At 45.4% G+C, this 144,179-nt stretch overlaps 1 protein-coding gene across 1 annotated transcript; it reads right to left on the bottom strand.

Annotated features, from left to right (window-relative positions):
* Positions 1-30,659: 30,659 nt before the first annotated feature.
* Positions 30,660-133,437, bottom strand: LMNTD1 (lamin tail domain containing 1). Its single transcript, XM_044278031.1, has 17 exons — positions 133,345-133,437; positions 130,738-130,886; positions 115,151-115,314; positions 113,688-113,876; positions 108,386-108,479; positions 105,586-105,771; positions 93,339-93,464; positions 50,015-50,116; positions 44,506-44,624; positions 42,335-42,546; positions 40,866-41,067; positions 36,703-36,889; positions 35,234-35,353; positions 34,584-34,798; positions 34,324-34,496; positions 33,306-33,391; positions 30,660-31,185 (listed from the first exon to the last, which is right to left on the bottom strand). The coding sequence occupies exons 2-17, from the start codon at positions 130,876-130,878 to the stop codon at positions 31,045-31,047; spliced, it is 2,457 nt and encodes an 818-aa protein (XP_044133966.1). The 5' UTR covers positions 130,879-130,886; positions 133,345-133,437; the 3' UTR covers positions 30,660-31,044.
* Between the last annotated feature and the right edge of the window lie 10,742 nt (positions 133,438-144,179).

Here is a 144,179-nt window from a genome sequence, read left to right as displayed (position 1 = left end):
GCTAAGGCAAGCAGATCAAGGGACAGAAAGAGCATGCATACAAGCGTCAATGGAAAAAGAGAGAGCATCAATGAAAAAAGAGAGAGCGTCACTGGAAGAAAAGAGAGTACGCCGTCAAGCTTCAATGGACAAGGAGAGAGTACTCCTGCAAGTGTCACTGGAAAAACTTGCCGCAGAGAAAGAAGCAAGCAGCCGCAATAGCAGAGTACCTGGAAGCCTTGGAGTTCCCCGAATCTGAGAAACAAAGCCAAGTACCTGGGCCAGACCTAGATGAACAAGATCCAACACAACGTGTCTCAGAATACGTCCATCAGCATCCCAAGACAGATTACAACTATGATCCAGTATATCAACCAGCCTATACAGAGTGTCAAAGATCCTACCTTGAACCACAGTGCTTCCAGCAGGATGGTATGCGACAACACAAATGCTGACCACAACTACCGCCCTACAGAACAGAAGCTACAACCTTCGCTTCAACTTAAAGGGACACCCTTCGCCTCAGAATGGTATTATACAGACTTCCCTAAGCCAGAAACCTCTAAAATTTATGGTGATACACAACACAAACATAACAACAACACACCGGGTAGTATTGGCGCTAATCAGGCCGCCATGGACTTCACCAAGTTCTTTGCTAAACGTGAGCTGGTTACTAGTGTTGAGCGCGAATATTCGAAAAGCAAATTTTTTTCGCGAATATCGCAACTTCGCGATTTCGCGAATATTTCGAATATAGTGCTATATATTCGTAAAAACGAATATTCGGGTTTTTTTTTTCCACAAAATTACAGTACACATATAATTGATTGTTTCCCAAAGGTCCAACAGCTCAGATCTTACTCACATTGCCTAGAAAGTGATTGAGGCGCGAATCTTCGTAAGGCGATTTTATTAGCGCACATGCGAATATCGGCACGTCCCAGAACAGAGGCAAAGGGCTTTGCATTCATACATTAGTGAATTGAGTTGCGAATCTTCGTAAGGCGATTTTATTAGCGCACATGCGAATACCTACACTTGTCCCAGAACAGAGGCAAAGGGCTTTGCATTCATACATTAGTGAATTGAGTTGCGAATCTTAGTGAGGCGATTTTATTAACGCAAATGCGAATATCTACACTTGTCCCCAGAACAGAGAGGCAAAGGCCTGTGCATTCATATAGTATAGCACCATATTCGCGAATACGTAGAACTTCGTAAAATTCGATTTACGAATATTCGTATTTTTTATTTTACTTTCCACCTTACAGATTACATTGATCTGTACTCTGTCAACTACTGTCATCACCCCCCACTGTATCTCGATTGATTCCCAAAAGTCTCACATTGCCTAGAAAGTGATTGAGGTGCGAATCTTCGTAAGGCGATTATATTAGCGCACAGGCGAATATCGGCACTTGTCCCAGAACAGAGGCAAAGGGCTTTGCATTCATACATTAGTGATTGAATTGAGTTGCGAATCTTCGTAAGGCGATTTTATTAGCGCACATTCGAATATCTACACTTGTCCCCAGAACAGAGAAGGCAAAGGCCTGTGCATTCATATAGTATAGCACCATATTCGCGAATATTTCGAACTTCGTAAAATTCGATTTACGAATATTCGTATTTTTTATTTTACTTTCCACCTTACAGATTACATTGATCTGTACTCTGTCAACTACTGTCATCACCCCCCACTGTATCTCGATTGATTCCCAAAAGTCTCACATTGCCTAGAAAGTGATTGAGGTGCGAATCTTCGTAAGGCGATTATATTAGCGCACAGGCGAATATCGGCACTTGTCTCAGAACAGAGGCAAAGGGCTTTGCATTCATACATTAGTGATTGAATTGAGTTGCGAATCTTCGTGAGGCGATTTTATTAACGCAAATGCGAATATCTACACTTGTCCCCAGAACAGAGAGGCAAAGGCCTGTGCATTCATATAGTATAGCACCATATTCGCGAATACGTCGAACTTCGTAAAATTCGATTTACGAATATTCATATTTTTTATTTTACTTTACACCTTACAGATTACATTGATCTGTACTCTGTCAACTACTGTCATCACCCCCCACTGTATCTCGATTGATTCCCAAAAGTCTCACATTGCCTAGAAAGTGATTGAGGTGCGAATCTTCGTAAGGCGATTATATTAGCGCACAAGCGAATATCGGCACTTGTCTCAGAACAGAGGCAAAGGGCTTTGCATTCATACATTAGTGATTGAATTGAGTTGTGAATCTTCGTAAGGCGATTTTATTAGCGCACATTCGAATATCTACACTTGTCCCCAGAACAGAGAAGGCAAAGGCCTGTGCATTCATTCATATAGTATAGCACCATATTCGCGAATATTTCGAACTTCGTAAAATTCGATTTACGAATATTCGTATTTTTTATTTTAGTTTCCACCTTACAGATTACATTGATCTGTACTCTGTCAACTACTGTCATCACCCCCCACTGTATCTCGATTGATTCCCAAAAGTCCAAAAGCTTAGATCTTACTCACTGTCATGGAACCATGAACCAGACGTACAACAAGAGATAAGTGGAAAATAAGAAGGTTTTATTGAAGAGCAAGCCGTAAGCAAAGTCCGAACGGATGGCTAAACCGAAGCAGGGTCTTGCGGAGACAGAGGTCAGGAACCAGAAGGGTAGTCAGACGAAGCCAGGAACAGGAACCAACGGGGTAGTCAGACGAAGCCGGAATCAGGAACCAACGGGGTAGTCAGACGAAGCCGGAATCAGGAACCAACGGGGTAGTCAGACGAGGCCAGGATCAGGAACCAGAAGCAGCAGCAGTCTTGGAAGCATGTGAACACAGGAGGACCAAGCAAGGAACTGAAGCCACAGACCTCCTATATATATGAGCTGGGCATCCAGCTCCTCCCAGTGGGAAGGAGGAGCCGCAGGGTGGGAGGCTACAGAAAACCCAGAAACCAAGATGGCCGCCAGCACATGTCAAACGAAGGGAACAGCAAGGAGGTAAGACCATGACAGTACCTCCCCCTCAAGGGCCCCTCCTCCGCGGAGTAAGGAACGGTTTCAGAGGGAAGCGTGCGTGGAAGGCTCGGAGCAAGACAGGAGCATGGACATCTGCGGAGGGAACCCAGGAACGCTCCTCTGGACCATAACCACGCCAATGGACCAAAAACTGCACCCGACCGCGGACCAGGCGTGAGTCCAGGATATTGCTCACCTCATACTCCTCACGATTGCCCACTTGGACCGGACGAGGCCGAGGAATCGAGGAAGTGAAACGATTACACACCAGTGGCTTCAACAGGGAGACATGAAACACGTTGGAGATCCGCATGCCAGGAGGAAGCGCAAGGGCATAGGCTACCGGGTTTACCCTGCGAAGCACTCGGAAGGGACCAACAAAGCGAGGCGCCAGCTTGGGAGTGGGCACTCGAAGGTTGAGGTTGCGGGTGGACAACCATACGCGGTCTCCGACCTGGTAGGAAGGAGCGGGCGCTCGTCTGCGATCAGCCTGGAGTTTCTGGCGCTGCGCAGAGACCTCAAGGGACCTCTGGATCTGTACCCAAGAAGCACGTAGGACGGAAAGGTGATCCTCCACAGCCGGAATATCCTGGGGAGAGAATACCTCCGGTAACACGGCAGGTTGGAACCCATAATTGGCCATGAAGGGAGACGTCCCAGAGGAAGAGTTCACCGCCGTGTTCCTGGCAAACTCAGCCCAAGGCAGGAGGTCAACCCAATTGTCTTGGTGATCGGAGACATAGCAACGAAGGAATTGCTCCAAGGCCTGATTGGATCGTTCTGCGGCCCCATTGGACTGAGGGTGGTAGGCCGAGGAGAAAGAGAGATGAATCCCCAACTGGGAGCAAAAGGCGCGCCAGAACCTGGACACAAACTGACTCCCCCGATCCGACACAATCTCCTTGGGCAAACCGTGCAACCGGAAGACCTCCCTGGCAAAAATCGAGGCCAACTCTTGTGCAGAGGGTAACTTCTTGAGAGGAACACAGTGGCACATTTTGGAAAACCGATCCACAATCATGAGAATGACCGTATGGCCTCGGGATGCAGGGAGGTCCACAATGAAATCCATCCCCAGGTGTGACCATGGACGCTCCCCGGTGGCTATGGGTTGCAAAAGGCCCAACGGAAGGTGCCGAGGGGACTTACTCTGGGCACAAACGGAGCATGCCGCTACATATGCGGCGATGTCGGAACGTAGAGAAGGCCACCAGAACAGACGTGAAACCGCCCAGGACAGCTGATTCTTTCCAGGGTGCCCCGCGGCCTTGGAGTTATGGTAGGTTCGCAACAACCGAGTGCGCAACTCCTCAGGCACAAAACATCTGCCGTTGGGTCTCCCAGAGGGAGCACCAGATTGAGCCGCCAAAATCTGCTCACCCAGAGGAGAAGTCAGGCTGGTGCGAATAGCGGCCAGGATCTAATCGGGGGTATGACCGTAGTCGGAATCGACTCCTCCCCGGACAGCTCGGAGTACTGCCGTGATAAGGCATCCGCTCTGATGTTCTTGGAGCCGGGTAGGTAGGAGACCACGTAATTAAAACGTGACAAGAACAGAGCCCATCTGGCCTGACGTGGTGTCAATCTCTTGGCCTCAGAGAGGTAGGTCAGATTCTTGTGGTCCGTCAGGATGAGAACCGGAACCACCGAGCCCTCGAGCAAGTGCCTCCATTCTTTAAGGGCCTGCACGATGGCCAATAACTCCCTGTCACCAATCTGATAGTTGCACTCCGCGGAAGACAGTTTCCGGGAGTAAAACCCACAAGGAAGCAGAGGACCCTCTGGTGTTCTACGCTGAGACAGGAGGGCGCCTACTCCCGTCTCAGACGCGTCCACCTCGAGGACAAAAGGCAACCCAGGGTTGGGATGCGACAGAATCGGAGCCGACACAAAGGCGGACTTTAGAGCCTCAAAAGCTCGGATGGCCTCGAGCGGCCAGACCTGAGGATTACTGCCCTTCCTGGTCAGATCCGTGAGAGGCTTGGCTAGCATGGAAAAGTCCCTGAGGAACTTCCGATAATAATTAGCGAAGCCCAAAAAGCGCTGCAGGGCACGAAGCCCACTGGGCTGGGGCCACTGTAAGACAGCCGAAACCTTCTCAGGATCCATGGAGAACCCCTCAGCGGAAATGATGTAACCTAAGAAGGTTACCTGGGATCGGTGAAATTCGCATTTCTCAAGCTTACCGAACAGCTTGTTCTCTCGTAAGCGTTGCAACACTCGTCTGACATCCAGAATGTGGGCCTCCATGGATGCAGAATATACCAAGATGTCATCCAAATAGACCACCACACACTGCTGCAACAGGTCACGGAAAACATCGTTGATGAATTCCTGGAAGACTGCGGGCGCATTGCACAACCCAAAGGGCATAACCAAGGATTCATAATGACCGGTCCTGGTGTTAAACGCGGTCTTCCACTCATCGCCCGCCTTGATCCTTACCAGGTTATATGCCGCCCTCAGGTCGAGTTTGGTAAAGACCGTGGCCCCTTTGAGGCGATCGAACAGCTCGGAAATCAAGGGTATCGGGTAAGCGTTCTTGATCGTGATGCGATTGAGACCCCTGTAATCGATGCAAGGCCTCAACTCGCCGCCCTTCTTTTTCACAAAGAAAAATCCAGCCCCTGCCGGGGACGAGGATTTGCGAATGTGTCCGCGTGAAAGCGCCTCCCTCACGTACTCCTCCATGGCCTCATTCTCCGCTACCGACAGTGGATAGACTTTGCCACGAGGAGGAACGGCACCGGATTGTAACTCTATGGCACAATCGTATGGGCGGTGCGGAGGTAGGGCAACCGCGCGCACCTTATCGAATACATCCCGGTACTCTTCGTATTCAGGAGGCAACAGAGAGTCCGAGGAAGTACACAGCAACTTGACAGGCCCATGGATGCAACTAGCCCCACACTGCGGTGACCACGAGAGGATCTCGACCGATCTCCAATCGAAAGTCGGAATTATGCTTCTGGAGCCAGGGGTACCCCAAGACCACCGAGTAGTGTGGAGACGAAATAACCTGGAGACAGACCGACTCTCTGTGAACGGCACCAATGGCTATCCCCACTGGAAGGGTCTCATGAGTCACGTGTGGCGGCAGAAGGGGTCTGCCGTCTATCGCCTCAAGAGCCAGTGGGGAACCTCGAGGCTGCAGAGGAATGGAATTGGCGGCAACGAACACTCTATCAATGAACAAACCACCAGCACCAGAGTCCACCAACGCCTGGGTCGTCACCGAGCCCCCGACCCAGGAGAGGACAACCGTGATCAGTGGTTTGTCAACACGGGAAACCGGGGACGAGGAGACTCCACCCAAGATCTGCCCCCGACAGGACCTCAGGTGCGAGCGTTCTCCCGGACGGTTCGGACATGCCAACCGAAAATGCCCACCGAGACCACAGTACATGCATCGGCCCTCGCGTCTCCGGAGTACCCTCTCCCCCTCAGACAGGCGAGCAAACCCCCGCTGCATGGGTTCACCCCCAGACAAGTCATCCCCAGGAGGCGTGGGAGGAGAGGGAGGCACGGGTGGGACAGCAAACGTAGGCGCCAATCTGTTAGGAGACCTCCGCAGGCTCTCCTTAAAGGAAGGTCTCTCCCTGAGTCTGGTGTCAATCAAAATCAGGAAAGAAATAAGAGACTCGAGCTCCACTGGTAGGTCCTTAGCTGCAACCTCATCCTTCAAGGCATCCGAGAGACCATGAGAGAAAGCAGCGACCAGAGCCTCATTATTCCAGCCCACCTCTGCTGCCAGGGTACGAAACTCAATGGCGTATTCAGCTACGGATCGTGAACCCTGTCTGATGGACATAAGGAGCTTCGCAGCAGAGGCAGCACGAGCCGGCACATCGAATACCTTCCGAAGAGAAGCAACAAAACCGGAAAACTCGGCAACCACCGGATTGTTGTTCTCCCATAAAGGGCTGGCCCAGGCCAAGGCCTTGTCCGAGAGCAGCGAGATCAAGAAGCCCACCCTTGATCTCTCAGTAGGAAAGGCATGTGGCAGCAACTCGAAGTAAATGCCCACCTGGTTAAGGAAACCTCGGCACTGAGTTGGCTCTCCCCCAAAGCGCTGTGGAAGGGGGGCAGAACCGGTCATACCCTGAAACACCACAGGCGCAGCAACAGGTGTCAGGGTAGACTCTGGCGCAACAACCGGAGCGGCAGTAGGAGCGGCCCCAGGAGCGACAACCGACCCATCGGCAACGGAAGCTAAATGAGCCGTGCGTTCAAGCAGGGTTTGCAACGCCACAGCGAACCGACCCAACAGGTGATCCTGCTGATCAAGTCTGGCAACCAGCGTAGGTAGCGAGGGTGGCCCTGTACCGTCAGAATTCATGGCTTGGTCCTAATGTCATGGAACCATGAACCAGACGTACAACAAGAGATAAGTGGAAAATAAGAAGGTTTTATTGAAGAGCAAGCCGTAAGCAAAGTCCGAACGGATGGCTAAACCGAAGCAGGGTCTTGCGGAGACAGAGGTCAGGAACCAGAAGGGTAGTCAGACGAAGCCAGGAACAGGAACCAACGGGGTAGTCAGACGAAGCCGGAATCAGGAACCAACGGGGTAGTCAGACGAAGCCGGAATCAGGAACCAACGGGGTAGTCAGACGAGGCCAGGATCAGGAACCAGAAGCAGCAGCAGTCTTGGAAGCATGTGAACACAGGAGGACCAAGCAAGGAACTGAAGCCACAGACCTCCTATATATATGAGCTGGGCATCCAGCTCCTCCCAGTGGGAAGGAGGAGCCGCAGGGTGGGAGGCTACAGAAAACCCAGAAACCAAGATGGCCGCCAGCACATGTCAAACGAAGGGAACAGCAAGGAGGTAAGACCATGACACTCACATTGCCTAGAAAGTGATTGAGGTGCGAATCTTCGTAAGGCGTTTTATTAGCGCACATGCGAATATCTACACTTGTCCCAGAACAGAGGCAAAGGGCTTTGCATTCATACATTAGTGATTGAATTGAGTTGCGAATCTTCGTAAGGCGATTTCATTAGCGCACATGCGAATTTTGCATAGCATATGTATTATGCGATGCGAAAATTCGAATTATCGCATATGCGAAATAATAACGAATTCGAATATTCGCGAATATTTTACGAATATTCTTTCAAATATTCGCGAAATTTCGCGAATTCGAATATGGGACATGCCGCTCAACACTACTGGTTACCAAAGGACTTATAAAGTTCACCGATCGCCCCAAAAACTACAGAACATGGCGAGCCTCCTTCCAGAACACCATAAGATACTTAGATCTTTCCTATAGTGAGAAGTTCTCTTGGTAAAGTGGCTTGAAAGCGAGTCTGCTGAACACGCCAAAAGAATCAGAGACATTAACATAAACTATCCTGGCAAAGGAAGGCCTAAAGATGGTGTGGGAAAGACGTAATTAGTGTTACGGGTCAATAGAAGCTATAGATAATGCTTTATTTAATAGAATTGATCATTTTCACAGGATAGTGATTAGGGGTCACCAGAAGCTCAGGGAACTCAGCAACTTGTTAATAGAGGTACAGGTTCCTCAGGCAGAAGGAGATCTGCCAGGGCAAATATTCCTGGACACAGAGGTGTCAACCCGATTGTCCAAAAACTCCCTTATAATCTACAAGAGAAGTGGATCACACATGGTTTCCATTAAAAAACGGTTTCATAATGTACCATTCCCCCCCGACCCCCTAAGACACATCCCCCCCCCCCCCCCCCCCCCCCCGTGGTGTTTTTGGACTTTGTCACAGAACAAGCAAGGATCAGAAATGAACCCAGTTTTGACTTTACATTGTCATGTCCCACTGCCCCTGGTGTCAAACATCATAAAACACCAGTGGCAGTCCACAAAACTAATGTTGCCTCCACAGGTTCTCCTTACAGGTCGTTTAAGAGAACATACCCAACGATCTTACCAAAGAATGTCCCCTGCACAAGAAATCCTCTACTAAAATGCAGAGCCTTCAGGGAAAAGAAGAAATGAACATAGTTCCAGCACTTCAGTTTCGTTGTGTTGCATTCTTCTTTATTATGGTGACCAATTTACAACATGTAGAAAAACCCAACGCATTTCAGACAAACCGTCCTTAGTCAAACTTATAAAAAAATCCCTAACTCAAAGGTATATATAGGTGGCGTCTACTTCTGCTAACCTAATCAAGGGAGGAGAAAAGCAGGGTGGGGAGCCACCTGTTTAATTGAGGAATGCATTATTTATTTCACCTCGTGACATACATACAAAATACATATATATTTAAAATCATGTATGCTACTGCAGCCACCATACAAATATTGTTGCACAAATTACATTTGTGTTATATACAAAATTCCTGTGGCAATAAATATCCCACAACGTTTTCAACAAAATCGCAAGGTGTGAACATAGGTAATATACAACATATTGGAAAAAATACAATATGTGAGGCATATTGTAACAGCAGAAATGAAAAAGTAGACAAGTACAGGAATCCACTAGTAAAAATACATTAGTTCTTTTCTAAGTTTAAGCCCGATGGATATTGGGTGTTTAATCTAAATATCCAATACGCTTCTCTAAATAAAGTCACTTTTTTTATGTCTCCACCTCTAGGGGGAGCTGTCACCTTTTCAATTGCATAACTTTGGAAGCTTTTCAATGATCGATCATGTTGTTGAATAAAGTGTCTGCAACTGCATTTGAAATACCTGTGCAAGAGGGGTTGGATATATAGTTCAAGTGTTCAAAAATTCTGGTTTAAAATTTTCTTAAAAGTGCTGCCCACATATAATAGATTGCATTCAGTGCATTTAATAATATAGATTACTCCTATTGAATTGCAATTGATATATGATTTGATGGAAAAAGCCTCTGTATTGTCAGAATTATGAAAACTTTTCACGGATGTCACAAAGCCGCATGTTTTACAAAGATGGCTTCCACATTTTGTAAAGCCCACATATCCCATCCAAGTATTAGATGCGGTTCTGTTAACACGTGAAAAGAAAGAGGGCAAAAGAGAATTAGCAAGTGTGGGCGGGCGTCGAGAAACAATTCTTCAACCCCCTTTCAATAACTCATATAAGACTTCGTCTTCATAGAGGATAGATAAACAATTAGTGATGGCTTGTTGGATTTGCACAAATTGTCTGCTATAGGTGAGTTTTGTTTATGTGAATCTTTGATTTTGTAGTTTTGTTTATGTGAATCTTTGATTTTTCTTGTTTTTTATATTATTATTTTTATACAAGAGATCTTGTCTGGATTTATTTAATTTTTATGTTAAGGGCTCCTGAGAGCATCCACTGAGGGTATCCTCTTTGTAATAAGCGGTTACTGACGGATTGACATTCACTGCAAAAAGCAGAATCAGTACTGCAATTTCTCTTGGCTGGTATGTATTCACCGACCGGAATCAGCTTTTATAGTGTGAATAGGGTGATGACTATTTGCCCTAAGGATTGTGTTACCCGCCGTTAACTTACGATGTGTTCGTGTTTTTATGTGTTCATCAGCAACACCTGTCAATGATATGTCCAGAAAATTAATTTCGGTCCTGTCAAAGGAAATGACAAAGCGCAAATTATAAGAATTATTATTAAGGTACAGCATAAAAGAGGGTATGGCAGATATATCGCCCCTCCAAATAAGGAGAAAATCGTCGATGTATCTGCCATACCACTCAATGTCTTCAGAAAAGGGGTTGTGTTCACAGAAAATATAGCGCTCCTCCCAATAAAACATTGATAAACTGGCAAGAGAAGCTGAAAATTTAGCCCCCATTGAACAATTTTTTTTTTGAATAAAAAATCATTTTGGATTAGGAAAGATTTTGTAACCTCTAATATGTAATCAATAAATACTGTAGTATGTCTGCTGCATTTGTGTAAGTGAAATTCGAAAGCCAAGAGTGCAAAATCATAAGGGATCGACGGATATAGGGAAATAACATCAGTAGTTAACCATGTGAATTCTGTTTTCCATGATTTATTATAAAAAGACCCTAGTACATCTTCTGTGTCCTTAAAGAGGACCTTTCACCGATCCTGACATTGTGAACTAAGTATACAGACATGGAGAGCGGCGCCCGGGGATCTCACTGCACTTACTATTATCCCCGGGCGCCGCTCCGTTCTCCCCCTATGCCCTCCGGTATCTTCGGTCACTAAGTTATAGTAGGCAGAGTCTGCCCTTGTTCTGCTGTAGCGCTGGCCAATCACATTGCAGAGCTCACAGCCTGGGAGAAAATAACCTCCCAGGCTGTGAGCTCTGAGCTACGATTGGCCAGCGCTACAGCAGAACAAGGGCAGACTCCGCCTACTATAACTTAGTGAACGAAATCTCCGCCTACTATGACTTAGTGACCGAAGATACCGGAGGGCATAGCGGGAGAACGGAGCGGCGCCCAGGGATAATAGTAAGTGCAGTGAGATCCCCAGGCGCCACGCTCCATGTCTGTATACTTAGTTCACAATGTCAGGTGAAAGGTCCTCTTTAATATACCCTGGAACACGTTTTACTAATGGTAAACAAAGGCATCCAACCATTCACCTAGTTTTTCCATGAGGGAACCTATAACCGATATTATAGGGCGTAGGGGGAGAGAGGTAACATTCTTAGGTAGGGCATGTATGATGGGTGTAACGGGTGCATCCACGTTAAGAAAGGTAAATTCCTTGTGTGTAAAAAAAAAAACAAATCTCTACCTTTACATAAAACGATATCGATATATTCCTGTTGATATTGAGATATCGGGTTTCTTTCCAATCTTTGATGCGTGGATGCATGCAAGACAATTGCCATCATTTGCTGATAGTAAATTTCCCTATCAAGAACCACCACTGCCCCCCCTTTGTCCGCCATTTTTATAACAATCTCATCTATTTTTTCTAACGTTTCAAGGGCCTTCCTTTGTTTGTAGGTGAGGTTATTATATTTATTACCCTGTTTTCTTATTGTGAATAGCAGTAAGCTCCTTTTCCAAAACCTCTTGAAAGGTGTCCATGCTAGATGTACGTGATTTTAAAGGATACAAATGTGGATTTGCGGTTTTAAAATTTTGAACTGGTAATTCTACATAGTTATCATTACTCTCGGCCTGGAGATTCGTAAGGCACATTAAGGACACCTGTTCTTTAAAAATACAAATGCATATATTCATTTTCAACAATAGCATTAGTTAAGGCTGTCGGCTCTGTAACTGTCGTTAGCAACATCAAAATGTCGCTTAACAGTCAGATTTCTGACAAATTTGTTAATATCGACAATAGTGGAAAACAGGTCAAAGTCAGCAGCCGGCACAACATTTTAACCCAACATTAGCACTTGTTTCTGATCCTCAGTAAGTACATAGCTAGACAAATTAACTAGATCCAATGTGGTAACAGTATTCTCCGATACATCTACTTTCTCTGTTGCCAGGGTGGCCATTAGTGTTGGGAGCGAATATTCGAATAGCGAATATTAATCGCAAATATCGGCACTTCGAGAATTCACGAATATTTATAATATAGTGCTATATTCGGAATTTTGAATATTCAACTTTTTTTTGTCAGCAGTATCCTCCCTTTGGATTTGGAGGGTCGGGGTCAGTTACAGGTAGCCATCTGCTAGCCTGTATACACCCGAAGGTTTTCAGTCTGTTTGTAGATCTGTTCCCTCTCAATGGCTCTTGCTAAAGCACTGTTAAAGGATGTAGAGACCTTTATGTATGAAAATTCAATAAACACATGCTGCTAAACTGCTGTAGAAAAAAGTATGTGCACTTGCATTAAGCTACCATTTCTGTGCATGTAGCAAACCTTATACCTGATTTTCGACCACTTTTACACTCTCGTTTCTGGCTCTGTGGCAGTTCCCTTCAGTTCTGCTCTCCCCTCCTCCTGCCGTCTCTGGGTTTGCATAACCCAACCTACGTCATAAAGCCCTGGCCCCTTGCAGGTTTATGTAGAACCCACTCTCCTGAAGACCAGGTTCTACATAGACCTGCATGGGACCAGGATAGTGAGATTTGATAAATCTCCCTAATAATAGCTCAGATTTTGTAAGTGTCTTTATTATTAAGTAACCTATTAGTAGCAGTTGAAAAGAAAACTGGTGACCCTGGGCAGCTACATTACTTACCAACATCAGACAAGGCTCCTGTTCCATGCCTCTGGCCTCTGCTGCTGATATTGAATACACAGCCTCCAGGTCACCAGCTCTGCACATGTATATTAGAGAAATCTAGCCCCTTCTCCACCCCCTCCCTAGGACTTTTCTCCACCCTGACCTGTCCATACATGCTCTTCTCCTTCCCTATATCAGCTTGCAGAGACACATACATTTCTCCCTGCACTTGCTGTACTACACTAGCATTGAGCTCTACCGTCTGTTGACAACGTCGGCAGAGCAGTCGGTAAGAGCTGCTGCACAATGCCTCCCCCACTGCATGAGCTGCCTGTGATACCAGCACAATCATCTACCAGTGTGCAGAGAGGAAGCAATGTGCCTACACATTGTAGGGGAAGACAGCAATGGTTCAGTGCAAACAGGCAGTATGCAGACACTAGACGCACAGCCCCTAGAGCAGATGAGAGGGGCCGCAGTCTCCCCGTCTGGCATCCAGCCTGACGGATTTCTACAAAAGGAAGCACAAGCTAGTTGCAGAGACAAAAATGCGCAACATTTTTAAACAGTCAGTTTTCTCCACATTCTAAATGCAATGGCAAAAAAAAGTTGTCGAAGGTGTCCATAGCTTTTAAGAACAGATAATGCACTTGTCCTTAGCCAAAAGTCTGAGATCAGCTTTTTCAGTGTAGCTCCAGTTCTGGAACTACCAGCTCTGTCTATTGTGCTATGAAACAAATGAGAGCAGCTCTGCAATAATTAGCTCCGTCCATAGATGAAGCTGACTAGTTCCAGCAGCAAAACTAATGTAGACCAGCGGATTGTCAGAGGTGAGGATTATCGGACCCCTCTGATCAGATAATGATGGCCTATCCTGAGGACATTTCTTCTTTTTAGGACCTAACAAAACATTTGGCAGCAAGGGCGTCGCTAGGTTAAAACATTCGGGGCCTGGGCCCCGGATGTTTTGTCCCAGGCCCCGAATGTCCTGCCTGCCTGCTAGATACAACTGTATTGCCTTACACAGAACAGCAATACAATTGAATCTTACACTGGGAAGAGGTGAAGGACCTGTGGTGACATCACAGGTCATGTGATCAGCAAAACAGGCTGTGATAGGATGACCTGGATGATGTCACCATCATGTGACCAGTGCACGATTGGACACCGGATTAAAGAGGATAAGGAGCCTAATGGTGATGTTTGTACAGGAGAGGTAAGTGAAGGGAGAGGCAGAGAACTGCTGGGAGTTGTAGTTATTTAACTGGGATGTATGTTAGGGCTGAAGGGAGGGATGTTAATGACATGGAACTGTGTGCTTGAGGTGGCTGGGGGAGGGAGTGATGTTATTTAAATGGGACTGTATGTTGAAAGTGGATGGTGGGGGAGAATGATGTTTATGTACATGGGACTTAATGTTTAGGCTACGTTCACACTTGCGTTTGGGGATCCACTTGTGAGATCCGTTTCAGATCTCTCACAAGCAGCCCCAAATGCATCAGTTTAACCCCAATGCATTCTGAATGGATGCGGATGCATTCGTTCGGCTCCGTACGGTCCCCCGTTCCATTTTGGAGGCGGACCCCAAAATGCTGCAAGCAGCGTTTTTGTGTCCGCATGGCCTTGCGGAGCCAAAAGGATCCGTCCTGACTTACAATGTAAGTCAATGGGGACGGATCCCTTTGCATTGACACAAAATGGTGCAATTGTAAACGGATCCCCCATTGACTTTTAATGTAAGTCAGGACGGATCCGTATTGGGACTTAGAAATTCAAATCTAATACAAACGATTCGGTCCTGAACGGATGCATTCGTTTGTATTATATCGGTGCGGATCCGTCCTGTACAGATCTGCACGAACGCAAGTGTGAAAGTAGCCTTAGGAGGTGATGTTTACATGGGATTGTGCGTTGGAGGCGGCTGGGGAGGAGGTGATGTTATTTACATGGGACTGTATGGTGGAGGGAGGATTACAACTGCAGGGGGCACTGCAAATCCAGCGGATATTATAGGCGGTCTTATTACTACTGGGGGCTCTATAGGAGGGTCTTATAATTCCGCCTTATTTCTACTAAGCGCACTATGGGGGCCTTATTACTACTGAGGGGTCTGTAGGGAGCTTTATTACCACTGGGGGAACAATAGGGGGCCTTATTTCTACTGGGGACTCTGTGAGGGTATTATTAATATGGAAGGGCTCTTCTAATAATGGGAGCATTGTTAAAGGGAACCTGTCACCAAAAAAACGGATACTAAACTGTTAATAGTACCTTATAGTGCTGCAGAGTAGTTTCCTAATGCACTTTTTGATAGTTTAGCCACATCTAGCCTCCTGGAGAAATCGATGTTTTATTCAGCCGCTGCCCCCTGCTTCAAGTCAAGTTTGAAGTCAAGGGGGCAGTAGCCTAGGCGTCTGGAATGCTGCTCTCCCCGCCTCCCACCGCCTTTATTGACACGCCGGATCTCAGTGCATCTTCTGTAACTGCACTAGTATGTAAGGCTGAAACGGCTGAAAAGTAGAAACTGAAGCCGGCTGAGTGTATGAGCCGGAGCCGGGATCGCGGTACAGCAGCCCTTTACTGCGCATGCGGGCTGGGAGGGCGGTCCCGGCACTGAGATCCGGCGTGTCAATAAAGGCAGCAAGAGGCGGGGAGAGCAGCATTCGAGACGCCTAGGCCGCTGCCCCCTTGACTTCAAACCTGACTTGAAGCAGGGGGCAGCAGCTGAATAAAATATTTCTCCAGGAGGCTAGATGCGGCTAAACGAAGAAAAAGTGCATTAGGAAACTACTCTGCAGCACTATAAAGGTACTATTAACAGTTTAGTATCCGTTTTTTTGGTGACAGGTTCCCGTTAAGGAGCATTATCATGGTTGGGGCAGTGTTACTAATAAGGGTATTCTAGAAGGGAATTAATGATAGAATGTGAGGAAGCTAAGATGTCTGTGTGTCACACTCTCCAGAGACGAGGCGGCTGAGAGAAGTTGTCCAGACCAAGTGGAGAAGATGATGACAGAGAGGAGACGTCACCTGGAGGCCCTGGATGTGACAGGTAAGTTCTGCTGTATAGCAAATACAGCATAGTGCGGGGAAGGGGGGGGGTGGGGGGACATATTTATTGGGGCTTGTGCCCCGGATCTTTTGAGACCCTAGCAACGCCCCTGTTTGGCAGGGATTTTTTAAATGACCAGGAATGTCGGGGATTCTCAAGATTGGCGCACATACAACTTTATTTGATTATGTACAGTCAGGTCCATAAATATTGTGACATTGACACAATTCTAACATTTTTGGCTCTATACACCACCACAATGGATTTCAAATGAAACAAACAAGATGTGCTATAACTGCAGATTATCAGCTTTAATTTGATGGTATTTACATCCAAATCAGGTGAACGGTGTAGGAATTACAACAGTTTGCATATGTGCCTTCCACTTGTTAAGAAATCAAAAGTAATGGGACAATTGGCTTCTCAGCTGTTCCATGGCCAGGTGTGTGTTATTCCCTCATTATCCCAATTACAATGAGCAGATAAAAGGTCCAGAGTTCATTTCAAGTGTGCTATTTGCATTTGGAATCTGTTGCTGTCAACTCTCAAGATGAGATCCAATGAGCTGTCACTATCAGTGAAGCAAGCCATCATTAGGCTGAAAAAAAAACAAACTAAACCCATCAGAGAGATAGCAAAAACATTAGGCGTGTCCAAAACAACTGTTTGGAACATTCATAAAAATAAGGAACGCACCGGTGATCTCAGCAACACCAAAATACCCGGAAGACCACGGAAAACAACTGTGGTGGATGACCGAAGAATTCTTTCCCTGGTGAAGAAAACACCCTTCACAACAGTTGACCAGATCAAGAACACTCTCCAGGAGGTAGGTGTATGTGTGTCAAAGACAGCAATCAAGAGAAGACTTCACCAGAGTGAATACAGAGGGTTCACCAGAAGATGTAAACCATTGGTGAGCCTCAAAAACAGGAAGGCCAGATTATAGTTTGCCAAACGACATCTAAAAAAGCCTTCACAGTTCTGGAACAACATCCTATGGACAGATGAGACCAAGATCAACTTGTACCAGAGTGATGGGAAGAGAAGAGTATGGAGAAGGAAAGGAACTGCTCATGATCCTAAGCACACCACCTCATCAGTGAAGCATGGTGGTGGTAGTGTCATGGCGTGAGCATGCATGGCTGCCAATGGAACTGGTTCTCTTGTATTTATTGATGATGTGACTGCTGACAAAAGCAGCAGGATGAATTCTGAAGTGTTTCGGGCAATATTATCTGCTCATATTCAGCCAAATGCTTCAGAACTCATGGACGGCGCTTCACAGTGCAGATGAACAATGACCCAAAGTATACTGCAAAAGCAACCAAATAGTTTTTTAAGGGAAAGAAGTGGAATGTTATGCAATGGCCAAGTCAATCACCTGACCTGAATCCGATTGAGCATGCATTTCATTTGCTGAAGACAAAACTGAAGGGAAAATGCCCCAAGAACAAGCAGGAACTTTAGACAGTTGCAATAGAGGCCTGGCAGAGCATCACCAGGGATGAAACCCAGCGTCTGGTGATGTCTATGCGTTCCAGACTTCAGGATGTAATTGACTGCAAAGAATTTGCAACCAAGTATTAAAAAGTGAAAGTCTGATTTATGATTATTATTCTCTCCCATTACTTTTGGTCCCTTAACAAGTCAGAGACACATATGCAAACTGTTGTGATTCCTACACCGTTCACCTGATTTGGATGTAAATGCCCTCAAATTAAAGCTGACAGTCTGCAGGTAAAGCACATCTTATTCGTTTCATTTCAAATCCATTGTGGTGGTGTATAGAGCCAAAAATGTTAGAATTGTGTCGATGTCCCAATATTTATGGACCTGACTGTATGTGTGTTTTTTACGGTCAGTGACTTTGTACAGGAGGCCGACAAGCAGGTGAGTGTAGCACTGCTAAGGCTGTTATTACTCACTGCTCCCTGGTCTTCTGCTCTGGGTGCTGTGTCCTGAAAGCATTCAGCGTGAGGACATAGTGCACACAGATGCGCAGTGTGGCCTCATGCTGATCAACGACAGGTCAATACAGAGCTGCAAGAGGAGCGCACCTTCCAGAACAGGAGGTACGTGTTTTTTTTTTTGTGTTTTTTTTCTGATCTGAGGTATGATTTATAGGGTGGATGAAGGGAGGAGGGGTGTTATAGGGTGCCATGACTGAGGTCTGCTCTCAGATGTGACTGATGGCGGGGAGGGATGTTATAGCAGCCATGACTTTGGCGTCGATAAGTAGGCTTGATTTGTACTGTAATTAAACAGATGCGCGCACCATAGGGTAATTCTGCAAGAACCAAAGGGTAAAAAATAATAAATTGCAAGGCTCACCTTGTAGGGTTGTGCTAATGTTAGGCACAACTCTAATGCAACTCATCAGAAGGAACCTGAAAACCTGGAAAATGGCGGTCTGCAGCCACAGGATCAGAGAGAATCTTCTTATAGGAGATGCCTGGGATCCCCAAGAAGGTAATTAGTTAGCAGAAAACAAAATGTCCCACGGCGCAAAAACCATCCACAGGTCACCAGGATCAGGAGTACAGTATTTTATTGCAGCAATACAACGCGTTTCGGGGAATCACTCCCCTTTATTAGGTACAAAAGGATCAATATGGACAGATTTGTCCTCAATGTGGCCATCCAGGGCGGTGTATAGTCCCACCTCCGGATCCCAATACCCCTTGTAAGATGGGGGGTGCTGCAAAAAAGGTTCGCTCCCAGAAATGATGTCTGGCTTCCCTTGTTTTGCCTGTACTCCTGATCCTGGTGACCTGTGGACGGTTTTTGCGCCGTGGGATGTTTTTTTTTCTGCTAATGACTTTGGTGTGTGTTCTGAGGTCTGATTGATGAAGGGGGGAGTATTATAAGTGCAATTACTTTGAGGTCTGAGGGGAGTAAGGGGTCTTTGAGGTCTGTTTTAAGAGATGGTTGCAGTGTCCTGAAATACAATGCAAAGCATTGTTAATATCATTGTATTTCATGTCTTATGTGGATGCACTACAAATTCCATAAGGTTGTATAGAGAGTGGGAGGCCCCATGAGACTGTTCAGGGCTGGCTCCATCCTTCCTTTCTGGAGCTAAAGGGATTGTCCGGGCTTTTTCTATTGATCACCTATCCTTAGGATAGGTCATCAATATCAGATTGGCTGGGGTCCAACACGGCACCCCCGCCAATCAGCAGTTTGAGAAGACGGCGAGCAGTGCACACTTGCCATCTCCCTTCTCCCTTCCTGTCTACTGCTGTATGCCTATGTCATGTGGTGGGAACACTTTAAGCTACAAGCTGCCCACCATAACCAAGGTACAGAAGGGCCCCCTGTTCAGAGGTTATATTCCTCTGAGGATACTATGGATATCATAAAAGATACTTATATATCTTCAACAATGAGATGTGAAGCGGCACTCACAGTCCTCCGCTAGACCCCGGTGTATGGGAATCGACCACAACTCAGCCTTCTTGTTCCAAGACACTATCATGGTGCTCAGCCCTATATAGAGTATGATGATACAGGTACGACCATGTCGAGAAATGAAGAAGGGCGGCACTCACCAATGTACAAACTTTGATTGTTGCTTTATTCAAGACGTTGCAAAAGGCGGCATCGGGCAGGACGCCAAAGGCTTCACACAGGTAAGACAGCAACAATCAAAGTTTGTAACCTAGTGAGTGCCGCCCTTCTTCATTTCTCTACATGGCCGTACTTATATATCTGATGATAGAGAAAGTGCATCCCTTTAGGCCGGCAAAAGGAGAGATTGACCAGTCTGATTGTGAGAGAGAAGCTAGCCTCCATATACAACCTTTGGGAACTACTTGAATCAACTGTAAAGATTGCGGTTCATGTGAATAGTGCTTGTGTGGATCACCTGCTGACCGGCTTCGGTAAAGTACTGTGGATTTGGTATACCAACACTGGTCTCATCACTATACCACATACAATTTGCATCTAAGGGACCCTGCCTTGCAACCATAAAACAGCAACATAAAGGTGAACCTCAACCGCCGTCCAGCAGGAGAACCAGAAAACCAGAGTGTGCCCTGAAGGCAAGAACCAGTGCGCCCTTCCCATCACTGCACATCAACCCAGGGACCTTCAGAAAACTGAGTACGACTACTACACCCATCCGGCCACCCACATTCACATGCACCCCTGCAGCCCAGTCGCTGCATGGAGGGGTGGGGGTTATAGAGGTCTGAGGTCTGTATTCATTGTGGGCTCTGTCAGGAGTTCTGTATTAATTTGGGGGATCTTGTCTTGGGTTTAATGCCTAAAGTCTGCTTTTGTCCCCCATCATTTTCTAGTTCTGTAGCTGCACCTTTTGGTACTGGAAATCTGTCACAGGCCCCATCTACAGTGTGCCATTTACTAATACTGTTGTTTTTATAGCAGAGGGGCTGTACACCCTTGAACAAACACATCTGCACATAATGGTGACCAGATGGAGAAGAAAAGGAAAGTGAACAACTCAAATCCATGAGGATGTCACCTGTAAGTCACTGTAAATTGATTCTGGGGGAAGGGGTGACCCCTTTTAATCATAACTTTAAAACAGTCATGTGACAGAAAGTTGCACAAACGTTTTCAGTCATGCAACCTTTCTGAGAATGGCTGCCATGAGACGTCACATTGTAGCCCCAGCGCACGTTTGTCATTAAAGCTGGCACAGTACAGACTTTTGTAGGGTTGCAGACAAGAAAGGAAAGGATTAGCACTTACTGCCACCTAATGGCAGCAGAATAGACTGCAGAGAGGTTCGCAGAAAATTTACTACAAAAATCCAAGGTTTTCATTCCTACCTGATCCCTCATAGAACACAGTTGCCATTGTACCTACATCAGCAGAAGTGATTATGATTATTCTAAAACATCCCACTAAATTCACAAATGTAATTTTATTAAGCTTAAAATAAAATTTTATCACAAGACACGGAGGCTCATATTGCTTTCTCTTCCTTTACTAATTCCATAGCAGCAAGAAGAGTAACCATGGTAACAACAAAAGAAACACCCCTAAGGGTAACTCCTCCCTCCCATCAGTCTATAAATAGCTCCTCCACAGGGACCACTTCCTCTTTCTTTGCTGCTCCATAGCAGATAAGTGGTCTAATTTGTCTTATTATAATGTCTGTTTTATATTGTCTTTTATAGCTGTATTGGCCTTACAATTTCCCCACTGTCTGGGGAGGGGTTTTTGTCAACCCCTATTGCGTTAGGTGCTCTGTGGGCGTTTATTTTTCCTTGGTATTTATATCTTATATATATGTGATTGTTGCTGCCTGCGTCCCACTTTGCCCTCTCTCTGCTTCTACTGTTCAGTTACCTCTCTTGTCCGTTTTCTGTCCCCCGGGGTTTTTTTCACGGACGGGGGGCGCCTTTTTCCCTATCACGCTTCTGGGTTCCGTTCGGGGCCCTCCGTGCGGGCGCCATATTGTCGTCCCCTTCTGCAGCTCCGCAGGCTCTCCCTGCGCCCGAACTCTCGCGATTCACAAGACTTCGGGCGCCATCTTGGAATTCGGGCGCCGGCTCTCTTCCGCCATCTTGGTGTCCCCGTCCGCTCTCGGGACACTCCTCCTTCTTGGGGCGGTCTTTCGCTGGGCGGCGCTTTTTTCCTCCCGCTCCTATTGGGTTTTGGAGCGGGGGGGGGCGTTCCCCTATTGCCGCGGCTCCTTCCGGCCCTGCATCCGTGTCTTCCGCTCCAGCGCCATTCCGGCCCTGCATCTCGCTTGTTCGGCAGCTTCTCAGCAGGTTTCTTTTGCGATCTCTGCCCACACACTAGGTCCTTTCTGTGTGAGTGACTAACTCCACGGATATGTCTCAGGATTCCGCCACCCCTGTCCCCAGCTCCCTGACTCCCATACCCCAGGGACCTTCTACGGCTCATGGGTCGTTTACTATGTCCCCTGCTGATGCCCAGGCTCTGGCTCTGCAGCAGTCCATATCCCAGGCAGTTGCTGCCGCTATGGGATCCATGTCTTCGGTCATCAGCCAGTCCATCTCTCAGGCCCTTATTCCTAGAGCTCCTCCCAGCATGCCACCTCCTGTAGCCACTGCCTCCAGAAACCCTACCACTGATAGCATGGTTCTATCGCATGAGAGCGTGCCTGGCACACGCAAACGAGCCTGTCCACGCCAGGCAGAAAAGTCGCATCGGTGGAAGTCTGCTCGCGCTCAGCGCGAGCCCAGTGATCACTCTGAAATCGAGTCAGACGAGGAGGCTTTGAGTTTCCGTCCAGATGGTTTGGACAATGATATTGAAGGGGTTATGGTGGACCCTGATGTGGACGATTACGTCCCAGTATCTCGGCCTTCTACTAGTGGGACCTTAGGGGCTATCAATTCTGCCGCCCCCCTTACTGACCCATCGGGTGAACCTCTGTTTGATCCGGATAGCCTTCACCACCCCAGGTCCGCCGAGTGGGTCCCCGCTCCCCATGTGGCTAGCTACCTGGAGTCCAGGATTAGAACTCCCTTGGGCAAGGACACCCGCAACAAGCTAAGGGCTGAATGTCCACGCCCCATTATCCCTAATAAGGTCGGTGAGACTCCTAACGTGGACCCTAAAATGGTCCAGTTTCTGGCCAAAACGGGTTTTCACCCTCGCAGGGGCCTTGACTCGGCCCTGCGAGCTTGCCAGGACAAACTCCTGGATATCCTAGGTCCCCTCACAAAAATCTTTGAGCTGGCTGAGTCAGCCAAGGCTGATGGCACTCAGATTGACCCGGAGGAGCTCAGAGGCTGGGTGCAGCGTGCCATATGTGTGACCGGGAATGTTAATACTTCCCTGGCGATTGAGAGGAGGAAAGCAATCCTCATGAAATTTGAGCCTAAACTCACCAATATGGCCTTATCCGAGTCTGGCAGAGATGCTCAAGGGCTCCTGTTTGGCGATCCTTTTATTAAGGAGCTTGGCAAGTTTGTTGGTGCCTTCACGGCACTGGATAAAGCGCAATCCAACATGCGCAAGGTCTTTCAGAATCGGGTCTCTACCAGGGCCGGCAGCTCAAGGGGCCGCCTGTCCGGCCGTTCGCATTTCCAGGCCCGTACCACCGGTCGAGGCTCCTTTCATCAGCGCCAGTCGTTCCAAGACCAGCGTCAACAAACGCCTTTCTTCCCGTCCAGAGGCACCTTCGGAAGGTCCAGAGGGTTCAGGGGAGCTCCGAGTTCCCGACGTCCATTTGGTAAGTCCCCATGTGTGTCCTCTGTCTTCTTCCCTATGCATAGGGGGCAGGCTCCGACATTTTTTGCATGCCTGGGATCGCATCACCTCCGATCCGTGGGTCCTTTCCACGGTCAGGGGTTTTCGGATCGAACTTATAGACACCCCGACTTGTCTGCCCCCCTGCAGACCGCGAGAGTTCTCCCCAGAGTCTCGCAGACTCATAGACACGGAACTCTGGTCCCTTGTGGAAAAGGGCGCCATAGAAAGAGCCCCAGACCCTCGCGGGGGAGTGGTCAGCGATATTTTCCTTGTGGAAAAGAAGGGAGGGCAGTTACGCCCGGTGATCAATCTGAAGAGTCTGAACGTGTATGTGCGGTACCGCCATTTCAAAATGGAGGGCATTCATCTGCTCAGGGATCTTCTCCTCCCGGACGAGTGGATGGTCAAACTCGACTTGAAGGACGCCTATCTCACGGTTCCTATCGCTCAACAGTCCAGGGATCTGTTGCGTTTCCGGTGGGGGGATCAGATTTGGCGGTTCACTTGCCTCCCGTTTGGCCTCTCATCGGCCCCTTGGTGTTTCACCAAACTCATGAAGCCGGTGGTTTCCTGGCTTCGGGGGCAGGGTGTCCGTCTGATAATTTATCTGGACGACATGCTGCTGATTGCTCGGGATCCCTCTACGCTCCTTACCCATCTGCGTCTGTCCGTTTCTCTGCTCACCGGTCTGGGATTCGTTATCAATCACGAGAAGTCTTGTCTCCAACCTTCCAGGTCCATGGAATTCCTGGGATTCAGAGTGGACTCCTCCACCCGCACTCTCTGTCTACCGATGTCCAAGGTTCGAGCCATCCGGAAGGAATTACGACACTCCCTCCGGTTGCCTCACGTGTCCCTCCGTCACTTAGCCCGTGTCTTGGGTCTCCTTTCTTCCTCGATTCAGGCGGTCTTCCCGGCTCCCCTCCATTACCGGGCGCTTCAACGGCTCAAGATTGCCCACCTTCGGGCGGGCGCCTCCTACGGGGAATTGGTGGTCCTGGATCAGGACACCAGGGACGAGTTGACGTGGTGGATTCACAATCTCGACGCATGGAACGGCAAGGCTATCGTGGGTCCTCAACCGGACGTGGTGATAGAATCGGATGCCAGTCTGCAGGGATGGGGGGCCCGCTGCGAGGGCGTTTCCACCGGAGGTCCTTGGTCCACGTCGGAGTCGTCTCTGCACATCAACGCGTTGGAGCTGCTGGCGGGGTCCTTCGCGATTCGGAGCTTCGTCGACGGCAAGGTCAACGCTTGCATACGTCTCAGGATGGACAATGTGTCGGCGGTCCGGTATGTGAACTCCATGGGCGGCACTCGGTCGGCGATGTTGACTCATCTGGCGAAGGAGTTCTGGTCCTATTGTCTGGACAGGGGGATAACAGTTGTGGCGGAGTACATTCCTGGTCTCCTCAACGTTCATGCGGATTGGAGTTCACGCTACATCTCGGACTTCAGCGACTGGAGGTTGGATTCAGCGGTGTTCTCCTCCATCGATTCCCTCTGGGGCCCGTTCTCCGTGGACCTTTTTGCTTCTCGTTGGAACGCCCAGCTGCCCTGGTACTATAGTTGGAGGCCGGATCCTCACTCGGAGGCGGTGGATGCATTGCTCCAGGATTGGTCGGGCGCTCTCTTATACGCTTTTCCACCCTTCGCCTTGATTCCCAGGGTATTGTCTCAGGTACGTCGCCAGCAAGCGGAGTTGGTTCTGGTGGTTCAGTTCTGGCGGCCACAGACTTGGTTCCCACAGCTGATGGAGCTCTTGATTGCGGACCCGATCCTTCTCCCGGCCCATCTGGATCTCCTTCTAGGCCCGCTGGGTCAACGCCATCCCCTGCTATTGGACAACGCTCTCCGTCTTCTGGCTTGCAGGATTTCAGGGGTGGCTGGGACATCGAGGGAATATTGGAAACAACTAGATTCCTTCTGGAAAGTGAGTGGGCCCCCGGTACAATTCGGGCATACAGAGCAGCCTGGGGAGTTTGGTCTCGTTGGTGCTTGGGACGGGACCTGGATCCCGTTTCGGCTCCCGTAGAGGAGGTATTGCGGTTTTTGTCCTCCCTCTTCGAGGATGGCAAGGCCTATCGTACCATTAATTTGTACAGGTCAGCCTTTTCTTCCCGTCATCAGGGTTTCTCGGGTCTTCCGGCAGGCCAACATCCTCTGGTATGCCGTTTACTTAGGGGTTCTCGTCTCTCTAGACCGCCTCGACCTCGGTTCTCCTCTTTGTGGGATGTTTCCCTGGTCATTGATTTTTTGTCTCGTTGGCCTTCTAATGCGGATCTTTCGCTGCGTCAGCTCTCGGCGAAGCTGGTGACTCTATTCTGCTTAGTTTCTTGTAAGCGCGTCTCAGATGTCCGTGCTTTGGACTTTAATGAGGTCTCTTTCACGCCGGAAGGGATTTCTTTCAGTATCTCTCGTCGTACCAAGACGGGCATTTCTACAGTCGCCTACCCGGCTTTTTCTGAGTGCCCCGCGGTTTGTCCGGTTTCCTGTTTTAGGGAATATCTCTCGCGGACGGCGTCCCTGCGGTCTGGGGAGTCGCCGCATCTTTTTGTGTCTTTTCGTAGGCCGTTTGCCCCCGTCGCTAGTGTTACCCTTTCTCGCTGGGTCAAGTGGGTACTCTCGCTCTCGGGGGTCGATACTTCCATCTTTACGGCGCATTCGATTCGGGGGGCTTCCGCTACGTCTATGGCAGTTTCTGGAGCCCGTTTGGAGGATGTTTTGCGACTAGCGGACTGGTCCAGAGCCTCTACGTTCAGGGATTTTTATTTTCGTCCTGAACCTCACGCCTTCTCCTCTGTTATTTCTTCACTTTGAACTAGCAATATGAGCCTCTGTGTCTTGTGATAAAATTGTATGATTTTCCTAAGTTATGACGTAAAGTCATGATTTTATTAAAGACACGGAGGCGAGTATTGCCCTCCCGTTTGCCTCCCTTTAGTTGGGGGGTTTTGTTGCCTTATGTATTGCCGAGTGGTTTTATCGTTTTGTATCTGTGATTTTACGTTTTTTCGTTATGTTATTTATTCATTGTGTCTGTCAATTCAGTTCGGCTGTGACGTTGTTCTAGTTGAGATTTTTCATTGCTCTGAGATTACCATACTATTTTGTTTCTGTATTCTCCTAGGTTGAATCTCCTGATCTGGGTTCGGATCCATGCTGTGCGTTTCCGGTCTGGTTTGCAGTTTTGGTCGTCTCCCGTTGGAGTGATCCGGTTTAATAGATCCCGATCGTCTGGATGTTCGGGTCGTTGCAGTTGATCAAAGAAAGAGGAAGTGGTCCCTGTGGAGGAGCTATTTATGGACTGATGGGAGGGAGGAGTTACCCTTAGGGGTGTTTCTTTTGTTGTTACCATGGTTACTCTTCTTGCTGCTATGGAATTAGTAAAGGAAGAGAAAGGCTACTTTCACACTAGCGTTCGGGCGGATCCGTTCTGAACGGATCCGCTCATAATAATGCAGACGGAGGCTCCGTTCAGAACGGATCCGTCTGCATTATATTAGCAAAAAAAAGCTAAGTGTGAAAATAGCCTGGGACGGATCCGTCCAGACTTTCAATGTAAAGTCAATGGGGGACGGATCCGCTTGAAGATTGAGCCACATTGTGGCATCTTCAAACGGATCCGTCCCCATTGACTTACATTGAAAGTCTGGACGGATCCGCACGGATCCGCACGCCTCCGAACGGCCAGGCGGACACCCGAACGCTGCAAGCAGCGTTCAGCTGTCCGCCTGTCCGTGCGGAGGCGAGCGGAGCGGAGGCTGAACGCCGCCAGACTGATGCAGTCTGAGCGGATCCGCCTCCATTCAGACTGCATCAGGGCTGGACGGCTGCGTTCGGGTCCGCTCGTGAGCTCCTTCAAACGGAGCTCACGAACGGAAACCCGAACGCTAGTGTGAAAGTAGCCAAAGCAATACTCGCCTCCGTGTCTTTAATAAAATCATGACTTTGCGTCATAACTTAGGAAAATCATACAATTTTCAGTCACTAATGTAACTATTAATTTGCTGTGTGTGCTCCTTCATCTTCATCATTAGTGTTGTTCAAAAAGTAAAATCTCTACCTTTTTTAAAGGGGTTTTGTGGTCCTTTTATAGTAACGGCCTATGCTCAGGATAGGATACCAATTTCTGCTAATCAGCTTTCCTACAGTAGCTCTGGAACTACAGCTCTGTCCACTAAGACTACATTCACACAACAGTGAAAAATGTATGGCCATTCAAAACAGACTGTTTCAGTTGTTCATGTCCATTTTGCATCAGTGTTTGCATTCATTTTGTCCCTTTAATGTCCCCAGTATCTATAATATTCCCCATAGTGCCCCCAGTATACATAATGGCCCCTGTATATATGCCCTTATAGTGGCCATATAACAAACAAATCTGACTAAACCCTCAAACTGGTGTTAAAATTGAGAATTTAGCCAATATATCCTTATATTAAGAACATATCTAAACCTGAGCACCGCGCCAAGGTATCTCAAGTAGCTCGAGAGCTAACACTAACCTACCTGTGCCGTATGAGCAATACCAGGAGCCAGTGGGCGAATTACAGGAGCATAAGGTCCGACCCACAGCAAACTCCCAGTTACCTCCAGCATGCAGCCATGCTTGCAATGAGAGGAGGCTGTGAGTTATTTCATATAGCTATTTACATCCACACATTCTTCTATCTTGTGTAGGATATCTTTTTGTGGTACTTGTGGTCCGCTGCGGCATCCTCCACTGTATGCATTTTTGCTGGGGATCGCCATTAGCAACAGGCCACAAGTGCAGAATCTGCTCCCCTGGGTATAGATGCACAACTGCATATGGGGTTGAGCACTTCCTGCCTTTTAACACCACGCCATTTTTTGTAGTTGACCATAATAACACCACACACCCCTCCCCCCTCCTCCTTAGTGCCAAAAAATAAAATAAAAAAAACATACCTCATCAACTTGCAAGCGAAGAGACACTCTCTCCTCACTAGAGGCACCAGGACCTGACTCTCTGTGTTGTGACGTCGCATCCCATGTGCTTCAGGGCCTGCTGCCTCTAGTAAGGAACAAGTGTCCCTGCGCATGCAAGTGGATGAAGTGCGCAAATCTTTTTTATTTTAACCTTTGAATAGCCTTTTATTTTACAGTGTACCTGTTTTAATGGCAGTTAGATGGGTACACTCCTGTCTAAACAGCCATTATAAATGGGCTCATTGATTTCAGTGGGGTCCACCTGGACCTGGAGATGGACAAAAAATGGGACATGTTCTATTTTTTTTACGGCTGCTCTTCATAGACCTTAATTGGCTCTGAAAATGGCCGTCACACAGCCGTTTTCACTGCCATGTGAATTTAGCCTAAAATGAATGGGAGCAGCGCTGCAGTAACCAACTACATCCACTAAACACAATGGACAGCGCATAAGTTGGCATCAGAGTTACCCCAGAGCACCTGAGGACAGACCATCATTATAAAAGGACCAAAAAGCTCAAAATACCCCTCATTAACAGAAAGTTATCTGTCTAAAATTACCACTGGTAGAGCTTAGCAGTTTACTGTATATTTTGTTGTTCATGATTTCAATAAATAAGCGTGGGTTCACACTAGCATTATGGAGTCCGTTATGGCTTTCCATTATAACGGAAAATAATGGAATCCATAAGATGGAAGGATGGATCCGTTTTGCTGCCCATAGACTTGCATTATGACGGAATGCAAAACAGAAGCCTTTAACCTCCTGCCGTCACACTAACGATAGGCGTCAGTGCGGCGGCACTCTCAGGTCTCAGCGAAGCCTATTGGCGTCATCTCGTGAGACCCGAGATTTTGCGCGCGCGTTCACAGCGGCGCGCAGCTGAGAAGTTGTGAAGTGCCGATTTGTAAAAAAGGGCCTGGTCACTAGGGGGGTATAAACCTGTGGTCCTTAAGTGGTTAAAAGGCATTCCATTTGCTCTCTGTCCTAATAGAAGTCTATGGGAAAGCATAATGGATTCGTCTTGGTCCCGTTATGCAAGACGAAAAACAAAGTCCAGGACTTTGTTTTTCGTCTTGCATAACGGGACCCAGACGGGTCCGTTATGCTTTCCCATAGACTTCTATTAGGACGGAGCAAAACGGAATGCCTCTTAAAGGCTTCCGTTTTGCATTCCATCCTATGGATTCCGTTATTTTCTGTTACAATAATGTTATAACAGAAAGCCATAACGGAATCCCTAACGCTAGTGTGAACCCACCCTAATCAGTATGCAGTAAGCTTCCACTAGTGGTGGCTGCAGGCAGAAAGTGTTATATCATATAACTCTCTATACAGGGTATATTCTATACAGGGGATTTGGAGCTCTGCATCAGAGCAACAACCTGAACAACGACCTCTATAAATATATATGAATTGGTATGGAATGTTAGATCCCTTAAAAATCCTTGTGGAAATTCATCCTAATTCACTTAGAACCATTCATCTTGATTTTTCACTCAGTTTCTTAATTTCACTTGAAAGGGCCTGTGTTACTCTTTGACCTGAGATGCATATTCCTTCATTGGCTATTGCGTGACCTGCCGCCAATCCCCGAACTCAAGGGAGTACACAGATCTCAGGGGCCCCATTGAAAACTTGGTATGGGCCCACATGCCCCACCCAGTTTTCGAGTACACATACATCAGTCACTCCCAGGGAATGCAGAATTGAATGCCCCAGATTTCTAATGAATTTATGTTTTGTTTGTTTTTTTATTAAGTAAATAACATTTTTATTTAAAAAAAATTGTAGCAAAAAAGTCATCCTTGGCCTCTTTAACTTTATCTGACTTTTCCATCAGTAAAGTGGAACAGGCACTAAATGGCACTAAATATGGCACTCATTCTGATCACTTCTCAATGTATTCACACCAGCCAACTGGCATAAATACATTGGTAAATCTACTTCCCATATATTACAAAGTTGCCTGCCTGCAGCCACCACTAGGGGGAGCTCAGTGCATGGCATAGCAATTTATGCAGTTACAATTGATTAATATAGAAGCTATAATCATATGTTTTTCCTGAGCTCCGCCTATTGGTGACTGCATGAAAATGCATTGCTTTAACAGGTCAAAGACAAGAAGGAGTTTAGTACCAGAACCGGAAGCAGTCACGTGGTTTGCTTCCATTGAATGTATGCTACTGCCCCAAATGATAGTACTGTTAAAAAAGGTTACAGGTGTTGGGTCTGAAGAGCATAGATGTGGAAAGGCACAAAGAAACACATGCAAAAATAATTTTTGACAAATGGAAACCATTTATTTTAGACCATTGGTCTAGACGAGAATTAGTCCAGCTGATGACTATATATCAATATACTCAAAGGCATAATACCGAAAACCGTAGGAGAACTCTGGGTGTTCTAAATTTAGATCTCCGTCTCAATTCTTCCTTAGTCTCTTGGTGTGGACAGATGCTATAAGCTTTCATTCAACCGACAGACATATAGCTGCAACAATCCTCATCTGATAGATTCACAAACCTGTAAGACCTGATACCCTTACAGGCTGTGTTGGTCGTCATGTAGTAGTCATCTTGTGGCACAGGCTGACGGAACAACTTGTGGAATTGTGTCGTTAGTGTACATACTGTATATGCCACTTTGTTATTCTAAAAAAGGAAAACCTAATAAAAATTTTGGAATAAAAAGGTGGGCATTCCCTTTCAGGCATCAGTATATGTATAACAATATATAAAACCTCTCGGTAATATCATCAGACGCTGGACAGGATTGTAGGGGTGAGAGACACATGGCTCGCCAATCTGATGTTATAGGAGGAGTTTGCAAAGTATTTATGCAGAACGGACCCAGCAGGTGATGAGTATCCCAGATACATGACTCCTCTGGAACTAGGCTGCAAGAGAAAGAGTAACAGGTCAGCGGGTCACCGGTGGCACAGGATCACCCCCAAACTCTGCTGCCATGTACTGCAGCCAATATCAGTGACAGGAAGAGGGATAAGCCTGGGTACAATGAGGAGCCCTGATGATAAGGATGTCATATCTTCACGTAAGGCAGTGATCCTGGCCTGTCTACTGGATCCCAATCACCAGAAGATGGAGCATATGAGGCTGGAAATGCAGGTTCTGCACTGACTGCCAAATCTGTAACCTTGTCTAGTGTTGCTCAGAGACTAGTGGGAAACGTACGGCAGAAGAAGTTTAAAAGATCCCTTTCTGGCCTGCTCTGTAAACAGACAAGTATATATTACATTTGTATCAATGCAATGTCCTCCTGGGCATGATCATAATACAGTTATATTGTACTCTATCTAGTCACTGAGATTTCCACTGACTCTGAACCAACCTGCAGAGCCCTATCTCAGTCATTCCTGCTCTGTCTCAGTCTTCACTGCACTTCTGTTATTCTATTCAAAGTTCAGATAGGAAACGTGGAATAAGCAGTGCTCTAGCTGCAGTCTCTCTTGGAGATAGCAGCACTGCATGCAATTGCACCTTTAGGTTTAATTTATGGAATGCCCATGCGATACCACAACTGGACACTAGATGTCCCTGTTGGCATTCTTGAAAGAGTTACAGTTTTCCAGTATTGAGTTCCGTCATAGGGGCTTAATACCAGGAAAAAAATAACTCTTCAATTTTGTCCCCATTCATTGTCAATGGGGACAAAACTGAACTGAGCAGAACGGAGTGCACCAAAATGCATTCCGTTCCGCTCAGTTGCGTTCCCAGACCAGAGAGAGCAAACCGCAACATGTTTTATTTAGCTTATCCTGGGAAAAACTGAAAAACTGATCTGTCATGACCCCCAATGCAAGTCCGTTTTCTCTGAAACAATCTGCCACAATAGAAAACGGATCCGTCCTCCATTGACTTTCAATGGAGTTCAAAACAGATCCGTTTTGGCTATGTTAAAGAAATGTTAAAGATAATACAACCGGATCTGTTCATAACGGATGCAGACGGTTGTATTAGCAGTAACGGAAGCGTTTTTGCTGGATCCGGGGTGTGAAACTACCCTTATCTGCATTGTCTGCAATTATAGGGGTGCAAGAATAGGGGGTACAGAGGTCTAGTTGCACCCAGACCCTGCTGCCTGAAGGGCCCGAAGACATATTTGACACACATAAAACAGCAGTATTATAAAATATTATTATTACTGTTCTTAAAGTAAATGTCTCTGGAGAGTCTCAGCGCTGGAGATATGTGATACCAGTGATTATTAGGTTTTGCAATTCTCCGTCACTCATCCCATTGAAGAGTACTACAGACACCCACTCCCCAGCCTGACAACATCTCCAGGTAACAAGCAAAATGACACATAGAAGCGAGACAACACAAACTGCGCCTCCCAATGTGACTATTTTTGTGGCGTTTATTACATTTTCCTGTCACTGGTTCCAGGCCCCGAGAAAACATTTAGTTTATAGATGAGGGACAGGGGTAGGTCAGCGTCTTAAAGTCATAAATACTAATAGAGCTCAGTGCACACAACCTGCAGGACATTGCATCCATCTCTTTACTAGTTATCTTTATTGGAAACAATATGGAGGGATTCCCAAGGGCAACAAATCAGATCATAGCTTTCAGCAATTGGGAGTAAACCAAAAAAAGAAAATACAGAGGCAGAGCTGGCATCAGAACCAGGCAAACCTGGGCAGATAGCAGGGCCTACAGGGTAAACCTGTTCTATGGTTATGAAAACAAGGGTGCGGTATACAGGGGACCCACTATGAGTGTTACATACAGCAGAGCTGGTCCTACCCTCAACTTTGTGAGACCATACTGTACATACTTTAAGCTGATGTTGCTTCTGGTTGTATTTGAACTCAGGACCTCAGTGCTACAATGTAACAGCTTTAATGTAATGCTGTCTCTTTAATTACAATACAAAAAGTCAAGTTACCATTATAATGGAACTATTGCATACTGGATGATTCAGTATAGTTAGGGTTAAGGTCTCCTACCAGTCATGGTACAGCCGTATGTCTACGATAGAAAACGGACGTCTTACCCCTGCTGATTGGATCGGCCCACGGTAGTTCTTGCGCCTTTGGTGCCCATGTGAATTTTTGTAATTTTTCTTCCCCGAGTCCAGATCTGTTGAGGCACACTTCTATTAATATTCATCAAGTCACCATCTACCTTTATTATGTTTTCAATCAGATCACAACACATAGTTTAGGCTGGTCTGTAAATGGATAGGGGGCAGCTTAGTGCTGGAGAAACTTCTGCCCTCTGCTTGGCCTTCTACAGAGACCAGACAAGTTCAGACAGCCCACTTTAGTTAAAGGAGATGTCTCATCACATAACAATACACACACTAACTATTGACAGACAGGATTAGGGTTGATGGTAGTAAAAGGGTCCGGGCTGTGACAACCACCCAGCTTCAAGAGGTTTTCCGAGATTCTGATCATGATGGCCATCAATATCAGATCGGCGGGTCAGCTTTTTGAGGAGGCTATGGCCTCCTTGGAGCTTACCAAGTACAGTACCATCCATTGCATGAGAGCCATGCTTGGTATTGCAGTTCAGTCCTTTTCACTTGAATGGGACTGAGCTGCACCTAGGCAATGTGACCGATCAACATGACGCCACTGGCCTAGGAAGAGGTTGTGGTGCTCACTGGAGTCCAACAACCCCTTGAAATGGCTGATCGACAAGGGTGCTGAGAGTCGGACCCCACCAATCAACATAAAATTTACTCTTAATAGAGAGCAACTCAAGAAAAAAAAGTTACATAGCTCAAAGTACATAAATGTAATGTGTGAGCTGTATAGATGACTTGTCAGGTCACTCAGGCTTCATCATTTAGGGGATCATTTATCAAACTGGTGTAAAGTAGAACTGTCTTAGTTTCCCAATCAGATTCCATCTTTCATTTTGGACAGCTCCTTTGGAAAAAAAAAAAGGAGGAATCCGATTGGTTGCTATTGGCAACAAAGCCAGTTCTACTTTACACCAGTTTGATAAAGTACTCCCTTAGTCTCCTATTATATTTAGGGCTTGGTGTGATTCTTGTTCCTCACCTGAAGAAGGCACTGTTTTAGCAGTCTGAGACCTCCTCTGGCAGCAAACACTACTTCCATCACCTCCCAACGACACAAGGTGGTTGGGGTTAAAGTCAGGGTGGACAGGAGATGAAGTGCTCTGTGTCCATGGGCTTGATGTAGTTGGAAGGACTATAGGTGCGATCTTCTCTCTATAAAATACATGAGAAATGTGAACAAACCTTCTGTCACCATATCAGGTACTGCAGCAGCTGAAGCAACACAGAGGATGATTCTACCTTCTCAGTAGACGAGGCACCTTCTCTAGTTTACCAGAAACAGGTGGCGACTTTGGCGTCCGACTCCTTCTGTCATTTGTGGTCTCTACATCCATTTTTTGACTTGGCTCATTTAGTAATTCAGATAAAGAGGTTTTAGGTTTAGATTTGAAAATGTTGTATCTTTCTAATGACTTTCTTGTTTTATCCTTAATAGGAGTGAACCAAGCCATGGCCTAAACAAAAAAAAAAAAGAAAGAAAAATGTTAAAAAATATGCAGTGAGTTACAAACATATTTCTCTGGGTTCTAGAAAGGGCAGGCCCCCTCTTATCATGAAACACATAGTATGTGTAGGTGCATAACTATAGAGGGTACACACAGGGATGAATTATAGAGAGGCTGGTCTTCCAATCCAACATTGCCCTAGCAGTCATTATTTACAGAGGTTGTATACTGGATATAGAGAGGTGGTCATATATGTGTATTATAAATAGCTTCTGTTAGGTGGTGGCCCTGTTACAGAATTTGCATTGGGTCCCAGAAGCTTTAACTTTCCAGCTGACCACATGGGCTGCCTCTATGGTACCAACACACTTGACTCTACTGAATCTTTAAGGCAGCTTATGCTCCACTACCATTTTTCAATAAAGTTAATGTTAAATATCTTACTTGTCCATTTGGGTTACACAATATGGTTGTACACTTTGGTTCAGTTACAAACTTGTTCTGATCTTTCCACAGGAAATCAGTGGGAGGTTTATGAGGGACACCAGCTGCAGACGCCCAAACCTGTGATCAATATGGAAAATATTATGACATTTTTGCATTGATAGAATAGGTTTTAGCATTTGCTGATTTTGGTATTTATGGCAGACCCTTGGTATGACCCTTTCAAGTTTCTACATGGACCAACAAAGCTTCAGAAGATAAAGGCTAAAAATAAAACGATATATTCACTATCCCAATGCTGGTTCACGCCACCAAATTGACCCAATGGTGACACATCGGGGCCACAGATTTGAGCATCTTCTTATCTTTTGTAAAAAAAATAAATAAAAAGAAATGGGACCACCTAACTTGGATCCTACTTCTCCAATGGCACCATAGAAAGTATAGTGGCTGCATTTATGTTATTCTTGCTATTGACCCCATTATGGCTCTCAACTATGAGACCTTGACTTCCCAAAATGTTGGACTATCAAGCAGCTGTGCATCCTTTCCCACTGAGGTCAGGTTTAGAAAGCAAAGTGAATTGTACATAGGTCATCCATGCGCATATAGATGTGGTTTCTGAACATATGATGCCTCACTGAATTTAGATCAAGTAGAATAAAGTGAAATCTTATTTTTTTATTTTTTGGGGATGTCACTGGGACACTATACAGGTCATCGCTAAAACCTGATAACTCATTCTCAAAACTTGTCTCCACAACCTGAAAAAGTTGTCCTCAAGATCAGACTGAGTCTTCTTCATGAGACTTGTGCTGTCTAGTCAAACCATTAAAACAGCTAATGACTGAACGGCTTTTCTTCAAGACCTGACCACTGAACAACTCATTTTAAAGACCCAACCACGGGACAAGCATTCAAGATCAGACCACTGAAGAAATCTTCAAATCTTGACCACCGAGGACTGACCACTTAGGTATTCATGTTTAAGACTTGACACCTTCTTCAGGATCGAACACTGAAGAACTCTATCAAGATGAAACCACAGTAAAAGCCTAAACAACTTACCTTCAAGACATGACCAGTGAATAACTCCCTTTTCTAGATCTGAACTAGAACCAACTTTCAGCAAGAACTGTTCTCTTCAACACATGAGCACTATACTACCTAAAGAATTACCCTTTAAACATATTTTAGATAAAATGCACTGGCTGAATTTGCTTACATGGCCATTCGAACAGATACCAGGTGCAGCAACAATAAAGAAAGTTTTTTCTTCAAAGTAGCAAAATTGGGCCGTGCATGCAGAGATTGTAAGTGATTTTTAAGCTTTTTAGATATGGTCAACTGTACCTTCAGGATCTGTCCGCAAACATAAATTAGCCATATAATATCCAGTCATGCTACCTACACCTTTTGGGTAATTATCATATTCTGTATCTATATCATCCTCCTTCCCCTTTTCTTACAGTCACTTCACAGCCTGCCCAGACTCTGGATTTTGGTGGGAAGCGGTAGATGGATACAGGATGTCCACGAATGTTCTGCTGCAGAAGATAACCTCCAATGTCTTCTTCTTTATCAAGAGATTGGTTAGCAATTCTCACAAAATGGCCACCAGGATCAACATCTGTGATTTCCAAATCTCCAAGAGCACTGATGGGTTCAAAAGCATATGAGAGAACGTAATCTTCTAATGCATGTAGTAGTATGTAATAATGTAGGCCCCTAAGCCTGACAACATAGAGATTCCATGTATTATCACATCATTATATACATGATTTCTTCATACAAATCACGCCATTGGCAGGTGGGTGATTGGCAACATACAGCTTAGGCACCAGAACCCAGAGGCTTTAAAGGGCATCTGACAGCAGATTTGTACCTATGACACTGGCTGACCTGTTACATGTGCACTTGGCAGCTGAAGGTGTCTGTGTTAGTCCCATATTCATATCTACCCAGATTGCTGAGAAAACTTGTGGGGCACGTTTTAGACACCGGTCTTAATAAACCCCTGCACTGGTGGTAGATATGCAGCAGTTATGTAAAGGCGGGGGCCTCTACTAATTTTGGTGGATCCACCCCTACTTTTAAATGTAAGACAGCTTCCTAGCTTCCTTCCTATTTTTCTATGCCAAAAACAAGCATAGAAAATGGTAAATGTGACATCCCATCCCCTTCCCCGCCACCTTTTTAGACTTGGCGTGAGCGGGGAAGAGTCACAGATTGCGGCGCAATGGACCTTTGCGCCGCAATCAGTGCCAGAAATATGCCTTATATAGGCATATTTGTTTAATAAATGACACCCTACGTTTTAATATATGCAACTTAACCTTTAGGAGCAACAAGGGCATTGCCGTTACTCCAATAGGCTCAGCTCTCTCTTTAGGAGAAGTCAGGCCCAAGCATGATGATATTTTCACCGCCCAGTCCTGTCAATCAAAGTGCAGAGGGCACAGCAGTTGCAGAGAGAGCAGAGCCTCTAGGTGTAACAGCAACGCCACCGTTGCTCCTAGAGGCTCATTTTCATATATTAAAACATAATTTTTCTCAGCAATGTGGACACATATGAAAATAGGACCAACACGGATGCCTTCAGCTGCGTACATGTAACAGGTCAGCCAGCTTCATAGGTCCAAATCTGCTGACAGATGCCCTTTAAACTGTATCTTTTTTTGTATGCGTGCTACATCGCCAAAAATTAGGGCACCTATCATTGGTAGTCCATTTCATGCACATCTATGCAAATGAGTCATTATCTACATTTTTATTTTAGGGATTTAAGATCTCAAGTATACAAAGGTTGGGAGACCTTGATAACTTGTGATGAAGCGATCATGTTTGGAGCTGACAGTATTTTAAATGCTAACATGGAATTATTAAGTAAGTCTGACTAATGTAACCTGACTTTCAGCACATCCTGGAACACAACACTTCTGAGAAAAGTAAAAGTATGTAATGCCCAGGGCAATCAGAGACAAAAATATCAATTTGTCTGTTGGCTCAAGAGCACAGACTCCTGGTGGTTCAGGCATCTAACAGACAGAAACTAACAAAATGTTAAGGAGCCTCTTCATTGTACAGAATGTACTATATCTATATTTTAAATATCTTTGCTTCAATTGTGGAATACATGATAGGGATAAAGTATAAAAAAATATAGTGGTTTATACCACCACAATTTCCTCCAAGAACAGGCGTTTAAGTAATTATCAATTGTTTTCTTGATGGCATGACCCTCTGGCTAGATCCCCTCCTCGTCTGCTTTGTTTTTAGAGATTGTGCAACCTGTGTAGGTCTATACTACCAAATGGAAAAGGAAATGGTAAATCTTTGAGGAAAGATCCATATTAGGCTACTTTCACACTAGCGTTCGGCTGTCCTTCAAACGGAGCTCACAAGCGGACCCGAACACTTCCGTCCAGCCCTAATGCATTCTGAGTGGACGCGGATCCGCTCAGAATGCATCAGTCTGGCGGCGTTCAGCCTCCGCTCCGCTCAGCAGACGGACACCTGAACGCTGCTTGCAGCGTTCGGGTGTCCGCCTGGCCGTGCGGAGGCGTGCGGATCCGTCCAGACTTACAATGTAAGTCAATGGGGACGGATCCGTTTGAAGATGACACACTATGGCTCAATCTTCAAACGGATCCGTCCACCATTGACTTTCAATGTAAAAGTCTGGACGGATCCGCTCAGGCTACTTTCACACTTAGAAAATTTTATACAATATAATGCAGACGGATCCGTTCTGAACGGAGCCACCGTCTGCATTATATGAGCGGATCCGTTCAGAACGGATCCGCTCTGAACGCTAGTGTGAAAGTAGCCTTAGCTTCAAATTATAGGACCCTGGCTGGAACTAACTAACTAATGGCTGCTACATTTGCGGTTCAACCAATGGGCTTAATACTGCAAGTTGGCCAAAAGGAGGGTCTGTGGGTCTTTCTAGTCATCAGATCCATGGGGTTTCACAGTTACCCAGCTAAACAGTCCTCCTTTATAACTTGAAATTCACAAATCTCCAAAGTCTCCACTGGGCAGCATGGTGACTCAGTGGTTAGCACTAGTGCTTTGCAGCACTAAGGTCCTAGGTTTGAAACCTACCCAGGACAACAGCTGCATGGGGTTTGTTTGTTCTCCCTGTGTTTGCGTGGGTTTCCTCTGGATACTCCAGTTTTCTCCAACACTCCAAAGACATACTGATAGGGAAATCAGATAGTAAGCTCCACTTGAAACAGTGAGTAATGATAATGTCTGTAAAGTGCTGTGGAATACGTCAGTGCTATATAAGTGAGTAAAATAAATAAGGGTGGAGGAAGTTTATGGTGAACCAAGGGTTATCCACTCAACAAATTCCAAATGATCAGCTAATCCAAGTACTGGAAAATGTATAAACTAAACTTAAAGTTGTGGTATACTCTTTTTTTTCCCATATAGTTGGCAGAATCTTCTTAACCAAGACACCTAAAATAAAGACTGGATTTCAGTCTGCAGGTCTAAGGATGGGGCAGTGGGCATGCATTTCAACATGAGTACTCTAATAGACATGCTTGTGATGCCCAATAAGAGTGGACATATAGAGTGTAGGAAGGTGCAAGGGGCCCTCATTGATGGCAGGTATGTGTCACCGAGGTTCCTGGCCTCGGTGAGGTAAGAGCCGGTAGTTTTAAGTGTCAGCGGCAGCTAGTGCTGATTGACACTGTTTGTTAGTATGGCTGTAAAGCCAATCCGAACCGACTCTTACTGGGAGTAGCCAAAGTGCTGGGTGGGTGGCTGCTCCCCACGCTCCAGGCCAGGTCTTTACTGGCCTATAAAACCCAGCCAGTAGTCCCAGTTCTCTATCTGACAGGGAAGCTGTGGAGACTCTGTTTTGGGATCTGTGATATGGTGCCATGCTAAAGGCTTGAAAGTCGCATGCTGGAAATCAGGCACCTAAGGCCTGCTGTGGACGGCTGGGGGAAAGATTGCTAACCAGGTGAAGATTTTGTTCTATGGACATTGCATGGTGTGAACAAACATCTGAACGGTCATTTTGTGTTTCCTTTTTGTGTGAATAATCACCGAACTGTTTAAGTTAAAGACTTTGTGATTGCCTCTATACTGCGTCCGCTAGCCTGTCTACCAGAGCAAAACCCCACAAGAGGCAGAAAATGTCCATGGACTAGAACCATAGTTAAGGTTTCACCATGGTGGTAGTTATTAGTGGTGTGAACCACAGACCTTTGACTCTATACAGAGAACGTAGCAAAAGAGGAAAAACACAACTTGGGAGTCATGCCACCCTTCCCTCAACAAAGAGATGGAAAATGGGGTTACAAATTCTGGGCCAGTTTGTTGAAGGATGAAGAGTTATGTCATAAACCACACCATTTTTATGTCATACAGCCCCCTCCCTGCTCTCTTTGCACAAACCTGCGGCAGATTCCATTTAAGATCTCATGTAAGGGAAACCCATGGAAAATACAAAGGAGGCATCACCAGACTGGACAAGTAAATTTAGGGGAAGGACTGAGGGGTAATATAGAGAGGACCACATTTATTTACGAGCCACATTTATGAACCCACTGAGTTAGGCTACATTGTAGACACTTCTGATGAGTATTGATGTAGTGTCCAATAATGAACTGACCTGGATATAACTGCTTTGGTGCCATCACCAGTTATAGATGTAATATTGGTAACTTCTTGACGGTATGTATTGTTTTCCATCATGGAAGCTAAAGAGCTTTGTTGTTGGCTAGGTTCTGAAGTAGTGGAACTCAAGAGAGGTGCAGTGGCTGGCCTCGTCAATGGCTCAGTGTGATGACCTTCATCTTCAGGAAAAAGTAGATCTAAAAATAAGTTTGCAAAGGGGGAATTTTCAGTCTGGTTTTGATAATCTGATCGCTTGGTGGCACTGTTGTAATGCTGATATTTAATTATGACCTGTGTTAGTGTCCAATGTGCCAATCTGCTATGTACTGTGCACAAGGGCAGACTGGCCATACACCCTACAGGGAATTTTCCCAGTGGGCCAATGCCCATAGGGCCACCCGCTGCCGCTGACCAGGTACATACTACTGGCGGAACTATAGGGTCATTATTAGAGGAAAAACAGGCAGCATGCTGAAGGCTGGCTTAGTGTAGTGGCCCACATCACACCTCCTATGCCCCCTGCTCCATATCTATATTAGAGACAACTGGAGGGGGACAAAACTGGACAGCCATGGGGAGGTATTTGGTTCTGTGGGATGGTATTCTGTGCTGCACTATGGTATTATTGAAGCTGTCAACTTGTATTGGCCCCCATCTGCTTGTGCTTCCCCACCTTCTGTCAATTTGGACCCACCTACAACACTGGGGCCCCTTTGAGTTTTTCCCCAGGGACACTTTAAATTCCCAGTCTGACCCTGGCTGTGCCTCCTACATTCAAAGTGCACCCCAAAGCCCTAATATTTCATGCCTTCACTGCAGAATTCTGGCTTCAAAAAGTGTCAAATTGGAGCTTTTGTGACTTTTTGAGGTCACCATTTTTACAACACTCACTCCAGTTTTGAAATATGGGTGGGAAAGTGGGTGTGATTAGTTATGTTAATGAGTTTTACTCCAGATTTATCATTAAGACTTTTTAAAGTGTCGCAATCTCGCTCCAGTAGGAGGGTGGAGTAGTGAACTAGAATAGCTTTTCTAGACAAAAGTGTTAGGTTTTAGGCTGAGACAAATTTATCAAATAACTTGTGACATTTAATAAATGTGATATAAAGTACGCCAACATGGACTCAAGCAAAACTGGCTTCAAATATTTCCCTAATGATAGATTTTTTCCCCACATCTTTTTTTTTTTTTTTATTGCAGATATTTAGATATTTTTGCTTGTTGAGTGGAGAAAGGGAAGTAACAACTACTTCAAGAATTTTAAGACATGTTTCCAGGGTATATGTGAGTAGTCTTCAGCTGTTGCTTTGTAACTACCTCTCCCAATCTATGGTTGTCAGGGAATACCGGGAGTTAAAAATTATATTTTACAGATAGAAAAATGTTACAAACGTTTAAGGTACAGTTTTGCTGTAAATCTGTTATGTCCCAGTTATGAACCCTTCATGGACAAAGAAGTCTTACCAGGCTTTTCCTCTCTCGATAGATTATTCCCTTCTGGGGTGGCAGCACTGCTGTACAATATACTGGGATCTGATGTGGTTAATTCGTGCACAATGTCACTGGTCTTGGTGTAATCAGGAAGTGGGTTGAAGATCGGAGACTGAAAAGGTTCTACAAAGAAATGTGAAGACGGCGGTGGGGTGCGTAGAGGGTACAGCGGGCTGCTAGTGATCCTGCATGGAAGATAGAAGACCTCAGTGTACACGACAATGCACAGCCCCAAACTGCAACCTGTAATGATATCTAAAGGTCCTTTTACATGGGACAATATAGCAAGCACTCGCTTGTCAGTGAAGGAGACTGCTGCATTTACATGCAGCAATCTCCTCCACAGTATGAGGAGGAGCAATCACTAATGCAATCACTGTCTAACCACATTCTACTACCAGCACAATCTGGTGCCGGCAAAACTCAATTTAGGTGACTGCATGAAAGATGTGATTACCTGATGAACAAGTGTTTCACTCGTTCATCTGGTAATTGGCGCACCTTTACACTGCCAGAAACAGCCTCTCAGCCTGTGTAAAGGACGCTTAACAGACTATGTAAGGAGAGAAATAAGCTACTTCCCCCACTCATAGGCTGCTCTTTCTGACAGATCCAAGAGGGACAAATAAACATCTGGTCATCCATATCTATCTATCTAATCTGTCTAGTCTGTCGGTGTAGTCTGCAGAGACATACACCTCGTCATAAATCAGGTGCAGCATCCAGCAGCGCGCCTGATCATCATAGCCCGGTGTACGTGGCCAGGCTATGATAAATCTGCCCCATAGATTTTATCTTGTAAATAAAGTGGAATACACTCTGAGAGGGAGACTGAAACATCTAACCATCAAAATACATAAACTTCAGAAACAGACATCAAATTTTCTAATCTCTTTTGATTGTAAGTGCCCACCATCATTAGACTGATCACAGGGTGTTCCTCGTGGAATTCCCGAATTCTCAGCGATCAGCAATCAATGTGCAGTCTATGGAATTAAAGGACCTGTTAGGTCCTTCAGAATAATGTATGCTCAATTTACATGCTCTCTGCTCTAGGGATCATGAATGGTGAATTCCTTAATCAAAATGCATTTTCAACAACACAAAATCTCTTCTCTTTATTCCAACCATTCCAGGCCATTATACTGAACTATACACATACATATTTGGTACAGCACATTCATATTGAGCCTCATAATAGATTACTACTACCTTTAAGCCCAAAAAAATTGAGAATGACACGAATTTTGGTTTTCACAAAGTATGCTGCTTCAGTGTTTTTTTTTATCTTTTTGTTGGATGTTTATATGGTATACTGAAGTTTTCATAAGTTCTTTAACTTTAATTGGCAAATACATAAAGTTTATGGAAAGATTCAATATTTCCAGTGTTGACCCTCCTTTTTTGAGACTTCTACAATTCACCCTGTTATACTGGATATTAGCTTCTGGGCCAAATCCTGACTGATGGCAACCCACTCTTGCCTAATCAGTGCCATTTCTGTGTTTTGTCCACCCGCTGTTTGAGGATTAAACTCAGGTTCTCAGTGGGATTGAGATCTGGGGAGTTTCCTGGCCATGGAACCAAAATGTCAGTGTTTTTGTTTCACCAAGCCACTTAGTTTTCACTTTTTACTGACATGCTCTATCATGCTGGAAAGGTATTGTTCATCGCCAATTTGCTTCTGGATTGTTGGGAGAAGTTGCTTTCGGAGGATAGTTTGATACCATTCTTTATGTATGGCTGTGTTCACATGCAAAATTGTGAGTGAGCCCACTCCCTTGGATGAGAAGCGACCACACACATCAATGGCCTCAGGATGTTATACTGTTGGCATGCATAACGAGATGAAGGCTTTTGGAGGGTGGCCTGGTGTCATGAAGTACAGCAAAGAAGGCCTGTAGTTCAATTAAAAAGAAAGTATTTTCTCTGATGAAGGTCTTCAGACTGTTTGGTGGGACATAAACAATGTATTTGTCAATAAATGTTATAAAATTTATGAAATGCTTATAATTGTACTCCAGTATACCAGAAGCATCTGACAAAAAGATCTAAAAACACTAAATAACAAATTTTTTGTCAGTCTCAGAACCTTTGACCACGACTTTACATTGATCTTATATGAGCAGCACTGGTTGACTTACTGCTGTTCTTCTTCCTCCAGCATGGCTTTCAGGGCATCCAGCTCATTTCTCAAGGATATATTGGTTTCTTGAAAGGTGTTCAGCTCTTTCATTTTGGCTAAGAGCAGATCCTGCAGCTCCTGGAGATGTAGAAGATATTAGAATGGGTGACAAGACCAAGAATAGATTTATGAGACTGTGGTCTTGGCTGAATTTTGGCTAAACCAGAAATGCATATATTATTTTTTCATACTTCAGAAGAGTAGGTTGTTGATATGAGGTCTTCATCACATTATATGGACCAAGTTACTGGGACACAGTTCTTGAATTCAAGTGTTTCATTCATTCCCATTACCAAAGGTGTATAAAAATACACCTAGCCCTGCAGTCTGCCTTTAGTGACATTTGGGAAAGAATGGCTCCTTCTAAAGATCTCACTGAACTCTGATGTTACAGTAATAGGATACCACTATTGTCAGTTCATGAAATTTCTTCCCTCCTAGATTTTCCACCAACTGTGAAAGGAATTATTGTAAAATGGAAGCATTTAGGAACCACAGCAACCATGAAGCAGAGACCACACAAAGTTATAGTGGGGTTGCCGAGTGCTGAGGTACATAGTGCATAAAAGTCGCTAATGCTCTGGTGACTGCATAACTACGCTTGCAGCTTCATGGCATGGTTTTCCATGGCCGAGTAGCTGCATGCACAGAAAGCACAATTCCAAGTGTCAAGTGTCAGATGGAGTGATGTAAAGCGCACCACCACTGGATTCTGGAGCAGTGGAAATGTGTTCTATGGAGTGAGGAATCACACTTCTCTCTCTGGCAGTCTGATGGACAAGTCTGTTTGGTAAATTCAGAAGAACATTACCTGCCTGGCTGCATTGTGCCAACTGATAATGCTGTGGGGTTGGTTTTCAGGGGTTGGCCTAGGCCTCTTGGTTCAACTGAAGGGAAACTTCAATGCTTCAGCACAGATTCATTTTGGACAAATATATGCTTCCTACTTTGTGGGAACAGTTTGGAGAAGGCTCTTTTCTATTCCAGCATGACTACCTCCATAAAGACAGGGTTGGGTGAGTTTGTTGTGGAAGAACATGACTGGCCCCCCACAGAGCCCTGATTTCAACACCATCAAACCTTTTGGATGAACTAGAATGGAGATTGCAAGACAGGCTTCTCATCCAACATCTGTGTCTGACCTCACAAATACTCTTCTGGATGAGTGGGAATAAATTCTCCCAGACCAACCCCAAAAGTTTGTAGAAAGCCTTCCCAGAAGATTGAAAGATGTTTTAGCTGCAATGGGAAGATCAACTCCATATTAATGCCTATGGACTTAGAATGGGATGTCATACAAGCTCTTCTAGGTGTAGATAGATAAGATGTAGATAGATGTAACATACCCCATGAATCACTACATACAGTAGGTGCTTAATAGACATTAATTATTGGCTTAAAGGCTTCAAGGCCTCTAGACAATGAATGCACAGTAAGGTCACAGTTATAAGGTAGACAACCTAAGGCCTTATTCACACATCAGTGATTCACGGACATGTGCTGTCCATGTTCTCCACGGACAGTACATACACCTATTAATTTTAATGTGCGGATTCTCACTTCCGTGTTCTGGCATGGTCCGTAGGTCTGTGGTTTTAGCACGAAAGCATGCTATATTTTGTCATTGTGCACAGATCTGTCATGCCCATTATAGTCTATGGCTCCATGAAAAACACGGTCCCAACGTGGACCATGCGTGTTTCATCCACATTTCACTGAACGTTTATTAGGACATGCTCTAAAAATAAATTTTCAGCTGAGCATAATCGGTGGAACAAGGACCAAAAACTGGACACACAGACCAAACATGGATTCTTCACGGAAAACGGATGAATCGCGGACCATCTTTTTCACGGATTTTATCATGGGCAAGGACGTCTGAATAAGGCCTTAGGTCTCATTCACACATACGTGGATTTTCACGGACCACGGTCCATGGAAACCTGTCCTGCTCTGTGCACGGTGTCATTGCTTGCCGTGCGCCGGCACTGTACAGTAATACAATCGTATGATCTATACAAGTGTATTACTGTACAGCGTTGGCAGCACGAAGCGCACGGCGTCATAGCAACCGATGACGCCGTGCGCTCATGCACTCAGCAGGATGGGTTTTCGCGGACCGTGGCCCGTGAAAATCCACGTATGTGTAAATGAGGGCTTACGCACGTCAGATGACAGGCCTGCCCTTCTGATGTCTCATACTGCTTTAATCTATGGCTTTGCTGTAGACTGAAGGTAGGCCTTTCCTCTGTCACTACAACCTACCGTATGCTGGAGACGTGCATTAAACCCTAAAGACTATCTAAGATATGTTAGAAAGAATATATATCTATCTAGTGCAGACAATGCTAGAATATTCACTCTGCTAATATAAACCTTTCTAGGGACATTTGTTCCGACTTTCCGCCATCGCCCCTTTCTCCCCTTTCATGCCTCTGATTGTAATGATGCGTGTTCAAGGACTTTGGCTGAGTAGCAATAAGAACCCTAATTAAATCTCAGACCATTTCTTTTTCCAACTCTGCTGCGCGGAGGACACATCACGTGACCTCGACCATTAACTGGATCGGCTCCAGAATGCTCTATTTTTCCTCTTGACACAAACAATTAGGGGCAGCTGAATGAAGGCTGAATTACTGCGAAGCATGATTTGCAGCATAACTAGCGCTCAATTATCTGCCATCCTGTGTCCGCTCCATGCGTGGCTACATCATTCCACAGAAATGACCTGTCTGTAATCCTCAACAGAACAGGAGGCTCGTCAAGAAAATGATGGCGCATTCAGGGCGGCCCCGAGAGACACTAAACCTGCAGTCTGCATTCTATTTGCTGCGCAGTTGAATGCAATCTATTGCTCCTTGTTATCAGAATGATTGTCGGGTTCTTCAATGGAATATTCCCTGCTCCATTGTTCTCTCCTTTATACTATATATTTCTAGAGCTGAAAACTTCCAGGGACAGTTCCATCCAGTTCTGTGACCATCAGCAGCAGCTCCCCTTATAACACTCCTGCACCATTATAAGCCTCTGTCTTTTACGGTTAGCAGCCGTTTAAATTTGAAATGACGCTCTTCGTATAAGTGGGAATAGTCTACACCCCCTCCTTACTGATGGCTATTTACAATCTGATCTCCTTAGGTTACTTTTATAGAAAATAGGCTCCAGCCCACTCACCATATGTAGTCAGTTGTTTGTGTCATTTTGAAATATACATATAAAGTACAGCTATAGGCCTCATGCACACGGCCGTTGTTTTGGTCCACATCTGAGTCGCAGTTTTGGCAGCTCGGGTGCGGACCCATTCACTTCAATAAAGCCGCAAAAGATGCGGACAGCACTCCGTGTGCTGTCCGCATCCATTGCTGCGTTTCGTGGTCCGCAAAAAAATATAACATGTCCTATTCTTGTCCGCGCTTTGCGGACAAGAATAGGCAGCTATATTAAAGGCTGTCCGTGCCGTTCCACAAATTGCGGAACGCACACACACGGACTCCATCCGTGTTTTGCGGATCTGCGATTTGCGGATCGCAAAACACACAACGGTCGTGTGCATGTAGCCATATATGCACTTTTACCCTGATGTTTATACCAAATGCTGCCACACCATACCAGACAATACTTCCATACAATACCGCCTAAACAATATCTCATACGGTATCTTAGGCTTTTTTCAAATCAGGTTTTTTGCTTAACGTATGCACTAAACGGGTGCCTCAGAGGAATGCCAAACAGTGGCATCATCACCATAGGGTACCACTGTAAGAAAAAAACATCATATCCATTTAATGAATAATTTTTTTGCAGAACTCTGCAGAATGGAAAAGTGTACTCTTTTACGTCCTTTTTCCCCACGTATATGTTAAAGTAGGACAAAAATAGGATGTGAACAACTCCTAAAAAATACTGCCACACAGTGCCACTGCTACAGCATATGCTTCCCATATAGCATCAAAATAATACCACCACATACAGTCATAAGGCCAAATAATACTACCATACAATGCCTTAATAATATATCCATGCATAACCTAAAAACTACTACCACATAGTACCCACATAACACGGCCATATTTTTCATGTACACGATGGCAAAACTAGCAAAGGCTTTAATAGTAAAGTCCTGAGTACATTACCAGTGAAGAGGCTTCTACTCCTCTATAAAATAAAGGTGGCTGGCACTCATATAGGGGGCACTTTGGATAACACTTATGGGACATTGTGGTTATTAGCATTTTCAGGGCATTGCACTGTTATGGGGGCACTGTGGCTGGGACTCTTATGGGAGCAGTGTAGCAGGGGCTGCTATAAAGGCTCTGTGGCTGGCACCCTGTTATGAGTGCTTTCTGGTTGTTATAATTTTAGGGGCACTGTGGCAACCACTATTATGGGGCACTGTGACTGGGACTCTTATGGGAGCACTATAGCAGGGATTGTTATGAAGCATCTGTGGCTAGTACCCTGCTATGAGTGCATTCTTGTTTTTATTATTTTAGGGGCAATTCTGACCGGAACTTTTATGGGAGCAGTGTGACTGGGACTCTTATGGGATCAGTGTGGCAGGGACGGTTGTACTGGCTCTGTGACTCGCACCCTGTTATGAGTGTGTTCTGGTTGTTATAAATTCAGGGGCACTGTGGCAACTACTATTATGGGGCACTGTGACTGGGACTCTTATGGGAGCATTGTGGCAGGGACTGTTATACTGGCACTGTGGCTGGCATCCTGTTATGAGTGTGTTCTGGTAGTTATAATTTCAGGGGCACTGTGGCAACTACTATTATGGGGCGCTGTGACTGGGACTCTTATGGGACTGCTATGAAGGCTATGTGGCTGGCACCCTGTTATAAGTGCGTTGCAGCAGGCATGTACAATACAACAATGTTATTTTAGGGGGCCTTTTTGGGTGTGGCTTGTCTATGAAGAGATTAGGCATATGTCTCATAATGTTATGTGCCTCCTGCCTGGAGTATTTTCTGAAATACATGATTGTTAGCTAGAGTTCCATAGACCCTGAATTACATGCTATGCGGGCTCATTTCCATCTATTACTCTGTGTAAGTATCAATCACCCTGCAGTTCAGCTCTAGCATTATATTCATGAACCAGAAAGCTATGGATAGACAGGAGTCATTGCCTACAGACAGATATATATTTACCAGAACAGAAACCGTACCAAATGTATTTGGGGAAAACACTCATTGGTTAATTTACAATGACATTATTTTGGCAAAAAATTCTAGAAATTTTCAGTCCTGAATTTTAGCATCTTCCTATTTGCACTATTGCAGAAGGGTCAGGAAACGCTGTGAATGGCAGTAATGAGACTGTGAATGGCCCCATTGTTGGGGGAAGGTAGGCTGTGCTCTTGGGACACACAATTGCCCATATTATTTGATGTAATAGGAAATTAAAAGGCAATCTCCATCTGCAGCTCCCAGTGCGGCTCATGTAGAGGGGATCTCGCTGACCTCCAGCCGGAGCTCCAGGGCCTCAATGTGCTGCCGACCTCTCATGTGTTCAGCCTCCATCTTCTCCATCAATATCCTGCTGTTGGATTCTTCTGAGAAAAGCTGTTAACGAGAGACAAATAAAGATCATTGAAAACAAATTAACTGCTGTTCAGTTGAGTAAAATCAGTTGTTCTCTGTTATCAGCCATTTCAGATGGACCATAGTGTTCGTATTGGCCTCCTCCCCAGGGTTCAGAACTTCCAGAGACCTTACCATGTGCGTGATGTCACCTTCTCCTCTCACAACACCTCTGCACTATATACACTGCTGCATACAGGGCAGCACTGCTGACTTAAGAATGATAGTCAGGGAGACTTGAGGCATGTAATCCCCACTTATAGGTACAGGCCATGTGCCAAAGTGTTTTTATTCAATACGTCTTCAGATGGATTCCCATAAACTGCCAATAGAGAGCCCCCATAATCAGTCAGCAGAGTGCCCCCAAAAAAGAATAGTTCCAGCTAAGTGCCTCCTCATAAGCAATGTCAGCGGCGAGCCCCCATAATCAGTCAGCAGAGTGCCCCCAAGAAAGAATACTACCAGCTAAGTGCTTCCTCCTAAGCAGTGTGAGCAGAGTGCCGCCATAATCAGTCAGCAGAGTGCCCCCAATAAAGAATACTACCAGCTAAGTGACTCCTCATAAGCAGTGTCAGCAGAGTGCCCCCAATAAAGAATACTGCCAGCTAAGTGACTCCTCATAAGCAGTGTCAGCAGAGTGCCGCCATAGTCAGCAGAGTGCCCCCAATAAATAATACTACCAGCTAAGTGACTCCTCATAAGCAGTGTCAGCAGAGTGCCCCCAATAAAGAATACTGCCAGCTAAGTGACTCCTCATAAGCAGTGTCAGCTGAGTGCCCCCATAATCAATCAGCAGAGTGCCCCCAAAAAAGAATACTACCAGCAAAGTGTTTCCTCCTAAGCAGTGTCAGCAGAGTGCCCCCAATAAAGAATAGTTCCAGCTAAGTAGCTCCTCATAAGCAATGTCAGCGGAGAGCCCCCATAATCAGTCAGCAGAGTGCCCACAATAAAGAATAGTTCCAGCTAAGTGCCCTTCTCATACGCAGTGTCAGCGGAGAGCCCCCATAATCAGTCAGCAGAGTGCCCCCAATAAAGAATAGTTCCAGCTAAGTGCCCTTCTCATAAGCAGTGTCAGCGGAGAGCCCCCATAATCAGTCAGCAGAGTGCCCACAATAAAGAATAGTTCCAGCTAAGTGCCCTTCTCATACGCAGTGTCAGCGGAGAGCCCCCATAATCAGTCAGCAGAGTGCCCACAATAAAGAATAGTTCCAGCTAAGTGCCCTTCTCATAAGCAGTGTCAGCGGAGAGCCCCCATAATCAGTCAGCAGAGTGCCCACAATAAAGAATAGTTCCAGCTAAGTGCCCTTCTCATACGCAGTGTCAGCGGAGAGCCCCCATAATCAGTCAGCAGAGTGCCCACAATAAAGAATAGTGCCAGCTAAGTGCCCTTCTCATAAGCAGTGTCAGCGGAGAGCCCCCATAATCAGTCAGCAGAGTGCCCCCAATAAAGAATAATGCCAGCAAAGTGCCTCCTCATAAGCAGTGTCAGCAGAGTTCCCCCAATATAGAATACTGCCACAATTATGGCAGTAGCTAAATCCCATGCGCTGTAAGGCGCTTCTAACATCACAGGGTATTCTTTTTCTCCCCTTTTTTCACATTGTGTATTGCATACCGTGAGTCGGCACTCTTACTCCATCTGGATGTGCCCCTGTCTTTTGAATTGCATGTCTAACATCACAGGGTAACATGACATTGAAAGCCCCAACCCCTCCCCAAACATAGCATCATTAGGATTAGTGATTATTTTTAGATGACAAGATGACATTACTAATCATTATTAGCAGGGATATAGCCATTACCCTGCTCCTATATCCAGAGTCAGCTTCAGGAATGACTTTAGTGTCACATGACCCCGTGATGTCAGAAGGTCCCTACACGGCATGACAGTTAGATTTATGCCCCCTTAACTGAGAAGTTTTTTCTGCATTGAGCTGCTTCACGGCCCCTCCTCTCTGCTCGGAGACCAGTTTAGCATGGTCAAAACTGCTGACAGATTCTCTTTAAGGTGACATATCTTAGTAACTTCTTTTCAAACAGGCCCGGATTGGTAATCTGCCATACCAGGCTGTTTTCTAGTGGGCCGGTCTGTCAGGGGTCCGTCTGACACGATTAACTGTACCTGCACAGATGATGCAAACCCTGCATTTGGGGTGGGGTTGTCTGGGGACAATACTGCTGTCAGTGAGGGAGGGATAGTCAGGGGACAATACTACTGCCAGTGGGGGGATGGATTATAAGGAGCCAATACTTCTGCCAGTGGGGGAGGGGTTATCAGAGGACCATAAGATTAGGCTTTTTTGTGTTCCACGTTTATTTCTTTTCTTGTATTGATGGTTTACATAAGGGAAAGGCCAAGTTAAAGGGGTTGTCCAGGTTCAGAGCTGAACCTGGACATCCCTCCATTTTCACCCCGGCAGCCCCCCTGACATGAGCATCGGAGCAGTTCATGCTCCGATGCCCTCCTTTGCCCTGCGCTAAATCGCGCAGGGCAAAGGCATTTTTCTGAGTTCCGGTGACGTACCGGGGCTCTCTATGGGGCTGACAGGAACCCCGGTGACGTCACCGGCACTGATGGGCGGGATTTGGCTCTGCCCTAGCCAGTAAAACGGCTAGGGCAGAGCTAAAGCCCGCCCCTCAGAGCCGGTGACGTCACCGAACACACTGCTGGGCGGAAGTTACCGCCCGGCAGTGTGTTATTGTAAACACAAGAGCCTGTGCCCTGCGCGATCTAGCGCAGGGCACGGGAGCGCATCGGAGCATGAGATGCTCCGATGCCAGGCTCAGGAGGGCTGCCGGGGTGAAAATAAGGGTATGTCCGGGTTCAGCTCTGAACCCGGACAACCCCTTTAAGGCTCATGCACACAAACACGTTTGCCGCGCGTGTCGTGCATTGGGGACTGCAAATGGTGGATAGATCATCATTATCAAAATCATGGAAAACCCCTTTAAGCATAATTTCAAGTCACGTACCGTACATTGAGCACCATTATTGTTTTGCAATATCATATGTGGGCTGGTGGGGTTTGTGTGCCTGGGGCTGTATTCTAACCCGAGGCTGGCACTGTTTGCAAATATGGTTTTTGGGGCAGTTGCCCTTTAAAACACAACACTAGATCACTTGGGTTCCTCATCGCATGATTTATACGTTTTGGCCCCAGTACACACTAGGCTCTGTGATGTTTACAGGCAGACGTCGTTTCCAGAACTCTTGGCCAGATCCTCAGACCCCATTTCGCAATCTGGGCCGCTCTCCAAAACACAACAGAGCAGCAGCTCAGGAGCAAGATCGGGTTATGTGGACACAGGAAGACGCTGTTCATACTGTGCAGTGATGATGCAGGACAGTGTGCGGTATAGTTTCTTCACCAAAACGCTACACTGGATTCCATAGAAAGAATTAGAAATCTGAATGAGGGGATGTTTATATGGTTGAACTTGATTGATGTATGTCTTTTGTCAACCGTATTAACTATGTAACAGCAGCTGTGGCGGAGGGAGGTTCTTGGAATTGGAATAATTGTACTGTAGGAATGATGGGAGGGCTCCACGGTTGGGGCTGGACTCCAGTGGTTGGTTCTGGCAGAGTTAGGCCCCTTTCACACGAGCGAGTTTTCCACGCGGGTGCAATGCGTGACGTGAACGCATTGCACCCGCACTGAATCCGGACCCATTCATTTCTATGGGGCTGTGCACACGAGCGGTGATTTTCACGCATCACTTGTGCGTTGCGTGAAAATCGCAGCATGTTCTATATTCTGCGTTTTTCACGCAACACAGGCCCCACAGAAGTGAATGGGGCTGTGTGAAAATCGCAAGCATCCGCAAGCAAGTGCGGATGCGGTGCGATTTTCACGCACGGTTGCTAGGAGACGATCGGGATGGGGACCCGATCATTATTATTTTACCTTATAACATGGTTATAAGGGAAAATAAGAGCATTCTTAATACAGAATGCATAGTACAATAGGGCTGGAGGGGCTGAACTCCCCTTAATCCACTTGATCGCGCAGCCCGGCTTCTCTTCTGTCTTCATCTTTTCTGTGCACAGGAAAAGGACCTTTGATGACGTCGCTGCGCTCATCACATGGTCCGTCACATGATCCATCACCTTGGTAAAAGATCATGTGATGGACCATGCGATGAGAGCAGTGACGTCATCGAAGGTCCTATTCCTCAAAGAAGAAGACAGAAGAGAAGCCGGGCTGCGCGATCAAGTGGATTAAGGTGAGTTAAAAAAATTTAAAACATTTTTTAACCCCTCCAGCCCTATTGTACTATGCATTCTGTATTAAGAATGCTATTATTTTTCTTTATAACCATGTTATAAGGGAAAATAATTAAATCTACACAACTCCTAACCCAAATCCGAACTTCTGTGAAGGAATCCGGGTTCGGGTCTGGGTACCAAACATGCTGATTTTTCTCACGCGCGTGCAAAACGCATTACAATGTTTTGCACCTGCGCGGAAAAAACGCAAACATGGAACGCAATCACAGTGAAAACTTACTTGCTTTAGTGTCAAAATTGCACCATTTTCCCTGAACGCATCCGGCCCCAATCCGCAACGCCCGTGTGAAAGAGGCCTTAAGGGGCCTTCAGTGGTGCCTCCGAGCTGGTGCTCGTCAGCTGGGGCAAGATGGCTTACCCTGGATGGGGTTAAATCATTATTTGGGGCTTCAAGGACCCCCCTCCTGTAATTATTTTTATATGTTATTCATATGGTGAATGGGTTACTGCAATATTATGTTATTTAAAAAAGGTTTATGTTTTATGGTAATAAAACGGCTGCTGTGGCCGATTTCGTCCAACCTGGTGTCTGTGCGTTATTTGGTTTGCATACATTTTCCCTTTCAGCAGTCCGGAAGCGGAAGTTGCGCACTTCCGCTCCGGTAATAGCGCTTCCCGGCTGAGATCGGGGAAGCTGTTGCATTGATCTAATAGGCTGAAGCCTTTAAGCAGGCTTCGGTGCCTATTAGATGACTATACCAATACAGGCCACTAGGTGGCAGCATTGTATTAGTATAGTGCAAATGAAGTGTTCAATGGTGTCTATATAGACATCAATGAACACAATAGGCAATCTAATGATTGGCAGTTACTATCACCCAAGGTGACTTAAAAAAAAATGAAAAAATATTTTTTGCAAATATAAAAAAAAAAAAAAAAGAAAGTTCAAATCACCCCCCTTTTCTTAAAAAAAAAAAATACTTAAACAATAAAAAAATAAACACCATGGGCATCGCCGCGTGCGAAAATGCACATACTATTAAAATATAACAATTTTAATGGCATACGACTTTTTTTTATAAATGTGGTATTGTTGTAACCGTACTGAGCTGGAGAATTAAGATAACAGGTCAATTTTACCACATAGTATAGATTGTAAAAAAATTTTCAATAAAAACCTTTATCAGAATTGAATTTTTTCCCCAATTCTACCCCATTTGGAATTTTTTTCCCGCTTCCTACTATATGCTTTGCAACCGTAAATGGTGCCATTAGAAAGTACAACTTGTCCCGCAAAAAATAAGCCCTCATAAGGATCCATTCACACGTCCGTAGAATGGGTCGGGATCCGTTCTGCAACGTTGCGGAACGAATCCGGACCCATTCATTCTCTATGGGGCCAGAAGAGATGCGGACAGCACACAGTGCACGGCTCCCGAAAAAAATAAGCCCGCAATTGCGCACAAGAATAGGCAGTTCTATGGGGGTGCCGGCTGGGTGTATTGCGGATACCCAATACACCACGGACGTGTGAATGGACCCTTAGGCTATGTGAATGGAAAAATAAAAAGGAATACTATAGGAAGGGGGAGAGTGAAACACTAAAACGCAAAAATGGAAAATCCCAGGGTCCTTAAGGGGTTAAAATCTAAACGTGTCAGGCAAATTCATATTTGGAATCAGCGTGCTCATTTTAGTATAAATCCCAAGTTTTTCTCTCAGTAGCAAAATCATTGTTGTGCGGTGAAATCAACCGCCCCATCCTGTCTGTCCACAAGCCAAGTGCGATTTCCCGTGATGTCCTTGTGGAATCCATGCACAGAATGGATGTGTCCATTCTTGGCACCGTCGGGAAAACCCACACAAAATTAATCCAAGGCCACACGAACGGTGGTGCAGACTCCCATTGAAAACAATGAGGGCGGTTTCATCACAGATGCTGGTTTTCTGCACGGAACTTGCACTACAATCTGTGTCAAAAAGCCGCTGTGTGAACATATCCTTATGGGAATTCTTCACCAGTAAGACAGCGTTGAAAGATAACTAGGCAGATGTGTCTTCCAGAAATCTGGGAAAGCTGGGTGACACTGACAACCATTATGGTTGCTTCAATAGCATCTATACTGGTGTCACCCAGCTTTCCCAGAAGCAGATATAACTGAGAAAGTGCTGAATAGAATATCTGACACAAGCTGACAGATTAATTCTTTCTATTTTCCACCCTCATTTGTCCGTTTCGCCACTCGCTGCTTCATTTGCTCATCACGCTGCCACACACCTGCGCCTCCTCAATTAGTCCAGCCGAATAATCACTGGAGATGTACTAAAAAGTATGTACCTCCCTCCTCCAGAAGACCCAGGTGTTCATTTCCTGCAAACAATGAAAGAAAACCCATAATTCAGCCCCATTTATTCAATATAATTTCTTAAAGAGCCCTTAATTGAGGAGCAGGGGGAGAAGGACTGCTAGAAGTGTCAGCTGCGGACAAGATGCTGGTTAGCGCCAAACAAGGCGGGGGGCTCCCGGTGCCGTGCACTTGAGATGCAGTAATGAGGTCTTGGTATGCTTCCTCAGACCTGTGTTCTTCCCAGATGTAAATGAGCAACCAGGGACCTGGGTGCGTGATGTTGACTGGGGCATCTATATGAACGGGCACACAAGCCAATTATGTGCCCTGAGTGACACCCCAAGCAAACAGCAGCCTAGTAATCTGTTACTTAATTACTGAAAAAGGGCCAAAACACAAATATTTACATACAAATGAATTCTAATGACAGAATTTACATCTGCTGATCCCTACAGTCCGGAAATGAAATAACAGTTTCAGCTAACAAGGGGGCTATTGTTACACTGAAGTGGGTAGACCAAGTGGAGGAGAGCGTGGGTCAGAGGTCATCGCCAGAAAGAAGCACAATTGTTCCAGAAAAAGAAAACCTTTAATCAGTAACTGTTATGAAACATCATCAAAGTGGGAGGAAGGAAATAATAGCCCCAGTCACAGGTAGCTAAGTGAGGATGTAATGGATTCCAGGTTTGGTCTTGGTTCACAGATCATAGAACTTCCAGGCAGTTACCGGTTTGCAGTTTTCATAATAGATTTTCTATTAAAGGTTAATTAGAATATAATAATTAATTACTATAACAGAAGAATATAACCACTGTAATAGTGGCCTCTATGTAGAAGAATATAACTATTATAATACTACCTCCTATGTATAAGAATATAACTACTATAATACTGCCTCCTATGTACAAGAATATAACTACTATCATACTGTCTCCTATGTATAAGAATATAACTACTATCATACTGCCTCTATGTAGAAGAATATAACTATTATAATACTACCTCCTATGTATAAGAATATAACTACTATAATACTGCCTCCTATGTACAAGAATATAACTACTATAATACTACCTCCTATGTACAAGAATATAACTCCTATAATACTACCTCCTATGTATAAGAAAATAACTATTATAATACTGTCTCCTTATGTACAAGAATATAACTACTATAATACTGCCTCTATGTACAATAATATAACTACTATAATACTGCCTCCTATGTACAAGAATATAACTACTATAATACTGACTCCTATGTATAAGAATATAACTACTATAATACTGTCTCCTATGTACAAGAATATAACTACTATAATACTGCCCCCTATGTACAAGAATATAACTACTATAATACTGTACCCTATGTACAAGAATATAACTACTATAATACTGCTCCGATGTACAAGAATATAACTGCTATAATACTGACGCCATGTACAAGAATATAACTATTATAATACTGACTCCTATGTATAAGAATATAACTACTATAATACTGCCTTCTATGTACAAGAATATAACTACTATAATACTGCCTCCTATGTACAAGAATATAACTACTATAATACTGCCTCCTATGTACAAGAATATAACTACTATAATAATGCCTCCTATTTACAAGAATATAACTACTATAATACTGCCTTCTATGTACAAGAATATAACTACTATAATACTGCCTCTATTTAGAAGAATATAACTACTATAATACTGCCTCCTATGTACAAGAATATAACTATTATAATACTATCCCCTATTTAGAAGAATATAACTACTATAATACTGCCCTCTATGTACTAAAATATAACTACTATAATACTGGCCCCCATATAGAAGAATATAACTGAACAACAGCACTACTACATATGCATAACAAACTAATGTGCTGCTTTGTTACTATCCTATCATTTGCTGAAGCGGTTAGACTTCTTTGGCATTTGAATGGCTGCTCCTGTATCACAGGCTGGTGTGAGTAGGATTCTGTGGGGTGAGTTATTAGAGATGAGACCCTTAGAGACCCCTTGTCTTATGTGTGATTGACATGATTGCTTCTTACTGATGATTTCCATGTAGGTTATGATCTTGTTTTCCCATCTTTTATGACACGCCATAATCAAGACATTATAATCAGTGGGGCTGCCGGCAGCAGTTCTTTGTCTGCGCCGCTTCAACCTGATTGCCCGTAATATTAATCCTAATGCAATTAAATGTAAAGGGGTCTTTTAACCCTTTATGTGACAAACAATAGTGGAGGAGAAATGGGATTTTAGAGGGCCATAGTTTCACAGTTTCAATGGTGAGAGCCACAGTTTGTGGACTGGAAGTTGAAATTATAGTCAGCCATTTTATAGGCTGTCCACACAGGGACATAACTATAACTGGGGGCACAGCTGGGAGGTGACCCCAGATAGGCTCCAGCCTGTATTTTACCCCATATATGCTCCAGTGTGCCTACTAGATATAACCTAATTAGGGTTGCCACCCTCCCCCCCAAAAAAAAATATGGGCCAAGTGTACACAGTAAAAAGGCAGTGTGGTTCTGGGCCATGGCCTAAGCGTATGACCACACAGAGCGGTCGTGTCACGCAAGCTACAAGGCAGCACTGTGATCAAGTAACGCACGCCCGTACCGGCAGCAAGTTATAATTTTGTGCGTTTTGCATTTTGCAGACCGCACATGGCCCACACTTTAATTGAAATGCCTTTTCTTGTCCGTGTCTGCGGACAAGAATAGGACAAGTTCTATTTTTTGCGGAACGGAAGTGCGGATGTGGACAGCACACTGTGTCCTGTCCACATCTTTTCTGGCCCCATTGAAAATGAATGGGTCTGGATTCTAGGAACTCGCCATGCCCCTCATTGAATACCTTGGGGTGTCTTCTTTCCAAAGTGGGGTCACATGTGGGGTATTTATACTGCCCTGGCTTTTTAGGGGCCCGAAAGTGTGAGAAGAAGTCTGGGATCCAAGACTTCCCCCTAGTCAATTCCACCAAAGGGCTCCTCTTACCCCTTCCCCATAGTGCCCCCATAATGTGCCAGTATAAAATACCCCTATATAGTGCCCCCAGTAAATTACCTTATAGTGCTCCTCTCCCCCCGTCCTCATAGTGCTCCCCATAATGTACCAGTATAAAATGCCCTTTTAGTGCCCCCAATAGATGCCCCCATAGTGCTCCTCTCCCCCTTCCCCATACTGCCCCCCATAATGTGCCAGTTAAAATACCCTCTTAGTTCCCCAATAGAAGCTCCCATAGTGTTCCTCTCCCCCTTTCACATAGTGCCCCCCATAATGCGCCAGTATAAAATACCCTCTTAGTGTCTCCAATAGATGCTCCCATAGTGCTCCTCTCCCCCTTCCCCATAGTTCCCCCCCATAATGTGCCAGTATAAAATACCCTCTTAGTGTCCCCAATAAATGCTCCCATTATGCTCCTCTCCCCCTTCCCAATAGTGCCCCCCATAATGTGCGAGTATAAAATATCCTCTTAGTGCCCCAATAGATACCCACATAGTGCTCCTTTCCCCCTTCCCCATATAAAATACCCCTTCTTTCTGCTATCAGTGGATGACCCCATAGTGCTCCTTATAATGTGCCAATAAGAAGTGCTTCTAGATGTCCCCATAGTGCTCCTTTTGTGCATTGTGCTATATAAAAAATAAAAATAAACACATACACTTACCTCCATGAGGCTGGCAGTGATGTATGCCTCTTCCGGACTGTGTCCCACGCTGACGTCATCGTGCCACCTGCATCGGCCTCTGAAAGGCTACAGGCACTAGGCCTGCAGCCTAACAGAAGAGCGGCGAAGAGAGACGCCTCTCCCTGCCCCAGTATTCATCTGTATTGCTGTCCTGAGGAAGCGCTCATCTCCACTCCTGGTGCCCTGCGCCCCCCACTTGTCATCAGCGTCGCGCATAAGCTCCACCTCATGTGTTGGTGATGATTCCAAGTACGCTTCCGTTGGATATGACACTGGAGAAGTTCTGGCCTGTACATTGAATATGATCAAGTTGAGCTCCAACCTGTTTATTGTAAATTAACCAATATAAGCTTCAGACTGTATGATACAATGTCAAATATGCTCTAGTATCTTTTGGATACAACCCCAAGTCAGGGAAGCATCTGCTACCTGACGCAAAAACTGAAACGGCAACTGCAACTGTGAAAGAGCTCATTCCCCATGGCCCTTCCGCTGCCCCCCTCTTTCAACTACCTGGTGCTGCCTCACCTGGCCTAATTAGTGGTGCACCCCTGCCCCAAGTAACCTTTTGCCATATATTAGATACAACCTCAGATAAGCTTCAACCAGTATGTTGGTTATGGCTTTTATGTTGGAGATGACCCCAGCTTTTATAGAGGACCCTACAGCAATGCTCTGGGCCGCAGCAATAAAGGCCATTTGGTTCTGCTTGTATATTTGACCTCATCTACTTGTCTGCTGCCTGTTCTAACCTTTGTCTGTCTACTGTTAATCACCAAATTTGCCTGCCTTGACCCATGCATTATTTGACTATAATTCCATTCTGCCTGCCTACTCTCCGCACCTCTCTATGCACCACACATTGCTAATGAAGCCTACTCTGGGGGTAGAACCCTGGGGATTCTATACTTCCATCTGGGATTACGGCTAAAGACCTCACAATGCCTAAAGTTCCCTTTACACTACTCAATGGAGCATACAATGCACCTTTAATTAAGCCGATTATCGTTAACATATGACTGTCGGTATAACCAGGAAAAAGGGGGGGAGTGGAATAAACCCCATTCTACTTCTGGCTCCTTACCAATACCAAGAAACCCCTTCAAATAAGGACACTGACACTGCTCTTCTTTTAACCACTTTATTGTTGTTGGGTGTTAATCGGCCACAGCTAATTATTTAATTGGCAAAACCATAAACATCAGAACCATGCGATCTGCCAGCCGCTTGTCTCCCGGCGGGCAGTTCTGCCCATTTGCCTCCAACACCTTTCCGTTGCATTAATCTGCCGCCAGCTGTGACTTACAAATTCAACCAGGCATGTACCTTGCCCACATAAAAGATTCCAACCGAAACCACATATGAAGCCCCGAAAATCGAGAAGTATAAACATAACTGCCAACCTCAAAGGAGGGAGGGAGGGAGGGACACAGCGCTTCCGCTTAAAGAGGGATAGAAGAGGCGGGACAGGGGCTTATATATCCTGCTAGACCCCCGCCTCCTCCCCCTTTGAACCGTATCCTAGAATTAACCCCTTATTAACCCTAAACTTGCCTCTGTTAAACAGGGGCCAGGAGTAACCCATAAACAAAGGTGGGGAGGGGGAGGGGACCATCAGTCCCTGCCCACCCTCCCTAAACTGTCAGGGGGCCACCAGAATGCTCGTTAGCAATAATCTGCCCAAATGTCGAGCAGTGTAAAAAGGTCTTTCAACTCTGCTCCTAGGTTTAGGCCTAGGCCACATCTGTCAGAGACCCAGTGGGTCCACATCTCCTGTTAGCCATGTAACACTAACCCAATTAAGCTCAGGCCTCTAGGTGTGTGGATTTCAGGGCCATAATTGGTGCACATCCACTTTTATTTCGGTAACTTTTATGGCACTGTGTGTTCATTCTACACACTTGTTTCAGGACATGGTACCCTTATGGGATATCCTTCCTGTTGGTATGGAGGGCTGGACATCATGTTCCTTGTCCCTCTGCAACCCTTGACTCTCCCTTCTGAGGAAGCCAGACATCAAAATTTGCTGCCCAGCCAGGCATAAAACTAATATACGTGTATGCCTAGTAGGAATTGCTATTTAGCACTAGAGGATATCTGAAAGAAAAACTTTCCAGCTTAGTATCTGAATCTAACCTGAACGCTGGAGATGCTTGTTCTCAGATCTGCGTTTTCTTAAAGGGGTATGTAATTGTAAGAAGTGATCCCCTATTCACAGGATAGGGGATAGCTGTTATATTGGTAGGGGTGCCACCACTGGGATCATCATAATTGAGACCTTGTTTCCCCCTTAGGGGCCCCAAAATGAACAGAGCAGCAGGTTGGGCATGCGCACTGCCGCTTCATGGGAGCTCCAGAAAAATTTGAGCGGTATACTTGGCTGTCTTCATAACTCCTGTAGAGATGAATGGAGCGACATGCACATGCCCTACTTGCTGCCCCATTCATTTCATAGGGTCCTGAGGGGAACGGGGTGCCCATTCTCATGATAGGTGGGGGTCTTAGCGGTTGTACCCCACTGATCCCGTGGATAGGGTATAATTTCTGACAACCAGAATACTCCTTTAAAGATGTCTTGACTTTGCTCCAGCATTACATAACAAGCACCTGAGAATGCTGCCAGGACGGATTTCCACACACCTTCCACATAACCGCCAGCTGCAGCACCAGGACTACGCCCAGCAGTAATACTTCCAGACTCACTGGCTTTCTGACTTTTTTTCTCATAGCGACAGAAAAAAAACACTAAGGCCTCGTTCACACTTCAGTGTTTAGTCAGTGATTTCCATCAGTGATTTGTGAGCCAAAACCAGGTGCAACTCTAAACACAGAACAGGAGCAGATCTTTCCCTTTTACCTCATGTCTGTGGAGGCTCCACTTCTGGTTTTGGCTCACAAATCACTGATGGAAATCACTGACCAAACACTGAAGTGTGAATGAGGCCTAAAAGCTTCAGCATGCTGCATAAAAAAAAAAAAAGGCACCTAAGTAATAAAATGCCAGTAGCATAAAAAAAATGTGTATCCTGCACATATTTTCCATAAACTTTCTTTTAACATCTCGAGCTGGTGATTTTACCACAAAAAAAAACCTAAAAAACGCAGGCACAAACTATGGCACTAAAAACATAAAAACATGTACGCGATTATGATTAAGCGAATATAAATAAGAGGTATAATACAGAGACACTCAGCCGACAAGACCAGGAATGGCAATTATGCCAAACCCAGTCATTTACCCTTCAGATGTCGATATCAATAGTGGCCGCAGTATTTGTTGGGTTAGGCAGAATGAAGAGCTCTCTCTGCCTCATATTGGAGCCCTGCAGAGAAATCTCGGGGCTCCAGTCGGTTACCATGACAGTTTGGGGCCTTCTGAAGGTTTACTGTAAAGACATGGATGAGATATGGCTCAGCAGGCAGCGTCTCAGAATCCCATAAACCGCAATAGTATTCTATTGCGGTGTATGGAAAATGCGATCAGAAGATCGCATGTTCAAGTTACTTCAGGGGACTAAAAGTTATTGTGTAAAAAGTTTTTTTTTTTAAATTAAAATATAAAAAATTCAAAATCACCCCTTTCCTAATTTTAAATATAAAAAAGAAGAAACAAAAGAAATAATAAGTATAGCAGCATACCAAAATGCCTGAATGAAAATATAAAAATATTTTTCCTGCACAGTGAACATTGTAACAGGAAAAGAATAAAAATCCATGATTTGCCATTTTTGGTCACGTTGTCCCCCCAAATTTTTTAAATAAAAGTGATCAAAAGGCTGTACGTACCCCAAAAATGGTACCACTAAAAACTAAAGTTTGCCCTGCAGAAAACATGCCCCCATAAGAGCTTTGAAGATGGATAGAAAATGGCTTGCAAAGAAAATTTGGCTTATTTCAAAGTTGTTGTTTTTTAAGTAGTGAACAACATAAAAAAAACTATACAAAATTGGTATCATCATAATTGGATTAATCCACAGAATGACGTCATGCCATTTTTAGTGCACAGTGAACTTCGTAATATCAAAACTGAAAAAAACCTTGGTGGAATTGTGGGTTTTCTTTGAGTTTCAGTCCACAAAGAAGTGTTTTGCCATTTTCCAATACAAGACATGGTATACTTAATGGAGTCATAAAAAAATACAACTTGTCCCTCAAAAAATAAAGAACAGAAAACGAAATCTTTCAGGACCAAGCGATTTTCCAATTTTTACTCCCAGCCTTTCCAAAGGCGTAACTTTTTTTCTTTTCCATTCACATAGATGTACGAGAGCTTGTTTTTTCACAAGTTGTACTTTCTAATGGCATATAATCTAGTGAAAAGAGGGCAAAAATTCTAAATGGGTTAGAATTGTAAAAAACAAAACACAATTTTGCCACAGTTGTATGGGTTTTGTTTTACAGTGTTTCCTATGTGGGACAACTGACTAGAGATGTCCCGAACTATTCGCCGGCGAACAGTTCCCGGCGAATATCGAATGTTCGGTCCGCCTCCTATACGTCATCATTGAGCAAACTTTGACCCTGCACCTCACAGTCAGCAGACACATTCCAGCCAATCAGCATACCCTCCCTCCCAGACCCTCCCACCGTCTATCAAAAAGCAAGGACAGCATCCATCTTAGATTAATTCTGAAGCTGCAGTGTCACAAAGTTGTAATCGCAATGCGATTAATACAGGTTATATTAATCGCATTGCGATTACAGCTTAGAGCTGGGTTCCTAATGGTTATTTTGATAGAATATAACGAAGATTGAGAATATAGTGCTATATTCGTTGTCAATTCTAGCAATGCAACCATTAGGAACTCAGATCTAAGTTGTAATCGCAACGCGAATAATGCAGGTTATATTAATCGCATTGCGAATTCAACTTAGAGCTAAGTTCCTAATGGTTGTATTGCTAGAATTGACAAATATAACGAATACAGCACTATATTCTCAATCTTCGTTATATTCTAGCAATACAACTATTAGGAACCCAGCAGCTCTAAGTTGAATTCGCAATGCGATTAATATAACCTGCATTAATCGCATTGCAATTACAACTTTCTCAAATCCGACAGTACATTTTAGGATGGAGCCGTTCCCATGGTGATGGGGACGCTCCATGAGCACGGAAGTCGGCAGAAGCTCTAAGTTGAAATTGCAATGCGATTAATTCAAGTTCTATAAATCGCATTGCGATTTCAACAGAACTTCTGCTGACTTCCGTGCTCATGGAGCGTCCCCATCACCATGGGAACGACTCCATGCTAGAATGTACTGTCGGATTTGAGAAAGTTCAAATCGCAATGCGATTAATTCAAGTTCTATAAATCGCAGTGCGATTTCAACTTACCACACTCTGCGTCAACTACGTAATTTTCCATGGGAGTTTTGCCATGGATCCCCCTCCGGCATGCCACAGTCCAGGTGTTAGTCCCCTTGAAACAACTTTTCCATCACTATTGTGGCCACAAAGAGTCCCTGTGGGTTTTCAAATTCGCCTTCCTATTGAAGTCTATTGTGGTTCGCCCGTTTCGCACGTTCGCGAACATTTGCGGAAATTCACGAACGGAAAATTTTATGTTCGCGATATCTCTACAACTGACCTGTTACTTTCATTCTCCGGGTCAGTACGATTACGATATCACTTATGTACAGGTTTTTTTGCCTTTTAACATGGGGAAAATTTTTTATTTTTTTTTGCATCATCATATTCTGACCCTCATAACTTTTTTACTTTTGTGTGTATGAAGCCATTTTTTGAAGGACGATCTGTACTTTTCATTGATACTATTGGGGTGTGTATTAATTTTTGATCATGTTTTTTAAATTTGTTGTGGGAGGTGAAGCGACCAAAAAATCATCCATTCTTACTTTTTTCCTGTTTTGCCACATGGGATAAATATTTTGATATTATTTTTTAACATTTATATATTTTTTTGCTTTTTAATAGTTTTGCTAGGGAACTTGAACAAGCAATCAATAGATTGCTTCTCTCATAGACCCCAATACATTAGCATTGGAGTCTATGGGGATTGCACTATGTTCCTATTGAGCCCTGCCACAGGCAGACTCTCCATAGGAAACTATGGAGAACATTTATTAAGACTGGCATTTTAGACGCCGGTCTTAATAACCCCTATAGCTGGCGGTGGTTCATCCGAAGTTATGAAGAGGCGCAGGCAAGTTAATGTAAAACAACTTCCTAGCTGTCTTACATTTAGATCTTTTTATGCCTAAAACAGGAATAGAAAATAATTAATGAGACGACCCTAGTGGCCCGTCCCCTTTCTCGCTCAACAATGCCATAACGAAAATGGGTTAATATAATAGTGGGGGAGTGCTGGACACTACTACTTTTGAATTATATGGATATTACTATGCAGATCACATAACATGATCTGAATCTTGGCTGGCCTGCTCTTGGCTGCGCCACTGATCGCACAACGTGCGCCCACCAGTAACGCTTTTATTCCCTCTATTAAAATTTGCTTACAAAATAATTCATACGGACATGGCATGAGGTGCAGCATAATGGAGTAATTCTGGTAATTGCATCTCAGGATTCATAGGATGTTCAGATTAAGTAAAGAAACAACTTGAACAATATTATAATATTGGCGGCGGTATAACGGGGGGGGGGGGGGGTGTCAGATCTGCATGTGTTATACGTCATTTTTAACCCAAAAATGACCAGGTTAACGTTTGTACTTTTTTAGATGCATTTTGATGTATCTACATTTGCAGATTGTTTAAACAAATGAAAAAGCCTGTCACTTATTCTTATCATTTATTTTTTTCTTGGCCCATTTTTTATATTTTTGCCCACTTCAGAAACCTTTATTTGTTTTGTGTTTACTTTTTTTTAAAAACTTTATGAAGTGCAACAATATAAGGGATTTTTCATTCTTCATATATTTAACTGTCTTTTGAACAAACTTTGTATAAATCAATAGCACAGGTGAATATAAGAAACTTTGTAACATGTTACATGCTGGTTTTCATCTTGGAAGTTTTCATGGTGGTCTGGGCCGAATAAAAAAAGACAAGAACATCTACTATCAGAGGGGACATCATCGGATGCAACGGGTATGTAGCCCTCTATTCTCCTGTATGTTTGATAGTGCTGAATGTAATTTAAAAAGTAATAGCGATCGATCACGGGTCCAAATGTGGTGTGCATCAAGAAGATAAGCGTTGCATGCTGCTCTATTCCTTCCTTCAAACCTGAAGGAACTGCTGACAGCGGAGCAGGGCCTCTGACAGCGGTTTAAGAATAGCCTTATTATGCTGACTTTTATCACCAAGTACTTAATTGGGGTACTTGGATGGAGCTTCTTATGACTGGGGGTACTTAAGTGTGAAAATGTTGAGAAACATTTAGGGGCGTACACAGATCTCATAGGGCCCCAGAGCAAAACTTAGTATGGGCTAATCTGCCCCATCAATTTCCCATTATGCACTTCCAGGCAATGCAGAACACAAAGCACAACATTCCAGATTTCCGACGAATTTACAATTTTTTTTTTGTTAAGCAGAAGAAATTTTTATTAAAAAAGTGTAACTAAAAAAAATGTCGTCCTTGGCCTTACCCACTTTATTCGATGTCTGTGTTGGAAAAAGTGGAATAGGTAAGTCAAAAATATGGGGCTCATCCTCAACAGCAAATTTATTAATGTATTTAAACCAGGCAATTGGCAAACGTACACTGATAAATTTGCAAGCTTTACGTCACATATTACAAAGCTCTCTGCCTGCAGCCACCACTAGGTGGGGCTCAGTGCATACGAGTTTATGCAATGCAATGGATGCTGTAATAATTTATTTGAATTTAGCTCCCCCTATTGGTCACTGCATATAAATGCAGTGTTTCCACCTTAGAACTAAAGGAGATCAGTGCTGTGCCCGCCTCGCCCAGGACCCTTTAGCAGTCATGTGGTCTGCCTTTATTGATGGTACACCACTGGAAACACATTGAAAAGATGCGATACATTTTATAAATTTTATTGATTTTTATTCTTCATTTATTCCTTAACAATACTGAAACCCAGTATTGTTAAGGAATAAATGAATACAAATCAATAAAATTTCATTAGTCAAATATTGTTTCCTCCACTCTCCAAGCAAAAAAAAAAATATATATATATATATATATATATATATTCTTTTTGTAGTTATCTAATTATATCTGTTTCTTGGAAAGATGTCTGACGGACATTATGACTGTCGGTTCTCCTGGCAAAGCCTACAAAATTGAAATTGCCTTTTTTATAATATGAAGTTGGAAGAAACAATAGGAATGGATCAACAAAATTTGACCTGTTGAGTCCTTGCTTCTGCTGATCGCCAAGATCCACTAACAGAGATGTAATGTGCAAGCAGTGTCGGACCTAGGGCCCACCAGTAAAATTTATTTTGGGTTTCCCACTGTACAGATACATTCAAATATAATAAATAATTGAACAAGTCTTTTATATGAACATAGTCTGGTTGAGGTGTTGTATATTGAATATATGTATGTAGTGCAGTAAGTCTACTGTGTTATGTGCCACTTGTGCAGGGGGTGGGAGACTAGGGGCCCACCGGGGGATTCCCCTGTACCCCTGTGGGCCAGTCCGAGCCTGCGTGCAAGGGCATTGATGGTCTTGTGTGTGACGCCACACGGATTCTTATAATTCCAGCAAGGTGATATCTGGATATTTCAGGAGCTAATCTGGGCGCCATCCTAAGGACCTATAGAACGCTATCTGGCTGTCGCACATTCCTTGTAAGTAGCATCCAAGATAACAGCTAAGCTGTAGGATTTCTAGTCCTGAACAAGTGTAGTCTTCTCCTACCCCCATGCCTCACCTTACAGGTAGCTGGAATACTAGCACAACAAGAAAAAAGAAAACATAAAAATGTCCAGAAGACACAGAAGAAAGTGTTACTCAAGATAAAGGGGTATTCCAGGATTATACTATTGATGGTTTATCCTCAGGATAAGCCATCAAAATCTAAATGGGTGGGGGTCTGATACCCTGCACCCCTGAAATCACCTGTTTCAGAGTAGCTCTGGCGTCAGGGCCACACAGCTCTATACACTGTGCTGTGGACAGAGCTGGTGACAGAAGCACTGCCCCCATTTGCTTCATTTGGAGCTGCTCTGCAGTTACCAGCTCCGTCCACAGCACAACGGCTTTAGCAACGTAGTTCCAGCAACCACTTCAAGTAACGCAGCTGAAATAGCTGATCGGTGGGGGTGTCCTAAGGATAGGCCATCTATAGTGAAAACATGGAGTACCCCTTTAAAGGAAAAAGCAGCCTGTGTTAGGACTAGTGCAGGGCCTAAGGGGTGAGCAAGAGACAGCTATTCTCTCTTTGGTGTTTTAGAATCAGTGGGGTCATTTATCAAACTGGTGTAAAGGAAAACTGGTTAAGTTGCACATAGCAACCAATCCGATTCCACCTTTCATTTTCCAGAGGAGTAAGTCACTGGAAACAATAATTGACACTGCTTAAAGGGAGTCTGTCACCTCCAGGGGTGGGCTGGGACGGGGGGCAGGGAGGCAATTGCCCCCCAGGCTGCCCTGAAAAAATGGCCGTTGGGCCGTCTTTAACAAATATTTATTTATTTATTTTTATTCCTCAGGGCCGCACCGCCGATCACCACAGGCGGCGCGGTCCTGGATGTTATTGCGGCGGTGGTGGTGGTGAGCAGTAGGAGATGAGCACTTCCATTGTGGAAGCGCTCATCTCCATATTCATCTGTATCGCCGTCCTCAGGACAGCGATACAGATGGTTGTGCTGTGGGGGAGGGAGAGGCGTCTCCCTCCCGTTTTTCTGATAGGCTTTTTTTTTTATTATTGGCACATTATGGGGGCACTATAGGGGAGAGCGGCACTATGGGGCATCTGGTGTCACTATAGGGACATTATTTTGTGGCACTATGGGGAAGTGGGGGCTCTCTATTGGCACATTATGGGGGCACTATGGCATCTGGTGGCACTAATGGGGCATTTTTTACTGGCACATTATGGGAGGCACTATAGGAGAGAGAGGCACTATGGGTCATTATTTGGGGGCACTATGGGGGAGTGGAGCACTATTGGGGCATATGGTGGCACTAAGAAGGGGCATTTTATACTGGCACATTATGGGGGAGAGGAGCACTATAGGGGCATCTGCTGGAGGCACTAAGACGGGGCATTTTTTACTGGCATATTATGGAGACACTATGGGGAAGGGGAAGAGGAGCACTATGAGGGCATTTACTGGGGCACTATATAGGGGTATTTTATACTAGCATACATTATGGGGACATTAGCTGCGGGCAGTAAACTGGGGTATTTTATGTACTGTCATATTATAGGGAGAATTATTACTACTAGGGGGTATTATGCAGAGCTTTACTACTACTGGGGGACTATGAGGAACATGATTACTAGTATGGGCACTATAGGGGCATTATTACTACTAAGTGTGTTACTTTGGGGGGCACCCTGGCATTGTATAAGCTTAGACACTTGGTGTCTGGGCGCAGTTTTTTTTTTAGAGCACTGTGTGCCAATAATTGTTGAAGGGGGCACTATCTGTGTGGTAGTAGTATTTCCACGGGGACTGTTTCTGCAGTATAGTATTGGGGGCACAGCGGGCACAGTATTGGGGGTACTATCTGTGTGGTAGTAGTATTTCCAGGGGGACTGTTTCTGCAGTATAGTATTGGGGGTGGCAGGAAAGGGTGTTCAGAAGATGTGAAGATGATGAAAATGTGGGAAACTAATGTCTGTTTGGCAATCTCTGCAGAGATGGGAGATGGCTGAAAAATCATCATGGCGGTCTGGTCTGAATGGAGAAGATGAGGAAAGAGAACGTCTACAACAAAGGTGACATCACTGGATGTAAGAGGTATGGGGCGCTATGTAGGAGAGGAGATGCACCGGCTCCTCCCCCTGCCATTTGCAGAAGGAGGATTCAGAGCTGGGTGAGGACGGCCAACGGGGGCAGCAGGCCACGGGCGGGTGGTAGATGGTGGGGGGGAACCACAGGCCTTCAGCAGGATCTGGGGAGGGAGGAGAGTGGAGGAGCTTCCTGGCTGTAGCCTGCTGTTTATTGTATAATGTGAAGCAGGCAGTGCAGCCAGGACAGGTCCTTCAGTACAGGGAGTGCAGAATTATTAGGCAAGTTGTATTTTTGAGGATTAATTTTATTATTGAACAACAACCATGTTCTCAATGAACCCAAAAAACTCATTAATATCAAAGCTGAATATTTTTGGAAGTAGTTTTTAGTTTGTTTTTAGTTTTAGCTATTTTAGGGGGATATCTGTGTGTGCAGATGACTATTACTGTGCATAATTATTAGGCAACTTAACAAAAAACAAATATATACCCATTTCAATTATTTATTTTTACCAGTGAAACCAATATAACATCTCAACATTCACAAATATACATTTCTGACATTCAAAAACAAAACAAAAACAAATTAGTGACCAATATAGCCACCTTTCTTTGCAAGGACACTCAAAAGCCTGCCATCCATGGATTCTGTCAGTGTTTTGATCTGTTCACCATCAACATTGCGTGCAGCAGCAACCACAGCCTCCCAGACACTGTTCAGAGAGGTGTACTGTTTTCCCTCCTTGTAAATCTCACATTTGATGATGGACCACAGGTTCTCAATGGGGTTCAGATCAGGTGAACAAGGAGGCCATGTCATTAGATTTTCTTCTTTTATACCCTTTCTTGCCAGCCACGCTGTGGAGTACTTGGACGCGTGTGATGAAGCATTGTCCTGCATGAAAATCATGTTTTTCTTGAAGGATGCAGACTTCTTCCTGTACCACTGCTTGAAGAAGGGGTCTTCCAGAAACTGGCAGTAGGACTGGGAGTTGAGCTTGACTCCATCCTCAACCCGAAAAGGCCCCACAAGCTCATCTTTGATGATACCAGCCCAAACCAGTACTCCACCTCCACCTTGCTGGCGTCTGAGTCGGACTGGAGCTCTCTGCCCTTTACCAATCCAGCCACGGGCCATCCATCTGGCCCATCAAGACTCACTCTCATTTCATCAGTCCATAAAACCTTAGAAAAATCAGTCTTGAGATATTTCTTGGCCCAGTCTTGACGTTTCAGCTTGTGTGTCTTGTTCAGTGGTGGTCGTCTTTCAGCCTTTCTTACCTTGGCCATGTCTCTGAGTATTGCACACCTTGTGCTTTTGGGCACTCCAGTGATGTTGCAGCTCTGAAATATGGCCAAACTGGTGGCAAGTGGCATCTTGGCAGCTGCACGCTTGACTTTTCTCAGTTCATGGGCAGTTATTTTGCACCTTGGTTTTTCCACACGCTTCTTGCGACCCTGTTGACTATTTTGAATGAAACGCTTGATTGTTCGATGATCACGCTTCAGAAGCTTTGCAATTTTAAGAGTGCTGCATCCCTCTGCAAGATATCTCACTATTTTTGACTTTTCTGAGCCTGTCAAGTCCTTCTTTTGACCCATTTTGCCAAAGGAAAGGAAGTTGCCTAATAATTATGCACACCTGATATAGGGTGTTGATGTCATTAGACCACACCCCTTCTCATTACAGAGATGCACATCACCTAATATGCTTAATTGGTAGTAGGCTTTCGAGCCTATACAGCTTGGAGTAAGACAACATGCATAAAGAGGATGATGTGGTCAAAATACTCATTTGCCTAATAATTCTGCACTCCCTGTAGAGACAGGCCTCAACAATAGAATTTCAGCTGTACAGTGTTTGTTGGGAGTGGCCTATTATATGTAGGAGGGGCATTTACTAATAGGCGGGGCTAAAAATTGGCCACTTGACTAGATTTCCCCCCCAGGACTAAGGCTGCCAGCCCTCCCCTGGTCACCTCCATATGGCCATATACAGTGCTTACATAGCTCTGGAGCACACCTAGACAGGACTGTAACGGTACCTTTGTTCTTTTCTTTAGACTTGCACCAGCAGGAAAAACTAAGTTGAATTTATATGCAAATGAGCATTCGCAAATGCCCAGGGGCGGCGTTCAGTGTGTAGGTGCCCAGGCTGCTCTGCCTTCTTTTCACTTTACTCCTCCCCAGTCTCTGCCTTTGCCCGCCCTCCAAGTCTCTTGCCTCATCGATAGGTCTGGACTTGGAGGGCGGGCAAAGGCAGAGGCTGGGGAGGAGTAAAGTGAAAAGAAGGCAGAGCAGCCTGGGCACCTACACAGTGTACGCCGCCCCTGGACACTTGCAAGAGCTCATTTACATATGAACTAAACTTTGTTTTTCCTGCTGGCGCAAGTCAGAAGAAAATAACAAAGGTACCGTTACAATCCTGTATAGGTGTGCTGCAGAGCCATGTAAGCACTGTAGATGGCCATATGGAGGTGACAGACTCCCTTTAAACATATATCAATAAAAGCGTCATACATTGTAACTTTTATTAGATATATTAGAAAAGTAAAATTGGGGGCCCCAAGTAATTACAACAAAAACAAAATAGGAAAAATATTAACCACTACAGGACCGCCGCACGCAGGGATGCGTCTTTGCGGCGGACCTGTAATTCCTCCTGGACGCGCCGGCGCGTCATCTCGCGAGACGCGAGATTTCGTGTGAACGCGCGCACACAGGCGCGCGTGTTCACAGGATCGGCCGGTAAGCGAATGGATCTACACCCTGCCAGCGGCGATCGTTCGCTGGCAGGCTGTAGATGCGATTTTTTTTTAACCCCTAACAGGTATATTAGATGCTGTTTTGATTACAGCGTCTAATATACCTGCTACCTGGTCCTCTGGTGGTCCCTTTTACTTGGATTGACCACCAGAGGACACAGGCAGCTCTGTAAAGTAGCACCAAACACCACTACACTACACCCCCGTTACTTATTAACCCCATATTAACCCCCTGATCACCCCATATAGACTCCCTGATCACCCCCCTGTCATTGATCACCCCCCTGTCATTGATCACCCCCCTGGAAGACTCCATTCAGATGTCCGTATGTGTTTTGCGGATCCGCGGTGTCCGTGTTTTGCAGATCCATGGATCCGCGGATCCGCAAAACACATATGGACGTCTTAATGGAGCCTTAAGGGGGGTGATCAATGACAGGGGGATGATCACCCCATATAGACTCCCTGATCACCCCCCTGTCATTGATCACCCCCCTGTAAGGCTCCATTCAGACGTCCGTATGTGTTTTACGGATCCACGGATCGGATCCGCAAAACACATATGGACGTCTTAATGGAGCCTTAAGGGGGGTGATCAATGACAGGGGGGTGATCACCCCATATAGACTCCCTGATCACCCCCCTGTCATTGATCACCCCCCTGTAAAGCTCCATTCAGACGTCCGTATTTGTTTTACGGATCCACGGATCGGATCCGCAAAACACATACGGACATCTGAATGGAGCCTTACAGGGGGGGTGATCAATGACAGGGTGGTGATCACCCCATACAGACTCCCTGATCACCCCCCTGTCATTGATCATCCCCCTGTCATTGATCACCCCCCTGTAAGGCTCCATTCAGACATTTTTTTGGCACAAGTTAGCAGAAATTGATATATATATTTTTTTTTCTTACAAAGTCTCATATTCCACTAACTTGTGACAAAAAATAAAATCTCACATGAACTCACCATACCCCTCACGGAATCCAAATGCGTAAAATTTTTTAGACATTTATATTCCAGACTTCTTCTCACGCTTTAGGGCCCCTAAAATGCCAGGGCAGTATAATACCCCGCATGTGACCCCATTTCAGAAAGAAGACACCCCAAGGCATTCGCTGAGGGGCATATTGAGTCCATGAAAGATTGAACATTTTGTCCCAAGTTAGCGGAAAGGGAGACTTTGTGAGAAAAAACAAAAAAATCAATTTCCGCTAAAAAAATCTTCTATGAACTCGCCATGCCCCTCATTGAATGCCTTGGGGTGTCTTCTTTCCAAAATGGGGTCACATGTGGGGTATTTATACTGCCCTGGCATTTTAGGGGCCCTAAAGCGTGGGAAGAAGCCTGGAATCCAAATGTCTAAAAATCCCCTCCTAAAAGGAATTTGGGCCCCTTTGCGCATCTTGGCTGCAAAAAAGTGTCACACATGTGGTATCGCCGTACTCAGGGGAAGTTGGGCAATGTGTTTTGGGGTGTCATTTTACATATACCCATGCTGGGTGAGAGAAATATCTCTCTATATTGACAACTTTGTATAAAAAAATTGGAAAAGTTGACTTTTAGAGAGATATTTCTCTCACCCAGCATGAGTATATGTAAAAATACACCCCAAAACACATTGCCCAACTTCTCCTGAGTATGGCGATACCACATGTGTGACACTTTTTTGCAGCCTAGGTGGGCAAAGGGGCCCACATTCTAAAGAGCATCTTTAGGATTTCACAGGGCATTTTTGACACATTTGGATTTCAAACTACTTCTCAAGCATTAGGGCCCCTAAAAGGCCAGGGCAGTAAAACTACCCCACAAGTGACCCCATTTTGGAAAGAAGACACCCCAAAGTATTCCGTGAGGGGCATGGCGAGTTCCTAGAATTTTTTATTTTTGTCACAAGTTAGCGGAAAATGATGATTTTTTTTTTTTTCTTACAAAGTCTCATATTCCACTAACTTGTGACAAAAAATAAAAACTTCCATGAACTCACTATGCCCATCACGAAATACCTTGGGGTGTCTTCTTTCCAAAATGGGGTCACTTGTGGGGTATTTATACTGCCTTGGCATTTTAGGGGCCCTAATGCGTGAGAAGTAGTTTGAAATCAAAATGTGTAAAAAATGGCCTGTGAAATCCTAAAGGTGCTCTTTGGAATGTGGGCCCCTTTGCCCACCTAGGCTGCAAAAAAGTGTCACACATGTGGTATCGCCGTACTCAGGAGAAGTTGGGCAATGTGTTTTGGGTGTCATTTTACATATACCCATGTTGGGTGAGATAAATATCTTGGTCAAATGCCAACTTTGTATAAAAAAAATGGGAAAAGTCTTTTGCCGAAATATTTCTCTCACCCAGCATGGGTATATGTAAAAAGACACCCCAAAACACATTGCCCTACTTCTTCTGAGTATGGCGATACCACATGTGTGACACTTTTTTGCAGCCTAGGTGGGCAAAGGGGCCCACATTCCAAAGAGCACCTTTAGGATTTCACAGGGCATTTTTTACACATTTTGATTTCAAACTACTTCTCACACATTAGGGCCCCTAAAATGCCATGGCAGTATAACTACCACACAAGTGACCCCATTTTGGAAAGAAGACACCCTAAGGTATTTCGTGATGGGCATAGTGAGTTCATGGAAGTTTTTATTTTTTGTCACAAGTTAGTGGAATATGAGACTTTGTAAGGAAAAAAAAAAATCATAATTTTCCACTAACTTGTGACAAAAAATAAAAAGTTCTATGAACTCACTATGCCCATCAGCAAATACCTTAGGGTGTCTCCTTTCCGAAATGGGGTCATTTGTGGGGTTTTTCTACTGTCTGGGCATTGTAGAACCTCAGGAAACATGACAGGTGCTCAGAAAGTCAGAGCTGTTTCAAAAAGCGGAAATTCACATTTTTGTACCATAGTTTGTAAACGCTATAACTTTTACCCAAACCATTTTTTTTTTTTTTACCCAAACATTTTTTTTTATCAAAGACATGTAGAACAATAAATTTAGAGAAAAATGTATATATAGATGTCGTTGGTTTTTTTTTTAATGTTTACAACTGAAAGTGAAAAATTGCATTTTTTTGCAAAAATTTCTGTAAATTTCGATTAATAACAAAAAAAAGTAAAAATGTCAGCAGCAATGAAATACCACCAAATGAAAGCTCTATTAGTGAGAAGAAAAGGAGGTAAAATTCATTTGGGTGGTAAGTTGCAATAAACGGTGAAAGTAGTGTAGTGCAGAATTGTAAAACGTGGTCTGGTCATTAAGGGTGTTTAAGCTAGGGGGGCTGAGGTGGTTAAAATAAAAAAAGTCGGGCAGGGTAGGAGAGTAATGGGGGAGTAATTTCTGACCCTAATTATCCCTACCTCTATGCCCTGACTCCGTACTTCTATCTAACTAAATAAACCCTACAGTTGGCTTTTGGTAATTAGGCAGTGTGAGGGTATTTGTCCTAAAACAAGAGAATTAAAAACAAAAACACAAAAAAAAGCCCTATAAAAATTTCCAGAACAATGCACAAAAAAGTTCTGAAGCGTTTCGCGCCTTGGTAGGTTCATCAGAGGGCAGAGTCACTAAGCATGTACATTTGAAAAACACATAGGGGGAGATTTATCAAAACTGCTGTAAAGGAAAACTGGCTTAGCTGCCCATAGCAACCAATCAGATTCCATTTGTCATTTTTCAGAGCTCCTTTGGAAAATGAAAGGTGGAATCAGATTGGTTGCTCTGGGCAACTAAGCCAGTTTTCATTTACACCAGTTTTAATAAATCTCCCTCATAGAGTAGGGCTCACAAGAGAACCAAAACGCCTAAGTAGCGCTTCAATATCAACATAAACACATGCTGACTATCCAAGCCGATGATGGTACGCCCGGGATCAGTATACATATAAAGATAATTCTGCCGAACTCATGGTGACCATCAACAATAGTGGCAATGATCACTTGCAATAGAGTGGCAGTAACTTACAATAAAGCCGCTCAGACTGTTCACTAGTTAGGTAGATCCATCTCTCTAGATATACAGTAATGTCTGCCAAATCATCACCTTGAGAGAGTAAGACATGCTTACAGAAGGAGGCAAGTGGTGACGCCACATAGCTACCCGGCCCATCGTCCCCTTGTCAGTGTCCCGTGGAAGTGGCCAATGATGTGCACCCAAGTGATGCTGGTGCACATGTGACAAATTCATATGCTGATGCACGTACAGATAGACGTGGCTGGTGACGAGCACCTACACATTTCATATTCGTAAAGTAATGAGTGTTCAGATACATTGACACTCCCCCCCCCCCCCCCCCCAAAACGAGACTGGTACACAAGTGACTAGGGGCGTGGTAGTGAGTTGCTGACCCCAGTGATGATTATTCTAACTTGACTAATTCTGAAATCAAAGCAGAATTAAGACTAGAGCAAGATTAATCCATAGTCATAAAGCCATTGGATAAGGGGGGGCAACCTGTTGGTCATGGACCATCATACAGGAAGATGTGTCTAGACCGTCTGTCGAATGCTGACTGTTATAGTATCCTGGACAATGACCCTTCCCTTCTTTATCTCACTGAATTTAAAGATATTTTTCAAGTTGCTCTTTTGGACCACTTGATAGATCAGGCCGAGTATTCGTTTTTGTTACTGAACCCACCCCAGATAGCAATCTTCTTAAGGGCAGGCCCATCGTGTCTGGGGTGATGCAAAATTGTAGCATCTATGTAGACCGTATCTTCTGTAAGCATGTCTTATTCCCACTTTCTCTACCTTTGGGAGGAATTAATGAGACGCACCACCTCACACAGAATTATTAAAGGGGAAGCATCCTCCTCCCTACTCCTGATGCCCATCCAAGTGCGCCATTACCACATGGATAACACTATGCCCGCCGACTACTCTTCTGGACTGTGTGGGTGGCTCGTCTGTGAGCCCTACCTTTGTTCCACCATTATCTGTGTGCATAAAGGTGATGTTTTGGCAGACATTATATCTAGAGTGATAAATCTACCGGTACTTAATGGTGCTATCCAATTCTGAAAATGCCCCCTACAATACCCAGGCTCCTCCTATAGAACATACTTACCCCGCTCCCCGCCAGCCGCGTCACTCCGGATCGATGCACGGCCACTGCTGCATCAAGTCACCTAAGTTGCTAGGGAGGCTGGTCACCATCACAGCCTATTATTGGCTGCACCCCCAGTCACTGGATGTTTTGATCCGCGCAACGGGAAGATTCAGTGGCGTCATGCAGGGATCTGGAGTGACACGGGTGGCGGGGTAAGTATGATCTATATCACAGGTCAGGGTATTGTGGGGGGCATTTTTAGAATTGGATAACCCTTTTAACTAGTGAACAGTCTGAGTGGCTTTATTGTAAGAGAAAAAGGATTACAGCCAGCTCACCTTCTCATCCTGTGTGTCGGTGCACGGGGCGGACCCAAGCCAGTCCTTAGTGATAGTACGCAGGGTGAAAAAAGAAGCTCCAGCACCCGGTTTGAAGTAATAAGGAATCCCGGTCTTTATTATCACCAAAAAATACAGGTGAATACAGCAAACAGTGAACTGACTCCCACTTAATCCCCAAGATCTACGCGTTTCGAACGACGTTGTTCTTAGTCATGATCTCTTTATTGTAAGCCATGTTGTTGCTGCCACTATATTTCAAGCGATCATTATATGAGATATTTTTTTTCAATTTTAATAGTACAGGTGTTTTCGGACGTGCCGATGCCCATGATATTTATTTTTGTAATGTTTATCATTTTATTCTAGGGAAAGTGGGGGTGATTTTTTAAAATATTTTTATTTACTTAAAACTTAAGTCTTCCTAGGTGACTAACATGCATTCATTAGATTGCCACTTGTTTTCTGGTTTGAAATCCATTACAGAATACAGTGTTCAGTATATTCCAATGCAGTGCTGCCACCTGCAGGCCAGCATTGGAATATAGTAGTAATCGACCTGGCAGCTTTGTTCAGGCTGAGGCCTATTACTATCCAGGGGAAGGCGCCCCGGGGTGGGAGGCGTGCGGCTTTTGGTTTCAGCGCTCTCAGATGCAGTGGTCGCATTTGACAAAAACATCTGAGCATTATCGCCGATAGCAGACATTAGCCCTGGGACTCTACTGTTTAAAGAGTCTGTCACTCGGATCAAGCCTACCCTACCAGGCATATAGCCTGGTAGGGCTGATGACACAGACAAAAAACATACCTTTATTTTTCATGTAGTAGGTCCGGTGGGGCAGAAAAAGCAACTTTTTAAAAGATGCAAATGAGGAATTTGAGCAGAGGCGGGCTTCTGCCTTCCGAGCACTGCTTCTGCGACGCCCCCGTTCCTTGCTAATGCCGGCCTTCTGCACCTAATCACGCCCCCATGTCTTTCTTTGACATCGCTAGACCCGCCGGTCTAGTGCTGAGATCCCGCGCCTGCATACTCGCTTTCATGCCAGTGCGTGCGCACTGGATCTTTTCTTTCCTTCCCGGTTTGTGTGTATGTCCAGTGCGGACGCGCCATAATGGAAGCGAGTGCACAGGTGCAGGATCTAGTGTTGTCAATCAAAGGACATGGTGGCGTGATTAGGTGCAGAAGGCCGGCATTAACAAGGAAGCAGTGCATTAAAGGGAACCTGTCACCTGGATTTTGTGTATAGAGCTGAGGACATGGGTTGCTAGATGGCCGCGAGCACATCCGAAATATCCAGTCCCCATAGCTCTGTGTGCTTTTATTGTGGAAAAAAACAGATTTGATACATATGCAAATTAACATAAGAGTCATATCTTACTTGTGTGACCAGAGAAGAGTCATATTTTCAAGCTCTGATTCATCTCGGGTTAATTTGCATATGTATCAAATCGTTTTTTATACACAATAAAAGCACACAGAGCTATGGGGACTGGGTATTGCGGATGTGCTAGCGGCCATCTAGCAACCCATGTCCTCAGCTCTATACATGAAATCCCGGTGACAGGTTCCCTTTAACAAGGAAGCAGAAGCAGTGCTCGGAAGGCATAAGCCCGCCACCAAGTGCTCGAATTCCTACTACATGAGAAGTTAAGATATGACTTTTGTCTGCGTCATCAGCCCTACCAGGCTATATGCCTGGTAGGGTAGGCTTGATCCGCGTGACAGAGCCTCTTTAAAACAATGAGCAACTGTTACTAGGATTGTTGATTGACATCCAGTTTGCATACTGTCGGCAGCACATCCCCTATTAACCCGATCATCAACCCATGTAAAAGGCCAAATACCAATGACACACAACAGTTGTACTGTTCATGTCTTTCATTGAGAACATTGAGACAGAGTAAAGAGAAAAAGTAAGTGAACCAAAGAGCTAACTGGCAAAGAGCAAGATGAGATTGGATGTATGGTTTTCACAGCTGCTTTGCCCATTACATAAAGGCACATAAGACCATTACTAAAGACCTAGGTGCACATCTATCCACGGTTAAGGGGGTATTCCTTTTACATTAAGTTATCCCCTATCCACAGGATAGGATATAAGCTTCTAGTTGGGTGGGGGACCTATTGCTAGGACCCCCATTGATTACGAGAACGGGGCCTCCATACCCCCTGAAATGAACGGAGTGGCCGGTCGGGCATGCGCATGGCCACTCCATTCATTTCTATAAGAGTTCTGGAGATAGCCAAGCGCATGCCAGACTTGCCACTTTGTTCATTTTAGGGAGCTTCACAGGACTCGGGGCCCTGGTTCTAGTCAGCGGTAGGACCCCTACCAATCTAATAGTTATCTTCTAGTCTGTGAATAGGGGATAACTTTATGTAACCGGAATACCCCTTTAAGCCAGTTTCACACTTTCATGATCGGCCTGGGGAATACGGCCCATTTCCCGGACCCACCGTGGCTCAGCTAATCCGGACTCACTGTATCATAGTGAGTACCATCCAGACCTCAGATTTACTGTCCCGTGATGCTGTGAGTACAGCACAGAAAGTTCTTCTTCACCCCGCTGTATAACTGTCCCCTGGGCCCCCACAGTGCACTGCTCTGGGTACCAGATTTCTGAATGCAGCTCTGGATATGGTTGGAGTAAAAGACACACTAGATGTTGAGAAGTGGACTGTGAAGGACGTCCTGGTTTACAAACCTTGCGCATAATTATGTAATGACCTAAATGAATGCTAATGCTGCATTTCATTATAACAAGTTACTCTGGTAACTTTTGTTCTTGTTGAGGCTCTAAAAATACAAGTTGTCCTAGTTTTGGAGATAAAGCTCCACCGTCGTTCCATAGATGCCAACTATAACAGCACATGCACCCCAGAGGGGTAGTCTGTGGGAAGAAACACATCTTCAGTCCTCAACTTCTTAAAGACACAGCTACAATAAATCATCATTGGCTGTGTAGTGGAATATAATCTATTGTTCCCTGTTATCAGTCATTTAGTCAATGGAAAAGTGACAAGAAGTGTAGGAATCTCCCTGCCACCACGATCACTATAGGATAGGGGTCCGGGGAATACTATTCCCTATCTGTAATAAGGAGATATAACTGTTAGACAAGAATGGAGCCCTCCAAAATGGAGCGGCCGGTTGGGCATGCGCGTGGCAGCTCCATGAATTTCTATGGGAGTTCCGGAGATAGCCAATTACATTGCATAGAGATGAATGCAGTGGCTGTGCGCCTGTCTGACAAGGGGGTTCACAGGGTGCGGGGCTAGGGTGACCACATTTCCAAACTGCCATTCAGGGACACCCGCCCCGGCCCCCCCGCGGGGCCCCTGTTCTTGTCAGCAGTAGGACCCCCACAGATCTAATAGTTATCCCCTATCCAATGGATAGGAGATAACATAATATAACCAGAATATCCCTTTAATCATAGCATAGGGCTGATTTACTAATCCCTTACACAGCATAAAGATGCTCACATTTATCACAGTGGCTCAGGCTAGACAATAATTTGGTGCACGGCTAAACAATTGTTTTAAACAATTTGCCAACTATTCTCTGGCTTACTTTGCTTTTAAAATTTTGTGCCAAAATTCTGGCATGATTTTTGAACAATGTGTCCAAATTTGCCACCTCACCTCTCAGCTACTAAGACCAGGGGCGTTGCTAGACATTTACATTTGGGCCCTGAACCTCCATCTAACACCGGACTCCTCCTCTCCTGTATCCAACACATAGCGGGGAGAGAGAAGCCCAACCCCCACTCACTTCTGATTGGGTCCTGGCCACTTCGGCATCACTACAGGAAGCAGCGAATTTCTCTGCCTAGTACAGAGGCTCTGCCCAGCAGAGTCCTCCTCTGTGCGCTCCCCCTGAATGGTGTACCTCCCCAGGCTCGGACTGGCCCACAGGGGTACAGGGGAATCCCCCGGTGGGCCCCTGAGCAAGGTGGGCCCCTAGTCTCCCACCCCCTGCACAAGTGGCACATAACACATTAGATTTAGTACACTACATACATTTATTCAATGTACAGCACCTCAACCAGAATATGTTCATATAAAAAAACTTGTTAGATTATTTATTATATTTGAATGTATCCGTACGGTGGGCCCCCAAAATAAATTTTCTGACACTGTACCTCCCCATCTCCCAGCTCCCACACAGGGTGACACAGAGCTCACAGCTAGTAGTCGGAGTAGACAGGGGAGACTCTGCAGTTAGTAAAGATAGCAGCAAAGGACAAATGCAGGAGACTATAATGACCGGTCATGTGTTCCCCAAGACCCATGGCTCCTCTCTGCTGTTTTCTTGGGATGAATCTGAGAACTGAAAGCCTTAAGGCTCCAAATCACATTAGTGTATTGTCAGCTGAACCTGCAGAACATGACGGGTTCAAACAACAATCTAATGGGTCAGGAGCTCCCGACTCTCCCCCACAGGTATTAAGTATATATCTCTTCCAAGGAAATGTGGAGGAGATATAAGAATCCAGGAAAGCTGAGTATTCATAGCAAAGAACAGTTTGCTAAGAGCCTTAGTAAGTCCTACTTTCAGGCCTGGGTTTTTATGGAATGCTGGGCAGCTTGGTAGTGGGGCCTGTCATTCCCTTCCTGGCCAGTACAAGTTTTCTTTGTAACACAGTCCAGCTCATTTCTATTTGGGTGCAAGGTGTTCACTAGAGAGAGAGCCATCTGAGGAGACAGAACCTGTCTGGAGAGACTGTTACTGTAATTGCTAGCCTCCAAGAGGACATTTGCTCTTATTGTAAGGTAAAACATGTTAAAATGTAATTTTGTTTGAATGGTTAGTAGTAAGCCACTTGTATAGTCAGGGAAGCATATATTTACTTAGCGCCTAGCTGGGCAGTGGCTGATTTGTGCTTTGGGGCTGAATGCACTGGCGTAGCTATAGGGGTCGCAGTTGCGAACGGGCCCCCAAGCCAGAGGGGCCCAGAGGGCCCTCCTTGCCAGTGGTGCAGTATATTTCCCTTAATAGGATGCAGTGCATCTTATAAAGGGAATACTATTGAGCACTTCCATAAAGGAAGCACTTACAAGTATGCAGGAGGAGGGGGAGAGAAGCGCTGGGAGCGCTGTACTTAGGCTACATTCAAACTTGTGTTTTTGCTGGATTCCATTACTGATAATACAACCAGCAGCATCCGTTATGAATAGATCCGGTTGTATTATCTTTAACATAGCAAGGACAGATCCGTCATGAACTCCATTGAAAGTCTATTGACTTGCATTGTGGGTCATGCCGGATCCGTTTTGCTCTTGGGGCCCGCACTGCTGTGTTCTGGCTGCCTGCAGTGTCAGGACGTACAGAGCGCACTGTGACCTGGCGCTGCAGGCAGTCACGTGACTGCAGCATGGCCCTGAGAAGAGAACAGGAGACCGCCGGACCTGGAGAGGAGCGACGGAGCAGAAGAGGCAAGCTAGTCTCATAGGAGGTCTGATATGGGGGTCTGAAGGGTCTGATTCGGGGTCTGAATGGTCTGATTGGGGTCTGAAGGGGTCTCATTGGGGGACTAGAGAGGTCTGATTGTGATCTGGAGGTCTAATGGGGGTCTGATTGGGGGTCTGAATGTCTAATTGGGGTCTGATTAGGGGTGTGGAGGTCTAATGAGAGTCTGGAGGTCTAGTCTGAGGTCTAATGGGGGTCTTATCTGAGGTCTAATATTGGGGCGGGTCTGGGGGCGGGGTCTGACATGGAGGTCTAATGGGGGTCTGATCTGAGGTCTAAAACTGGGGTGTGATATGGGGTCTGACATACAGGTCTAAAGGGGGTCTGGTCTGAGATGGGGGGGTCTCATCTGGGGTTTGATAGGGGTGTCTGATCTGAAAGGTAAGGAGGTATTGTTTGTACAGGCGCACTATCTGTGAATCAGTATTTTCAGGGTGACTGTTTCTGCAGGATAGTATTGGGGAGCACAGTGGACACAGTATTGGGGGGGCAGGATGGGGTGTTGAGAAGGTGGGAGGATGATGGAAAAGTAGGAAAGTAAGATGTATGTTTGTTAAACTCTGCATGAGCCTTTAGCTACGCCCCTGTAAAGGCTATAGTTTATTTTGTGCAACAATATAAAGAACAGAAGAAGCCTTGTTTGAAATGGACTTCTGTCTCTGACCTCATTTGATCCCATTTTGTCTACCTCTATAGAGCCAATTCCCACAACACATACACTCACCTAAAGAATTATTAGGCACACCATACTAATACGGTGTTGGACCCCCTTTTGCCTTCAGAACTGCCTTAATTCTACGTGGCATTGATTCAACAAGGTGCTGATAGCATTCTTCAGAAATGTTGGCCCATATTGATAGGATAGCATCTTGCAGTTGATGGAGATTTGAGGGATGCACATCCAGGGCACGAAGCTCCCGTTCCACCACATCCCAAAGATGCTCTATTGGGTTGAGATCTGGTGACTGTGGGGGCCATTTTAGTACAGTGAACTCATTGTCATGTTCAAGAAACCAATTTGAAATGATTCGAGCTTTGTGACATGGTGCATTATCCTGCTGGAAGTAGCCATCAGAGGATGGGTACATGGTGGTCATGAAGGGATGGACATGGTCAGAAACAATGCTCAGGTAGCCGGTGGCATTTAAACGATGGCAAATTGGCACTAAAGGGCCTAAAGTGTGCCCAGAAAAAATCCCCCACACCATTACACCACCACCACCAGCCTGCACAGTGGTAACAAGGCATGATGGATACATGTTCTCATTCTGTTTACGCCAAATTTGGACTCTACCATTTGAATGTCTCAACAGAAATCGAGACTCATCAGACCAGGCAACATTTTTCCAGTCTTCAACAGTCCAATTTTGGTGAGCTTGTGCAAATTGTAGCCCCTTTTTCCTTTTTGTAGTGGAGATGAGTGGTACCCGGTGGGGTCTTCTGCTGTTGTAGCCCACCTTTCTTTCCCATTCTGACATTCAGTTTGGAGTTCAGGAGATTGTCTTGACCAGGACCACAACCCTACATGCATTGAAGCAACTGCCATGTGATTGGTTGACTAGATAATCGCATTAATGAGAAATAGAACAGGTGTTCCTAATAATTCTTTAGGTGAGTGTACATGTCCACTCAAACCGATCGTGGATGTGTATGGGGGGGCGGGAGAGACAGCTTTCGTTCGGCCGTCAGCTAATGAGTGTGTATGGCTGTCTTTACTGCCTCATGACATGTCCAGCCATCTACTGAAAACGATAAGTGTAATATGCGTGTGTATGTGTGTGCTGAGTGTACATATATGACAAGGTGGGCGCAGGTTTAGAGAGTAAGGGTCCTTTTTACGCCTACAGATGATCGGGCCCATTATCGGGAGTGAACGATCCATGTAAACGTGCCACCAGTCACCGGACAAACAAAAAAGGGCTTGTCTGTTGGGTGATCTCGGCTTTCCTACATTTGCCCGCGGCATCTCACCCTGTGTAAATAGGGGATGTGCCGCTGACAATCTAGAAACTCATGCTCCTTGCATCATGTGTGATATAGTCCACATGTACCACTCACAGGCCATGATTTGGTAAGGCCGGACACCGCGTAGAAAAAGGATTGTGGGTAAATCTACTATATTATCTTACCTCTGAATTGCATCGTGCTGCATGATTAAAACAGTGCCATGATAAATTCAACTCTGCTACATCTGTACTTTCATATTACATCACTGTTAGATTAAAACTCATCATGCATCGACCTTCCCAGAAAGTTCTGCAACCTCATTAACAACATGGTCTCCTGAACAATTCCCACTTGTGCGTAGATGAAAGGAGCCGCGCTCTCCCTGCGAGGCCGCGCAGCAGCCGGAACATTCTGTGCCAGCTTCTAACATGTAACACATTCAGCCCGCTCCCAGGCCAGTACCAGCCTTCCATCAAATCAGCAAAACACGACTCCTGCATCTGCCACGTCGCCTTCCTGTAGCCTCTGTGATTGGAGTTTCATTACTGCGGAAGGCTTTTTTATCTTCTATCTAATTCTATCACCTATTCTGGTTCCCTGGTATCAGCCTTCCCAGACTGGAGAGAGGTGGGCTGTAGGGGGTCTTCAGTCATGGTGTGGTTAGTGGTTTACAGAGGCAGACTGGGAATTTAAAGTGGCCCCGGCAGGAACAGATACCACAGTGCAGCACAATATACTGCCCCGGCAGCACCACATACCACAGTGCAGCACAATATACTGCCCTGGCAGGAACAGATACCACAGTGCAGCACAATATACTGCCACAGCAACACCACATACTACAGTGCAGCACAATATACTGCCCCGCCAGGACCAGATACCACAGTGCAACACAATATACTGCCCCAGCAGCACCACATACCACAGTGCAGCACAATATACCGACCCAGCAGGATCACATACCACAGTGCAGCACAATATACTGCCCCAGCAGGACCAGTTATCACAGTGCAGCACAATATTCTGCCCCAGCAGCACCACATACCACAGTGCAGCAGAATATACTGCCCCGGCAGGACCAGATACCACAGTGGAGCACAATATACTGCCCCAGCAGCACCAAATACCCCAGCGCAGCACAATATACTGCCCCAGCAGAAGCAAATACCACAGTGCAGCACAATATACTGCCCCAGGAGAGCCAAATGCCACGATGCAACACAATATACTGCCCCAACAGCACCAAATACTACAGTGCTGTACAATTTACTGTCCCAGCAGAATCAAATACCAGAGTGCAGAACAATATACTGCCCCATCAGCACTAAATACCAGAAAGCAACACAATATACTGCCCCAACAGAACCAAAGACCACAGTTCTGCATAATATGCTGCCCCAGCAGAACCAAATACCCCAGTGCGCACAATACACTTCCCATGCAGCACAAGTACCACAGTGCAGTGCTCACTTGGCACTGTTACCCTGCCACAGTTTCTGCATAGAAAGTCACAGATTTAACCCTATGTGTATGGGGCTTATCCACATAAATTTGAACCTGCTGATGTTGTGCAAATCCACACCAAAAATTCAAGGGTCAGCCTTGGATCAGTCTGATGGTGGAATGTGCTCAACCTTGTAGACTGACGGCAGCATTTACAGCATACACTGTATAGTATATGTATACACACATACCACGTCTGCTGTAAACACTGTATACACATACACATACTGTACATAGAGGTCACATTAAATGTTTCCAGTTTATTTACAATGTCCTCCGGTATGTTCGGGGGCTTGGTTATAGTAGGCGGAGACTTAGGGGACTTGGTTATAGTAGGTGGAGTCTGCCCTTGTTCTGCTGGGCGTCTCCTCCTCCTAGGCTGTAGCGCTGGCCAATCGCATCGCAGAGCTCACAGCCTGGGAGTTTTTTTTCTCCCAGGCTGTGAGCTCTGCGATGTGATTGGCCAGCGCTACAGCCTAGGAGAAGGAGACGCCCAGCAGAACAAGGGCAGTCTCCTCCTACTATAACCAAGTCCCCGAACATACCGGAGGGCACAGCAGCCGAACGGAGCGGCGCCCAGGGATAATAGTAAGTGCAGTGAGATCCCCGGGCGCCGCTGTATATGTCATGATACTTAGTTCACAATGTTTCGACCGATGAAAGGTCCTCTTTAACTTTCAATTTGTGTCGATCATCTAATAAACCTTATCTCTAAACTACTAAGAGGTCATAACACTTATTTAAGCTACATCAGCTTTGATGAGTGTTTATAATGTCAGAGAGTAGAGATAAGGAGTCCATCTGCTCCCGGTCTGACAGAAAATCCACAGGCTGCTACTAGAGCATCTCAGGTATGTACACAAAAAAGGATTCCATTTTTTAATAAAGACCAACAAAAAAAAACAAAAAAAGATTTTTAGCTCAAAATAAGTACAAGGCAATAATTAGAAAAAATGCCCTCAAAAGGTGTACATACAATAGCCTTTAAATATGCTAAGAAGAGTACTTTTATGCTACTGACAAATAATTGTTTAGTGCAGCCCCTGATCCTAGCAATGCACACACACAGAACAGATACTGACATTGACCACATAAATACAGTAGGCATGCACCAACCTGGTAATATAAATACCATAACAGAGCCAAACCTACAGTACAGGAACCAAGGTTGTTGAATGGATATACGACATGCTGTAAATTCACATGCTGAGGACTTAAAATCCACATTGTAGGTCAATTTCTGCACGTGGACTTTTTCCGTAGTGTGTAGATTTTGGAGAAATCTCATCCACTTTGCTTCTACTGTAATACACCTCACGTTTTTTCACCCACAAAATCTGGATGGAAAATGTACAGCATATCCGCCCTGTTTGAACATACCCTAAAGTGGATCTTCCCATCATAGAAAGAGATGGTGTATTCACTGGATACCAGCACTTTCTCATCAGTAGGGGAGTCAAGAAAGAATAAATGCTTAGGGATACCCCCTTCATCACCATAGCATGGACTACATATATGGATACTAGAGGGCAGAGCAGGGTATTTGAGAGAAGCAGCAGACAGGGGGGTACAAGCCCTGTGGAAGAACTGCCAGCCTCTGAGGAAAATCAGAATTTGATTTGACAGAGTGCACCACAGCCATTTACAAATATAAGACATATCTATGCGTGTTGTGGACTTCACTGCATTGTGGGTGGGGAGAGAAGTTGAAGACACTCTGCCACTCTTAAGAGACAGACTGTCCTGCTGTTATAACACCCATAAGGAATACTGCAATAATACTGACTAAATATGAAAAAATAGAGCTGGGCATTGTAGTGTCACATTTGTGAGCAGAGAGAAACAGAATTATTGACAGGGAGGGAAATTTCACCTCCTTTGCCGGATGACAGAGGCTGCATTGCATTCATTTCAATGGGTATGCAAAAAACACGGACAGCACATCGTGTGCTATCCACATCCGTATTAAAAGAAGAAAAACTGCTACAAGAGGACATAATTTCAAATTAGAGGGGCAAAGGTTTAAAAGTAATATCAGGAAGTATTACTTTACTGAGAGAGTAGTGGATGCATGGAATAGCCTTCCTGCAGAAGTGGTAGCTGCAAATACAGTGGAGGAGTTTAAGCATGCATGGGATAGGCATAAGGCCATCCTTCATATAAGATAGGGCCAGGGGCTATCCATAGTATTCAGTATATTGGGCAGACTAGATGGGACAAATGGTTCTTATCTGCCGACACATTCTATGTTTCTATATGTTTCTATGTCCGTTCCGTAGCCCCACAAAAAAAATATAGAACATGTCCTATTCTTGTCTATTTTGCGGACAAGGATAGGCATTATTACAATGAATACCCCCAAAAAACCGATGCCATACGGACATCATCCGTTATTTTTGAGGATCCGCAGTTTCCGGACTGCAAAACACATACGGTCGTGTGATTCTAGACATATGTACAGTTTTTCTTGCGTTTTGATACTAAAATACTAAAAACCTTGGGGAAAAAAAATCTGTTTTATTTTTTCGTCACCATATTCTGACCATTCAAAAAAAATTGTAGTTATGTGTGAGGGGCGATCTGTAATTTCCATTGATACCATACTGGGTCGTGTATGACTTTTTGATCACGTTTTAATTAATGTTTTGTGGGAAATGAAGCGACCAAAAATAGCGAATCAGCCATTTTGACCTTTTTTTTTTCTCTGACAGGGGTGCTGCATTCAAGCTCCAGCTCCTCCGATCGATGCCACAGGGAACTGAAGCATACCCGGAAACCCACGCTCAGATGCTGTGGCCAGGATTGACCACCTCTGAAGTGTTAAAGGTCATTAGCCGTGTATGGAACAGCAGGTACCCCGTGGCTATGAGCGGAGCAGGCGCTATCTTTAAGGACATGGCCAGCACCATACTAGTACAGATCTGGTAAGGAAGGGGTTAAAGGGATTGTGTAGTCATTTATATTGATGACCTATCCTCAGATGTGGGACACCCGGCACCCCCACTGTTTAGCTGTTTGTAGAGGAGGTCTTCCAGGAGTACTGGGACCGTGTAATTACAAGTGCTTGCTCCATTCAAGTGAATGGAGTGAGTACTTGTCATTACACTGCACTTTTGAGACAAAGTACAGTGTAATGAACAGGAAGCAGTGCTTGCATGGACCGCCGCCTCCCTTTCAAACAGCTGATCGGCAGGGGTGCTTGGTGTTGGACCTCTGCTGATCTGATATTGATGACCTATCATGAGGATAGGTCATCAAGATCGCTGCACAACACCTTTGGGGCTCATGCACACGACCGTATGTATTTTGCGGTCCGCAAAAAACACGGATGAAATCCGTGTGCATTGCGTATGTTGAGGAACGCAACATCTGGTCCCTAATAGAACAGTACCATCCTTGTCCGTGATGCGGACAATAATAGGACATGTTCTATTTTTTTGCGGAATGGAAATACGGACATACAGAAACAGAATGCACACTGAGTAACTTCCCTTTCTTTTGCGGACCCATTGAAATGAATGGTTCCGCATACGGTCCACAAAAAAAAACGGGACACGGAAAGAAAATACGTTCATGTGCATGAGCCCTTAAAGTGTAACTGCCATTTCACTACCAAAAATGAAATTCCTAACATATGTGATGCTGAAGGGAAGATATTCATGAAGCTGCATTTTTCAGCTAATTTTACCTTTGTGATGTCTGTATTCGGCCCTTAGCAACCCTATTTCTCTGTGCCTCTATGTCAGCATCTTCCTAAGATGGCCTTTGCTTCACTTCCTGTGGTGATATTCGCCCCTTCCTTGAGGCCATCCTGTATTTCCCTCACTTCCCATAAGCCCTTGCTCTCCTCACATGAACTAGCAGGACCAATCAGAATGCAGATAACTTCCCACAGTACCCAGAGCAGTGTGTATCCTCACATACAGCTAACCAGAGACAAGCCCTGCAATTACATTAAATCAGTAAGCATTTATTTTAACCTCTTAATCAGTGGCGTACATAAAGGAGTAAGGGCCCCATAGCAAGGATCAAACCAGGCCCAGCACACAGGACAGAAGGGTTTCTGCCAAACCCATTTTAATAACCCTTGGGCTATTTTTCCACTGCCTCATTTGCTAAAAGTTGTTCTTTTAGCGGGTAGAGTCCTGACTAAGTTTTCACCTCCAGTAGAAGAGGAGATAACCCCAACTAACACAGGGCCCCATCTTGCCCTGGGCCCCATAGCAGTCGCATGGTCTGCCGCTATGGTAGTTATGCCCCTGCTCTTAATAGCCAGCTGTCCCTCATTCTCTTTCAGAGAATATGGGCTTTGTATTGTCTGAAAGCTGACATCCCAAGCTTTCAGACAAAACCAGAATGACATAAATCTGTTCAGTACAGGGGAAGATATCAATTATAGAAATTGGGATGCTGTGAATGAAGCTGAAAGTAAAAGCAGATTTTACCGACGATTATTCCCGACTCTGTTTCTAACAGTGATTTCTCCTCTGTTGCTTGGACTAGAGCTGTCATTCTGGTCTTGTATGAAAGCTTGGATTGTCAGCTTGCTGCTACCATTGAGAAGATATCACCATCTAAAGCATCCCTACCCCCTCCACTTTCTGCCTCAGCCCAGCTCCAGGCTGTCAGGGCTGAGCTCATCCGTCTCTTGTTATAATACTGAGAAGACGGGCTGCACATGGCAACACTGTGAGATGAGAGCTGCTGAATAGGACAGTAGCATGCATTTGTGGGAGTTATTAGCAGGTAAAACTGAAAATGAGCACATTTTAAAGCACAAAAGCACTTATACAGCAGGGTGTACTATACCATTAGGAAATAAAAAATGAAACGGTAGTTATACTTTAATGTTTTGGAATGTAATATCTGTAAAACATCATGGTCCAACATTTTGGCATTTAGACTCTGGAATGCATCTAGGTCTAAGGCCCATTTAATAAGAGCCACTCAGAGGTCCAACTTGGTCCTACCTTCTTCTCCAATGAGGTCTCCTCAGAGGTTAATTCTTCCACCCTTCGCTGCAATCGCACGTTGTCTTCTTGTGCTTGTCCCAGCAGGATCTGATCATTGTGCAAACGCATTTGTAGCTCCAGCAACTGCCAGAAATCAGAGAGAAAAGTGAGCAGAACCAAGAAGACTGGATCGAGCCTGCAACTAACAGCTAAGGCTTCTTTCACACTTGCGTTTTGGCTTTCCGTTTGTGAGATCCGTTCAGGGCTCCCACAAGCAGTCCAAAACGGATCAGTTTAGCCCCAATGCATTCTGAATGGATAAGGATCCACTCAGAATGCATCCGTTTGCCTCCGTTCAGTCACCATTCCGCTCTGGAGGCGAACACCAAAACGCTGCCTGCAGCGTTTTGGTTTCCGCCTGACGAAGCAGAGCCAAATGGATCCGTCCTGGCACACAATGTAAGTCAATGGGGACGGATCTATTTTCTCTGACACAATCTGGCACAATAGAAAACAGATCCGTCCTCCATTGACTTTCAATGGAGTTCATGACGGATCCATCATGGCTATAGATATACAGGTGTAAAAATTGAATGAAAGCTACTCCAGTCAGGGGCTGGAGTAGCTTTCACTCCAGTCACACGGACTGCCAGAGGTGCCCCTTATCATAAATTGGGGTCTTTGATAAATGACCCCCAATATCACACATCATACTTGATCAGACTGTCGCACACATAAGGTTTAGGCCCCATTCACACAACCGTATGTTTGCTCAGCATCCGATCTGCATAGGCACAACACTAGTGTAGGCGTATGTTTGGATAGTGGCCGATGCTGCCGGTATCGTTCGCTCCTCACTTGTGGAGTTGCCAGTACTCCTGGAGGAGTGATGAGAGACAATAGAGGGGTGTGGAGTATTGGTGGTCCACCAATACTCCACACTCCTCTATTGTCTTTCAGATGAATGTAAGTGGTTTTCAGTTGTGGAAAATTCTGCAGTGAGTGCAGGCACCTAAGGGCTGTTTCACACGAGCGGATGCCGTGCGTGTCATCCGCTGCGTGAAAGAGAGCCAAGCCCCGCTCCGGACAGCAGAGACACGGAGCAGTAACATGATTGATAACGCTCCGTGCCTCTCTGTGACCTTTTTACTACAAAATCACAGTAACAACTTTCTGTAGCAAAAAGGTCACAGAGAGGCACGGAGCGTTATCAATCATGTTACTGCTCCTTGTCTCTGCTGTCTGGAACGGGGCTTGGCTGTCACGCACGGCATCCGATCCTGTGAAAGAGCCCTAAGGGTTCACACACACAAACGTATTTTTTGTCCGCATCTGATCAGCTTTTTTTTTTTTAATGCGGGTCAGATAAGGACCCATGCACTTCAATGGGGCCGCAAAAGATGCGGACAGCACACTGTGTGTTCTCCGCACATCTGTTCTGTTGTATCTGCAAAATTATAGAACATATCCTATTGTCCGCATTACGGACAAGGAAAGGACAGTTCTATTATGAGCCAGACGTTCCATTCCGCAAAATGCGTAACGCACATGGCTGGTATCCGTGTTTTGTGGATCCGCAATTTGCAGACCACAAAACAGGTAACGGTTGTGTGACAAAGCCCTAACTGTGACCCATAATCATCCTCCACTGTGGAGGTTACGTGGAGCAGTTTGACGAATGTAACGGCAGCGCAAGGGAAAACTAAGGGGGAGATTTATCTAACGGGTTGCCCATAGCAACCAATCAGCTTCCGCCTTTCATTTTTCAGCGCTCCATTGGAAAATGAAAGGTAGAATCTGATTGGTTGCTATGGGCAACTCAGCCAGTTCTACTTTAAGCCAGTTTGATAAATCTCCCCCTAAGGCTACATTCCCACGACCGTATGCGGACCCATTTATTTCCATGGGGCTGCAAAAGATGCGGACAGCACACCGTGTGCTGTCCACATCCGTAGCTCCACGCCGCAGCCCCGCCAAAAAAATAGAACATGTCCTATTCTTGTCCGCAATTACTAATGCTATACTGGTATTAGTAAATGACCTCCATTGTCTGGCGTTGGCGGACCGTGTCCTGACCCATTCATTTCAATGGGACTGTACACATGAGCATTGTTTCTGACACATCATCTATGCATTCAGGAAAAATTGCAGCATGTTCTATATTGCGTGTTTTTCCCACAGCTCTGGCTCCATAGAAGTGAAAGGGGCTTGCGTAAAAAACGGAAGGCACCCGGATGCAATGCATTTTTCACTGATGGTCGCTCGATTTAGATTGTTACTCTTCAGTCTTACTTCAGGGGTGTCAAAAAACCCATGCCATCTGGTTACAATCCGGATGGAAAAAAAACGCACACACTGAATGCAATCGCAGAAAAAACTGATTCAACTTGCGTGAAAAACCATCCATTTTTTCCGGAACAGATCCTGACACAATCCGTATTGCTCATGTGAATCCTGCTTGTTTTTCCATGCAGATTAATACAGTACCAGCCAAGTGATTTGTCAATTGTCATGTACACTTAGGGGTCATTTACAAAGATCAGCTTTTTACGCCACTCTGCGCTGCTTGACGATTCCGCTAATTTATGATCAGATGCAGGCCTCGTCATAAATTAGATGCATCTCTGGCAGCCTGTGCGCCTGGGGTGAAAACTACTCCTGCAGCAACTGGAGTCGTTTTTACTCCTCTTTTATGCCTGTCTTCAGGCGTACATGATAGCAAATTTGCCGGAGCCCAAGTCCTGGCCCAGGATCGGCTCCTGCTACTCCCAAGTGGCGAGGACAGTGTAAAAACGCCAGTGTGACAAAATATTGTCTCACAAGATTTAAAAAGACGCTAAATGGGGTCCTGTGACTTTTTTACGCAAAAACTGGCATCAACATCTTTGGAAATGATTGTGTTTATTGCAGATTTCACCCTTTGAAATGCAAAGGGTGAGAACGAGGCAAAATCCATGAAAATCTGCACGGAAATTCTGTTTGTAAACCCGCACCCATGTGCAGGTAGCCTAATAGTGACCTTATTGGTCCCCCGGTTTCCCAGGAACAGATAAGACATAGTTGGATACCAAATTTGTCTCTTTAAAGAGGACCTTTCACTAGAATAAAAAATCTAAACTAACTATACAGACATGGAGAGCGGCGCCCAGGGACCCCCCTGCACTTACTCTTATACCTGGGCGCCGCTCCGTTCTCCCGGTATAGCCTCTGGTATCTTCATAGTTAGGCTCCACCCAGGGGAACCTGCCGGCATCGCCTTCTCCCATGCTGTAGCGCTGGCCAATCGCAGCGCTCAGCTCATAGAGGCTTTTTTTTTCTCTCAGGCTATGAGCTGAGCGCTGCGATTGGCCAGCTCTACAGCATGGGAGAAGGAGACGCCAGCAGGTTCCCCTGGGTGGAGCCTAACATATGAAGATACCGGAGGCAATACCAGGAGAACGGAGCGGAGCCCAGGTATAACAGTAAGTGCAGGGAGATCCCTGGGTGCCGCTTTCCATGCCGCAAAAATTATGAGGCATGATGTTTGCGATTTTCACGCAGCCACATTCACTTCTATGGAGCCTGCGTTGCGTGAAAAACGCACAATATAGAGCATATATTTTCACACAACGCACAAGTGATGAATGGGTCCGGATTCATACAAATGAATGGGTCCGGATTCAGTGCGGGTGCAATGCGTTCACCTTGCCCCCACCGGCACGGAAAACTCGCCCGTGTGAGAGGCCTAATTCCCAACTTTTTGGATGGTCAAAGAAGGACAGTTATGGTTCATGGTGTGAATGATCCATTTTTCCTGCCTATTTCTACACTTCAATAGATTTATTTTACAAAATAGATTAGCAATGGTCTGAATACAGAAATGTCTATAATCCAAATTGCATCGAATAATGAAATAATATATATGGTGGGCTCCAATATCAGTAGTGTGAATGTAATGATGCGAATCTATACCTCAGATCAAAAAGAGGGACATTTAAGAATCAAAGGGGGACAGAGGGACTTGGATCAAAAGTAGGGACTGTCCCTCCAAAAGAAGGACGCTTGGGAGGTCTGTAACACATTTGTTGGGACTGCGACACGTGAATCCCAAATAATTCAACACTGCTACAGGTTACAGCAAACACGCGAGTCACGCTGCGATCGCATTCATTCCGATGGCAGCCCCCTTACACTGCAATGTTTGGTGGTGTGACAGCTGTTATGGGCAGAATTGCCGCATAGGCGTACTCTAAGGCTTCACGCATATGACCGTATGTATTTTGCGGTCCGCAAAAAACGATCCGTAAAAAATACGGATGATTTCCGTGTGCATTCCGTATTTTGCGGAACGGAACCGCTGGCCCCTGATAGAACAGTACTATCCTTGTCCGTAATGCGGACAATAATAGGACGTGTTCTATTTTTTTGTGAAACGGAAATACGGACATATGGAAACGGAAGGCACACGGAGTAACTTCAGTTTTTTTTGCGGACCCATTGAAATGAATGGTTCCGTATACGGTCTGCTAAAAAAAAACAGAATGGACACGGAAAGAATATACGTTCGTGTGCCTGAGCCCTTAGGACAAAGGAATTAATTGTTAATGCCTAATGAGAGTAGAAGGGGTTTTCATCTCACACAATCTGTTCTTAATACTACTGTCACACTCCCTGACACACACAACATAAGGCCCCCATTCACATTAGTGGATTGTCATCTCAACCCACTCACCCGACAGATTATGTCGGTGAAGAGATGGCTTGGGCGAGATGAATATTTTCGCCCGATCCTTTTTGTTCTCCTAGGACAGGGATGGCCAACCTGAGGCTCTCCAGCTGTTGAAAAACTACAACTCCCAGCATGCCCAGATTGCCTACAGCTATCAGCCTACAGCAGGGCATGGTGGGAATTGTAGTTTTACAACAGCTGGAGAGCCGCAGGTTGGCCATCCCTGTCCTAGGAGATAAGAAGCCGCCAGAAGAGTCTGGCAGCGTCTTTCTCTTCTCTCCCCATTCAATACAAATCTGCTCAACCTGATTGTGTATGTGTGTGGGGGTGTCGGAGAGATCCGTAGCTGTTGGCTGAAAGCTAGTGAATGTGCATGAGGGCTTATACCCCACTGTGGTGGCTACAAATGCAGCAGATCCCACTTTGACAACATCTGTAAAGCTGAGTTTGTCCTATACAAGTGTGCATCAGATGGAAGGGGTTGTGTCTGACAGATGTAGCAGAGCTGGGTATGTCACACACAGTGTTACTGGGTTTGTCATATGCAGCAGGACTGAGTTTCTCAGAATCTGCGAGGCTGAGCTTGTCAGACATAGCAGACCTGGATACAAGGATGAGGGGTAGTGAAAGCGTTCCACCTCCTTTTATCCTGCGCCATTGTCTTATTTGGCTGCACAGAGTGTGACATAGACAGCACTTACATAATGTGGAAAATAGGAGGATGCTAAAATTAGCAGCACAACTCTCATCCTGCGGGAGAGATGAGTCACACTGCTGTCACATACTGAAATGATGGAAGTTACTGTGCAAGCTATATACAGATCCAGTCTGAACCCCTAGATATTGGAACAAGGCTACATAGTGAACTACCAGGGGATGTGGGGAGGGCAGGCGAGAGTTTACAATGTCTCCCAAATTTTTGCATCAGGGACATGTCTGCCCCCCCCCTCCCCCCCCCATCCTCGCACACCTACAGTATATCTCAAAATCTGCATGACTGCACCACCACTAGTTACTAGTCTGGGCAGAGTTGTTCCTGGTGATGGTGTGCACCCCTGACTTGAATCTATTACAATTATTCTAGCAGTGCAGGGGGTAGCTATGGAGGTGAAGGGTTGCTAGTCATGTTGCCTGATGGATCCCAAAGAGCTCTATGTCACAAAAGAAGACAGTAGTGTTAGAAATGGTGCATGGTAGGTGGGGGTTGTGTAATACATTTTGCACTGGTGCCAGGATCAGTGCTGGTTGTGAGAGCAATCATAAGGGTACGCCACATCCGAGATCACTTGTTCCCGGCCTGGGATTACAACCTGCAGTACAAGCATGCATCTGATTCTTTCTCTCATCAAAGAGCTTGCGAGAAATTCAGACTCGCACATGCGCTGTAGGTTCGAACCCCAGGCTGGGATCATATGTCCAAGTATAGCACATGATCCTGGAAGTGGCGGTGGAAGCACGGGATCACAGCGCATCTCGGATAAGCAGACTGACTGAACAGTGCGGTGCTCCAACTGCGAGCTCGTACAGCCACACAGTACTCGACCGGGACACGACCACTCTGCGCAATTGTCCGCTTACACTGGATCAAGTTATGCACTTGTGCCAACTGGGCATGATGGCAGTGGGCGGTCAGTTTTGGATGTACACAAGGGATGTTTCTATTCACTGGCAGCAATGATGCCTCTTAAACTGATACACTGTAACAGCCACCTAATCAACAAAACGCCAGCAGCAAAAAACCTTGTGTGCCCTGCGTTTCATATTTCCTATAGACCTTTCATTACAAAAAAAAACATTTCACCATTTCTTCATCTCTTTCTCTACAGGGGGACCAAAAACTCCTGAACTAAAAAATCCCATCCACACATTTGTTTAAAAAAAAAAAAAAATGCCACTAGAACTGCATGGGAATGGAAAAAGAGATAACCGGTTTCTACATAATTTTTTTCCCGCCTGTGTGTAGGGTCCCTGAGTAGTTTTAATAGTGACCATATTGGTTATCACTAGTGTTGATCGAGCACCAAAGTGCTCGGGTGCTCGAGTAGAACACTTTGGGAAGCTCTCCAGAGCTCCAGAGCACAATGGAAGTCAATGGGAGAACCAGAGCATTAAACCAGGCACCCCCTTCTCTGAAAATGGTTCGGAAACAGCATGGGGAGGATGTCTGATGCATCTTGGATTCCCAGGTCGCTGCTGGGAACGATGTTGTCCGAGTAATCCGCCACTGTTACAGACTGACAATAATACGCACAAAACCGAAGATAAACCAAGAGCTAGCCCACTGGGAATCTCAATCACGTTCATCCTTTCTAAAGATGTGGGACCCTTGGAGATCGAATAGAGGCTTTCATAAATAGTCAACCCCCGCATCTTAGACCACTGAGAGGCTTAATATGTACCTCAGGTACCTCATACGTGCCCCAGCTACCTTTTCTAGTAGACACTAACTATTGATCAAACTTCAATTTTGTGCTTCGATTTATCTGTTGAGTGTTCTAGAGAGGGCTATACAGTCTACACTAGTCACAGATTTTCTTTTCCCATTTTAAACCATATGTGTTCTCATCAGGACCTCTGAAGTATGTACCTAACAAATAGATGCTCTGATTACTTGCAAGTAATGCTTTATTGGCGAGTTTATCTAACCATAAACATGTATTCTCTTACATCATTGCCCTTCTCTCCCCCTACCCCTACTCCCTCCCCCCGTTTTTTCTGCTTTCTACTTTATCTCTTCGAGATCTTTTGGATATACGTCCTGCTACTAATAATATGGTGTTGGTTTATGCCTTTTGGACGAGTTTATTCACTATTACCACAATGCGGACTTCACTTCTGTTTTCTGTATACTATGTTCTGGTTTTTACATTACCAAATTCTGATTTGTAACTGATATTTCTTTTCATTAAAAAGAGAATTGATTAAAAAAAAAAAAAAAAAAAGAAGATAAAATCGATTTTAGAGGAAAAATTTTTAGGAAACATTCTTTCCTGTATATTTACTTGTATATAAAGTGGAAGTGCTGCCAAAAATTACACGGAAGAGGCACTCCGATACAGCCTGTACATCACATAATGGAGGCCCCATTCACATTGTGGTACAATTGTTCAGGTAGTGGGACTCCTACACTCATAAAGCCTATGCACTAAGTGCAAGTGCTGCCAAAAATTACACGGAAGAGGCACCCCGATACAACCTGTATATCACATAATGGAGGGCCTAATTGACATTGTGGTACAATTGTTCATGTAGTGGGACTCCTACACTCAAAGCCTATGCACTAAGTGAAAGGGCTGCCAAAAATTACAAGGAACCGGCACTCCAAAACACCCTTTATTACACATAAAAGAGAGCATCATACACCCTTGAAAAATTAGGATTGATGGCCTGCTGGTGACCCTCAAAAACATTAGACGAAAGGGCCTGCTGGTGACCCTCAAAAACATTAGGGGCGAGGGTCTGCTGCTGATCTGACCATCTAAAACATTAAGGATGAGGGTCTGCTGCTGAGCTGACCCTCTAAAACATCAGGGGCGAGGGCCTGCTGCTGATCTGACCATCTAAAACATTAGGGGCGAGGGCCTGCTGGTGACCCTCTAAAACATTAGGTGTAAGGGTCTGCTGCTGAGCTGACCCTTTAAAACATTAGGGACGAGGGCGGCCTAATAAGCATGATGAAATGATGGAGGAGGAGGAGGAGGAGAAAAGGAAGATTAAACCATATACCCTTTTTTGTGGTGGAAGGGGTGCATGGGAATACAGTGTATTCAATACACCATAAAAGCCACATTTAAAGTGCCTTTGTATTCAGCCGCTTTCCTCTGGTGGAGTAGAGAAGTCCGGGGCAATCCAGGCCTTGTTCATTGTGATAAGAGTCAACCTGTCAGCATTTTCAGTTGACAGTCGGATGCACTTATCAGTTATTATGCCCCAAGCAGCACTAAATACCCGCTCTGACAAAACGCTGGCGGCAGGGCAGGCCAGCACCTCCAAGGCGTAGAGCGCCAGTTCGTGCCACGGGTTCCAGCTTGGACACCCAGTAGTTGTAAGGCACAGAGGTATCATTGAGGATGTTGACAAGGTCTGCTACATACTCCTTCACCATCTTCCAAAACTTTTCCCTCCTTGTGACACTAGGCCGCGCATCAGGGTGAGGGTGCTGGTGGGCCCTGCCTCTGTTGGAACTGCTGCATGTTCCCCTCGTCTCCCCTCCACGGTTGCCCAAGGAACTACGGACTCTGCCGCCAGCGTAGTCAGCTGGAAATTTTTGGAGCAATTTTTCACAAGGACCTTCTGGTATTGCACCATTTTGCTAGTCCTCTCCACCACGGGAATGAGAGATGAGATGTTCTCTTTGTAGCGGGGGTCGAGAAGGGTGAACAACCAGTAATCGGTGTTGGCCAAAATGTGTATAACGCGAGGGTCACGGGAAAGGCAGCATAACATAAAGTCAGCCATGTGTGCCAGAGTCCCAACAGACAAGACTTTTCTGTCCTCATCAGGAGGATGACTCTCAATCTCCTCATCCTCTTCCTCCTCCTCCACGCTGAACGGATGGAATAAACCTGCTATGGGTACTACTCTCTGAAGCGAAGGAACAGTCTCCTGCTCCTCATCATCAGTCCAATTCGCGCTGAGAAGACAAACTGAGGGTGGTCTGGCTATCACCCTGTGTACTGTCTTCCCCCATTTCCACCTCTTCCACATGCAAAGCGTCCGCCTTCATTGTGAGCAGCGAGCTTTTCAGTAGACATAGAAGTGTGATGGTTACGCTGATAATAGCGGCATTGCCGCTCACCATGTGTTGATTCCTCAAAGTTGCGTAAAACCTCAAAGAGGTCAGACATCCATGCCCACTCGTCGCTTGTGAAGAGCGGAAGCTGACTGGAAAGGCAACGACCATGTTGCAGCTGGTATTCCACTACTGCCCTCTGCTGCTCACAATGGCTGGCCAACATGTGGGACGTGGAGTCCCATCGTGTGCTCACGTCGCACAACAGTCGGTGAGCTGGCAATTTCAAGCGCTGCTGCAGCGTTGCCAGACCGGCGGCAGCTGTAGATGACATTCGGAAATGGGCACAAACGCGGCGCACCTTCACAAGTAGCTCAGGCAAATTGGGGTAGGTTTTGAGAAACCGCTGAACCAATAAGTTGAACACGTGGACTAGGCATGGTATGTGTGTGAGCTTGCCGAGCTCCAAAGCCGCCACCAAGTTACGGACATTATCAGACACAACCATGCCTTGTTGTAGGTTAAGTGGCGAGAGCCACAGCTCAGTCTGGTCCCTTATACCCTGCCACAGCTCTGCCGCAGTGTGCTGTTTGTCACCTAAGCAAATTAGTTTCAGCACGGCCTGTTGCCACTTCCCCACTGCAGTGCTACACTGCTTCCAGCTACTGATGGCTGACTAGTGCTGCAAGATGAGAATTCAGAGGTGGAAGTGGAGGAGGAGAAGGGGGGTTGCAGCCACTAATGTAGGTGGTGGCGTAAAGCCTGATGGAAGTAGGGCCCACAGTCCTTGGCATCGGTAGCACTTGTGCCATCCCAGGGTACGACTCGTTCCCGGGCTCCACAACGTTCTCCCAGTGTGCCGTCAGGGAAATGTAGCGTTCCTGGCCAAAAGCACTTGTCCATGTGTCAGTCGTTAAGTGGACCTTCCCAATAACTGCGTTGGTAAGGGCACAGGTGATGTTACGGGACACATGCTGGTGTAAGGCGGGGACGGCACACCGGGAAAAATAGTGGCGGCTTGGGACTGAGTAACAAGGGACGGCCGCCGCGATCAGGCTGTGGAAAGCCTCAGTGTCCACAAGCCTAAATGGCAACATTTCCAGGGCCAATTTGGAAAGGTGCGCATTTAGTGCTTTGGCCTGTGGGTGGGTGGCTGGGTATTTGTGCTTTCGTTCAAAGGCCTGGAGTATGGACATATGTACGCTGCGCTGGGACACAGAAGTGGATGTGTAAGATGATGGTGCTTGCGAAGGTCCAAGTGCAGGGCAGGAGGCATCCGGGCCTGCGTCTTGGACAGGGGATTGGCCAGCACATAACACAGGGGAAGAGGAGGCAGTGGTGTGACACGCAGACACTAATTGTGGACCCAGGTGTTCAGCCCACCTATGTCAGTGGTGGTGAGGTTGCTATTGTTCACGCTCCTGCTCCTTTTGGTATGGCACAGGTTGCAAATGACAATTCTTTTATCTTTCCTCAAAAATGCGCAAGACTGCAGAACACCTACCCCTTGGCAAGGGAGATAGCTGGAAGGGGGTGCCTGTTTGGTGTGGCTCGCCTTCTCTCTTTTGCCACCCCAATGCCTCTTCCAGCCTGTTGCAGTGCTGCGGATCCCTCGCCCTCTGTACTGCTGTCCTCGCTCGGCTTGCCAGCTTCCCAGGTTGGGTCAGTGATTTCATCGTCCACCACCTCCTCTTCCACTTCCTCACTCTAGTCATCCTCCGGACTTCTTGACCTAACAAGAACCTCACTTATTGACAACTGTATCTCATCCTCATCATGAAGCTCTTGACACTAATTGCCATTGACTTACTGGCAACTGTGTCTCATCATCATCATCATCCACCTTGTGAAACACTAATTGCCGTTCCCCACTGTCATCTTTTTCTGACTGTGGATGCTCAAGAGTTTGGGAATCAGTGCACAAGATCTCATGTCCCTCTTCAAACGGGCTTGTCGAGAGGGCCAAATCAAGGAATGGCGATAAAAAAAGAGCTCCTCGGAATATCAGAGTGTGGAATAACTTGTTTGTCAATACTCTCCATGGTGGGAGGAAGGAGGATCAGGGTGAGGATTCTGTTGACCAGACTCTTGGCTACTGAGACTAGACTTTGTGGAAGACAGGGTGGTGCTTAACTGACTGGAAGCATTATCTGCTGCAATCCAATCGACCACCTGGTTGCACTGGTCTGACTTCGAGAGCGTTGTCCTGCGCTACCCTGCAAACTGGGACATGAAGCTAGGTATTGTGGATGAGTGTGTTCCTTGTGCTCTGGCAGCAGGCACAGTTTCACTGCGCCCTGAGCCACGGCCTCTGCGTGCACCATCAGCAGCACGGCCACTTCACCGTCCCTTACTGCTCGTCTTGAGCATATTAAATGGTATGTCACGTGTACAGAAGCGCAGGTTTTGTAAGTGTATGCACAAATAAATTACACTGAATGTCACAGATATTTAGGATGCGCAAACGTTATACAGGAGATGTAGCGCAGGTAATGTCGCTGTCACCAGCGGTGAAAAAATTCAACTGAATGTCACAGACTCGAGTCAAAATGGTGTTCGGCCGAGCATGCTCGCCCAACACTAGTTATCACTCAACATTCTCAGCCTCCTGTCCTGAATGGTATTCCACATTGTCACTACAAGTACAGCCTGTAAATAGTGGGGCACCCCACCATTACAGGGAATGGGGGGGGGGAGGATCCTGTGCTCGTATCTGTGTGTAAACCAGGGTCATTGATGTGGGTGTCATGTACATTTGTGAGGGCCTTCAGATTCCATCTATGGGTCCCACAATGCCTTAGTATTTTTCAGTAGGAGATACTTACACTTTGACTATAGACAGTCTCAGTCTCATCCTGCAGTCTTTTCACTTCTGCCATACTCGCCTCCTGAATTTTCTGCACCGTCTCGACCAGAGCTGGAGCGCCACTGCTCACCCTACGCAGTTTATCTTCTAGCTGGAGGACTAGGGCCTCTGACTGGGCCACTTGGGCTCTCAGTTCCTGTAAATCCTGTTAATACAACAGCATAGGGATTATTATATACTCTTCAATAAGTTCTATCAGTGTTTAGAAAGCTGGGTGCTGCCAACATAGTCGTCATCACAGTCTATCACCCAACTTTCACAGATACCCGAAGACTAGTCTCTTGCATGTGAAGCAATCTATCCCTCAGTTCCAGTGCCTAGTTTTACTATTCAGTGACAAAGCCGTGGTGGCTGTGGGGGTTATGTTGGTTATCCTCCAGCTTTCCTAGAAACAAATATACAATGATCTGAAGTTTTTCCATTCAACCCTCTTCTAGTTGTGGTCTGGGCTGAGGTGTGCAAGAACGTGGAGTTGGGAGGGATGCCTACCAGCACTCCATGATATATCTGGCTGAACTGTGCCTGGAGCCAGTGCGGGGTAGGCCTGAATATGTGGGCCACCCAGGAGAGTGAAATGAAAGAAAGAAGGGTCGGGAGGGTGGGGCACGAAGCGACCGCCCCCAGGGTGAGGCTGCTCGGGATTATATAGAGGGCAGCCCCTCCCACAAATCCAGGCTGTAACCAGCCTTACTATTAGTTCATTAGATCTGTTTTGGGGACTGTCCAGTGGCAACATACTTACTGTTCCTTCTTTATCATCCAGACTGATACATTTTATCTGCACTGATACATGGCAACAAACTATCAGAGCTGATATGTTTACCTAAGGCTACTTTTACACTTGCGGCAGAGTGATCCGGCAAGCAGTTCCGTCGCCGGCAAAACGCATACCAACTGATGGTATTTGTAAGCCTGATCAGGATCCTGATCAGTCTTAAAAATGCCAGATCAGTCAAAAAAATGCATTGAAATGCAGGATCCGTCTTTCCGGTGTCATCCAGCATTTATTTTTTTCACCTTTTTTTCACTCTGCGCATGCGCAGATTGGAAGGACGGATCTAGCATTCCGGTATTTTGAATGCCGGATCCGGCACTAATACATTCCTTTGGGAAAAAATGCATTCAGGCATGTCTTCAGTTTTTTGGCCGGAGATAAAACCGTAGCACGCTACGGTTTTATGTTTTGCCTGATCAGTCAAAATGACTGAACTGAAGACATCCTGATGCATCCTGAACGGAATGCTCTCCATTCAGAATGCATGGGGATAATCCTGATCAGTTCTTTTCCGGTATAGAGCCCCTGTGACGGAACTCAGTGTCGGAAAAGAAAAACGCAAGTGTGAAAGTACCCTAACGCAGCAGCACTGTCTACATTGGATGCATTGTAGCAAACCCTTAGGCCTAGTTCACATTTCCGTGATTTGGTCAGTGATTTCTATTGGTGATTGTGAACCAAAACCATATGTGCATTGTACCTTATCTCTGTGCAGGCTCCAATCCTGGTTCTGGCTCACAATCACTAATGGAAATCACTGTCCGAAACACTGAAGCTAGAACTAGGCCTTAAAGTGGATTTACACATCCCAAAAAGCCCCCCAGATTATCATTCCTGATAATCTGACCATCTAAATGTGCCGCTGATGAATGAGCGAAACGCTTGTTCATCGGGTGATCCTGCCGCTCATGCAGGCATCTAAATTATCGTGTCTGGGCAGCAGGTCGTGCTGTCTAAACAGTGATCCTGCTTCCCATAAACAATGATTCGGATGACAAGGGATCACAATACCTGTCCCCCATCCTCATACTGTGAAGGAGATCGCCACATGTAAATACAGCGGTCTCCTTCACTGAACGAGCAGCCGACTGTGGAGAAGGAACGCTTCCTTCTCGACAATCGGCTGTTACATGGGGACGTGTAAACCCGCCTTAAGTTGTGATAAGTATTAGGTCTGTACAGGAATGTATCCATTCACTAACTGCAAACACAAAGCACATTAGAAAGTTGCAGAACTGTTCATCCTACACTAGTTAAAGGGGTTGTCCAGGTGTTTAGTACTAATGACCTATCCGCAAGATAGGTAATCAAAAATCAGATTGGCGGCGGTCTAAGGGCTCTTTCACACGAGCGGATTCCGTGCGGGTAATCCGCTGCGTGAAAGAGTGCCAAGCCCCGCACTGGACAGCAGAGACACGGAGCAGTAACATGATTGATAACGCTCTGTGCCTCTCTGTGACCTTTTTACTACAAAATCACAGTGACAACTTTCTCTCACCATGATTTTGTAGTAAAAAGATCACAGAGAGGCACTGAGCGTTATCAATCATGTTACTGCTCCATGTCTCTGCTGTCCGGAACGGGGCTTGGCTCTATTTCACGCAGCGGATTACCCGCCCGGCATCCGCTCGTGTGAAAGAGCCCTAACTCCCAGCACTCCCACCAATCAGCTGTTTCAGGAGGCCGCAGCACTCGTCGTCACAATGGCCTCCTTGCCGCTTAGCAAGCACTGCACCATCCATTGGATATTGGGTGCACTTGGTATTGCAGCTCAGCACTGCAGCCTTTTCAAACAGACGAGTGGTGGGTGTGCCAGGGGTCAGACCCCGAGTGATCTGATACTGATGACCTATACTTGAGGATAGGTCATCAATATCAAAATCTCAGACAATCCCTTTAAAGTTTTCTTCCTGTCCTTAGGCGAAAGTGAGCATTCATCTTTAAACATGGCGCCCATCATATAGGGCGGTTGCTATAAACCCACCTTCATGTGATTATACTTCAGCTTCCCTAGCTGTTCTGTCAGCTCTTTGATTTTCTCCTCAAGGGTTAAACGCTGGGAAAACTCTTCTTCATATCTGTGGACATAATCACAGAAATTATCACCAAAATGGAAACTCACCAGTACATTTACCTCCCCCTTAAAGGGGTTGTCCGGGTTCAGAGCTGAACCCGGACATACCCTTATTTTCACCCCGGCAGCCCTCCTGAGCCTGGCATCGGAGCATCTCATGCTCCGATGCGCTCCCTTGCCCTGTGCTAGATCGCGCAGGGCACAGGCTCTTGTGTTTTCAATAACACACTGCTGGGCGGCAACTTCCGCCCAGCAGTGTGTTCGGTGACGTCACCGGCTCTGAGGGGCGGGCTTTAGCTCTGCCCTAGCCGTTTTACTGGCTAGGGCAGAGCCAAATCCCGCCCATCAGTGCCGGTGACGTCACCGGGCTGCCTGTCAGCCCCATAGAGAGCCCGGTATGTCACCGGAACTCAGAAAAATGCCTTTGCCCTGCGCGATTTAGCGCAGGGCAAAGGAGAGCATCGGAGCATGAACTGCTCCGATGCTCATGTCAGGGGGGCTGCCGGGGTGAAAATGGAGGGATGTCCAGGTTCAGCTCTGAACCTGGACAACCCCTTTAAAGTATCTCAAAATTTAATAGATTCTCTCAATTTAATGTCATAGCATGCTTTACACTCTGGTCACAGCCAGAGCTGCATTAAACATTTTGCATGATTTCTGTCTTTAGAGAACAGTGCATTGTGAGAGAAAAGATGACTGTTACACAGAATCGAGCTGTTTAACCACGTCTTCCTGCAGAGTAGAAGCAGAGTTTCCAAGGGCAAACAGCAGGAATTCCAATGCAGCTTTGGATGTGAATGGAGTATACAACACAGTAAGTCAAAATCAGTGCATAATAAGTGCATTGTGTATTGTGCAAGAAAAGGGTCACACAGAAGGAGAGGCACAGAGGCTCTCACGAATCTCTAGAAATCGCAAAATGTAAAATGCAGCCAATTACTGTCACCCACTGACCTGCTGTTATTATATAAATTGGATCCTTAGGAAAGTAGACAATTTAGGGCCCCTCTGCCAGTTCTACATAAATTCACTAATATAAGATGCTAATAGCGTTTGAAAAGCATCTCTAGGTTATGGCAACAATATATAATTCTATAAAGAAGATGCCCAGGTTATACCAGTATGCTCCATATCACTATATACAAGAAGATGTATGACTTATACCAGCTGTACATATATCATTATATACAGAAGATGCCCAGGTTATACCAGCATGCTCCATATCACTATATACAAGAAGATGTATGACTTATACCAGCTGTACATATATAATTATATACAGTAGATGCCCAGGTTATACCAGCATGGTTCATATCACTATATACAAGAAGATGTATAACTTATACCAGCTATACATATATAATTATATATAGTAGATGCCCAGGTTATACCAGCATGGCCCATATCACTATATACAAGAAGATGTATAACTAATACCAGCTGTACATATATAATTATATACAGTAGATGCCCAGGTTATACCAGCATGGTTCATATCACTATATACAAGAAGATGTATAACTAATACCAGCTGTACATATATAATGATATATAGTGGATGCCCAGGTTATACCAGCATGGCCCATATCACTATATACAAGATATATAACTTATACCAGCTGTACATATATAATTATATACAGAAGATACCCAGGTTATACCAGCATGGTTCATATCACTATATACAAGAAGATGTATAACTTATACCAGCTGTACATATATAATTATATACAGTAGATGCCCAGGTTATACCAGCATGGTTCATATCACTATATACAAGAAGATGTATAACTTATACCAGCTATACATATATAATTATATATAGTAGATGCCCAGGTTATACCAGCATGGCCCATATCACTATATACAAGAAGATGTATAACTAATACCAGCTGTACATATATAATTATATACAGTAGATGCCCAGGTTATACCAGCATGGTTCATATCACTATATACAAGAAGATGTATAACTAATACCAGCTGTACATATATAATGATATATAGTGGATGCCCAGGTTATACCAGCATGGCCCATATAACTGTATACAAGAAGATGTATGACATACCAGTTGTACATACATTTTAATATATACAGAAGATGCCTAGGTTATACCAGCATGGTTCATATCACTATATACAAGAAGATGTATGACTTATACCAGCTGTACATATATAATTATATACAGCAGATGCCCAGGTTATACCAGCATGGTTCATATCACTATATACAAGAAGATGTATAACTTATACCAGCTGTACATATACAATTATATACAGAAGATGCCCAGGTTATACCAGCATGCTCCATATCACTATATACAAGAAGATGTATAACTTATACCAGCTGTACATATACAATTATATACAGAAGATGCCCAGGTTATACCAGCATGGTTCATATCACTATATACAAGAAGATGTATGACTTATACCAGCTGTACATATATTTTAATATATACAAAAGATGCCCAGGTTATACCAGCATGGCCCATATCACTATATACAAGAAGATGTATGACTTATACCAGCTGTACATATATAATTATATACAGAAGATGCCCAGGTTATACCAGCATGGCCCATATTACTATATACAAGAAGATGTATGACTTATACCAGCTGTACATATATTTTAATATATACAGAAGATGCCCAGGTTATAGCAGTATGCTTTATAACACTATGTAGAACAACACTGGATAATGTCGCCTATGAGAGTCTCTTATCTGTGTGAGGTCTGGAAGCTGAAGTTGTTTGGAGATAACTGTCCAGAGCTCTCAGAGATAAGATATGTACTTATCTTGTCAAGTTTTGAAGTTCCTTCCCTGATTTGTCTAAAGGCGCCTTAAGGCCGAGTTCACACCTCAGTTATTTGCTCAGTCATTTCCATCAAAACCAGGTGTGGGTCACAAACACAACACAGGAGGCAATCTTTCCATTATAGCTTATCTCTGTGAAGGCTCCACTACGGCTTTTGGCTCACAATAAGTGATGGAAATAACTGACCAATTTTTAACTGAAGTCTGAACTCAGCCTTAGGCCTCATGCACACGACCGTTGTTGTGTCCCGTGTCCGTTGTTCCGTTTTCTGTGATTTTCTGCGGACCCATTGACTTTCAATGGGTCCGTGGAAAACTCGGCTAATGCACCGTTTGTCATCCGCGTCCATGATCCGTGTTTCCAGTCTGTGAAAAAAAATATGACCTGTCCTATTTTTTTCACGGACAACGGTTCGCAGACCTATTCAAGTCAATGGGTCCGTGAAAAAACATGGAGGCACACAAGATTGTCATCCGCGTCCGCTTCCGTTTTTTTCCTATCATTTGCATGGCAAACTTGACTTTTTTTTACTTTGTCTGTTGATCCTTCAAAAATAAAGGAAGACACATGGAAACAAAAACGGACACGGATCACGGAACAACTGAACCCTTTTTTGCGGACCACAAAAAAATACTGTCGTGTGCATGAGGCCTTAGAGTACTTTCACACTTGCGGCAGAGGATTCCGGCAGGCAGTTCCGTCGCCGGTACTGCCTGCCAGATCCAGCAATCCGAACGCAAACTGGTGTCATTTGTCAGGCGGATCCGTCTGACAAATGCATTGAAATACCGGATCCGTCTCTCTGGTGTCATCCGGAAAAACGGATCTGGTAATTTTTTTTTTGCATTTTTAAAGGTCTGCGCATGTGCAGACCGGAAAGACGGATCTGTTTTGTCGGAACACTTAATGCCGGATCCGGCACTAATACACGTCGATGTAAATTAATTCCAGCAAGTGATCAGTATTTTTGGCGGGAGATAAAACTGCAGCATGCGGCGGTATTTTCTCCGTCCAAAAAACGTAAGAGGGACTGAACTGATGCATCCTGAACGGAATGCTCTCCACTCAGAATGCATTAGGATAAATCTGATCAGTTCTTTTCCGGTATTGAGCTCCTGTGACATAACTCAATACCGGAAAACAAAAACGCTAGTGTGACAGTGCCCTAACACTGCTCAATTGAGCAAACGATAGTTGGAAAGGAACTTAGGAAGTGTTCCTTCCCGACAATCGCCTACTCACAAGTGAATGCCATCGCTCGTCCCCATACAGAAACATTGTTTGCCAGCAGCAGAGGCTGTTTAGATGGCAGAGTCTGCCGTCAGCAAACGATGATTTAGGTGACCGCATGAACGAGCGACATCGGCGGCACCTTTACACCGGCAGATTATCTCTGACCAGTGTTCGTACGATAATCTGCCCAATGTTTGGGTAGTGTAAAGAGGACCTGTCACCAAAAAATGCACTGTGATCTGACAGCACCTTGTTATAGAGCAGGAGAAGTTGAGAGGATTAAAATATAGTTTTGTAAGAAAACATTCAGTAAAACCTGCAATTTATACATTTAGACAAGGGCTACACAGCGACATCGCGATTTCCTGCGACTGCTGTGGCAATCCCATTCATTTTTATGGAATCACCTCTGCTCAGCGATCCTGGCCGCGACGGTGTCGCCGTGTAGCCCTTGCCTTATATGTTTGCTTTTTCACTGACTGTGCTAAAGTGGCCTTAGCCAAACCACATCATCGAACTGCTGATCCTGACACCACATGTCCTCTACAGGAGAGATCTACAGCAGACTACAACTGCCACACTTATAACTGCAGATATTTGGTCCTTATTTAAGAAAAGGGTTATCCAGATGAGGAACTAGGAACTACTGACATCCCCGCACCATGAACGTGTCTCCTGGCTCAGTGATGTCTTCAGTTTCCAATAGATTGATAAAATGAAATACTTTTCTACACAGCAATATACTATAGAACAGGGGTCCCTCAGGATACAATGGCCTCAGGATACTATATTTTCAACATCCAATGGTCTTTTCTGACCCATCATAAGTTGAAACCAGACTCAACATTCAATGTCTCAGACTCAGATCCCACCAGTCATGAACACTTCTCTGGTGGCCGCTGTATTAGTTGCTAGTTGGTAGCTATCCTGACTGTTATATGTATGTATTTGTTTTATCTATCTGCTTATTTTTCTTAAATCTTCATTTTCTTTTATCTTGGGTGAAATTTTGCAATGGTTTCAACATACCATGGTCACCCTGGAACCAATTAATATTGTAACTTGAGGGACCGCTGTATTAACTCTCCATACATGTTCACTATGTATCCCATGCAGGGTTACAATAGTCCCAGTGGGTAAAGTAAGGGGCACTTACTTTGTCTGAGCCATCACAAGGTTTCTCTGCAGTTCCCCCAAGTCTTGTTTGGCCATTTCCAGCTGTATGGTTGGGGACACAGCAGCACCCTTTAACGCCTGTATGTTTGACTCCTTATTCGCCACCAGAAGCTGTAACTCTTGGATGTCTTCATCCTTTTTCAGAATGTCTCTGTTCATTTCCCAAATTCTAGGTTATAAAGAAAGATTTGTAAAAAGTCGTTATAAGACATATTACATCATCAGGAAACATAAAAATAGGCCCTAATAATGTTTTTACCTTAAAAAAAAAAATTTAATTCAGTTTTTGGGATTTGATGTCAGTGGGGATTGGACATGTAGGACTTCCACCCATCTATAGAAATAAAGGGGTTGTCCAGCCATTTAGGTGATGGCCTGTCCTCAGAATAGGCAATCACTAGCTTATTGGCGGAGGTCCGGCATCCCGCACTCCCGCTGATCAAATGTTCTGTGTAACCCAGCCAGAAGTCGGCACCGGAGCTACAGAGCACAGTAGTTAGGGTGGCCAGACAGTCCGGTTTCCATGCAGAAGCTTGTGCTCCATCCATCGCGATAACTTCACATTTGGTGCAATTTGGACCTTAAAATATCAATAATCCAATGATGTATTGCTAATATTAAAATTAATATTGAAGCACAAGATAAAAATTGTCCCAGGGGCTCCGTATACTGCAAAAAACATGAAGGAACTTACACTCTCCTAACCGATCCCCAGCTGAGTCAGTAGCTATGCTTCGGGCGGAGTTGGAGACTTGGTCTAGTATGAAGGTACTATGCCCCCTTGTTTACAAAGTCTTTTATACTGTCAACAATGAAGCCCAGTCCATAAAATGGCAGCTGATGGAGCGTCATGTGGCTCCATGTGATGTCTCCTCAAGCACAAGTGCAGATGGCAGGTGCCACGTATATGAATGGAGCAGGCCTCACATGGAGGTGATTCGTTCTTCAGCAGCCATGTTATGGAGATAACCTCTGTGCGGACAGCAGAAAAGAGTTAGCAAACAAGGGGCATACCTCATGAAATATAGAAAATGTGCAGAATTTCAACACGGACTCTATTAGAGTCATATAATCATCTTACATAAATTTTGGTCAACAATAGCCAGAAAGCGACCAACCCCTTTAAGGAGGCAAAAATGTTGTTTTGTTAGTCAAGTGCACAAAATGGGCAATTTATCCCGGGTCTCCATCCCCAAAGAAGCCCCCTCCTGTTCAGTTGCTTGTCTTTAGAAGTGGACAGCAGGTGCCCCAAATCATTAGCTAGATGGCTCAGTTTAGTAGTCCAGTCTATGTAGGTCTTGTAAGGACATAGTTTCATTTCCTTCACATTTTACCGATTTGAGCAGAGTTCCTCATTAAATAATTTATACGATTAATTATCATACATTTATGTAGACAGGCCGCTCCCAGTCACATATGTAGGATACATCGGCACATAAATACCTATTCTGGTACTCAGAAGATAGAGCCGCGGTGAAGCCATTGCCGTCCTGTGCCTTATAATTGTGTTCCAGCTTTTCCCGCAGATTTCCAATCTCCTGCTCGTACATATTCCTGATGGTAATAACTTCATTCTGGAGATGTTGGACTGAAGAAGCAGCATCAGCCTGTGCGCAGAGAAAATCACCCCGTCATTACCAACTCCATTTACAGCCTCCCCAGGAAGAAGATATTCCGAAATAAGAATAATAATGCTTTATTGTCACGGCCGCGCGAGCGAGGAGGCCATTACTTACCTACAGTTTTTCCTCCTGTGGCTGAGAATTATTTTTGCTCACATTCCTTTAACCAGGCCGTTGTGTATTAAATGCACAGACAACCAATGTAATATAACGGAAACAATCATTTCTAGCAGTTATGGAGCAATCATTAAGTCACAGGGTCACCCAAGCCTTATTGAAATTCGTAGTCCCTGCTCCAGCCGCCTTCCCTCTTTTTTTCTGCTTCTACCCCAGTAAAGACTTTTACATCAAAACCCAAAAATCTACTAAGGCCTCATGCACACGACCGTTGTTCTGGTCCGCATCCGAGCCGCAGTTTTTGCAGCTCGGGTGCGGACCCATTCACTTCAATGGGGCCGCAAAAGACGTGTGCTGTCCGCATCCGTTGCTCCGTTACGTAGCCCCGCAAAAAAAATATAACATGTCCTATTCTTGTCCGTTTAGCGGACAAGAATAGGCATTTCTACAATGGGCCGCCTGTTCCGTTCCACAAATTGCGGAAGGCACACGGGCGGCTTCCGTGTTTTGCGGATCCGCAATTTGCGGACTAAAAAACAAAACGGTCGTGTGCATGAGGCCTTAGGGGCATCTTCCCATGATATCTAACAGAGTTTTCAGGAAAACTTTCAGACTGCTTAACTGGGTACTCCCATCTTGACGTTTATGTCGTAAGTGCCTGATGCAGGTAGCACCTATCTTGAGAATGAGGTCTCATCCCGCTGCGGTTGTGGATGGAGAGGTGCACTTGCTATTTCTGGGACTCCTATAAAAGAGAATTGAGAGAGAGCCCTGTATATGCAGCCACCTCTCCATTCACAGCGCCCACGGGACAGGAGAAGTGAATGGAGATCACTGTATATGTGATTCTTTCCGGATTCATTTCTATGGGAGTTCCAGATGCAGGGCTTGGATATCTCCTGAACTTTCACAGAAATGAATGGGGCGGCTGCACACATGCCCGACTAGCCGCTCTGTTCTTATGAACAAGATTATTACTACTATAATACTGCTCCTATGTATAAGACTATAACTACTGTAATACTGCCTCCTATGTACAAGAATATAATTACTATAATACTGCCTATGTACAAGAATATAATTATTATTATTATAATACTGCCTCCTATGTACAAGAATATAATTACTATAATACTGTCTATGTACAAGAATATAATTATTATAATACTGCCTCCTATGTACAAGAATATAACTACTATAATACTGTCTCCGATGTACAAGAATATAACTACTCTAACACTGTCCCCTATGTAGAAGAATATAACTACTATAATACTGCCTCCTAAGTACAAGAATATAACTACTATAATACTGTCCCCTATGTACAAGAATATAATTACTATAATACTGCCTCCTATGTATAAGAATATAACTACTACAATACTGCCTCTATGTACAAGAATATAACTACTATAATACTGCCTCTATGTACAAGAATATAACTACTATAATACTGCCCTCTATGTGCAAGAATATAACTACTATAATGCTGCCTCCTATGTACAAGAATATAACTACTATAATACTGCCTCCTATGTACAAGAATATTACTACTATAATACTGTCTCCTATGTACAAGAATATAACTACTATAATGCTGCCTCCTATGTACAAGAATATAACTACTATAATACTGCCTGCTATGTACAAGAATATAACTACTATAATGCTGCCTCCTATGTACAAGAATATATCTACTATAATACTGCCCTCTGTGTGCAAGAATATAACTACTATAATACTGCCTCTCTATATACAAGAATATAATCACTGTAATACTGCCTCTTATGAAAGAATATTTAGAAGTAGTAATTACGCAGTAGATGGCTCCTCCCTGCAGGTGGCACTTCTCCTTTCTTACCATCACATCTAAAGCTGAATATCTGCCTAATAACTCCATATAATAACTTCATTGTTTTCTTAACCAGAGCTGAATGTTGGTTTTTGAACCCACTGATGACTGATCCCAAGGACAGCCGCCGATCTAGTTTTTCCAGATACAGAGCATGAAATTCCTTTTCATAAGAGTTACATAGTAAATCTCTAGACGCATGCACCCACCACTAATGGAAGCACGGGAGGTTACCATATAGTCATATAGCTGGAGAAATGTACTAATGTTGTACAATCGTTTTTTGGTGTAGAAAAGTCACATTTTGTTGCAATATTGTTTTGCTACAAAATTGAGACTTTTTAGCATGTTCTGACACCCTCGCCACTTTTACAAATAGTGGGTGGTGTGTGGCGGGGAGGAGGTTTTATCCTAAATAAATAAGAATAAATCACAGCAACAATTCTTTCTTTGTTCTCACTGTGTTTCTCATTTATTTCTGAACAGTAAGAAATGCGGCAATACGTGTAAACGTTTTCGGCTCGCAGGCCTTCATCAGACACTAAAGACATAGAACAGAGCAGTACAAAACTGGACCAAAATTTGGTATAAATGAAAAATAATAAAAAATGTACTACTACCTTTAAGTTATGAGGAGAAGAGATCTTTAGACCACTAGAGTTCTTCAGGCTTCACTCAGGTGGACATGAAATGCATTAATGCCGGATCCGGCACCAAGTGTTTTGGAAAAACGGATCCGGTTTCCTGGTCTGCGCATGCGCAGTCCTTTAAAAATGTTTAAAAAAATTCATATCGGATTAGTTTTTCCGGATCATACCAGAGAGACGGATCTGGTATTGCAATGCATTTGTGAGACGGATCCGGATCTACAAATGCTATTCATTTGCATACAGATATCCGGATCCGGCAGGCAGTTCCGGCAACGGAACTGCCTGTCGGAATCCAACAACGCAAGTGTGAAAGTACCCTTAGGCCCCTTTCACACGGGCGTTGCGGGAAAATGTGCGGGTGCGTTATGGGAACACCCGCGATTTTTCTGCGCAAGTGCAAAACATTGTAATGCGTTTTGCACTCATGTGAAAAAAATTGCGCATGTTTGGAGATTTTATTATTTTCCCTTATAACCATGTTAGAATGCATAGTCAAATAGCGCTGGAGGGTTTAAAAAAAAATAAAAATGATTTAACTCACCTTAGTCCACTTGTTCGCGTAGCCCGGCATCTCCTTCTTTCTCCTGTGCTGAACAGGACCTGTGGTGAGCATTAATTACATGAACAGGACCTGTGATTACGTCACTCCGGTCATCACATGTTCCGCCACATGATCTTTTACCATGGTGAGGGAACATGTGAAGGTGGTAAGGTGGGCTCCAGATTACCACTGAGGAAGAAGTCAGAACCCATAAGACTTCGAAACGCGTCTGGGAGAAATTTGGACCCTCTAAAACCACCATTTCTGCATACGCTACAGACCATCAGGATCTGTACCTCTCTTATCTGCTGGCTGAGAACAGATTGCCCCGTGCCTGCTAAAGAATTCCCTGGAGCCACACTGTTCCACTCCACCTTAATTGGAGCAACCCAGGATTTGAGCACAAGGGACGCTGAAACAGCAGAGACCAGAGGAAAGCCTTTTTTTGCGCTTTGGAGGTAAGGGAGTAGTACAGCTCATAAAGAGGTGGGACGCCACCAGAGAGCTGGAATCCCGAATTATTCAAGTTAATCTGTGAAATTGATGCAGTGTTTCTATAACCAAATATTGCCTTTGTGAGCCGACCAAGCATCTAGTGTTGGATCGATACAACACTTGTAACTCACAGCCAATAATCGAACTGAAACCACGTCCTGCTATCTGTGAAAATTATATAAATGCATTCCAACATGTTTAATGGCGACTACTAATGCCGAATATTTGGTGACCATCCAATCGAGATTCTGGTTTGAATGACTATTATATCTGTTATCCAGAGTATATTGTGAATTGCGGTTAGTTAATTTTTGGCTATCGAATATATGGTGATGGTCTGATCGATACCCAGCCTGAACGGTCACCTTTATTCGATGACCTGACTACATTTGCTGCTAGGCATTCCTCAGCCTTTAACATAATAGTCATTTTAGTGATGTTTTAATGGTTTTATTGTGTATTTCTACTACAATTTACGTATCTTGTATGTTGATTTTAGATGTATGATTTTTAGTAATTTTTGACGTGCAGTATTTGAATATATTAAAATCAAATGTTTGAGCAGTCTTCCGGATATATGAGTGTCATATCTTTCTTGACTATCTGTTTGTATTAACCTTTTGGTGTGTGGCGTTCACACTGAGATATTGAGCACCATTCCATCCTCATTGATTAGTAAAGCCATCCCATTCTGCCAATACATTATAGTAGTTATATTCTTGTACATAAGGGCCAGTATTATAGCAGTTATATTCTTGTACATAGGAGGCAGTATTATAGTAGTTATATTTTTGTGCATAGGAGGCAGTATTATAGTAGTTATATTCTTGTACATGGTGGTAGAATTATAGTAGTTATTTTCTTATACATAGGAGGCAGTATTATAGTAATTATATTCCTGTACATAGGAGACCGTATTATAGTAATTATATTCTTGTACATAGGAGACCGTATTATAGTAATTATATTCTTGTACATAGGAGACAGTATTATAGTAGTTATATTCTTGTACATAGGAGGCAGCATTATAGTAGTTATATTCTTGTACATAGGAGGCAGTATTATAGTAGTTATATTTTTGTACATGGTGGTAGTATTATAGTAGTTATTTTCTTATAAAATAGGAGGCAGTATTATAGTAATTATATTATTGTACATAGGAGACAGTATTATAGTAGTTATATTCTTGTACATAGGAGGCAGTATTATAGTAGTTATATTCTTGTACATAGGAGGCAGTATTTTAGTAGTTATATTCTTGTACATAGGGGTCAGTATTTTAGCAGTTATATTCTTGTACATAGGAGGCAGTATTATAGTAGTTCTATTCTTGTACATAGGAGGCAGTATTATAGTAGTTATATTCTTGTACATTAAAGGCAGTATTATAGTAGTTATATTCTTGTACATAGGAGACAGTATTATAATAGTTATATTCTTGTACATAGGAGGCAGTATTATAGTAGTTATATTCTTGTACATAGGAGACAGTATTATAGTAGTTCTATTCTTGTACATAGGAGGCAGTATTATAGTAGTTATATTCTTGTACATTAGAGGCAGTATTATAGTATACTGAAGAGAAAGTTCATTCCAGCCTCCGGATAAAACAATGGAATCCTTTATTGGGAAATAGTCATAAAATCCAGGTATGCCCATTGTTGTACACAAGAAACAGTATTATACTAGTTATATTCTTGTACACAGGGGGCAGTATTATAGTAGTTATATTCTTGTACATAGGGGGCAGTATTATAGTAGTTATATTCTTGTACATAGGAGGCAGTATTATAGTAGTTGTATTCTTGTACACTGAGGGCAATATTATAGTAGTTCTATTCTTGTACATAGGAGGCAGTATTATAGTAGTTATATTCTTGTACATTAGAGGCAGTATTATAGTATACTGAAGAGAAAGTTCATTCCAGCCTCCGGATAAAACAATAGAATCCTTTATTGTGAAATAGTCCAGGTATGCCAAACACATAGTACACAGAAAAAACGCACCTCCTGTGACGCGTTTTGGATGTATATAACACCTACGACTGCAGCTATGACTAAAGGTGTTATATACATCCGAAACGGGCCACAGGAGGTGCGTTTTTTTCTGTGTACTATGTGTTTGGCATACCTGGATTTTATTCTATTTTTCAATAAAGGATTCCATTGTTTTATCTGGAGGCTGGAATGAACTTTCTCTTCAGTGTGTATCTGTTGCAGTGCCACGCTTTTCTGTACCCTAAACATCTGCATTGGAGTTGGCCGTGATTATCTTTTATTTGCAGTATTATAGTAGTTATAGTCTTGTACATAGGAGGCAGTATTATAGTAGTTAAATTCTTGTACATAGGAGGCAGCATTATAGTAGTTATATTCTTGTACATAGGGGTCAGTATTATAGCAGTTATATTCTTGTACATAGGAGGCAGTATTATAGTAGTTATATTCCTGTAAATATGGGGAAGTATTATAGTAGTTATATTCTTGTACATAGGAACAGTATTATAGTAGTTATATTCTTGTACACAGGGGCAGTATTAGAGTAGTTATATTCTTGTACATAGGGGGCAGTATTAGAGTAGTTATATTCTTGTACACTGAGGGCAATATTATACTAGTGTGACACAGTGTAAGGTTTTGTCTGGGAAAACAGGTATTTTCCTCCCAGCATGTGCTGGAGCAGTATAACGACAGTTATATTCTTGTAAATAGGGGACAGTATTTTTGTTTGTAGGATGCAGTATTATAGTGTAGCAGATATATATTTGTGCATAGGAGCAGTGTTATTGTAGTTATATTCTTGTATATAAAGGGACAGCATAATAGTATTTATGTTCCTATATATATTGTCAGTATAATGGTAGATATATTCTTGTATATACACATAGGTGGCTCAATTATAATAGTTATGTTCTTTTATATAGAGGTTGTATTATAGAATTTATATACTTGCATATAGGAGGCAGTATTATAGTAGTTCTATTTCGGGGCAGTATTATAGGAATTGTATTCTAATACAAAAATGGCAGTATTATGGTAGTATTATAGTAATCTTGTAATAACTGTGCTGCACCCTGGAGAAGAGTCATATTCAGATATTCAGAATAAAATTACATTTACCGGGATGGGGTTTAGTACGTGACTCAGGCATAAATACTGAATCATGGATTAATATAACTTGTTATTAATATTGTATTGTACGCTGAGGTGATCTAGAATGACACGGTTACAAAGCAGTGATTACTGGTCAACCCCCCTTCCTAATGACACACGCATTCAGTGATCTAAAACACGTGTTCAATGCAAAACACTAATCCTTCCCAAATCTTCTTTAATACCCTCCGCTAACAAAGAGCCACAATTACTTGTCATCTGGTGCGATGTCTTAATGACAGCAGCGATAATAACAGAGGGTCTGTGTGTGTTTGCATATGATTAACAGCAGGGGGATAATAGGACCCCCTTCACCTTTGCATTGTGCCCTAATCCAATGTTACTAAAATGTAATTAAAGGGACACACTTGATACCAGAGAAAGACACTGACAGATTTATAAGTTTACTGTAAGCAAAGCAAGTAAATGTAACCTCTCCATCTAATATGGGAGATGTTTAAAGGGAAGTTCTACGTAACAGTATTTGTATGAAAATAACAGTACTCTGCTTATACTGGATGGCAATATTATTTATGACCTGCATTGGCAGCATTATGTCGGCAATATATTGTTATATTTTGTAAGTACTGTTTGACTGCATTATGTTTGCACTGTATGGCAGTATTATTCATTCACCATATCGAGACTTATACATATACGTATTTGATAAATGTCAAGTGAACTCGCCGATATTGGCAGGTTTGGATGATTTTGACTTCATGACAGCAGATACCAGTTAGGCCTCATCCACACGACAGTTGTTTTTCTCGGCCTCCGTTCCATTTTTTTTGCGGATAGGATGGGGACCCATTCATTTCAATGGGTCAGCAAAAAAATGCTGATAGTTCATCCGTTTGTGTTCAGCATCCGTTATCCGTGTTTCCCTTCAGCAAAAAAAATTGTGCATGTCCTACTTTTTTCACATTTGCAGACAAGGATAGGCATTTATTACAAGGGCTCTGTGGAAAAAAACAGATCCTCCCCCCCTCAAAAAACGGATGCCGCATCCGTTTTTTTTAGCGGACGCAAAAAACAACTGTTGTGTGCATGAGGCCTTAAAAGAAGAGCTGGTAACATTTCCAAACCTTTGTTTCCATGGGAGATAAGCAAGGGAGCCTGTTCCATTATCCACATTGAAATAAACATGCTGGGGTGGATTTACGAAACTGTCCAAAAGAAAGACTGGCTTTGTCGCCCATAGCAACCAATCACAGCTCAGCTTTCATCTTACCAGAGTATTATATGAATTAAAATCTATGCTTTGATTGGTTACTATGGGCAGCAAAGCCTTTTATTTTTTTGGGGGACAGTTTCGTAAATCCCCCCTGCAAACTCATTTGAGACACCTGTGAATTTTATTATGGGGAGGTCGGGTGAAAGTTATTTAATGTGTATGGCCATCTTTATTTATGCACTATATGGCAGTACTATGCTTGCACTTAATTCCACTATATTTTTATGGACTGCAGTGTTTGGCAGTTTTATTTTAGCACTATAAAGTTTATCTTTTCTGCAAACCCTAAGAAATGTGCACCAGCAGAATCAGTGCAGTGAAATGTCAGCCGTTTATAGTTAGCCTATTAGTCTAATTTGACGTTATTAGGAGTGAATGGACATAATGGAGCTAGGTGAGTCTAGGCATCCAATAGAAGGAGCCCTGAAGTTTGCAATGGTGGCAATTTGCGCCATTTTTGCTGACTTGCAAATTCATACACCCAACTACTAATGATAAATCTCCCTTAAAGTTAATGAAATCTGCATCCGACCCAAATCTGTACAGGCTGCTCCACTACTAGCTGTTAGGATGACATAAGATGTATGTGAATGCGGGATTATAATATAGCTACCGGGAGAAACAATTCTCTCCAGTACCAGACGGTATAGCGCAGATTTTGTGGCAGCACGTGAGCAGAATCTGTGGATTTCCTTCCATCCCCAGGGAATGTATTATGATAGGAAAGATGAATGAATCTGATAATGTTGCCCTCAAGAACGTGCTGTTTTTAATGGGACTATTACTTGCCAATAGCTCCTGCAAATAATGATAGCGATGGGAAAGCGACAAGCTATTGTCTTCCACAGGATGACCAAGAGACATTAGTTACCACAAAAACTTCCTTTTGGGGGTCTTCACTGTGCGCAGACAAAAGTGCCCATCCCAGGGCAAGAGCCAACTTCAGCTCTTATCTGTATGGGAAATAATGACAATATAGAAAAAGTAATAAAAAAAGCAATTCAGTCGAAAAACTCTATTCAGCCACCTACAATCTATTTGTTTTTGGGACACTGGGTGACAGCTAGAGCTCCAACAGGGGCTACCTCCCAGATCCAAACTGCCTAGTTATACATTGATGCTTCTTATTTTGCTGCATAGTTAAAGGGAACCTGTCACCGGGATTTTGTGTATAGAGCTGAGGATGTCCGCAATACCCAGTCCCCATAGCTCTGTGTGCTTTTATTGTGTAAAATATATATTTTTATACATATGCAAATTAACATGAGATGAGTCCTGTACGTGAGATGAGTCAGGGACAGGACTCATCTCAGGTTAATTTGCATATGTATCAAATCGTTTTTTTACACAATAAAAGCACACAGAGCTATGGGGACTGGGTATTGAGGATGTGCTAGCAGCCATGTAGCAGCCCATGTCCTCAGCTCTATACACAAAATCCCGGTGACAGGTTCCCTTTAAGAAGATTTGTCGTTCAGGAGTCTGAGAAAGCTGGGTAACAGAAACTGCCCCCCACAGTTTTTACATTAGCTGTGTCAAAGCATTTCTAGGTCTGCCTTGTTGATATGCATTCCGCTCTAAGGCTACTTTCACACTTGCGTTCGGTGCGGATCCGTCTGGCATCTGCACAGACTGATCCGCCCCTATAATGCAAACGCTTGCATCCGTTCAGAACGGATCCGTCTGCATAACAGCTTTTTCAGATCTGAGTTTTCACGATCCGACAGTATATTCTAACACAGAGGCGTTCCCATGGTGATGGGGACGCTTCAAGTTAGATTATACTAAGAACTGTGTACATGACTGCCCCCTGCTGCCTGGCAGCACCCGATCTCTTACAGGGGGCTGTGATCCGCAGAATTAACCCCTCAGGTGCCGCACCTGAGGGGTTAATTGTGGGTATCATAGCCCCCTGTAAGAGATCAGGTGCTGCCAAGCAGCAGGGGGCCAGACCCCCCTCCCTCCCCAGTATTAAATTCATTGGTGGCCAGTGCGGCCCCCCCTCCCTCCCTCCCCTGTATTAAATTTATTGGTGGCCAGTGCGGCCCCCCTCCCTCCCCAGTATTTAATTCATTGGTGGCCAGTGCGGCCCCCCTCCCTCCCCTGTATTAAATTCATTGGTGGCCAGTGCGGCCTCCCCTCCCTCCCTCCCCTGTATTAAATTCATTGGTGGCCAGTGTGGCCCCCCTCCCTCCCTCCCCAGTATTAAATTCATTGGTGGCCAGTGCGGCCCCCCCTCCCTCCCTCCCCTGTATTAAATTCATTGGTGGCCAGTGTGGCCTCCCCTCTCCCCCCCTAATTAAAATCACCCCCCTCCCCCATCATTGGTGGCAGCAGAAAGTTCCGATCGGAGTACCAGTTTAATCGCTGGGGCTCCAATTGGTTACGTCCATCACCGTAGTGATGGAGCATGTGATCTGACGTCACCACAGGTCCTTTAGCCCACAGCTAGTAAAGAAGAGAGCGGGAACTACGCGATCAAGAGGAGAAGGTGAGTTAATTTTTTTTAAATTTTTTTTAACCCCTCCAGCACTATTATACTATGCATTCTGTATTCAGAATGCTAATATTTTCCCTTATAACCATGTTAGCCAAATTAGCAAATTTCCAAGTTTCAATTTCTCTTCTTTCCAATACATAGTAATACCTCCAAAACTAGTTATTAATTTACATTCCCCATATGTCTACTTCATGGTTGGATCATTTTGGGAATGCCATTTTATTTTTTGGGGACGTTACAAGGCTTAGAAGTTTAGAAGCAAATCTTGAAATTTTTCAGACATTTTCCAAAACCCACTTTTTAAGGAGCAATTCAGGTCTGAAGTCACTTTGTGAGGCTTACTTAATAGAAACCACCTAAAAATGACCCCATTTTAGAAACTACACCCCTCAAGGTATTCAAAACTGATTTTACAAAAGGTGTTCCACAAGAGTTATTGGCAAATGGAGATGAAATTTCAGAATTTTAATTTTTGGGCAAATTTTCCATTTTAATCCATTTTTTCCAGTAACAAAACAAGGGTTAACAGCCAAATAAACTCAATATTTATTGCCCTGATTCTGTAGTTTATAGAAATACCCCATATGTGGTCGTAAACTACTGTGCGGGCACACGGCAGGGTGTAGAAGGAAAGGAACACCATATGGTTTCTGGAAGGCAGATTTTGCTGGACTGGTTTATTTACACCATGTCCCATTTGAAGCCCCCCTGATGCACCCCTAGAGTAGAATCTCCAAAAAAGTGACCCCATTTTGGAAACTACACCCCTCAAGGTATTCAAAACTGATTTTAAAAACTTTGTTAACCCTTTAGGTGTTCCACAAGAGTTATTGGCAAATGGAGATGAAATTTCAGAATTTCAATTTTTGGGCAAATTTTCCATTTTAATCCATTTTTTTCAGTAACAAAGCAAGGGTTAACAGCCAAATAAACTCAATATTTATTGCCCTGATTCTGTAGTTTATAGAAACACCCTATATGTGGTCGTAAACTACTGTACGGGCACACGGCAGGGCGCAGAAGTAAAGGAACACCATATGGTTTCTGGAAGGCAGATTTTGCTGGACTGGTTTATTTACACCATGTCCCATTTGAAGACCCCCTGATGCACCCCTAGAGTAGAAATTTTTAAAAAATTACCCCATTTTGGAAACTACGGGATAAGGTGGCAGTTTTGTTGGGACTATTTGTAGGGTACATATGATTTTTTGGTTGCTCTATATTACATTTTTGTGAGGCAAGGTTACAAAAAAATGTACATTCTGATATAAATGTAGAAAAGTAGACATATTAGGTATTAACCCGTCCGTAAAAATCTGCTCTATAAAAATAACACATGACCTAACCCCTCAGATGAACACAGTCAAAAAAATAAAATAAAAACGGTGCCAAAACAACTATTTTCCATTTTAATCCATACGGATACGGAAGGACACCACCATTCAGTGTGACAAGTGCCCTGATCATCGGGGCCTCTGCATTGACGGTTGCTTCAGGGAGTACCACACTTCCATGGAGTACTAAATTTCCGCGGCAATACCTGGATTCCTGGTTGGCCAACAAAGTCAGGAATCATGGGCTCAAAATCCTCTGGGGTACACCAGACAAGGTCACCCGTAATGGGCTCAGGTGGACTTACCTGGTGGGCCGGAAAACTAGTACGAGCCCCGGGGCTGCTTATACTAGTGTGTGGCACAGGGTCCCTGCCATGGGGGTCCCCTGGCTTCGCCTGGCGGTGTCTCCGCCGCCTTGGGGGCTCATTATCATCACTAGATGATGAGGAGGAAGAGGATGACAAGAGGAAGTGGGGTCATCCTCATCCTCACTGGGGCTCTCAGAGTCAGAGACAAACAGGGCGTATGCCTCCTCCTCGGAGTGTGTGTGTGTGTGCGTGTGTATAAAACTTTTTAGTGTGCGTGTGTGGGGGGGGGAGGGACAGGTGTTTACGTTCACTTATACCCTACCCTAACACACCCTAAACCTAACAGAAAAAAATATATAAAACTAAATTTAAAAAAAATGAAAGCCCCAAAAATTTGAAAAAAAAATAAAACGATTCAAACTCGCTGATCAGCGGTCCGAAGCTGATCAGCGGTGGGGTGGGTGATGCGCTAACAGTGGCCGGATGCTAAGAGTACACACCAAAAAAAAAAAAAAGCTCTTGCGCACTAAAAAATTTGTTTGTAAGGGGGGGGGGGGGCAGGGGGAGCAAGCTGCAGCACCCGATCAGGGTGAAGCACAAAAAAAACAACCTTTTTTTCCCCCTAAACTATCCCTTAGTCTTCCTGCCTAATCTAATATTTTCTTAAACCTGTCCCCAATAACTTTTGAGTGCCAGATGGCACTATGGTGGCTCACGTGGGGGTGCTGGGCTCAGAGGTGGACGGATGGGCTCCTCTCTCCTGACTCCACGGAAGCAGGGTGGAGGAGGAGAGCAGAGCTGGGGGAAGTTAACCCCCGCCCACCCGTCCAGCCAATAGGATGCGATCCTGAGAGGTGATGTCACCGCCACCTCTCAGGATCTAAGGATGGTTATTGGTGGTGTATTATCACACCACCGATCACCATCCTATTCCGGGTTATCGGGTCACCGGAGACCCGAATGACCCGGAAAAGCAGCAAACCGCAGGTCTGAATTGACCTGCGGTTTGCTGCAATCGCCGATACGGGGGGGTCACAGGACCCCCTCGGCATTATCACAGAGTGCCCGCTGCACGGTGGTGATCGGAAATACACAGGGTGTACCTGTACGTCCTGTGTCCTTAAGAAGTTAAGAGTGATTGGTTTAATAAAAATAAAAGGATCGTTAACCTGTAAAAATCGTAAATGTACTTGTCTATGGTCAACTATAGATTTCGATGCATGCAGGAACTTAATGATTGCAGTCGCAGAGGGTGCGACCACGACCGGGCCCGGCGGCGCCCCGCCGCAAGTGATTTTAAAATTTTTAATGGTAAATGGCAGGTCGGGCCCCGGCCTCTGTTCCTGGCCGGTGGCGCAGCACTGTGCACTCGCAGTTAGTAATTTACGCCGCCCCACCACCCCCGGCCCCACCTCCACCCATCCGGCGCTGCCCTAATCCGGATGCAGTCTGGGGGCAATGCGTTTTTCACGGATGGTTGCTAAGAGATGTTGTTTGTATAGATTCAGTTTTTTATCACGCGCGTGCAAAACGCATCAAAAGGCATTGCACTCGCACGATAAAGACTGAACAACTGAACGCGATCACAGACAAAACTGAATGACTTTGCCTGTGAAATCGCACAGTTTTCACTGAACGGATCTGGACCTAATCCGCTCACGCTCGTCTGCAAGGGGGCTTACTGTGCATAGTGCGGAAGCTGTTCATCAGCAGTGGGTTGGCAGGGGAAGGATACAGAGGACTCCTGAGCTTGCACATTTTAGTGAGAGGACTTCTGGCTCACAGTGCTCTGCTCACGGTGCACCTGATCAAATGTGACTTGATGAAACCCACACTACATTGACAAGTAAGCGTTACACCGCTGAAAATCAGGGAAAATCATTATTGGATGCTGCCCTATCTGGTGACAGATTCCTTTTAAGTCCTCAACAGTAAGCAGTCCTGCAATTCAAACTGCATACAGATGCATCATGCACCACACTTTTCAGGTTGCCTTACAGTCCTAATGTAATTCTACAGGGCAGGTGGAATTTTCAAGGGTTCAACTAGATCTACTGCCTCCTTCCTTAAATGGGTGAGGGACTCATGTCTTCTATCAACCAGAGTGAACAGAAGTGTCAGACACAATCTCAGTCTCGGTACAGGACATGTTTACAGAGACGCTCTGTCAGTCACATGTATCCAGTGGCGTAACTAGAGTTCTATGGGCCCCAAGGCAAACTTTATAGTGGGCGGAGAGGGGGCCCAATTCAGGTAAGAATTATATCCATTTTGCCCCCTCTATATATATATCCATTTTGCCCCCCTGCCCTGTTTATATATATATATATATATATATATTATATATACGTGGGGTAACGGCAATCCCCAATAGTATAAGCAGAAGAAGTAGGACTGCAAATAAATAAAGTGCATGTGCATAAAGTGACCAGTGCCGGCACTGGTCACTTTATGCACATGCACTTTATTTTTTTGTATCAGATGGATGTAATTTAATTTGATTGTAACCACACCTTGATTGGTGGGACACTTTTTGTAATGCCTTTATATGTTCTCACTTTCACTGTCTCTATGCTTGAGGAAGGCTCGTATGAGCTGAAACGTCGCAAGATTTGCCACAATATGGGTGAATAAAATCTTTTGCCTTCACCACTATTTCGGAGTGCAGTCCTACTTCTTCTGCTTTTATATATATATATATATATATATATATATATATATATTTTTTTTTTTTTAAGCCCCCTGTATATACTGTATATCCAGACCATTTAGCCCCCTGTATATATATTGATTTTGCCTCCTCTTTATAGATATTCCATTTTGCCACCCAGGGTAGGGCATCATAAACCTGGTGACAGTTTCCAACAATAGCAAATGTCATGAAAATTCGTACACCTAGACTATGTATTAGTTTCCTACCAATTTCAAGATCTCTGCTTGTACTTTTTTGCCTTCAGCCTAGTGTCAGTTGGAGATGATTTGGGCAAGTTTCCGGTCTTTATATGTAAACAAGAATGATTCTATTCACTGACAGCAAGCTCTTTATAGTACCCTATTCATTCCTTCACTTGCAGGTCAATCTGCACTGTAAAGTGGCCCCATGACCTATAGGTCCCCTGTGCTGCTGTGGCATCTCCGCCCCTGCTGATACCAGGGAGCAATAGATGATCGGCGTCTGAAAAGCATTTTATCACTAAACCAGATCTGCTCATTTCCCATTGCACCTGTTTCAGTTGGTTTCTCAGTGATTTCACATGCTGTATATAGTTCCTGAACTTCTCAGTGATGTCTTGAATTTGCGCTTTTTCGGAACTGCGGCGTGCCACTTCTGCGGCCAAGGATGGCGCCCCGCTGGGTGGGATCATGACTCCTCCTATTAGAAGGGAATATGTTAAAATTGGCTTCACATCAGCATCATGTATATAGTCTCCTGGTTTTCTGTAACCAGAGAGCAGTGCATTGTGGGAGCTGAAATAACAGTTACACGGATAGTTAGTGAGGTGAGGAATGATTGTTTTTTCAAAGCATTCCGCCCATGTTTTTACATGAATGATTCCCCAAAAACCTCTTTAAGGCAGCCATACACATAATATTAACCGGGTCGCGAGGTATAACTGCCAGCCAGACGTGCATTCAGTCGACAGCTATATGGCCAGCTTTAGCGCTAAGCTGTTTGGTCACATGTCTGACAGAGGGGTGGAGCTAAATCGCTGTCTGCTTCCAAGGGCAACCATCAGAATTTTGAAAAGATAAAACATATAGGAATAAGGTTCCTTCCTGCTCAAGTGAATACTACAGAGCCGTCCCATAGAAGTGAATGGGGACGCCATACTTGTAATTACACCTGCTCACCACTGCAATTGCTGCGGCGGGCAGCTAAACAGAGCAGAGAAAGCAGCCTTCCCGACACCCCTGCCAATCTGATATTGATGACCAATCCTCACAAGTCCGGCGATGCACAGGTAAGCCCTTACCTGTGCCTGTGGCGGGAGCCGGTCTGAAACAAATTCAGTCAGCGGGAGCAGGCAGTTCTGAGAACAGCCCGATAAAGGCCCCCGGCGGCTGTTCTCAGAACTGCCTGCTCCCGGTGACCGCATTTGATTTCAGACCGGCTCGCGGCACAGGCACAGGTAAGGAGTTACCTGTGCATCGTCGGACTTGTGATTCAAGATGGCAGCCCGCATGTGTTCGCTGGCAAACACTGCGAAGTGGCCATCACTGATCCTAAGGATAAGTCATTAACAGAAAAAGAGGACAACCCCTTTAAGAATGAGTGTGGACTACGGTCTTTATTAGCTCGGGGGCTCTGGGGGGAGGGGGGCTGTATTTACTTAGAGATTTGGGATCCGAATGTTATTAGAAACCTGGGGGAGATTTATCACAGCTGGAGTAAAGGAAAACTGGCTTAGATTGCACCTTTTATTTTTCAGAGCTCCTTTGGAAAATGAAAAGTGTAATCTGATTGGTTGATATGGGCAACTAAGCCAGTTTTCCATTCCACCAGTTTTGATAACTCTCCCCTTGGTGCCTGTAATTAGAGCAGCCAGCGCTAGCTGTTGTGAAACTACAGTTCCCAGCAGACTCCATTCACTTCTGTGGGAGCCCTAGGAAGAGCAGAACAAGTGGGCATGCTGGGAGTTGTAGTTTCACAACAGCTGGAGTGCCAAAGGTTGCCTACTCTTCGTTTAGAGAGTCTATATTTAATTGGGGGGGATAACGGGGGTTCAATGCTATACACTGTGGTATCAGTTATTCATCTGTTGCTGTGGGGATCAGCTAATAAACACAGCCGCTCACTGCCTCACCGCTTATCAGCTTTGTATAGTAAGGCCTCTTTTTCACACGAACGATACGGATTGGCTCCGGATGCGTTCAGTGAAATTTCCACCATTTTGTAAGCAAGTTCAGTCAGTTTTATCGGCGATTGCGTTCAGTTTTTTCCGCGCGAGTGCTATGCATTTTGATGCTTTTTTCACGCGCATGATAAAAAACTGAAGGTTTACAAACAACATCTCGTAGCAACCATCAGTGAAAAACGCATTGCCCCCAGACTGCATCCGGATTAGAACGTAAGGGCTCCGTGCCAGTGCTGTGGACCTCAAATTTCGAGGGGCAGCCACATTCACTTGTATGGGGTCCGCAATCTGTCCGTTTCACAACAAGTTCTATCTTTGTGCGGAACGGAACACCACGGAAGCACTCCGTAGTGCTTCTGTTCCGTTCCGAACCGCATCTCCGGATTTGCGGACCCATTCAAGCAAATCAGTCCGCATCCGTGATGCGGAATGCACACGGCTGGTGACCCGTGTATTGCAGAACCACCTTATGCGGGCACTGAACACTTACAGTCGTCTGAATGAGCCCTTACAATGCGGTTTTCACTTAAACCCCTTTCACTTCTATGGGGCCAGGGCTGCGTGAAAAACACAGAATATAGAACATTCTGCAATTCTCACGCAAAGCAGAAGTAATGCGTGAAAAAAAAAACGCTCATGTACACAGACCCATTGAAATGAATCGGGTCAAGATTTAGTGAGGGTTTTATGCGTTCACGTCACGCATTTCACCCGCGCGGGGAAAATCGCTTGTGTGAAAGGGGCCTTAGACATGAAGCCCAAATGTAAGGAGCTGTGTATGACTGGCAGCTGGTCCTGCCATAAACCAGTAAGCATGCTGTCATGCCATAGAACAGTGTACATATAAACCAGGAGACATCTTCCTGTAGACTGCCGTCTGGAGTGAGCCATGTCTTTTGAATGTAAAGCCACCTGTTCCACAAACATCCAGGTTTGCTACAGAAGCCCCCCTGCAGCTCAGCCCCCATGACTTACCTTGTCCCTGAGACTGACACCGTACAGCTTCTTTCCAAGTGCTCCCAGTAAGATGTGAATGGGATTAGTGATCTCTCATGTCACCCATTTCCCCGAGAATCACTTTTGTTGATGGTTTCCATGGGTGATGCTGGGGCTGAAGGCTACAATGTGAGGCGGAGCTGCTGTGTCACTCACTCCTCTGGCTCCTAGAACTGTGCTGAAGACCAGTGCCACCACAACTATAACTGGGAAAGCAGGGTGAAGACCAGTCCAGTCTCCACTACATAGCCCACAGCCAGGGCTGTCACTCTCCTCTCCTAGACTTCTGACTGGCAAATCTGCAGATTCCCCTGTACACTTACACCTGTTGTGCTGCGTAATTAGACAGACTTGCCATTCAGCATGGCAACAGTTTTTGTCCGGTCACAACGCGGCATTTATGCCGTAAAGCGGGCCGGATCACTGCCAGACCTCATTAAAGTCAATGGGGATCAAGCGGTGAACTATAGAATCCAGCAATGCCGGTTCTGGCGAAATCCTGCAGGCTGCTCTCTGCCAGAACCGCTGCCGCATATGTGAACGTACCCTTATCCAACAATACGTCCCCTGCCCCTGTATAGCTGCATGACTAGGGAGTGACATTCAGGAGTCTGGGAAACCTGGGTGTAGACCATCATAAAAGCTTCTACACGTTAAATGGTCACCAGATATGGTATGGTACATCCTCTTCACCATGCTTTTTTTTTTTGGGGGGGGGGGGGGGGCTTTGGGAATACTGCACAGCTGTATGCACCCAATCATATACGGTACATTCTAGTTACAGTCCACGTGACTTTCCACATGAAATTCATCATTATTGTTACACTGTATCAGCGATTGTATTCTGTTAACATAACGTTACACGTCTTATCGGGGGTTCATCTCATGCTCGCCACCAGTGATTAGCAAATAGTCTGCACTTGGGCTCACCCCCTACCCATTGCCTGGTTCACTGCCACTAATCGGCAGGAAATGGCATTTAGCATGAAATATAACTGGGTCACAACACCGACGCGGCGGCTATTGTCCCATTTTATGTCTCCCTCTCACGACCTTTGCATTGTGCAGTTACATATCGCATTGTAATGGGAGCACTCTGTATGAAGGTTAAAATATCCGGAACCCTAATAAAACAGCCCTACTTCTTTCTTTGGTTGAATGTCACTTTATATAAAGGACAGAAATGACGAATGCTATAAAATGGTGACTCATGCTCACTGCAAAGCCTCCACTCCGTGTTGTACAGAGTTATAACAGCAGCTGAAACCATCCACCTCTGCTCTACATTTTACTTATAGAATTGATTTTATCCACCAGGAAGGTTGCGTCACCTCGCAAATATTCTTCATTACTTATACTTCAGAGCGGCATTCACAATTCTGATGGAAACAATTGAGCAAGTTTGTTGCTACACACATGTCTGAGGCTGCTGGAATAAATGTCGGACAGGTCGTAGTTTTATTCCAGCATCCTTTCGCCGTGCGCTGCCTTGCCTCCGCCGGAACTCAGCCCCCCATATAGTCAATGGGGACGGAGCGGCAGTCCGGGGGCACATGTTCACTAACGGCAGGACGGATCCGACAGTCTGTTCACCCGACGGAACAACCTGCCGGAGGTCCGTGTCCCTAGTGTGAAAGTAGCCTTAGCCGAGCTCCTGGAATATGCAGGGGAAGGGAGAGAGCGCTGGTATTTTCTACATCAGATGACTACGCAGTGCCTGGTGTAACAACACCACCTCCCAGTATGCTGGAAGAGCCATGGAACGGTTGGAGCCACCATAAGAGGTGGTGTTGCTCAGCTTGCAGCAGAAGCAGTACACCATTTTGTCAGCTGCATGAGAGAACCGTGTGGATCCGGATTCTGTTCGCAGGAATGTGTATCGGCGTCAGGAAGCTGATCAGAACAGAGGGTCAGAGTTACAGGTTCTGCAGGGTCACATGTTGTGGCAGGGACTTGCTGTCTGTTTGGAGCAACCAGTGAATACAGGACATACCCAGGTCAGTGACTCAGTGGCACGGTTATTGACTTGTAGGCTCTGCCATCGGTCAGGTCCGTTACCCTGCGGCACAGTATCGACTTGCGGGCTCTGCTGTGTATGCCACCTTGGGTGCAATTCAGTGGCGTAGGGATAGCCATAGCAACCATAGCAGTGGCTATGGGGCCCTACGCCACTGGGGGCCCGTCCCGGACTGCATTCATTTTTTATTTTTATTTTTTACACAGCCAGGCAGCCAGGTGGGCGGGGCTTGGGTGGTCCGCGGCTGTGGTGGGCGGGGCTTGGGCGGTCCGCGGCTGTGGTGGGCGGGGCTTGGGCGGTCCGCGGCTCGGGCCTGGCTGGGGGGAAGCCAAGGAAGGAGTAGTCAGGTCAGGACTGGAGTAGGCGGGCCCGAGGCGCACTGCTGCACGAGCAGAAGATGAGGTAGGCCAGTGAAGGGGGGATCTGTGGAGGACACTGAAGGGGGATCTGTGGAGGACACTGAAGGGGGGATCTGTGGAGGACACTGAAGGGGGGATCTGTGGAGGACACTGAAGGGGGGATCTGTGGAGGACACTGAAGGGGGATCTGTGGAGGACACTGAAGGGGGATCTGTGGAGGACACTGAAGGGGGGGGGGATCTGTGGATGACACTGAAGGGGGGGGGATCTGTGGAGGACACTGAAGAGGGGATCTGTGCACGACACTGAAGAGGGGATCTGTGCACGACACTAAAGGGGGGGATCTGTGGACGACACTGAAGAGGGGATCTGTGCACGACACTAAAGGGGGGATCTGTGGACGACACTAAAGGGGGGGATGTGTGGACGACACTAAAGGGGGGGATGTGTGGACGACACTAAAGGGTGGGATCTGTGGACGACACTAAAGGGTGGGATCTGTGGACGACACTAAAGGGGGGGATCTGTGGACGACACTAAAGGGGGGATCTGTGGACGACACTAAAGGGGGGGATCTGTGGACGACACTAAAGGGGGGGATCTGTGGACGACACTAAAGGGGGGATCTGTGGACGACACTAAAGGGGGGGATCTGTGGACGACACTAAAGGGGGGGATCTGTGGACGACACTAAAGGGGGGATCTGTGGACGACACTAAAGGGGGGGATCTGTGAACGACACTGAAGGGGGGGGAATCTGTGGACGACACTTAAGGGGGGGATCTGTGGACGACACTTGGGGGGGATGTTGGGGTGGGAGGTCCTGGAGGGGTGTTTGGGTGGGAGCTCTGGAAGGGGTGGGAGGTCCAATAGGTATGTGGGGGTGGGAGATCCGGGAGGGGGGGCCCATAATTGTTTTTGCTATGGGGCCCAGTCATTGCTAGCTACGCCCCTGGTGCAATTGTTCAGTTGGGCTGGTACCATGACACTTAGCCTGGAGTATCGGGTATTCTGGACACTCCGTTGTTGCTACACTACAAGGCTACTCCAACGTCTAGGCTGAGAGTATTGAGGGCACGTGAAACAGTGTCATTTGGTTGGTTAAAGGAAGGGAGTGTAACTGTGTGGTATTCACTGTATTTTGAATTGTAAGTGATATACTCTCTGTAACTACTGTTATTATTACTGTTAATACTACTGTTATAGTTCAGTAAAGCTACTGTTTTGCATCAAGAGCTGGTGTCCGTGTCGCTTTCCTTATTCCATGACTTCGCTGTATCCTGGGGGTCCCTCCCCGGTTCACCGTCTTACACAGACACTGAACAAGCAGATGATGCAGGGGTTATCAGCTGTGAAGTTTGCAGAATAGTGAGTGCAAATGACTAGTGAATACTGATCCTGTAACTCGGCATCAGTACAAGATAAGTGATATAATGTATGTACACAGTGATTTCACCAGCAGAATAGTGAGTACAGCTCTGGAGTATAATACAGGATGTAACTAAATGATTTTCCTATTTCATGACGTAAAGTCATAGTTTTATTAAAGACACGGAGGCGAGTATTGCTTTCTCCTTCTTTACTGAACCACCAATAGCAGCAAAGAGAAAAAATTAACATACAGGGAACCATAGCAACCAATGTCCCTCCCCTATGGCCCCAATAAAAGGCCGCTCCTCCTATGGCTCTTCCTCTTTCTTTGGGATCCTGGTGCCAAAATCCCGAACACTCCAACGAACTCTGAACTTCAACCGGAACGAAGAACTCCACACTGCCCGAAGCAGGAACCAGCAGTCGCCAACCTGGTCAACCACCGAAGAACTTTAAACTGGAACACGGTATACCACTCTTGAAGAAGCCTCAACCTGAAAGAGAGAACAGACCATGGGCCCAGGTGAAACCGGCATGTCAGGACAAGAGCATCGGACACCAACTGCCCAAACAGACCCGATAGGGGTTGAATGACCAACGGCAATAAAGTGCATTAAACAAACACTACAATGGCAATGAAATAACCAACAGAGCAATAAATACAATGTCATTAATAAATAACAGGACAATAAACACCGCAAAGACATATACATAAGCGAGCCCTGAAAGAAAACAACCCACCAAAAGACCCAAGGGAGGGAAAACAGGGTGGGCAATACTCGCCTCCGTGTCTTTAATAAAACTATGACTTTACGTCATGAAATAGGAAAATCATTTAGTTTTACATCAAGACACGGAGGCTCATATTGCAAGTTCAAAGCCTGTCAATAATGGAAGCAAACAAATTAGCTGGAGGACGGAAATAGAACTCCCTGAACGTGGTAACATTAGACCAGTCGGCCAGGCGCAACACGTCCTCCAATCTGGCCCCCGAAACCGCCAGAGCGGTGGCCGAGGCCCCCCGTGCGGAATGGGCCGTGAAGACCGAAGTGTCAACACCCGCCAACGACATAACCCATTTAAGCCAACGCGCTAACGTAGGGCTAGCCACCGGGCCAAACGGATGCCGAATAGAAACGAACAGCTGTGGCCTGGTCGGAGACCTGTGCGCCAGAGTCCTGGCCTCGTACTCCCGAAGGCACGCCACGGGGCATAAGATCGGAGACGTAGGAAAACTAGGGTAGGACACGAACCGGATGCTAGTCTTAGTGCGACGCGAGATGTTAAAGGTAACCCCCTCCGGGGTAAACGAACGCGCGTCGTAGTCAAGGGCCCTCACATCCGATACTCTCTTACATGAAATGAGGCAAAACAGTGCCAACAATTTAGCAGACAATTGCCTAATGGATAGAGCCGAATTCTCGGGCCAAGAGGCCAAAAAGCCCAAAACCAGGGAGACATCCCAAGTAGTGGAAAACCGAGGCCGAGGGGGACGAGACAACCGAGCCCCCCGAAGGAGGCGAGACACAGAAGGATGTTGACCAGCCGCGACACCCGCGTAGCCCTCGTGGGTAGAAGAAATAGCGGACCTGAAAAGGTTAATGGTCCGATAAGCCTTCCCCGCCTCAAAGAGAGAGGTGAGGAAACGCAGCAGGTCAGCTACAGGTGCCGAAACGGGATCCAAGTCCCGTTCCACGCACCAATTAGCCCAAGTTCTCCAGGCTGCCCGGTAAGACTTTAGGGTGCCGGGAGCCCACGCGCTGTCCAATAGTCGTCGAGTCGCAGCCGAAATTCCCTCGAAAGATCCAGGTGTCCGGAGATCCGGCATGCCAGCAGCCGCAGGGATCCGTCGAGGAGGAGGGGATGGAGTAGACCCTGAGGGTTGCGTAGGAGATCCAACCGGCTCGGGAGAAGAACAGGAACCTCCACCAGAATCTTCAACAATGAAGGGAACCAAACCTGGGATCCCCAGAACGGGACCACCAGAACCAGATCCGCCCGATGGCGGAGAACCTGCAGGAGAGTCCTCGGGATCATTGAGAACGGAGGAAACGAGTACAGGCGAGACACCGACCAGTCCTGGAGGAAAGCATCCATCGCCACCGCTTCCGGGTCCGGACGCCAGCTGAAGAACCGGGTTAGCTGCCTGTTGAGCCGAGAGGCGAAGAGATCGACGGACATCGGACCCCACAAATCCGAAATCGCCGCGAACACCAGCGGATCCAACTGCCAATCGCTGCCGTCCGACAGGTAGCGAGAGTTCCAATCCGCCTGAATGTTGCTCAACCCTGGCAAATACTCCGCCTGCACCATGATATCCCTGGACAGGCAGAACGACCAAAAATCTTTGGCCAAACGCGCCAAAGTGGCCGAGCGAGTACCCCCCAGACGGTTGACATACCGGACCGCCGACACGTTATCCATCCGCAGCCGGATACACGCGTTGGCGATCCGTTGGAAAAACTCCTCACAGCGAAGGACCCCGCCAAGAGCTCCAACGCATTGATGTGCAGGAGGGATTCCTCCGCCGACCAGGGACCCCCAGTGGAGACCCCGTTGCAATGGGCCCCCCAGCCCTGGAGGCTCGCGTCCGATTCGATCGTCAACTCCGGCAGGGATCCAAAGATTGCTCTCCCGTTCCACGCTTCCAGGTTGGCTATCCACCAACTCAGTTCCTCCCGGGCTTCCGAGTCCAGAACCACCGCGTCCGCAAAGGAGGCACCGGTCCGAAGATGGGCGATCTTCAGTCGCTGGAGCGCTCGGTAATGCAGCGGGGCTGGGAACACCGCCTGAATGGAAGAGGCCAACAGGCCGATAATGCGGGCCAGGTGACGTAACGAGAGATGGGGAGCGAGGAGAGCATGTCTCAACTCCTTGCGGATCGCCCGCAATTTTGCCGTCGGCAGGCTGAGAGACTCCGAGAGCGAATCCACCGTGAATCCTAGGAACTCCATCCTCTGGGCCGGAGTAAGGCAGGATTTCTCTCGGTTGAGGAGGAACCCGAGACCCGAAAGCAGATCCGCCGTCCAGTGTAGATGTTCCAGCAATCCCGCTCTGGACTCGTGCATCAACAGAATGTCGTCCAGATAGATAATGAGACGCACACCCCGAGTCCTCAACCACGACACGACCGGACGCAGCAACTTGGTGAAACACCAGGGAGCTGAAGACAGCCCGAACGGCAGACAGGTGAACCTCCAGACCTCTCCCTGCCACCGGAACTGAAGCAGGTCTCTGGAAAGAGCGGATACCGGGACCGTCAGGTACGCATCCTTCAGGTCCAGTTTCACCATCCAGTCCCCAGGGATTAACAAGTCCCGAAGGAGATGGATCCCTTCCATCTTGAAATGACGGTAACATACTACCGCATTCAACGAGCGAAGGTTGATGACCGGTCTCATCTGCCCGTCTTTCTTCTGCACAAGAAAGATGTTGCTGATCACACCCACCGATGCCGGGGGCGCAGGCTCTATTGCCAACTTTTGCCTGAGGGACTGCAATTCCGCGTCCACCAACGCACGATCCGCGCGCGATAGGGGAACAAGCGGAGGGGAAGGAATCAGATAGGGGGAGCCCGTGAGCTCTATGTGAAATCCCCTTACCGTGGCAAGCACCCATGGATCCGCGGTAATGAGGCTCCAAGCGTGGGAAAAAAGCTGGAGTCGGCCCCCTACACAAGGTACCATAGAATCCCCCAACAGGGGAGCACTTACCCAAGGGTCTGCGGTGACTCACTCAGGTTGCCCCGGAAGGAGCGAGAACGCCATTGCTGTCCTCTCGTGGTGAAGAACGGAGACGTGATGCGTTGTTCCTGGAACTGAGGACGATGTCCACCGGAACCTCTGGTCGCTCCACGGGCCTGGAAATTTGCACGGCCGGACAGGCGGCCCCTACCACTGCCGGCCCGATGAGAGACCCGTCCCTGGAAGACCCTGCGCATAGAGGACTGGGCCTTGTCCAGCGCAGTAAAAGTGCCCACAAACCGGCTCATGTCCTTGATGAAGGACTCGCCGAAGAGGAGGCCCTGGGCATCCTTCCCTGCCTCAGTGAGCGCCAAATTGGCCAATTTGGGGTCAATCTTAAACAAGATTGCCTTGCGTCTCTCAATCGCCATGGCGGTATTGGCGTTTCCGGTCAGGCATATGGCCCTCTGGGCCCAACCCCTCAATTCCACCGGGTCAATCGGGGTACCCTCAATCCTAGCCGCTTCGGCCAACTCTAAGATCCTAGTCAAGGGACCAAAAACATCAAGAATCTTGTCCTGGCAGCTGCGGAGCGCTGAATCCAGGCCCTTTTTCGCGTTCCAACCCGTTTTGGACAAGAACTGCGACATCTTGGGGTCCACCAACGGGGTGTCACAGACCTTAATGGGGACCACTGGCCGGGGACACTCGGCCCTAAGCTTATTGCGCGACTCGCGGCTAAGTGAGTGACGCACCCAGTGCTCCAAATAGGCCCCCACATAAGGGGAGGGAAGCCATTCCGCCGACCGAGGGTGATGTAACGACTCGGGATCGAACATCGGTTCGCCCGAATCATCCAACACGGCCTCAGAACGGGCAGCGGTAGAAGTCGTCGCCGCTTCCTTGGCAGAGGAGGACGCCGCAGCGGAGGTGGATGGGCCCTGAACTGGGGGGGTGAGATCCTCCTCTGTGCCGTAATCGAAGTCCGCCATAGCCTCCTCGTCTGAAACTCTATCCGAGTCAGACAGGTCCGGTGATTGCGCTCTAGCGCGTTTCCATGTCCGCGCCCTTTCTGCCTGGCGGGAAGAGGCCCTTGTCCGTGAACTAAGCACGGGTTCCGGGGTGGCAGGATGCGCACCAGTCAAAGTCCCCTGTAAAACAGGGGGATCAACAGAGGTAGGCTGCGGAGCGGCAATGGGGTCCTGCAAGGGAGCACTAGCGGGATGTGCGGACAGGGCCTGGGCGATAGTCTGTGACAAAACTGACGACATGGAGCCCATGGCTGCCATAATCGCGTCAGACACTGAGCGCTGCAGCGCCAGCGCATGCGCATCTGAATCACTGGAGATAAGTCCCTCAGGAGAGGAGGGGGGGCGACTGGCAGTAGGAGGTGGAGTAGGAGCCGACATGATCAAACAGATGCCTATATGGGGCAGCGCTGTGACTAAAAGAACAAGCCAGGGACAAGGCCTAAGGTCACCTGAGACAAAGAGCAGGAGAGCAGGAGCCGCCGACCGTGCAGGGAGACAGACAACTGACCGATCGGAAGCAGGAAGCTAAAGGACCGCCCCCAGAAGCCCGCGAAATGCGGCCGTTCTAAAGATGGCCGCCGAGATCTCGCGGCCGGCGATCAGAGAGGGTTTCCAAGATGGCCGCCGAGATCTCGCGGCCACCCCGATCGGAGAAGCGCCGGGAAATGGCGCTGCCGAAAAAGAAGAGGGAGGACCCGCCCCTTAACCCCCGGGAAGCGCGGACGCAAGCGCAGGTAAAATGAAGAGAGGGGCGGGAGAAAAAGGCCCGTGAAACAAGGCCAAAGCCAGGGAAAACCCAGCAAGAAAAAAACGCAACAAGAAAAAAGGGGAGGGGGGAGCCCAGAGGGCACCGACCGAATATCCCCCCAAAGCGCAGGGATAAGGCCAGCAATACAAACCCCCCCACCTGCACCGCAAGTGGTAGGGGGGCAAAAGCAAGGGGAGCGCTGTACAGCAGGCAGGGTTAGTCACCCAGTGTACACAGCGCAGACACAAAGAGAAAACCTAACACAAAGCTAAACAGCAGAGAATAAAAGGTGTACTTAGCTTGGCAGCAGCAAAGAAAGAGGAAGAGCCATAGGAGGAGCGGCCTTTTATAGGGGCCATAGGGGAGGGACATTGGTTGCTATGGTTCCCTGTATGTTAATTTTTTCTCTTTGCTGCTATTGGTGGTTCAGTAAAGAAGGAGAAAGCAATATGAGCCTCCGTGTCTTGATGTAAAACTCAGGATCAGTGTGGGATAAGTAATGCAATTTATATACACAGTGACTCCCCCAGCAGAACAGTGAGTGCAGCTCTGGAGTATAATACAGGATATAACTCAGGATCAGTACAGGATGTATATACACAGTGACTCCACCAGCAGAATAGTGAGTGCAGCTCTGGGGTATAATACTGGATGTAACTCAGGATCAGTGATGTATTGTATGTACACAGAAACTCCACCACAAGAATAGTGAGTGCAGCTCTGGACTATAATGCAGGACGTAACTCACCATCAGTACCGGATAAATAATGTCTGTACACAGTGACTCCACCAGCAGAATAGTGAGTGCAGCTCTGGTCTATAATACAGGATGTAACTCAGGATCAGAAGGATTGTGTGACTAGAAACATGTGATGCAACTAGTGGAGTGACTCTAAAGGCCTCTTTCACACAACCGTATGGGTTTTTCAGTATTTTGCAGTCTGTTTTTCACGGATCCGTTTTTTGTTTCCGTTTCTGTTCCGTTTTTCTGTATGGCATATACAGTATACAGTAATTACATAGAAAAAAATTGAGAAATAGAAAGAAAATGTCTCAAAATACGTTGCCTTCCTTCGATGCGCTGTAGGTCCTGTAGTGATATGGGCCAATTCACATTATATAGCGTTTGTTTTGAGTGTAGGACCGCGCTGCTTCACTCTTGATCAAGGGGTAATACCCAAATGGTATGAACATAAGGCTATACAGCAATGTTTTAAGGCTTTTTATACTATTTCATCTTTAACCTCTTGTTGCGGTACTTCACTATTACTCACATCCCTTTAAAGATTATACCATCTACCAGGAGGGTAAAAGCGGTTGTGAAGTGTCGTATGTCAGTGCATTTAGAAAGTGCGGAAGAATCCTATTGTTAGAGGATACCCCTTGATGGAGAGTGAAGCAGCGTGGTCCTGCACTCAAAACGCTATAGAAAAAATTGGGCTGGGCATAAAATTTTCAATACATGGTTCCGCAAAAACGAAACCGATACGGAAGACATACGGATGTATTTCCGTATGTTTTCAGTTTTTTTGCGGACCCATTGACTTGAATGTAGCCACGGAATGTGATTTGCGGGCAATAATAGAATATGTTCTATCTTTCAAC

This window comes from Bufo gargarizans, chromosome 2 (assembly GCF_014858855.1).
Source record: "Bufo gargarizans isolate SCDJY-AF-19 chromosome 2, ASM1485885v1, whole genome shotgun sequence".
Classification (NCBI taxonomy): Eukaryota; Metazoa; Chordata; class Amphibia; order Anura; family Bufonidae; genus Bufo; species Bufo gargarizans.
This window is presented reverse-complemented; position numbering and strand designations above follow the sequence as displayed.

Excerpts from the sequence above, each read along its gene's own strand:
- LMNTD1 (XM_044278031.1), bottom strand. The coding sequence starts at position 130,878 with ATGATCCCACCCAGCGGGGCGCCATCCTTGGCCGCAGAAGTGGCACGC. Across the intron at positions 105,772-108,385 it reads TGAAGTATAATCACATGAAG|GATTTACAGGAACTGAGAGC; the intron begins GTGGGTTTATAG and ends TTGTATTAACAG. Across the intron at positions 31,186-33,305 it reads GGCCGATCCAATCAGCAGGG|CCTAGTTCCAGAGGAGTCAT; the intron begins GTAAGACGTCCG and ends TTTCTCTTGCAG.